Source organism: Fringilla coelebs, assembly GCF_963513975.1.
Source record: "Fringilla coelebs genome assembly, chromosome: 4".
NCBI lineage: Eukaryota > Metazoa > Chordata > Aves > Passeriformes > Fringillidae > Fringilla > Fringilla coelebs.
Genome location: NC_140032.1, coordinates 1,737,504 through 1,857,440, shown reverse-complemented (window position 1 = coordinate 1,857,440; position 119,937 = coordinate 1,737,504). Strand labels below are relative to the sequence as shown.

General features: G+C 60.4%; 5 protein-coding genes across 6 annotated transcripts in view; 1 reads left to right on the top strand and 4 right to left on the bottom strand.

Moving 5' to 3' along the window:
- Positions 1-7,192: 7,192 nt before the first annotated feature.
- Positions 7,193-31,443, bottom strand: VAX2 (ventral anterior homeobox 2; the record flags this gene model as incomplete). 2 transcript variants are annotated; one of them, XM_084204357.1, is made up of 4 exons in its annotated part: positions 7,193-7,727; positions 23,953-24,140; positions 30,622-30,900; positions 31,324-31,443. In XM_084204357.1, the coding sequence occupies 3 exons, from the start codon at positions 30,896-30,898 to the stop codon at positions 7,227-7,229; spliced, it is 966 nt and encodes a 321-aa protein (XP_084060483.1). In that variant the 3' UTR covers positions 7,193-7,226. The 2 variants fall into 2 exon arrangements, with proteins under 2 accessions (XP_084060483.1, XP_084060482.1); XM_084204356.1 differs by lacking the exon at positions 31,324-31,443 and having other exon boundaries at positions 30,622-30,928.
- A 10,978-nt stretch (positions 31,444-42,421) lies between these two features.
- SIGLEC1 (sialic acid binding Ig like lectin 1) lies at positions 42,422-64,803 on the bottom strand (the record flags this gene model as incomplete). Its single annotated transcript, XM_084205096.1, has 23 exons — positions 42,422-42,567; positions 43,624-43,696; positions 44,606-44,705; positions 45,009-45,305; positions 46,012-46,266; positions 46,375-46,674; positions 46,859-47,098; positions 47,260-47,565; positions 48,385-48,639; positions 50,633-50,935; positions 51,768-52,022; positions 53,039-53,332; positions 53,913-54,167; positions 55,332-55,634; positions 56,236-56,490; positions 57,219-57,518; positions 58,135-58,395; positions 59,139-59,402; positions 59,619-59,915; positions 59,999-60,358; positions 60,805-60,907; positions 63,534-63,625; positions 64,509-64,803. 23 exons carry the CDS (start codon positions 64,801-64,803, stop codon positions 42,550-42,552), a joined length of 5,481 nt encoding a protein of 1,826 aa, XP_084061222.1. The 3' UTR covers positions 42,422-42,549.
- A 14,450-nt stretch (positions 64,804-79,253) lies between these two features.
- HSPA12B (heat shock protein family A (Hsp70) member 12B) lies at positions 79,254-101,236 on the top strand. Its single transcript, XM_084204388.1, has 13 exons — positions 79,254-79,463; positions 81,854-81,911; positions 86,129-86,220; positions 89,425-89,549; positions 90,162-90,348; positions 90,630-90,734; positions 91,002-91,118; positions 93,183-93,354; positions 94,822-94,908; positions 95,242-95,346; positions 97,360-97,618; positions 97,795-97,898; positions 98,820-101,236. Exons 2-13 carry the CDS (start codon positions 81,869-81,871, stop codon positions 99,458-99,460), a joined length of 2,037 nt encoding a protein of 678 aa, XP_084060514.1. The 5' UTR covers positions 79,254-79,463; positions 81,854-81,868; the 3' UTR covers positions 99,461-101,236.
- Positions 101,237-101,375: 139 nt separating this feature from the next.
- ADISSP (adipose secreted signaling protein) lies at positions 101,376-110,272 on the bottom strand. Its single transcript, XM_084204389.1, has 6 exons — positions 110,230-110,272; positions 109,020-109,108; positions 106,270-106,424; positions 104,710-104,848; positions 102,397-102,513; positions 101,376-101,743 (listed from the first exon to the last, which is right to left on the bottom strand). Exons 2-6 carry the CDS (start codon positions 109,036-109,038, stop codon positions 101,643-101,645), a joined length of 531 nt encoding a protein of 176 aa, XP_084060515.1. The 5' UTR covers positions 109,039-109,108; positions 110,230-110,272; the 3' UTR covers positions 101,376-101,642.
- A 3,526-nt stretch (positions 110,273-113,798) lies between these two features.
- Positions 113,799-119,937, bottom strand: part of SPEF1 (sperm flagellar 1) — a gene marked incomplete at both ends in the record, with an annotated part of 10,034 nt that continues 3,895 nt past the window's right edge. Inside the window, 4 exons of the mRNA XM_084205094.1 lie at positions 113,799-113,906; positions 116,600-116,702; positions 118,552-118,609; positions 119,603-119,651. Coding sequence (XP_084061220.1) covers positions 113,799-113,906; positions 116,600-116,702; positions 118,552-118,609; positions 119,603-119,651 — 318 coding nt within the window. The remainder of the gene's footprint in view (positions 113,907-116,599; positions 116,703-118,551; positions 118,610-119,602; positions 119,652-119,937) is intronic.

Sequence of the window (119,937 nt, the reverse complement as noted above, 5' to 3'; positions counted from 1 at the left end):
CACCCCCGAGCCCACCCTGGGACTTTTCCGACCATCCCTAAGTGACCGCTTCCCCCCGGCCGGCCCTGGTCGCCTCCTCAACCTGCCCATTGTGCCATGTGTCACTTTGTGCCGCGCTGTCAACCCCGCGGGGCTGGCCCGGGGCTGGCAGGGGCCGTGAAAAGCCCGGCGGGGGGTCACACTCTATGCCACTAATTAGGGCCCGGCGGCCGCGGGTTCCCAGACACACCTGCACGGTCATGTGGGGGCAGCCGGGGAAAAGGCGGCCCCAGCCAAGCGTGAAGCCAGCGAGAAAAAAAAATAAAAAGGGGAAAAAAACAAAAAAACCAAAAAAAAACAAAAAAAAAAAAGAGGAAAATTCAATCGTCGGGCTCGGTTTTTGCTGGTGGAAAAAAAGAACGGAGGGAGGAGAGAGGAGGGGAGGGATCCTAAAGGATGTGGGAGCAAGGGTGGGGGTTTTTGTGGGGCAGAGGGGTCACAGCCCCCCGGGCAGGGTGGGCAAGGGTGGGGAGGGTCCCTGGATCCTCCTCTGCTGCTGCTCGTGTCCCAAAGGGCGCCAGGGACTGATCCCAGAGGCACCAGGGACTGATCCCAAAGGGCACCAGGAGCTGATCCCAAAGGGCATCAGGAGCTGATCCCAGAGGCACCAGGGACTGATCCCAAAGGGCACCAGGAACTGATCCCAAAGGCACCAGGGACTGATCCCAAAGGGCACCAGGGACTGATCCCAGAGGCACCAGGAACTGATCCCAAAGGCACCAGGGACTGATCCCAAAGGGCACCAGGGACTGATCCCAGAGGCACCAGGGACTGATCCCAAAGGGCACCAGGGACTGATCCCAAAGGGCACCAGGGACTGATCCCAAAGGCACCAGGGACTGATCCCAAAGGGCACCAGGGACTGATCCCAAAGGCACCAGGGACTGATCCCAGAGGCACCAGGGACTGATCCCAGAGGCACCAGGGACTGATCCCAAAGGCACCAGGGACTGATCCCAAAGGCACCAGGGACTGATCCCAAAGGCACCAGGAGCTGATCCCAGAGGCACCAGGAACTGATCCCAAAGGCACCAGGGACTGATCCCAAAGGGCACCAGGGACTGATCCCAAAGGCACCAGGGACTGATCCCAGAGGCACCAGGGACTGATCCCAAAGGCAGCAGGAACTGATCCCAAAGGGCACCAGGGACTGATCCCAAAGGCAGCAGGAACTGATCCCAAAGGGCACCAGGGACTGATCCCAAAGGCAGCAGGAACTGATCCCAGCCCTGCCTGGAGCGGGAGAGGGGTCAGGGATGGTGGGGACAGCTGGGACGTGGCAGTGTCACACCAAAATCACTGCGGGGCTGGGGATGGGCAGACAAATTGGGTGTGCTGCCTCCTGCTCTGTCCATCTGTCCATCCATCCATCCATCCATGGATTCCATCCATCCATCCATCCATCCATCCATCCATCCATCCATCCATCCATCCATCCATCCATCCATCCCTCCATCCATGGATTCCATCCATCCATCCATCCATCCATCCATCCATCCATCCATCCATCCATCCATCCATCCATCCATCCATCCATCCCTCCGTCCATCCGTCCATCCGTCCATCCATCCATCCATCATCCATCCATCCATCCATCCATCCATCCATCCATCCATCCATCCATCCATCCATCCCTGCCCATCCCAGTTCTCCCAGTTCTGGGCACTGGCTGTAGCTGGGGACAATGACATCACTCTTGTGCCCAGTGCCACACTGGGACCCCAAGTTGGGATCCCAAACTGGGAACCTGAACTGGAACCCTTAACTGGGACGCTAAACTGGGACCTCAAATTAGGACCCCAAACTGGGACGGCAAGCTAGGACTCCAAACTGGGACCCTAAACTGAGAACATAAACTGGGATCCTGAACTGGGACCCCAAACTGGGACCCGAAACTGGGACCTCTAACTGGGACCCCAAACTGGGATCCTGAACTGGGACCCCAAACTGGGACCCCAAGCTGGGACCCTTAACTGGGACCCCAAACTGGGACAGCAAGTTAGGACTCCAAACTGGGACCCTAAACTGGGACCTTAAACCAGGAACATAAACTGGGACCCCGAACTGGGATCCCAAACTGGGACCCAGAACTGGTACCCCAAACTGGGACCCCAAACTGGGGGAGCCCCGCACCCCCTCGAGCTCAGGCGCCCACAGCCCCACACTGCCCCTCCCCCATATTCAGGGCTGTCCCCAGCACTCCGAATGTCACCGCCGGGTCCCCCCCTCCCCAGCTGTGTCACCCCCCTCTGTCCTTCCTGCCACCTCTGCTGTCCCCTCCCAGAACATTTTGGGGCGTGGGGACCCGCCTCCAGCTGCCCACCCGGGTGACAAGGACACATCGGGGACAGGACTTTGTCCCCGCCTGGGTGGCGGTGCCGGGCTGGGCACGGGGGGGGACAAACGCGTCCCTCGAGGGGACAAACGCGACCAGCGGGACGAAATTGGGGCGGTTTTTTCCTGGCAAAGGGACACGCGGGTGACACCCGAGCCAAGGGCTGGCGCTCGGCCAGGTGACACGGGCAGGAGTCACCCGCGGGTGGCCGCTGTTGACAGCAAACACGGCGGGTGGCCGGGCAGGGCCAGCTCGGCTCGGGAGGGACCGGAGCCACCCGGTTGGGGACATCCCAAGGAGGTGGCTTCCGAACTGCCCGGCCCCGGCAGCGAAGGCGCAAAGGTCACAACGGACGCGCTTGGTGACAGCGGGGGTTTGGGGACAAGGTGACAGGGGGATCGTCCAGCCCCGTGTGGCGCTGGCACGGTGCCAGGTGTCCCGATGTCGCTGTCGGATGGGGACAGCGCGGGAAGGGCGCCCCGGCACCTCTGGGGTGTCACCAGGGCGCTCCACAGGTGTCCCCACCCTGGGGACACATTCCCCGGTCTTTGTGGGTGCGGTCCCCAGGAGGGGACATCCCGGCAGCCCCACACTGTCCCCCTGTCCCCCCGAGAGACACAAGTGGCCCCTGTGCCACCCTGCCTGTTACAGTGCCATCCAGCTGTCCCCTCCTGAGCCAGTGTCACCCGCCCATCCATCCCTGCCATCCCTGCCTGTCCCAGTGCCACCCACCCGTCCCTGTCACCCCTCCCTGTGCCGGTGCCACCCCTCTGTCCCTTCCTGACCCATCCCTGTCACCTCTGCCTGCCCCAGTGCCACCCACCTGTCCCTGTACCTGCTCCAGTGCCACCCACGCACTCCTGCCCGATGTCACCCCCTCGCCCCTGCCACCACTGCTCGGGGACAGAGCCATGTCCCTCCCCTCCCGGGCCTCTCCCCTCGGTGTCCCCCCGGTGTCCCCGCGGTGTCCCCGCGTCCCCCACTCACTCAGCCGGGGGTTGCTGTGGAAGTCGCGGGTCACGGCCAGCCCGTGCTCGCGGGCGGCCGCCAGCTCTGTCGCCGCTGCTGTCACCTTGGTGGCGGCCATGGCCCTGTCCCTGTCCCTGTCCTTGTCGCCGTCACGGTCCCGGTCCCGCCGGGCAGGACACGGCAGCGCCCCGGGTTTTGTAGCCCCGGCCCGGCCCCCGCCAGTCCCGCCCGTGACACCGGCGGCAAAGGTGACACCGACAGCAAAGGTGACACCGCAGACACAGGTGGCACCGGCGACACAGGTGACACCGGAGACACAGGTGGCACCGTGTTGGCTGTAAACAGCGGGAGGGAGCGGCCGGAGGCGGGATCGCGGGAGCCGGGATGGGGGCAGGGAATGGGGATGGGAACGGGAACGGGAACGGGAACGGGAACGGGAACGGGAACGGGAACGGGAACGGGAGTGGGAGTGGGAATGGGAGTGGGAATGGGAATGGGAATGGGAATGGGAGTGGGAATGGGAATGGGAATGGGAATGGGAATGGGAATGGGAATGGGAATGGGAGTGGGAGTGGGAATGGGAATGGGAATGGGAATGGGAATGGGAGTGGGAGTGGGAATGGGAATGGGAACGGGAACGGGAATGGGAATGGGAATGGGAACGGGAGTGGGAATGGGAATAGGACAGGGATGGGGAATGGGAATGGGAATGGGAATGGGAATGGGAATGGGAATGGGAATGGGAACGGGAACGGGAACAGGAACAGGAATGGGAATGGGAATGGGAATAGGGGTGGGAGTGGGAATAGGACAGGGATGGGGAATGGGATCGAGAATGGGAACGGGAACGGGAATGGGAGTGGGAACAGGAACAGGAGTGGGAACGGGAACGGGAATGGGAATGGGAATGGGAATGGGAATGGGATCAGGGTAGAGATAGGGATAAGGGGTATGAGATAGGGAATGGAACAGGGATAAGGGATAGGGATGGGAATAGGGATAGAGAGAGGGAGAGGTATAAAGAACAGGGGGAGGAATAGGGATAAGGGGTAGGGATAAGAAAGGAGTATAGGGATAAGGGATGGGGTAGGGAATAGAGATAAGGGATAAGAATAGAGATAAGGATAGGAATAAGGACAGGGATAGGGATAGGGACAGGGACAGGGATAGGGACAGGGATGGGGACAAGGATAGTGATAGGGATAGGGATAGGGATAGGGACAAGGGGGAGGGACAAGGAATAAAAATAGGGATAAGGGATAGGGATAGAGATAGGGATGTAGATAAGGGATAGGGATAAGGGATAGGGATAGGGATAAGGGATAGGGATGTAGATAAGGGACAGGGATGTAGATAAGGGATAGAGATAAGGGATTGGGACAGGGGCTAGGGACAGGGATAGGGATGTAGATAAGGGATAGGGATCGGGATAGGGATAAGGGCTTGGGATAGGGATAAGGAACAAGAAAAGGGTTAAGGGATAGCGATGGGGGATGGGGATCGGGGTAGGGATAAAGGAAAATGAACAGGGATAAGGGATTGGGATAAGGAATAAGGACAGAGAAAAAGGGGTGCACGGATCCTCGGGGGCTCTGAGGACGCAGCAGAGCGGGCAATGGTGGCCTCAGAAATGTCACCCACGGGGCCAGTGACACCCGGAGCGGGGGCGGGGCGGCCCCACAGGCGATGGAGGATGAGGAGGGGGCGGAAGGAGGCAGGACGTGACTTTTGTTAACATCAGAAGCCATAAACCCCCCAGATTTTTCCTTAAAACTTGACATCTATGGTTTCCCAGTCATCCCAGTCTGGAGGAGCCCCTGGCACCGAGTGGGACAAACTGGGACCGTCCCCGAGCTGTCCCCGATCCCCACGACAGCTTCACTTCGGAGAAAGGAGCTTTGGAAAAGCTTTGGATGGGATTTGGGGTTTTGGGGGTCAAACGGGAAGAAGGAGCAGCACCGGGATTCCCGCAGATCTTTCAGGATCACCGGAGCAGGCAGGAAAACCCCGAGGATATTCCCAAACCCACATTCCCAAATCCGACCCGGGCTTTGTTTTGCCCGAAATGTCCCCAAATCCCCTCCGGCCGCGGAGGGTGAGGGGTCCGGGGGTTCCTTCTCCACCCGATTCCTCCCGGTGAGCCCGGGAATTTTCCGGGTTGGAAAATCCCTAAATTCCCGCTGGAGTGGGGCTGGGGAGAGCGAAAAGCAAAACCCAAGCGAGGCCCGGGTGGGGTTGGGGACAGAATTCCAGAGGTGGGGACACGGCCACCTCCCTGTCCCGGCTCCACCTGGGTCGGGAAGAGGCGGGATCGGCATAAATTAAAGGATCAGGGGATGAGCGGGGGGAAAATCCCAAATATCGTTGGAGCAGTTCCAGGCGAATTGTGCCAGAATTAGAGGAGGGAGGGACAGGCAGGATTGTCACTTGTCACCCGTCCCTGCCTCAGTTTCCCCGCCCGAGCCGTCCCCTCAAAACGCTCCAAAAGGAGCGGAGCAAGAAACAACAATTCCCTAAAAACGGGGGAAAATTAAAAAATGACCCAAAGTTTCTCATAAAATCTTTTATTTTAAATATTTCCCTGCAAAATCCTGGGAATTCGGGGCCCCGGGGGATGCGGCCCCGGGGGTGGGTGGGGATGCTCAGTGTTAATGATCATTATTAATTAATGAATTGATTAATTAATCAACAGCAGCGGGTTTGGGGGTGTGGGGGGAGCCCCCAGGGCAGGGCCTGGGTGTGGGGAGGGGGCTCGGGGTGTCCCCCTGGTCCTGTCACAGCCGTGTCTCTGCGGGAGGGGGGGGGTGGCACTGCGGGGTGGTGACACCGCAGGGCGTCCTGGCAAGGTGGTGACACTGGGGGGTACCTGGTGATGCCACCCCAGGGTGTCCTGGCACGGTGGTGACACTGGGGATACCTGGTGATGACACCCCAGGGTGTCCTGGCACGGTGGTGACACTGGGGGGGACCTGGTGATGCCACCCCAGGGTGTCCCGCCAAGGTGACACTCACACCCCCCAGCAGCTGCCCCTGTCCCCAAGTGCCACCTCATGCAGTCGCCCTGGTCCCCAACCCCACCCTCAGCCCGAGTGGCCCCGCAGGAAGCCACTGTCACCCCCTGGGACCTGGGAGGGGACCCTGGCTGTGACAGGGGACAAGGGGGGTGTGGCGGGTGCCAGTGCCAGCACGGGGTCACTGCGGTGCCACCCCAGGGTGGGTCTGGGGGTGCTGCGGGACCTGCCCCGCCCCAGAGCGGCAGATGCCACCGTCACCGCTGTCACCCAGCGGGGTGGGACCGTGACCCACAGCCCCGCGGGGGGATCCCTGTGGGGCCGGCCCCAAAAAGGGACAGGGCGGTGTCCCGGCTCTGCAGGGGGGGCGGCAGCCGCTCGTTCCCAGCACGGCGACAACTGGGGACATCACCCAGGCCACCGGAGCCGCCCTCGGAGGACAAACACCCCCCGAGAGCAGCGCCGGCACCCCGCGGTCACCGCGGGGACCTCAGCCCGGCGCGGGCGGGGAAACTGAGGCACGGCGCGGACAGAGCCCGGTGTCACCTCGCGCTGTCCCTTTCGTTCCCCCGGAAGAGACACCCGGGCCAGCGCCATCCCCGCTGCTCCCGTCCCCTCCCGCCCATACCTGGAGCGGCGCTTTGGTGACAGCGACACCTCGGAGTGCCACCAGCCCAACCCTGGTGACATCCAGCGGCCCGGGGGGAGCCGCCATTCCCGGGGCGCACATTCCCGGCGGGAATTCCCAGGTCGGAGAGGGGTGAGGGGACGATCTGGGCTTGGGGTGGCGGGGGGGGGGGAGGTGACACTTTTTGACACTGTTTTTTTGGGGGGGCTTGGGGGGTTTTTTTGGGTTTTGTTTTGTTTTTTTCTTAAGGGCTCGGCTTCTTGCTGGGTATAGAATTGTCCTTCCTCTCCAGCCGCGTGTAAGGCTCGAACGCGGACGCTCCGGGCGGGTACGAACCGGGCAGGTCGTGCAGGCTGCCCAGCAGCGGCCCCCCGAAACACAGCGGCCTCCCCGGCAGCCGCGGCGACGACGACGAGGATGAGGAGGATGAGGAGGACGCGGCGAGGGACGGGACGTGCAGGCCGAAAGGCGGCGGCGCCGGGGGGCTGCTGCCGCCGCCCAGCCCCGGCGGGGACGCGGGGCCCGGCGGGGCCAGGCTGGCGGCGGGGCTGGGCACCGGCACCGGGTTGGAAGGGGGGGACAGGAGGCTCGGGGGGGCCGGCACGGACAGGAGGCGGCCTTGCTCCAGCAGCCGCAGGATGTTGCAGGTGGCGAAGGACTCGGAGGTGCTGGAGGAGCGTTTCTCAGAGTCCCTGCTCTGGTCCTTCTTCTGCTTCGTGCGGCGGTTCTGGAACCACACCTTGACCTGGGGAGGGGGGTTTGGGGTGGGGAGGGGGGGGGGACAGGAGGGCACGGACGGAAAGAGAGCGCGGGGGGGGGCCGGGGAGAGAGAGGCGAGAGCCAGGAGAGAGCGAGAGATGCGAGAGAGAGAGAGAAAGAGAGAGATGGATTAGAATAAACGGCCAAGCGAGGTCCGCCCGCCCGGGATCCGGCCGCTCCCAGGGAAAGGGAGAATTCCTGCGGGGCCCGAGAGGGGAGAGGGGCCCGAGCCTGCGGGGGGCACCCCGGGGAGGAGAGCACCGCGATGGGACCCCAGGAATGGCAGCCCAGGAATGGGACTCGGGACAGGAACCCAGGGTTGGGATCTGCGGGATGGAACCCCAAGGATGGAACCCCAAGGATGGAACCCCAAGGATGGGATCCCAAGGATGGAACCCCAAGGATGGGATCCCAAGGATGGAACTCCAAGATGGAACCCCAAGGATGGAACCCCAAGGATGGGATCCCAGGGTTGGGAGCCCCGGGATGGGTCCCCATGGATGGGACCTCTGGAAGGGAACCCCAGGAATGGGACCTCAGGAATGGGACCCCAGGAATGGGACCCCAGGAATGGGACCCCAGGAATGGGATTTCAGGGATGGGAATCAGAACAGGAGCCCGGGACTGGGACCCCAGGAATGAGATCCCAGGGATGGGAATCCAAACAGGAGCACAGGATTGGGAGCCTGGGGATGGGTCCCCATGGATGGCACCCCAGGGATGGCACCCCAGGGATGGCACCCCGGGGATGGGACTCGGGACAGGACCCCAGGAATGGATTTCAGGGATGGGATTCCAGGGTTAGGAGCCTGGGGTGGGTCCCCATGGATGGGACCCCAGGGACGGGACCCCAAGGACCCCAGGGACAGCAGCCAGGGATGGGACCCAGGGATGGGACCCAGGGATGGGATCCCAGGGATGGGACCTTGGGGACGGGAGCCCCGGGAAGGAGCCCAGAGCTCGTGTCTGACCCCCCCCCACCCCACCCCCGCGCCGTGCTCGGCTCTCCCTGCGCTGCTTTTCCCGGGAATGCTGACAGGGACGGGCTGGATTCTCCTCAACCCCAAATTCCCGTCCCCGACTGCCAACCCTGCCCTGGCCGGGGCGCAGGGTGACACCTGAGGGGACAGGGTGGCTTCTGGTGGCCTTGGATTGCTGGGTACAGACCCAGCTGGGGACACCCGCACCCCGACCGAGGTCAGGAGGGAATCCGGGCTGAGCCCCGCGGGATCCCCGCACCCCAAAACCGCCCCTGCCCACCGCAGACCCCCTGAACGCCCCCTCGGGAGTTCCCTCCCTCCCTGGCAGAGCAGAGGGGCAGGAGAGGCAGAGAGAGAGACAGAGAGAGGCGGGAGGGACGGACAGACGGACACGGGGGAGGGAAGGACACGGGTGGGGAGACACTCGGGTTAGAGCGCGGCGGGGACGAGCGGGAGGGACCCCGAGCCGCGGGGCCAGCGGCGCCGGGCTCCTCCCGGTGTCACCGGCGGCTCCTCGGGGACACGGCAGGCCCGCGGTGACACGGCACAAAGGAGCGGAGCGTGGGAGCCGCGGGAACCGGGGGACACCGGGGACACCGCGGGGACACCGCGGGGACACCGCGGGGACATCGCCTCCCGCCACCGCCGGGCACTGCCGGCCCGCGCCTCCCCTCGGGGACATCCGCGACACCCGCACGGGGACACGGAGGCACTCACTGCCACCGGGCACAGCCGCGTCCCCAGGGATGGTGTCCCCATGGCACTGACCCCAGAGTGGTGTCCCCATGCCACTCGTCCCAGGGCTGTGTCACCGTGCCACTGACCCAGAGCTGCATCCCCATCCCAGTGACCCCACAGTGGTGTCCCCATGCCACTGACCCCTTGGTCACTCCGTGCTGACCACTGGGGCTGGTGTCCCCATCCCACTGACCCAGGGGTGGTGTCCCCATCCCAGTGACCCCAGAGTGGTGTCCCCATGCCACTGACCCCCCTGGTCACTCTGTGCTGACCACTGGGGTGGTTTTGGGAACAATGCCTGTCCCCAGAGGTGGTGTCCCCATCCCACTGACCCCAGAGCTGTGTCCCCATCCCAGTGACCCCACTGGTCACTCTGTGCTGACCACTGGGGCTGGTGTCCCCATCCCAGTGACCCCAGAGCATTGTCCCCATGTCACTGACCCCAGAGTGGTGTCCCTGTCCCACTGACACCAGAGCTGTGTCCCCATGTCACTGACCCCAGAGTGGTGACCCTGTCCCCCTGATCCCAGACCTGTGTCCCCATCCCACTGATCCCACTGGTCACCCCGTGCTGACCACTGGGGTGGTTTTGGGAACAATGCCTGTCCCCAGGAGTGGTGTCCCCATCCCAGTGACCCCAGGGTGGTGTCCCCAGGTCACTGACCCCAGAGTGGTGACCCTGTCCCACTGATCCCAGGGCTGGTGTCCCCATCCCAGTGACCCCAGAGTGGTGTCCCCATGCCACTGACCCCGCTGGTCACCCCATGCTGACCACTGGGATGGTTTTGGGAACAACGCCTGTCCCCAAAGGTGGTGTCCCTGTCCCACTGACCCCAGAGCTGTGTCCCCATCCCAGTGACCCCACTGGTCACTCTGTGCTGACTGCTGGGGTGGTTTTGGGTACAGTCCCACGTCCCCAGACACGGTGACCTGACACAGAATTGTCCCATCCCCCGGAGCAGCCGAATCCTGGGAATTGCAGATCCCAAACCCACAGTGTTGGGGTACAAGAAGACCCAGGCGGCCCCAAACCCATCTAATTAGCACCACCCTAACGAAGATCCGGCGTGAACCCGTACAGGATGGGCACTCCCAGAACTCTCACACCAAATATTCCCCATCCAGCAATTCAGGAGGAGCAGGAATTCAGGAAAATCCCTCAGTGAGATCTGACCCTGGAGGGCGGGCACGACGAGCCCATGGATCAGGTTTGGAACTCCAACCCCACCCCTGAACCCCAAACCAGGGCTGCTCCTAAATCCCACTGTCCCAGGGGGATCCAAATCCAGCCATGCCAGGGATCCAGGGGCAGCCACAGCAAATCTGGGAATTCCAGCCCAGCCAGCAATTCCTTGCCAAGATCCCAGCCCAATCTCCCCTTTCCCAGTGGCAGCCATTCCCTGGCTCCTGTCCCTCTGTCCCTTGTCCCCAGTCCCTCTCCAGCTCTCCTGGAGCCCCTCCAGGGACTCTCAGAATTCCCTGGATTTTTCCTTTTTCCAGGGGAACATTCCCAGTTCTCCCAATCCACAAAGGAAATGGGAATATGGGAAAAAGGAATTGCGGCTCGGAGACCCCAAAAGGCTGGGAAAGTGTCTGTGGAGAGCTACAAAATAGTGCAAAATATTAAATAATAATAATGATGTATTATTTATATTAAATAATAAATCAATAAAAATAATTTAATATTTATACTTGGGAAAGAGAATAAAAATGGGAAATTATACACACACATTTTTATATACACATTATTTTATTGCATATAAATATATAATTATTGTTTAATTTAATTTAATTAAATATATTTAATTACGTCTTTATGTATTCTATATTATATTGAATTACATCTTTATATTTTTATTAATTTTATTTTCTGCTGTATATTAAAGATTCTATTGTTGAGATATTTTATATTAATTTATAGTTATAGTAATAGCTATTATTGATAGCTATAAAATAAAGCTTATACCTATACAATACAGCTTACTAATATATAATTCATGTGTACATATATAGTATATCATGTATTTAATGTAATTATAATGTATTATGCATTTTATATGATGTATTATATTTTATTTTCGATTATATGTTTATATATTGTGATATTGATGTTTTTCCTTCATTTTAAAATTATTTTATCATTATTTTTATTTGTAAAATTTAATTTTAATTGATTTTTAAAATTGATTTAAAAAAATATAATTTAATTTAATTTTATGTTATTATTTCACTCCCTTGTCTCCTATCAAATTTTTAGAATTCTCTTCTATTTATTTTGTTTTCTGCTACTGTATTTTCTTTTGCTTTATTCTATTCCATTTTATTTTCCCATTTTTTATTCCATTCTATTCTTTCTCCCTTAGCCAATTTACTTTCATTATATTTTATATTTTATATTTTATATTTTATATTTTATATTTTATATTTTATATTTTATATTTTATATTTTATAATTTATATTTTAGATTTCATATTTTATATTTCATATTTCATATTTCATATTTCATATTTTATAATCAATATTTTATTTGTTATATGTTATACTTTATTATATTTCATATTTTGCTTTAAATTTTTTGTTATCATTTTATTGGTTTTTATTTTTATTTTATAATGTTAGTCTAATTTTATTATTTTATATTTTATTTTATTTTATTTTATTTTATTTTATTTTATTTTATTTTATTTTATTTTATTTTATTTTATTTTATTTATTTTCAATTCCCACTTCCTATTCCATGACCGGATGAGTCCCCGAGATCCCCCTGGATTTCTCCTCCTTTCTCCAGGGATTCATCTCTCTGACTCCAGGAAGGCAGGGCTGTGTCCCCTCCCCTGCTCCTGGCACCTGGAATGCCATCCCAAATGTCACCACGCTCGGAATGCCGCAGCCCGGCGCTCCGGGGAGTTCTGATCCCGGAATCCCAATTCCCAGATTCCCGGCAGGGTGTGGGGAGCAGCACGTGAAGACGGGAATAAAAACGGGAACACGGCGTTATCCAGAGCCTGCGGAATCATCCAGAACCCACAATGTTGGCTCCACCCTGGTTTTCCACGGCTGTCGGCACTGGCATGAAGCCCCAAGGGGTTGGATCCCTGGAATCCCCGGGATGGAGCTCACGAGGGGTTGGATCCCTGGAATCCCTGGGATGGAGCCCATGAGGGGTTGGATCCCTGGGATCCCCGGGATGGAGCCCACGAGGGGTTGGATCCCTGGGATCCAAGAGATGGAGCCCATGAGGGGTTGGATCCCTGGAATCCCTGGGATGGAGCTCACGAGGGGTTGGATCCCTGGGATCCAAGAGATGGAGCCCACGAGGGGTTGGATCCCTGGAATCCCTGGGATGGAGCTCACGAGGGGTTGGATCCCTGGAATCCCTGGGATGGAGCCCAGGAGGGGTTGGATCCCTGGGATCCCCGGGATGGAGCCCATGAGGGGTTGGATCCCTGGAATCCCTGGGATGGAGCCCATGAGGGGTTGGATCCCTGGGATCCCCGGGATGGAGCCCACGAGGGGTTGGATCCCTGGGATCCCCGGGATGGAGCTCACGAGGGGTTGGATCCCTGGGATCCCCGGGATGGAGCCCAGGAGGGGTTGGATCCCTGGGATCCCCGGGATGGAGCCCAGGAGGGGTTGGATCCCTGGAATCCCGGGGATGGAGCACATGAGGGGTTGGATCCCTGGGATCCTGTGCCGTGATGGCGGAGAGCGCCGTATCCCGGGATTCCTTCTCCAGAGGTGCGGGGCCGCTGTTCCCATCCCTGCCCTTCCCCGAACACCTCAGAGCCACAAACAGAATTATTCCCAAGAAGGGAATCCTGATGGAAACCCCTTATCTGGGAAGGCAAAAGGGGGGAGCTCGTCATTCCACGGATCTCAGCGATCCGGGGATTTGTGCACACTTTCAGTCCAGTAACTGCCATCCATCCATCCCTCCACCCATCCATCCATCCATCCCTCCATCCATCCCTCCATCCATCCCTATCCATCCATCATCCATCCATCATCCATCCATCCATCCCTATCCATCCATCCATCCATCCATCCCTATCCATCCATCATCCATCCATCCATCCATCCATCCATCCATCCATCCATCCATCCATCCATCCATCATCCATCCATCCATCCATCCATCCATCCATCCATCCATCCATCCATCCATCCATCCATCCCAGCATCCCAAAGCACCACACACACGGCACCGGAATTTTCCTCCTCCCATTACAGTTCCCGTTACCCATCCTCATCCGCTGCTTCCCGCCGCACTGGGGCTGAGCCGTGGTGGGAATCGCTCCTGACTGAGATCCCAAACCCCCAACCCAGGCAGATCCTGGGAATACCAACACCGCACACTCGGCATTCCTGCATTCCCAAAACGGAGTGTGTTCTCCCAGCGTTTATCCACCCAAGTCAACCCCGACCCCGCTGCGCGGCTCCGGGGCCGAGGCCGTGTTTGGGGTTTTTAGCGGTGTTTGTTTTGGGCTGCCCTGCCCTGGCATACACCCCATCCATTGTCCATCCGTCCATCCATCCATCCATCCATCCATCCATCCATCCATCCCAGCATCCCAAAGCACCACACAGACAGCACCGGAATTTTCCTCCTCCCATTACAGTTCCCGTTACCCATCCTCATCCGCTGCTTCCTGCTGCACTGGGGCCGAGCCGTGGTGGGAATCGCTCCTGACTGAGATCCCAAACCCCCAACCCAGGCAGATCCTGGGAATACCAACACCGCACACTCTGGCATTCCCACATTCCCAAAAAACACCACAGCGCGTTCTCCCAGTGTTTATCCACCCAAGTCAATCCCGACCCCGCTGGGCGGCTCAAGGGCCGGGGCCGTGTTTGGGGTTTTTAGTGGTGTTTGTTTTGGGCGGCCCTGCCCCGGCGCTGACCCCATCCATTGTCCATCCGTCCATCCATCCATCCATCCATCCGTCATCCATCCATCCATCCCTCCATCCATCTATCCCAGCATCCCAAAGCACCACACAGACAGCACCGGAATTTTCCTCCTCCCATTACAGTTCCCGTTACCCATCCTCATCCGCTGCTTCCCGCCGCACTGGGGCTGAGCCGTGGTGGGAATCGCTCCTGACTGAGATCCCAAACCCCCAACCCAGGCAGATCCCGGGAATACCAACACCACACACTTGGCATTCCTGCATTCCCAAAATGGGAATGTGTTCTCCCAGTGTTTATCCACCCAAGTCAACCCCGACCCCGCTGGGCGGCTCCGGGGCCGGGGCCGTGTTTGGGGTTTTTCGCGGTGTTTGTTTTGGGCGGCCCTGCCCCGGCGCTGACCCCGGCTCCGTCACGCGCTCCTGGCACACGTGTGGCCCCCGGCTCCTCCATCCCGCGCTATTCCTGGCTGCCGAGCGGGAATTGGCCGGGATTAGCTCCCGACCGCCGGCAGCTGACGCTCGTTGGGAGCCTGCGCTCCGCCATCATCCTGCGCCACCTTCCTCCTCCTCCCTTTCCTCCCTTTCCTCCTTTTCCTCCTTTTCCCTCCTCGTTCTCCTCTCTCCAGCCCCGCTGGGGCTCGGATCCTGGATCCCGGCGCTGTGCAATCCGTCGGGATCGCCGCCCGAACCCGCGGGTTCGTAACGGCGGCTCCGTGAGCCTCTCGCCTCTCCCTGTTCCGAGTGGATGGATTCATCCCTCGGCTGCCATTCCAGCTCATCCCGCTGTGCCAACCATTCCGCACCCTCCGCCACGGCCTTTGGGAACGCGCTTCCAGCCGCTGGCGCGGTGGGAATTGTCCCTGTCCCTCATCCGGGAGCCCATTCCCAGCACGGCCTCTCTCCCACTACTGATCCAAAATTCCAGCCAGCAGCCAGGCCCGTGTCCGGCTCCTGCTCCAAAATTCTGGGAATTTCGGCTTGGGAATATTTGGATATTGGGAATTCTGGATATTGCAGCCAGGGAACCTCGCGGGTGCTCTGGTGCCTTTTGGAAATGGAAAATTTGGAGATGCCTGCGAAGCTGGAGGGGAATTCCCCCATTTTTGGGGTTTTGGGAAGAGCTGGGATGGGTGGGGACACCACCCTGGCAGGCACACCCTCCATGAAATCCCGAGGGTCTGGATGGGACCCGTGGGTGGGAATTCCAGCCCCAGCATCGGGATCAGCCCCAAAGCTCATGAAAACCATCACCAAACCCAAATCCCACCATTTTTTCAGGAAAACATTTAAATTACATCCACTTGGAGGATGCTGGGGTTGCTCTGGGAACACCCAGTTCGGCTTTATCGGGAATCAACTTTCCATCAGGAATTCTGAAATCCTGGGACTTTATTTTCTGGGGGGGGAGGGCATTGTAAATCCTTAATGACACAAATCTCAGCGAATTACTCCCAATTTTTTCCCCCATCAATCATTTCACTCCATGCTCGGAGGATTCTGGAAGCACCCGGATATTTTGGGATCCCAAATATCCAACTCCTCCATCCCACAGCAGACCCCAGTTTCCCGCTCCCCTTTTTAGGAACACTCCCCAAAATCCAGAATCCATCCCTGCAGCCAGGTTTTTGGGGTCCCGATGCCGGAATTCGGGAATCTCTGGGGGCTGAGCCGGCCCGGCCCTGCCACCGTGGTGTCCCCACTTAGGCCCGGCTTTATCGTCCCAGGAGGGGCCGGGATTAGCGGGGCCACGTGAGCTGGGTGTGCTCCAGGAACGCGCTCTGACGCAGGCTGGGATGTGGGAATGGGATCCAGCAGCCGCTGGAGGTGCCCAAATCCCGGGAATCTCCGGTGGGTAGCAGGATTTGGGATCTCCCTCCTTTCCGGGTGCTTTCAGCATCCCGGCGTGACCCGATCCCGTTAAATGTGGGATCGTTCAGGCTGATGTTCCCTGTGGTCGCCTATTCCCAAGGATTTGGCAGCTGCCAGGATGCAGTTCCCAGATCCTCTGGAATAGCCCAGATCCCTCCTGGAAAGTCCTCCAGGAAAACAGGGTGGGAGAGTTCACCCCATCCCAAAAAAGCTCCGGCAGAAGGGATGGAGGGAGGGATGGAAGGAAGGATGGAAGGAAGGATGGAAGGAAGGATGGAAGGAAGGATGGAAGGACGGATGGAGGCCCCTCAGGAAAGTACCACTGAATCCCAGAATTCCCAACAAGTTTGGGTTGGGAAGGACCTTAAAGCTTTTCTTCCAAGGGCAGGGACACCTCCCACTATCCCAGGTGGATCCAACCGGGCCTTGGGCACTGCCAGGGATCCAGGGGCAGCCCCAGCAAATCTGGGAATTCCAGCCCAGCCAGGAATTCCTTCCTAATATCCCAACCCTGCCCTTTGGAAGTTCCAAAATCCCCTGGTGGGGATCCTGTCCCTTCCACCGTGTCCCAGACCAGAGGGAAATGGGGATCACCGGGGTTTTGGGGCTCCCAGATCTTCCCAACCTCATCTTTCCTGCTTTTTTTGTTTTCCCAGGAGAGCAAAACCTGTGGCAGCCCCAGCCCCTGTCCCCTTGTCCTGTCCCTGCGGGGACCGGGAGCCGTTAACGAGCCGAGGTGATTAATTTTTAACGGCCTCCTCTTAATTGCCAGGCTATAAATAGACCTTCCCGGCCCTCCTCAGCCTTTCCCAGATGTTTTGCTCCGTGCTGGGAATCCCGGGATGCTCTGGGGGAATGCGGGCCTATGGGTAAGGATGGAGTTGTAGGGTGGCCCAGGAGTTGTCCCCAGGAAGGTCTGGATGGAGCCCATGGGGACACCTGGAGAATCCCATGGATTTGGCAGGAGCCAGGCAGGCAGAAATCATGGAATGATGGGATCATTTAGGTTGGAAAAACCCTTGGAGACTCCTGAATCCATCCACTCCTCCCAGCACTGCCAAGGCCACCACCATGTTCCCAAGTGCCACATCCACAGGGCTGGTAAATCCCCCAGGAATTGGGATCCACCCCTGCCCAGTTGGAAATCCTTTTCCATGTAGGAATTTTCCCAAAAATCCAAGCTAAACCTTCCCTGGCACGATTTGGGACTGTCCCTCATCCCGGGTGTCACCTCCCTGTCCTGGCCTTCAGGAGGGCTGGAAAACACCAGGGCCACTTGAACCTGAGCCTGGCACTGAACTCCTGACCCCGAGAGCAAATCCCTTCATCCATCCCATCCCATCCCATCCCATCCCATCCCATCCCATCCCATCCCATCCCATCCCATCCCATCCCATCCCATCCCATCCCATCCCATCCCATTGCATTTCCTCCCCATCTCATTTTATCCCACCCCATTTCATCCCAATTCATCCCAATCCCATCCCATCCCAATTCTGTTCCATCCCTCCATCCATCCATCCATCCATCCATCCATCCATCCATCCATCCATCCATCCATCCATCCCTATCCATCCATCATCCATCCATCCATCCATCATTCATCCATCCATCCTTCCATCCATCCATCCATCCATCCATCCATCCATCCATCCATCCATCCATCCATCATCCATCCATCCATCCATCCATCCATCCATCCATCCATCCATCCATCCCATCCCAAATCATCCCAGTTCCTTCCCATCCCAATTCTGTTCCATCAATCCCATCCCACGAGGGATTTATGGGAATTCCACCCCCTCCACTCTCCCCTTTTTGCCTCCTCCTCCTGGGATTTTCCATCCCATAATAACACTGGCAAGAGGCACTTTTCCCTTCAGGTTTTCCTGGAAAAAGCCGGATCCATGGATACAAGCTGCCCTGGGGGTTTGGGATGGGTTTGGGATGCTCCTGCCGCTTCCCAGCTCATCCCGAGGAGCTCAGAGCTCGCCTCAGCCTCTCCAGGGAAATATCCTCCAATGGGAACATTCCCCAGGTTAATTAAACTCATTGAATGTTAATCACATCCGTGGGTTAATTAGGAAAAGCACCGGGAGGCGGAGTGGGGACGTGGATCCTGGGCGGGAAGAGGAATTCCCTGGATGGGTGGAAGGAGCTTTGGCTCCAAAATTCCCTCCTGCGCTCCTGGCAGATCCCTCCTCTCCCCTGGGGGATCCCACCCTCACTTGCAGGTGATTCCCATCATTCCTGGGTGATTCCCATAATTTTTGGGTGATCCCATCATTCCTGGGTGATTCCCATCCTCACTTCCAGGTGATTCCCATCATTCCTGGGTGATCCCATCATTCCTGGGTGATTCCCATCATTCCTGGGTGATTCCCATAATTTTTGGGTGATCCCATCATTCCTGGGTGATTCCCATCCTCACTTCCAGGTGATTCCCATCATTTCTGGGTGATTCCCATAATTTCTGGTTGATTCCCATCTTTTCTGGGTGATTCCCATCCTCACTTCCAGGTCATTCCCATCATTCCTGGGTGATTCTCATCATTCCTGGGTGATTCCCATCTTGTCTGGGTGATTCCCCTCTTCCCTGGCTGATCCTTCCTCTCCCTTGGGTGATTCCCATCTTTCCTGGGTGATCCCTGCTTTCCTTAGATGATCCCACCCTCTCTTCCAGGTGATCCCATAATTTCTGGGTCATCCCATCCTCATTCCTCAGTGATTCCCATAATTTCTGGGTGCTTCCCATCTTTTCTGGGTGATCCCACCCTCACTTCCAGGTGATTCCCATAATTTCTAGGTGATCCCCTATTTTCTAGGTGATCCCATTCTACCTCCTAGGTGATTCCCGTCTTTTCTGGGTGATTCCCATAATTTCTGGGTGATTCCACCCTCTCTTCCAGTTGATTCCCATAATTTCTGGGTGATCCCATAATTTCTAGGTGATCCCATCTACCTCCTGGGTGATTCCCGTTTTTTCTGGGTGATTCCCATCTTTTCTAGGTGATTCCCATAATTTCTGGGTGATCCCATCCTCACTCCCAGGGGATTCCCATAATTTCTGGGTGATCCCATCCTCACTCCCAGGGGATTCCCATAATTTCTGGGTGATCCCATAATTTCTGGGTGATCCCATCCTCACTTCCAGGGGATTCCCATCTTTTCTGTGTGATCCCCCTTTTTCCTGAGCGATTTTCCCTCTCCCTTGAGCAATCCCAGCTCTCTCTGAATGATTCACCCTCACTTCCAGGAGATTCCCGTTTCTCCTGGATGATCCCACCCTCACTCCTGGCTCATTCCCATCTTTTTTGGGTGATTCCCCTCTCACTGCCTGATCCTTCCTCTCCTCCCGGTGATTCCCTCTCTCCCAGCCCGATCCCCCACTCCTGGAGCACGACTCAGAGCCAAAAAATCCCAAATCCCGCTCTCCCCAACCCATCCTGCCTCCAACTCTGCCAAACCGCTGCCAGCAAAGTAAAACCAGACCCCAAATCCCTTTTTTTTTTTTTGTTTTTCCTATTTCCAGCAGGATTTCTGCAGGATCCCAGCCCCGCTCCCGGGAGCGCTGCAGCATTCCAGCTGCGATCACACCGTGTCTCTTCCCATCTCGTCACATTCCCTCCTCACCAGGATGAATCATCCTTCCTTCCCCCTCCCTTCCCAAACACAAAAAAACATCCCAGCCCTGGTGGCCCCCTTCCCTTCGGGGCTCCCGTCACATCCACAGGGAAAAGTCAGGAGCAGCTGCCTTGGAATTCAAGATTTAATTCCAAGAATTTGTCTTGGAATTAAAATCCAGCCCAGGGAGGGGCGGGAAAAGATCTGTCCCGTGTCCCAAAAAAAAATTAAAGAGCCAGGAGATGCTGTTGATTGGGATCCACCGCTAAAATTCCATAAATTCTGGGAGCTGTTCTGGGAATGGATCACCAGAGGCAGCCAAAATCCTGGGATTGCTGCAAGAGCCGGATTCGTCTCGGTTTGGAGGAGCTGGGTGGGGACGGGAGGGGCTGGTGGTGACTTTTCCCTCTCCAGGTCACATCCAGGTGGGATCAGCACCTTCCAGACCCACAGGGGGCTTGGAAAAGTCGGTTTAAAGCTCTTGGAATTCCCGAGGGAAACATCCTGGCCGTGAAAAACCAGGAATGAGGGAAAAGGGGACGCCCAAGTGTGAAACCATTGCCAGAGAGAGGGAGGGGAGGAATTCGGGAATTCTGGGTGGCTGGGAAAAATCGGGGAGCCAGGAAGGTTCTGGAAACTGGGAATTGGCTGCAGGGGAGGAAAAAGGGTGTGAAAAGCAGGGAAGGGAATTTAAGGAGACAGGGATGAAGGAGGGAAGGGGGAGAGCGGAGGAGAAGCGACAGCGCCCGGCCCACGGGGAGGGAATTTTCTCACCCAGGGATGGAGGCTCCGGAGCAGCGGGAAAAGATGGGAATTTCATCCCCAGGGAAAGGCCGTGACCTGCCAGCCCTGGCACCCTGCTGGGCACGTCCTCCGGGCCCGGGGGACAAACGCCGAGACCACGGAGAGAGCCTGGATGGGGGATTGGGGAAGGGGATGTGGGGTTTGGGAAGGGGGATTGGGGAAGGGGGATGTGGGATTGGGGAAGGGGATGTAGGGTTTGGGAGGAGGGATTTGGGAAGGGGATGTGGGAAGGGGGATTTGGGATTTGGGAAGGGGGATTGGGGAAGGGGGATTTGGGATTGGGGAAGGGGGATTGGGGAAGGGGATGTGGGATTTGGGAAGGGGGATTGGGGAAGGGGGATTGGGGAAGGGGATGTGGGAAGGGGGATTTGGGATTTGGGATTTGGGAAGGGGGATGTGGGAAGAGGGACTGGGAAAGGGGGATTTGGGATTTGGGAAGGGGGATTGGGGAAAGGGGGATTTGGGATTTGGGAAGGGGGATGTGGGAAGGGGGATTGGGGAAGGGAGATTTGGGATTTGGGAAGAGGGATTTGGGAAGGGGGATGTGGGAAGAGGGACCGGGAAAGGGAGATTTGGGATTTGGGAAGGGGGATGTGGGAAGGGAGATTTGGGATTTGGGATTTGGGATTTGGGAAGGGGGATTTGGGAAGGGGGATGTGGGAAGAGGGACTGGGAAAGGGGGATTTGGGATTTGGGAAGGGGGATGTGGAAGGGAGATTTGGGATTTGGGAAGGGGGATATGGGAAGGGGGATCCTGGGAAGAAGAATTTGGGAAGGGAGATTTGGGATTTGGGATTTGGGAAGGGGATGTGGGAAGTGGGATTGGGGAAGGGAGATTTGATTTGGGAAGGGGGATTGGGGAAGCAGGATAGGGGAAGGGGGATTGGGGTAGAGGGACGTGGGAAGGGGGAACCTGGGAAAAAGAATTTGGGATGGGAGATTTGGGATCTGGGAAGAGGAATTTGGGAAGGGGGATTTGGGAAGAGGGAGCCTGGAAAGTGGGGTTTGGGAAGAGGAATTTGAGAAAAGAGATTTGGGAAGGAGGATTTGGGAAGAGGGATTTGGGATTTGGGATTTGGGAAAAGGAATTTGGGAGGGAGGATTTGGGAAGTGGGATCCTGGGAAGAGCTATTTTAAAAGGGGGATGTGGGAAGGGGAATTTGTGAAGAGGCATTTAGGAAGGGGAATTTAGGAAGGGGGATGTGGGAAAAGGGATCCTGGGAAGGGGGATTTGGGAAGGGGGATGTGGGAAGAGGGATCCTGGGAAGGGGGATCTTGAGAAGAGGGATTTGGGAAAAGGGATTTGGGAAGCGGCATTTGGGAAGGGGGATTTGGGAAGAGGGATATGGGAAGGGGGATAGGGGAAGGGAGATTTGGGATTTGGGAAAAGGGATTTGGGAAGGGGGATGTGGGAAGGGGAATTTGGGAAGGGGGATTTGGGAAGGGGGATTTGGGAAGGAGGATGTGGGAAGAGGGATCCTGGGAAGGGGGATCCTGAGAGGAGGGATTTGGGAAGAAGGATCCCATGCCAGGGACACACAGCTTGTCCCTTGTCACCTGTCCCTCCTGGCTCTGTGGAGGTGACACCAGGACCCCAGGAGGAGGAATCCCGGGAAAAGGGAATTGCTGTGCAGTTCCCGCTCCCTGGAATCCTCTGCTCCCGCTTTGCACAGCTCCCCGTGGATCTGGGGAGGGGACACTGGGACAGCGGCAAGAGGGACCTTGAGGAAGGGACCCTGGCAGGGGACAAAGCTGTCCCTGCAGTGTGACACGGCCAGGCCACCTGTGACAGTGCCAGCTCCATGGGGGTGACACTGGGACCTTGGGAAGGGAAATCCCGGGAAGAGGAACACTAGGAAGAGGGATCCCAGGAAAAGGGACCTCAGGAAGAGGGACACTGGGGAAAGGGACCCTCTCCAGGGGACAAAGCTGTTCCCACAGGGTGACATGGTCACCTGTGACCCTCCTGGCTCCATGGAGGTGACACTGGAACCTTGGGAGGAGAAATCCCGGGAAGAGGGACCCCAAGAAGAGGGATCCCAGGAAAAGGGACCTCAGGAAGAGGGACACTGAGGAAAGGGACCCCTCACCAGGGGACAAAGCTGTTCCCACAGAGTGACACGGCCAAGGCCACCCGTGACCCTCCCAGCTCCGTGGAGGTGACACTGGGCACTTGGGAGGAAAGATCCCGGGAAGAGGGACCCCAAGAAGAGGAATTCCAGGAAAAGGGAAGCCCTCAGAAGGGGACAAAGCTGTTCCCACAGAGTGACACAGCCAAGGCCACCTGTGACCCTCCTGGCACCGTGGAGGTGACACTGGGACCTCGGGAACAGGGAACACGAGGCCGCTTTTCTCCCGACCCCAGCACAGCTGAATCCCACCCCAAATCCTCCTCCTCACCCAAATCCCCCTATCCTACCACCAAAAAATTCCTGGAATGCCGATTTCCCCCTCAGCCAGCAGCAGGATCCCCCCAGATCCTCCCCCCCAGGAGCCAGGGCCTGGCTGCCCACAGCTGGGATGGGTTTGTTCCATAAAAAAGGGTTGGAAAAACTGGAATTATTTCCTGTACAAATGCCATTGCCAGACCCAGCAGGGGAGGGGTGGACGGGGCAGAATATTTATAATTATTCTAATATTATTAGTAGTACATAAATACCATTATTAACATTATTTAATTAAATATGATTGCTATTTAATAATAAATTTCTAAGCCAAAGCCATCACGACCCCATCAGAGGCACCAACCTCAGAGCTCACCCCATCCATGCTCCCCGTTCTCCCCAGCCCAGGAAAACCAGGAAAATCCCTATTCCACCATCCAAGGAAGGCGACGGAAAAGAGATCCAGGCCTAATTCCCGGACTGCTGGATTTGGGGCGCAGGAAAAGCGGGAGCAGCCCCCCCACACCCCAACCCCCACCTCGGGTCACCGCTGTCACCCCCTGCTCCATCCTCTCCCCGCTTTTCCCGGGATCATGGAACAGGTTGGGCGGGAAACGACCTCAAAGCTCATCCAGAACCGCCTCCCCTTTTCCAGGCTGCTCCAATCCCTCTCCAACCTCTCCTTGACCCTTCCCTGGACATTTGAGGCGACACCCCCAGCTCGGGGGGTCCCCAAAGACCCCTCAGGGTTGTCCCCAACCGCGTCCCAACCGCTCCGAGGACGCGACGGAGGAAAACCGCCGGGAACGCCGCGCGCATCCCGCCGCCGCCTCCCTCCCGACGGCGCGGGGACACGGCCACCGCGGTGTCCCCGAGCCCGGGGACGCCCCGCGGGTCTCACCTGGGTCTCGGAGAGGTTGAGCTGCCGCGCTAGCTCGGTCCGCTCGCGGCCCACCACGTACTGGCAGCGCTGGAACTCCAGCTCCAGGCGGTAGAGCTGCTCCGCCGTGAAGGACGTCCGCGTGCGCTTGGGCCGGTCCAGGTCCAGCCCCTTGGGCAGCACGATCTCACGGATCGTCCCTTTGGCATCTGTGGGGAGAACAGGGAAAGCTGTCAGGGAAAAAAAACCCCAAAAAAGTGAAGGAATCGGTCAAAAAATTCCAAAATGCGGTGAACGAGCGTTGGGAAAATGGAGCGTTTCATCCTGGGAATGGTTTGGAAAGCGTGGAGCAAACAGGAGGTTAAGGCCAAGGAAGAATTTGAATTAAAGATTTTTTTAAATGTAATTTTTGCAAAATTTTTGATGGGGAGATCTGTCAGGGAAAACAAAACTGAAGGAATCGGTCCAAAAATCCAAAAATGTGGTGAACGAGTGTTGGGAAAATGGAATGTTTCATCCGGGGAATAGTTTGGAAAGTGTGGAGCAAACAGGATATTGATGGCCAGGAAGAATTAGAATTAAAGATTATTTTAATGTAATTTTAATCTAATTTTTGATGGGGAGGTCTGTTAGGGAAAAAAAAAAGTGAAGGAATCAGTCCAAAAATCCAAAATTGTGGTAAATGAGTGTTGGGAAAATGGAGCGTTTAATCCTGGGAATAGTTTGGAAACCGTGGAGCAAACAGGAAATTTGTGTCAGGGAAGAATTTGAATTAAAGATTATTTTTTCTGTAATTTTGATATAATTTTTGATGGGGAGATCTGTTAGGGAAAACAAAACTGAAGGAATCGGTGGAAAAATTAAAAAATGCCATTAATGAGCATTGGGAAAATGGAGCGTTTCATCCTGGGAATACTTTGGAAAGCGTGGAGCAAACAGGAGATTTGTGTCAAGGAAGAATTCAAATTAAAGATTTTTTTAATGTAATTTTTATATAATTTTTGACGGGGAGAACCATAAGGGACAAAAACAAAACTGAAGGAATTGGTCCAAAAAGCCAAAAATGCGGTTAACGAGCATTTGGAAAACAGAGAATTTCATCCTGGGAAAAGTTTGGAAAGCCAGGAGCAAACAGGAGATTGATGGCAAGGAAGAATTCAAATTAAAGATTATTTTTTCTGTAATTTTAATATAATTTTTGATGGGGAGATCCATCAGATTTAAAAAAAGGGAAGGAATCAGCCCAAAAATCAAAAAATGTGGTAAACGAGTGTTGGGAAAATGGAGCGTTTCATCCTGGGAATAATACTTTGAAAAGCATGGAACAAACAGGAGATTTATGTCCAGGAATAATTTGAATTAGAGATTTTTAAATGTAATTTTAATATAATTTTTATATAATTTTGGACAAGGAGATCCATCAGGGAAAAAAACAAATTGGAAGGAATTGGTCCAGGGAAAAAAAAGCAAAACTAAAGGAATCAGTCCAAAAACCCCAAAATTGGGGGTGGAATGGAAAATAAATGGAATCAAAGAGTGGCTGGATGTGGATTATCCATGGAATTCCCACAATCTGGAGCTAAACTCTGGCTTGGTTTTTCCCTCCAGCCCCAAATGTGGAGAGTTTATAAATACCCAGGGAAAGGCAACAAATCTCCATGAATTAGGGTTTTTTGGGGGGAAAATGGAGTGTTTAATCCTGGCAATAATAGTTTGGAAAGCCAGGAGCAGACAGGATATCGATGCCAAGGAAAAATTTGAATTAAAGATTTTTTTAAAACGTAATTTTCATAGAATTTTTGATTTCTGTCCTTCCTTGGGAATACCGGAAAAAATTCCTCTCTGTGACAATTCCCATCTCTCCAGAATTATCCACGCTGGAGGAATATCTCCTTGGAATATCTCCTTGGGATATCTCCTTGGAATATCTCCTTGGAATATCTCCTTGGAATATTTCCTTGGAATATCTCCTTGGGATATCTCCTTGGAATATCTCCTTGGAATATCTCCTTGGAATATCTCCTTGGGATATCTCCTTGGAATATCTCCTTGGAATATCTCCTTGGGATATCTCCTTGGAATATCTCCTTGGGATATCTCCTTGGAATAACTCCTTGGAAAGCTCAGCTCCTGTTTTGGGGCGGTTTCCTATTAAAGGACGAGTTTGGGAAGCGCCGTGGGTGCCGAGCTGTTCCTGCCTGTGGATTTTATGGGGCTGGGAATATCCAGGGAAAAAGAAGTTTGAGGGTTTGGGTGTGGGAAGGGGCTCGTGGCCATTCCAGAGGAGCCTCCGTGGCTTCACTTCCCACCAGGAAAAGACAAACTCCATAAAAAAAAAAATCCACGGGAATGCTGTCCCAGCTCCCAGAAATCCAAACAACCCTCGGGAATCGCCCGCTGAGATCTTCCCAGATCCCAAATTCCGACTGGGTTTGGGTGAGCCCTCCCTGCAGGGCTCCAGGGGATTTTCCAGAGGGTTAAAATCCAGGCAGGAAGTGGCTCCAAGCCCTGATTTTGGGATGCTGGACCCAGCTCCAGACGGATCCCGGTCGGAGGTCAATCAGTGGGGCTCCCTCCCTCCGGCTGGGTTGGGCAGGAAGGGATTACAAAACTCCTGGGGTAGGAAGGAGGAAAACAGCGAGGAAAAGCTGGGAATGGGGGGATGGAGATGGGATGGGGGTGGTGGAGATGGGAATGGTGGCACTGGGATGGGAATGGTGGTGCTAGGATGGGAGTGGTGGCACTGGGACGGGAAGAGTGGCACTGGGATGGGAGTGGTGGCACTGGGATCAGAACGGTGGCACTGGGATGGGAATGGTGGCACTGGGATGGGAACGGTGGCACTAGGATGGGAGTGGTGGTGCTGGGACTGGAATGGTGTCACTGGGATTGGAATGGCGGCACTGGGATGGGAATGGTGGCACTGGGATGGGAACGGTGGCACTGGGATGGGAGCGGTGGCCCCAGGACTGGAATGGTGGCACTGGGATGGGAATGGTGGCACTGGGATGGGAGCGGCGGCACTGGGATGGGAGCGGTAGCACTGGGATGGGAACGGTGGCACTGGGACTGGAATGGTGGCACTGGGATGTGAAAGGCGGCACTGGGATGGGAATGGTGTCACTGGGATTGGAATGGCGGCACTGGGATGGGAGCGGTGGCACTGGGATCGAAATGGCAGCACTGGGATGGGAATGACGGCACTGGGATGGGAGCGGTGGCAGTGGGATCAGAACAGTGGCACTGGGATGGGAATGGCGGCACTGGGATCAGAACGGTGGCACTGGGATTGGAATGGCGGCACTGGGATGGGAGCGGCGGCACTGGGATTGGAATGGCGGCACTGGGATGGGAATGGCGGCACTGGGATGGAAATGGCGGCGCTGCCATCGGGTTGGCAGAGCCAGGCTGAGGACAGAGGAGCTGGGATGAGGGCGGCGGATCCGGCACTGGGAATGGGGACCAAACACCAATTTGTGAAAGGGACCCCAACCCCGGAGCCGCTTTCCCACCGCGGAGCCGCGGGACACGGCCGAGGCACATCCCGGAACGCGGCACCGAAGGAGTCCCGAGGGCTTGGGGACACCCAGGGTGGCACAGGGGGTGACAACACCTGACCCACACCCCAAACCCCACAGGCTGGCGCAGAGCCACCGGGAAGGAAAGGGGCTGCAGGCGGATCAGCGGCTTTTCCGGCGGGATCAGCGCCGGGAACCATTTTGTGTGGGAAGCGCCGTGGCGGTGACGACGCCCGGGCCACGTCCGCACTCCCGTGCCCACGGCCGTGCCCACGCCACGGCCACGGCACAACAACAGCCGGGAATGCCGGGGATGCCGGATCCGAGCTCGCAGCTGCGGCCTCGGCTCCAGCTCGGCATTATTTATTGTCATTCCCCGGCAGCTGGAGCAGCTCCGGAGGGACGGCAGGGAAAGGGGCACGGCCGCGGTGCCAGCTCGGCACAGGGGACACCAAACCCCTCATCCCACCCTGCTGATCTTCCCCAGTGGAGGTTTTGGGAGGCCATCCCCCCATCCAGGCCTTTGGAATGGCCTCCTGAGAGCCTTTTCCCTTTCTGGAGGCCCAAAAATTCCCAGGTCCGGCCTGGAGGGTTCCGGAGCCTTGGGCCTCACTGGTGACACGTCCTGCTCTTGGGGACTGGGGTACTCCTGGTGGCTCTGGAGCCAGGACAGGGCTGGGATTGAAATCTCCCAAAGGAGCAGAGGGCACCCAGATCCACGGGGACACCTCAGCCTGGCACAGGGACACCTCAGCCTGGCACAGGGACACCCCACCCTGGCACACGGACACCCCACCCTGGCACAGGGACACCTCACCCAGGTACAGGGACACCCCACCCTGGCACAGGGACACCCCACCCTGGCACAGGGACACCTCACCCAGGTACAGGGACACCTCAGCCTGGCACAGGGACACCTCACCCAGGTACAGGGACACCTCACCCTGGCACAGGGACACCTCAGCCTGGCACAGGGACACCCCATGCTGGCACAGGGACACCTCACCCAGGGACAGGGACACCCCACGCTGGCACAGGGACACCTCAGTCTGGCACAGGGACACCCCATGCCCACCTGGGTCCCTGCACCAACACAGCTCCCGGGACCTTTGGGGGTGCACACCCCTCTGCCAGTCCCCAGGATGTCCCCTTAGTGCCATGGGGTGGCCATGGTGGCACCAAACGCCACCAGGGTCCCGCCACGTGCTCTGTGGCCACCGGGCCCAGCACAGGGAGGTGACCGGGGGGAGCATCCCGGGACGTGTCCCCAGCCCCGTGGAGCTGCAGTGGCCGCGGTGACACCGGGACCGCCACCGGGACTGCCCAGGTCCCTCTTTGTCCCGTTTATCCCGGGAGCCACCCCGACGAGACGGGGACGGCCGGGAGGCGACCGGGAGGTGACCGGGAGGCTCCGTCCCGCACGGACCATCCCCGGTACCGCGGGACCGGCGAGCGGACCGAGATCCCGAGAGGACCCCACCAATGTGAGGGGTTGACCAGGACCGTCCGCCTTCACCGAAAGCACCGCGGGCGAGCACCGGGGCTGCACCGGGGCTGGCGGCAGCTCCTCGGCCGCCGCTCCTCGCCGAGGCCGGGACGAGCGGGGGCCCATTCCCGGGGCAAGCAGCCAGAGCGAAACTCAAAATATTAAAAAATAATTGTTTTGAAACATAAAAATGAACATCTTAACCTCCCGCTAAGCACAAAACCGACCGGGAGGCTCTGCCCGGGCCCAGCCGCTGCTCGGCCCCGGCCCTGCCCGGCTGCGGGACCGCGGCCGGGGCGGGTGGGGACCGGCGGCTCCGTGTCCCCGCAGCCCGGGTGGCCCCGCCACGTTCCCCCCGCTGCATTTCGGCTCAAGCCCGGTGATTTGCGGCGTTTTCTCCCCGCCACCATTTTGTCCGCACCGTGGCGGCTGCAGCAAGATGGTGAAACCGGGCGCTCCCGGTGAGGGTCCCCGGGGTCGGCGGGAGCGGAGACCCTGCCCCGGCCTTGGGCACCGACCCCCGCCCCTCTCCTGATGCCGGCACCGTCGGGGCGGCCTCGGTGGGGCTGAGACCGGAGGACGAGAGGCCTGACCCCAGCCTGACCCCGGCGGGACCGGCGGCAGGCCCGCTCGGCGACCCCCGGGGACGCGGGGACAGCACGAGCGGGACCCCGGGGCTCGTCGCCGAGCGCTGTCCGCTGCTCGGCCGCTGTCCCCGGTTCGGACTGGGACAGCCGGGCTGGCGGCGAAGGGCGCCTATCGCGACAACCGGGAGAGAGGCTTGGGTGAGCGGCGGGGCGCTTTCGCGGGATGACCCAGCCCGGGATAACGACGGGACAGGGACCCGGCTCCGGTCCGGGCTGCCCCCGCGGCGGTGAGGACGGAGGTCGCGGCCGCCGCTCCGCTCCCTGCCGCGCTGCCCGAGCGCTGGGCACCGGGAGGCCTCGGCCCTGATCGCCGAGCGGCCGCCGAGCCGCTCCGGGCTCCGGCGGCGGCGGAGGAGCGGCGGGGACGCGAAGCATCCCCGGGATCCCGGAGCCGCGGAGCGCTCGGGACCCGCCCGCCTGCGACAGTCGCGCCAGGGCGCCCCAAACTTCTCGGGGTTCGCCACAAGCCAGAAGCGGTCCCGGCGAGTCCCAGGCTGGCGGGGACCGAGCGCGGGCGGCGGGGCGGGATGCGGGGTGAGGGATGCGGGACGCGGCGGCTCCGGAGAGCGCCGAACCCCAGCCGGGGCCGAGCCGGTGACATTATAAAGGGGAAAGAAAAAAAAAATAAACCCCCCCTCGCCCGCCGCCGCTCCGTGACGCTTTTCTCCTGCGACATCGCTCCCAACGCCGAGCCGATGCTGTCCCCCCTCTCCCGCCGCCCGCGCGTCCCCCGCGGGGCTCCGCCGGCCCGGCGGGTCCGTGACCCCGGGGCCGTTCCCCTGGAGCCCTCCCGGCCGCCCGCTGGGCACGGCCCCGCTCCGAGCCCGCTGCCGGCGGAGCCGGGTTGGGGCAGCGGGCCCGGTCTGTGCCGCGCGGAGCGGAGCCGGGGCAGGAGCGGCGGGGCCGGGAGGCCGGAGGTCGCGGCCGGGAAGCGCCCGGGATGCGCTGGAAGCGGTGCCGGGGATGCCCGGTGCCCGGAGCGGGAACCCCCGGCGGAGGAAGCGGGGAGCGGGGACGGGAGCGGGGAGCGTGCCCGTACCTCGCACCAGGATGCGGCGGCAGTAATCCGCCTCGCCGGTCCCCGACGGGCTCTCGGTGTCCGGGGCGCACTGCTTGGAGGAGCCGGGGCTGACCGCCGACGTTCCCGGGATGTCCTTGAAGCCGCCGGCGGCTCCGCCGCTGCCGCCGCCGCCGCCGGCGCGCAGGGCGCTCTCCAGCTGCGCCCGGGTCGGCAGCTTCTCCCGGGCCCGCCCGGTGGCCGCGGGCTCGGCCAGCAGCACGGGGCTCCCGCCGGGCTCGGCCCCTCCATCGCTCATCCCTGCGGGCGCCGCGGCGGGATCAAACATCAGGAGGCAGAGAGAGACACGGGGAGAGGGAGAGAGGAGGCAAGGCTGGGCGGGGGGGATGGGAGGGAGCCCCCCCGCCCCCCCACCCTCCGCAGACCCCTTCCCCTCCCCGCCCCTCCCCGGCCCCCCCGGGGCTCGGCGCCCCGGCTCACCCCCATGGCCGGGGAGCGCCGGGGGCCGTCGCCTGTCGCCTGTCGCCCTCTCCCAACCGGGGGCCCGGCATTTAAAGCGCGCCCCCCTCCCCGCCCCGCCGGCCGGGGGTGGTACCGGCGGCGGGGGGGACCCGTCGGGGCGTCCCGAGAGGGTGCGAGGCTGGGGGGGAGAAGGAGTTTCAAACTTTGACAGGCGGCCGAGCCCCCCCCGCGCCCCCTCCCCAGCTCCACCTCCCGCGGCACCTCGCTCCGGGCAAACTTCAGGCGCTCCGGCCGCGGCCGCTGCCCTTCCATGGAGCGCCGGTACCGGTGCGGGTCCCGCTGTCGGTGCCGGTACCGGCGGGAGCGAGCGACGGGAGAGCCGCCGGCGGTGGCCGGGCTCGCCGCGCCGCGCTTGGGATTCGCGTGCGGGGGAAATCAATACCGGGAGATTGGGGGCGAAGATTTTAGGGGGGTGGTGGGGAGAGGAGGGGGGGGCGGGAGGGGAAAGGGAGGCCGAGGGGAGGGAGCTGCGGAGGAAGCGGCCGGGGGTGGGACCGGCGAAGAAGCCGGGTCCTTATTCCTCCGGCCCGGCCCTCCCCCGCCGCCGCGCTCCGCTGCGCATCCCCCGGCGGCCGCCGCCGGAGCCGGCAGCGGGGAGCGGGCGGCCGAGCCCCCGCCGCGCCGGGAGCGGCTGGGGGCGAGCGGGGGGCGAGGAAAGAGCGGATTTTAAATTAACGGCCCGGTACAGACGCAATTTCCTGCCCTCCCGTTCTGTGACACCGATTGGTAAACAAAGAGCCCCTCGGCGGCCGCTGCCCGGCTCCGACAGCGGCGGCTCCGGTTCCCGGTTCCTTCTCGGGGGGCTCGCCCTGGGGACCCCCGCCCTGCCGGGACAGAGGTGGCAACGAATAAAGAAACCCCCGGCCCCGGAGGGCGCTGCCCCTCCCCGGGCCGGGCGGGGGTCGGGGGGCTCCGGTCGCGCTTCCCCGCGCTGCCCCGCTGCTACCGGGAGAGTTCCCGCTGCTACCGGGGTTACCCCACTGCCGCCCCGGGATGGAGCAGCGGGGGAGCCCCGAAATTCCCCGATCCGGCGCAGCCGCTCCCTGGCACCGGCACCGAGCGGGGCGGCTCCCGGTTTCCAGCTGGGAGTGCCGGACCCGGTGTGTGCGGCGGTGTCCCAGGGGTCTCCCCCGCCTCGGGGGGCTCCGTTCCGCCGCTGTCGGGGCAAAACCGGGCGGAAAAAGCGGCGGCGGTTCCCCGGGGGAGGCCGCCCCCCTCCTCGGTACTGCCTCGAATCGGAACGGTTCTAACGGCGGCGGATTAAAAAGAAATAAATTAAGTTTAAGCAAAAGCAACCCCGAGATTTCGCAGCACCCACGGCCCGGTACCGGGCACGGCCCCGGGCTGGGGGATCCGCAGGCGTCTGAGTACGGCCCGGGCACCGGGTAGAGCCCGGTAGAGGCGGGAGGTGCCCGGTTCGGGCTCTGGCGGGCACCGGGAGTTCAAGGCCTTGGGCTGGAGTGGCCGCTGGATGTCCGAGCCTGCCGCGGCCTGGGCCCGTCCCTGAAATAACCGGAACAGCGCGGGGAAAACAGCGGGAAAAAAGCAAATCCGAAGGGAAAAAATAGAATTAAAAGGCGAACTAAAACTGTAGGGATAAGGAGAGTAAAAGGGAAGAAATCAAAAGGGCGGAAAGGGGAAGGAAATAAAGGGAACGAAAAGGGCCGAGCGGGGAGAGCGCAGGGGACGGGCCCTGCTCAAGGCCGGCGGTCCCGGGCCGCACCCCCGGTTCTGCGGGGCCCGGAGGGGCGAGCGGGGACGGAGCCGCCGCTCCGGGGAAGGTGCTGGCGGTCGGAAACGGTTCCCGGCTCCCCGCTCCCCGTTCCCGGTTCCCCGGGGCCGCTTCTCCGCTCCCGGGGCTGCGGCAGGGCCGGGGCCGCACAGCCGGACAGACGGACAGCCGGACAGCCGGGCTCCGCCGTGCCCCGCCACCGGGCCCGGTGGTGGATGCGCCACCAACCAACGATTTTTAACGAAAACGAGGAAAATTACCCCAAACCCAGCCCGCCCTGCGGCCTCAGCCCCCCGGGGCCGCGGGGAAAGGCTGCGGGCCGGTCCCACCGGGAAGACGGAGGGCGGCGATCGCCCGGGAGCCGCTGGAACGAAAATTCCTCCTTTCGCCGAGCCCCGGCCCCGAGCGGCGGCTGAGGCCGCGGAACGAGCGGCGGAGAAGCCGCCCCGGTGCCCGCTAAGCCGCCGGTGCCCGCTCGGCCCCCGCCGCCTCCTCACGGCTCCCGCTCCTTTCCTGCTGTTGGTTTATTTTTGGTTTGTTTAGTTTGTTGTTTTTTTTTCCCGTTATCCCCACGATTAACGTGAAAAATAACTGGAAGGAATTTGCTCCGGGAGAAGGGGAAACGGGGAAAACGGGGAAATACCGGGTGCGAGCTGCAGGGAAGGGGAAGCGACGAGATCCGCGGGCTCCCAGATCCTCAAAAAAACAACAACATTATAAAAATAACCCTAATTTAAAAATGCCATTTTTTGCCGCATGGTTGTTGTTGTTTTCGGGTGGGGTTTAGCGCTGTTGTTGTTGTTTTAATTAGCGTTAATATTAGCGGTATTAGTGCCACTATTAGCCTGGCTATTATTAGCGCCGTTCCTATTCCTGTTATTAGTCCTATTAACACCATAATTAGTCCTCATCGGCACCATTTATCGGGGTTTTTATTATCGATATTCCCGTTTTTCCTCTCTCCCGCCGCCGTGCCGAGCACACCCAGCCCAGCCAAGCCCGGCCCGGGGTGGGAGCGGCCGCGCTCTCCCGGAGCATCCCCGTTCCCGGCGCTCCCCGGCCTCGCCGAGCCCCCGGGCCCGCCCCGCCGCATCCGGGAGCGGAAAAAACCCCACGGAATTCCTCGATTTTCCCGGTTTGGAGGCGGATCCGCACCGCCCCGGTTCTCCCGGTGCCCCGGAGATGGAGGTAAGGCCGGGCTCGGTGGGCTCGGCTCGGCCCCGGGCCTGGCTGCGGGGAGGGTGCGGGAGCGGAGCCGGGGCTTCCCCCGGTACCGAACCGGCCGCTCCCGGTGGGTCCCGGTCTCGGAGGGCACCGGGAGTGAGGGGGACACTCCTGCTTGTCCCCGCCGAGGAACGGCTGGCCCGGGGACAGCCCCGGGTGGGGACACCACCGAGGGACCCCCGGGGCCGGGCCCGGGCCGGGAGAGAGCGGCGGAGCCCGGGAACGGTGCGGGGCCTCGGCGGGAGCGGGGACAGCGGGGGGACAGCGGGGGACAGCGGGGGACACGGGGGGAGTGCGAAAACACGGGGGGACACTGAGGGGACACGGGACTGTGAGGGGACGCGGGGGGAGCGTGAGGGGACACAGGGGGACGCTGAGGGGACACCGGGAACTGTGAAAACATGGGGGACCGTGAGGGGACACCGGAGACGGTGAGGGGACACCGGGGACGGGGAAGGGACACGGGGGGGCTGTGAAAATACGGGAGGACACTGAGGGGACACGGGGACTGTGGGGAGACACCGGGGGCTGTGAGGGGACACGAGGGGGACCGTGAGGGAACACGGGGGGACTGTGAAAATGCGGGGGAGCGTGAGGGGACACCGGGGACTGTGAGGGGACACGGGGGGACTGTGAAAATGCGGGGGACCGTGAGGGGACACCGGGGACTGCGAGGGGACACGGGAGGACACTGAGGTGACACGGGGGGACTGCGTGGGGACACGGGGGAGGGGACAAGGGGGGATACTGAGGGGACACGGGAACTGTGAGGAGACACCGGGGACTGCGAGCGGACACTGGGGACGATGAAAGGACACGGGGGGACTGTGAAAAGGCGGGGGACACTGAGGGGACACTGAGGGGACACTGAGGGGACACTGAGGACTGAGAGGGGACACGGGACTGTGGGGAGAGACCGGGGACTGTGAGAGGACACGGAAGGACACTGAGGGGACACGGGGGGACTGCACGGGGACACGGGACTCTGAAGGGACACGGGGGGACCGTGAAGGGACTCGTGGGGACACGCGACTGTGAGGGGACACCAGGGACCGTGAAGGGACACAGCGGGATTGTGAGAAAACATTGGGGGAATTTTGTGGGGACACGGGGGGACCGTGAAGGGACACCGGGGACTGTGCGAAGACACCGGGAGCTGTGTGGGGACACGGGGGACAGTGCGGGGACACGGAGGGACTGGGTACAACACGGGGGAGCCGTGAAAAACACAGGGGGACTGTACGGGGACACCGGGACTGCTTGGGGACACAGGGGGACAGGGTGGGGACACGGAAAGACTGGGCACGGATAAGAGGGGACAGCGTGGGGACACGCGGGGCACGGAAACACGAGGGGACATGGCAGAAACACGGGGGGACCGTGAGGGGACACGGGGACAAGGTCGAGGACATGGGGGAGCCGTGTAGAAACACGGGGGGACGGTGCGGGGACACGGGGATTGTGTGGGGACACCAGGAGCAGTGTGGGGACAACGGGGACACTGTGAGGGGACAGCGAGGGGACTGTGAGGGGACATCGGGCAAAAACCCAGGGGACTGTGAGGAGGCGCGAGGGGACGGGGACACCGCGCGACAAACACAGACGGTGAGGGGACACAGGTGAAGGTGAGGGGACAATGGGGACTGTGCGGGGACACCAGGGGACAGTGAGGGGACACGAAGGGCAATGCCCACAGGTGCCGTGGCACCGCGTCCGGCTGGTGTGAGTGGACACGGCCACACGGCCGCGGGGCAGCCACGTGGGCAGAGCGTGACCGGCCACCCCTCCTGTCCCCGGGGTGGCGGGTTTGGGGACACCGGGGTGGCCGCACCGGCGAGCAGACACGGCTGGGTGCGAGTGGCACCGAGCGACCGTGCAGGGACACCCGAGCAGTGTGCCCACCCCGCCGTGTCCCCGCGGGGCCCTAGGTGCCTTTTGTCACGGGGTGGCTGCCCCGAGGCCACCCTCGGGGACATCCCCGTGTGTCCCCAGCCCCGTCGGGCCCGCGCTGAGCCCGGGCAGCGCCGGGTTCGTTACCGGAGCGGCCGCGCCCGCGCAGTCCGGTGTGTCCTCGGTGCGGGAGGGTTGGGGGCACCCCCCCAGGCCTTGGGGACACCCCAGCCCCGGCCCTGGCTGTCCCCAACCCCGTCAAGGTCGCCCGAGAGCGGGCGCGCTCCTCCCGGCCCGGCCCCGCCGCGCCCGCTCTGATAAAAAGGAATTAAACGAAATTAAAAAGAATTAAACGAAATCAGAGGGGCCCGGTCCCGCAGCCCCCCTGGGCACCCCTGCCCCGACGCCGGGCCCGTGGCCGAGCCCGCCCGCACCGGGGGGACCCGGCCAGCGCTGCCACCCGGGGTGTCCCCACCCCAAACGAGTGCGGGGCCGCCGGGACGCCTCCGGGTGCGGGGCGGCGGGGCCGGGCAGCCCCGATCCCTGCGCGATCCCGGGATCCTAAACACGGGATCCTAAACCCGGGGTCCTAAACCTGGAGTCCTAAACCTGGGGTCCCGTTCCTGGGATCCTAAACACGGGATCCTAAACCTGGAGTCCTAAACCTGGAATCCTAAACCCGGGATCCTAAACACGGGATCCTAAACACGGGATCCTAAACCCGGGGTCCTAAACCTGGAGTCCCGTTCCTGGGATCCCGCTCCTGGGATCCTAAACCTGGGATCCTAAACCCGGGGTCCTAAACCCGGAGTCCTAAACCTGGAGTCCCGTTCCTGGGATCCTAAACCTGGGATCCCGCTCCTGGGATTCTAAACCTGCGATCCTAAACCTGGGATCCTAAACCTGGACTCCCGCTCCTGGGATCCCAAACCTGGGATCCCACTCTGGATCGCCTCCTCTGGTCCTCCCGCTCGTGGGGTCCCGCTCCTGGGATCCTAAACCTGGGATCCCGCTCTGGATCGCCTCCTCTGGTGTCCCCGCTCGTGGGGTCCCGATCCTGGGATCCTAAACCTGGGATCTCCCTCCTCTGCCATCCCTGTTCCTGGGATCGTGCTCCTGGGATCTCCTGGGATCTCCTCTGGCATCTCAGTCCTGGGATTCTGCTCTTGGAATCTCCTCTGCTATCCCTGTTTATGAGATCCCACTCCTGGGATCCTGCCCATGGGATTTCCTCCTCTGGCATCCCAATCCTGGGATCCCAAACCTTGGATTCTGCCCTTGGGGTCTTCTCCTCTGGCATCACACTGGGATCCCGCTCCTGGAATTTCCTACCCTGGCATCCCTGCTCGTAGGATCCAGCTCCGGGGATCCAGCTCCCGGGATCCTAAACCTGGGATATCCCACTCCTATCCCACTCCTGGGATATCCTGCTCCCGGGATCCCAATCCTGGTATCCTGCTCCTGGGATCCTAAACCTGGGATCCAGCTCCCGGGATCCCAATCCTGGGATCCTAAACCTGGGATATCCCACTCCTGGGATATCCTGCTCCCGGGATTCCACTCCTGGAATATCCTGCTCCTGGGATCCTAAACCTGGGATCTCCCTCCTCTGCCATCCCTGTTCCTGGGATCGTGTTCCTGGGATCTCCTGGGATCTCCTCTGGCATCTCAGTCCTGGGATTCTGCTCCTGGAATTTCCTACCCTGGCATCCCTGCTCACAGGATCCAGCTCCTGGGATCCAGCTCCCGGGATCCTAAACCTGGGATATCCCACTCCTGAGATATCCTGCTCTCGGGATCCTGCTCCTGTGATCCCAATCCTGGTATCCTGCTCCTGGGATCCCAATCCCGGGATCCCGCTCCTGGGACCCCCCCCGGCCCCAGCACCCCGATTCCCGGGATCCCCTCTCCCTCCCGATCTCCACGATCCCCCAGGGATCCCAGCTCCAGGAATCCCTCTCCGGTCCCTCGGCCCTCCCCTTGTCCTCCCTGTGTCCCCTCCCACGGCGGGGGTGACATCAAGGTGACACCAAAGTCCCCAAGAGCGGGGGACGGGGGGGGCGAACCCCCTCATTCCCCCCGGAGCAGATCTGGGGGGTCTTTGGGGGGACACAACCATGGGACCCCCCCCCCCCCCATTTGGGTTTTGAGGTGACCCCGGACAGAGAAGGGGGGGAGGGGACAGAGCCCCGAATTCCTCTCGGTTCCCACGGCGCGGGAGGGTCCCGAGTGGGTGACAGGGACACCCCGACCCCATTGGGGACACCTCCCCGCAGGAAGGGACCACGAGGGGCAGCCACGTGTGACAAGGGGACAGGAGGTGGTGGCCTGTCCCGTCACCACTGTCACTGCCATCCAAAGAGGGGTGGCGGAGGGGGGGGATGTCCCCACGCGTGGTGTCCCCACAGGGCCACCAAGCTGTGCTGTCGCCAGGTCACAGGTGACCAGGTGGCATGGATTTAGCGGGTGGGGCGTGGGGACACGCAGGGGACACTGCTGGGGACACCGGGGAGGGCTGCAGGGGCAAGGACAGTCCTGGGAATCCTGTGGGGATCCTGAAGGGGACAATGGGGTTGTCCCAGGATGTCCCCAGAGAGTTCCCGCACCCCGCCCTGCTGGCATCGGGGGGGCCCAGGGAGGGACACGGGTGTCACATCGGGGTGGGGACATGGCACTGTTCAGAGAGGGGGTCACACCTGCGTGGGGACAGTGTGACACTGCTCATAGGGGGTGACACCTGCATGGGGACAGTGTGACACCGCTCACAAGAGGTCAAACCTACACGGGACAGTGTGACTCTGCTCACAGGGGGTGACACCTGCACGGGGACAGTGTGACACTGCTCACAGGGGGTCACACCTGCATGGGGACAGTGTGACACTGCTCACAGGGGGTCACACCTGCACGGGGACAGTGTGACACTGCTCACAGGGGGTGACACCTGCACGGGGACAGTGTGACACTGCTCACAGGGGGTGACACCTGCACGGGGACAGTGTGACACTGCCCACAGGGGGTCATACCTACACGGGGACAGTGTGACACTGCTCACAGGGGGTGACACCTGCATGAGGACACTGGCACTGCTCACAGGGGGTGACACCTGCACGGGGACAGTGTGACACTGCTCACAGGGGGTCACATCTGCATGGGGACACCAAAACAACACTCTCAGGGGTGTCACACTCTCACGGGGACACCGTGACATCATTCACAGAGGATGTCACACCTGCATGGGGACACTGTGACACCACTCACAGAGGGGTCACACTCGCATGAGGACACTGTGACACTGCTCACAGGGGGTCACACCTGCATGGGGACAGTGTGACACCACTCATAGGGGGTCACACTTGCATGGGGACACTGTGACACTGCTCTCAAGGGTGTCACACCTGCACGGGGACACTGTGACACCACTCCTAGAGGGGTCACACCTGCGTGGGGACCCTGTGACATCGTTCACAGAGGGGTCACACCTGCATGGGGACACCAAAACAAGGCTCTCAGCGGTGTCACACCTGCACGGGGACACTGTGACACCACTCACAGGAGGTCACACCAGCATGGGGACAATGTGACACTGCTCAGAGTGGGTCACCCGCGCACGGGGACACGGTGACCCCGCTCGCACGGGTGTCCCCCTCCATGGGACCGCCACCTACAGCCACCCCAACCAACCCCTCCCGCCCCTCCAGCGCGGTGACAGCCCCACCACGAGCCCCCAGCCCCGCTGTCCCCTCCTGTCCCCTCCGGGCGCGCCGCCGCCGCCCGCCCGCCCGGGATTAGGGGCGGGCAGCAAATCCCGGCCCCGCTGCACCGGGAAACGCCGAGCACGTTCCTGGGCCCGGTGGCAAATCCGTGGCCTCCCGTTCACCCCCTGACCTGGCCCCGTTCCGCCCGGGCCGGGCACCATGTGACGGGAGGATTTGGCTCAACGTGCGCGGCCCCGGAGCCGGGCGGGGAGGGAGGGAGGGAGGGCGGAGCGCCCGGAGGTAATCGCTGGCACCGAGCCCGCCGCACGGGCGCTCCTGCAGCGCTGGCACGGGTTAGAGCGGCCTGGCACCGCGGTTCCTGCAGGGCTGGCACGGGTTAAGGGAGACAGGCACCGCGATTCCTGCAGGGCCGGCACGGGTTAAACGATCCAGGCACCCCAATTCCTGCCGGGCTGGCACGGGTTAAACCATCCAGGCACCCCAATTCCTGCAGCGCTGGCACGGGTTAGAGAGGCCTGGCACCGCGGTTCCTGCCGCGCTGGCACGGGTTAAACCATCCAGGCACCCCAATTCCTGCCGCGCTGGCACGGGTTAAACCATCCAGGCATTCCGATTCCTGCAGGGCTGGCACGGGTTAAACCATCCTGGCACCCCAATTCCTGCAGCGCTGGCACGGGTTAAAGCAGCCTGGCACCCCAATTCCTGCAGGGCTGGCACGGGTTAAACCATCCAGGCACCGCGATTCCTTCAGGGCTGGCACGGGTTAAACCATCCAGGCACCGCGATTCCTTCAGGGCTGGCACGGGTTAAACCATCCAGGCACCGCGATTCCTGCAGGGCTGGCACGGGTTAAGGGAGACAGGCACCCCAATTCCTGACCCACCTCTGTCCCGGGTGTTCCTGCAGCCCTGGCACGGGTTTATGGCAGCCTGGCACCCCAATTCCTGCAGGGCTGGCACGGGTTAAAGCAGCCTGGCACCCCAGCCCCGTTCCCGGCTGCTCCCCGCCTTTCCCAGCTCGCCTGTCCCCGTGGCTCCAGGCGGGATGGAGACCCCAGAACCGCTGGGATCACCCCCAAACCCCCTCCCTGCTCCCCCCAAACGCCGGGATCCCCCCCTGCCCTGCTGGGAACAGCCGGGATCTCTTCCAGCTCCCGGTGCGGGCTCGGCAGCCCCCAACACCCGCCCCGATCCCGATTCCGATCCCAATCCTGCTCCCAATCCCGATCCCACTGCTGCTCCCGATCCCAATCCCGACCCTAATCCTGATCCCAATTCTGATCCTGCTCCCCTTCCCCGATCCCAATCCCGATCCCAATCCTAATCGCGCTCCCCTTCCCTTTCCTGATCCCGATCCCAACTCTGATCCCACTCTCGATCCCAATCCCGACCCCGCTCCTGATCCTGACCCCGATCCCGACCCTGATCCCAATCCCGATCCCGATCCCGACCCTGATCCCGATCCCGATCCCGATCCCGATCCCGCTCCACGGGGAATCCAGGCTGGAATTCGCGAGCTCCAGGCCGGGAAAGCGGGAGGAGGAGGAGGAGGAGGAGGAGGAGGAGGAAGAGCAGCAGGAGGAGGAGGAGGAGGGGAGGGAGCGGCGCCGCGGGCTCGGCGGGCGCAGGTGGCCGAGGAGGACGCGGGGTGGTGGCACTGGGGGTGGTGGCGCTGGGGGCGGTGGCTCTGGAGCGGGGGGTCCTTGGAAAGGTGAGCGCCAGCCCGAGGGAGGGAGCGGCCGGGTCACCTTTGTCGCCAGCCGGACGCAGGTGACAAAGTTTGACCCCGCTGCCCCTCGGTGCTCGCGGGGATGGCGGGGACGAGGCGGCGCTGGCCTGGGGGGGAGGGGTGGTGACACCGCCCTGTCGCCTCCGCGCTGTCACCACCCTGCCAGAGAGCTGTCACCGCCCTGCCACCCTGCTCGTGACCCTGCCACCACCCTGCTGGCCGCGCTGGCCGTGGGCAGGGGACGGGGTGGGGACGGGGATGGGGACACAGGTGGGGACAGGGGGGAGGGCACGGGGTGGGGACAGGGATGGGACTGGAGATGGGGACAGGGATGGGGACACAGGTGGGGACAGGGATGGGACTGGAGATGGGGACAGGGATGGGGACAGGGATGGGAATGGAGACGGGGACAGGGACATGGATGGGGACACGGATGGGGAGAGGAATGGAGACAGGGATGAGGGCACGGTGTGGGGACAGCAATGGGGACAGAGATGGGGACAGGGGGTGGGGACATAGGTGGGGACACAGATGGGGATGGGGAGAGGAATGGAGACGGGGATGGGGACAGGGATGGGACTGGAGGTGGGGACAGGGGCTGGAAATGGAAATGAGGATGGGGACAGGGACCAGGGCTGGCACGGAGGCAGGACGGGGGCCAGGGATGGGGACACGGACAGGGACAAGAACAGTGACAGGTCTGGTGGCCGCAGAGTGACCTCTAACGGCGGCGGGGACACGGCCAGAGGGGACACGGCCAGAGGGGACACCGCCCAGCTGCCACCAGCAAGCAGAGTCCCCAGCCCCAGGTCCCCTCATCCCGAGGTGACATGGGTGGCTCGGGGACCCCAGTGTCCCCCTCTCCAAGGGGACACCGGGATGGATGGCAGGGAAAAGGGACAGGCAGTGACAAACAGGGCGTTCCCAGCACCGGGAGGTTGGATTTTATTCTTGTCCCGGGGTTTCCCAGCCCGGCAGTGCCACCGGTGCCTGGCACGTGAGGAGGTGACAAGGATCCATCGGGAAGGGACGAGGGGCTGGAATGGGGCCGGGGGATCCCCGGGGGAGTCCCTGGGTCCAGCCAGGATGGGGAAATTCCAGCGGCCACAGCTGGCCTGGGGACCGAGAGCCACCGGGTCAAGAGGATCCATCCATCTGGAAAAGGTTGGGAGTGGCTGGGGACACCCTGTCCATGTCTGGGGACACCCTGTCCATGTCTGGGGACACCCTGTCCATGTCTGGGGATATTCTATCTATGTCTGGGGACACCCTGTCTATGGCTGGGGACACCCTGTCCATGGCTGGGGACACTCTATCTATGTCTGGGGACACCCTGTGTATGTTTGGGGACATTCTGCCAATGTCTGGGGACACCCTGCCCATGTTTGGGGACACCCTACCTGTGGCTGGGGACACCCTGCCCATGTCTGGGGACACCCTGTCTGTGTATGGGGACACCCTGCCCATGTCTGGGGACACTCTGCCATTGGCTGGGGACACCCTGCCCATGTCTGGGGACACCTATCTGTGTATGGGGACACCCTTCCCATGTCTGGGGACACCCTGTGCATGTCTGGGGACACCCTGCCCATGTCTGGGGACACCCTACCTGTGGCTGGGGACATTCTATCCATGGCTGGGGACACCCTTTGTATGTTTGGGGACATTGTGCCCATGTCTGGGGACACCCTGTCCATGTCTGGGGACACCCTGCCCATGTCTGGGGACACTGCTCATGATTGGGGACACCCTGTCTATGGATGGGGACACCCTGCCCATGTCTGGGGACACCCTGTCCGTGGTTGGGGACACCCTGCCCATGTTTGGGGACATCCTGTCCATGGTTGGGGACACTCCATGGGGACAGAGGACATCCTGGGAGGGGTTGCCATCCCTTGGCCGGGGACACCCTGTCCATGTCTGGGGACAGAGGACATCCTGGGAGGGTCGCCATCCCTCTGTGCCGTGGAGCCCCTCTGGAATGAGGCTGGCACGGGGATCCTGGGTCCCCACATGGCTCTGTCCCTCCTGTCCCCGTGACAGTGACAGCCACGGCTGTGGTGGCACCACGAGGTCACCAGGTGGGGCCGGATCCCGGATCCATGTCCCATTCCCACGCCGGGGATTCCCAGCAGGGACCCCCGAGAGCTCAGGGGACCCCAGGGCTGTCCCCAGTGATGTCCCCAGGGCTGTCCCCACTGATGTCCCCACCTGTGGCAGGTCCTGTTTGCTCCTCAGCTCCAGGGTGTCCTCGGCACGGGACCAGCTCCGGAACTTCCTGATCCTGCCAGGGAGCACAGGGAGCTGCCACCACCCTGGGGTCCTTGTCACCACTCCAGGGTCACTGTCCCACCACCCCCAGAGCCTTGTCACCACTCCAGGGTCACTGTCCCACCACCCTAGGGTCCTTGTCACCGTACCAGGGTCACTGTCCCACCACCCCGGGGTCCTTGTCACCCCTCCAGGGTCACTGTCCCACCACCCCCAGAGCCTTGTCACCACTCCAGGGTCACTGTCCCACCACCCTGGGGTCCTTGTCACCACTCCAGGGTCACTGTCCCACCACCCCCAGAGCCTTGTCACCACTCCAGGGTCACCGTCTCACCACCCTGGGGTCCTTGTCACCACTCCAGGGTCACCGTCTCACCACCCTGGGGTCCTTGTCACCACTCCAGGGTCACTGTCCCACCACCCCCAGAGCCTTGTCACCACTCCAGGGTCACTGTCCCACCACCCTGGGGTCCTTGTCACCACTCCAGGGTCACCGTCTCACCACCCTGGGGTCCTTGTCACCACTCCAGGGTCACTGTCCCACCACCCCCAGAGCCTTGTCACCACTCCAGGGTCACTGTCCCACCACCCCCAGAGCCTTGTCACCACTCCAGGGTCACTGTCCCACCACCCCGGGGGCCTTGTCACCATGCCAGGGTCACCGTTCCACCCTGGTGTCCCTGTCCCCCTGATCCCGTGGTCCCTGTGCCACCCCGGGGTCCCTGTCCCCTGATCCCGTGGTCCCTGTGCCACCCTGGTGTCCCTGTCCCCCTGATCCCGTGGTCCCTGTCCTCCTGATCCCGTGGTCCCTGTGCCATCCCATGGTCCCTGTGCCACCCCGGGGTCCCTGTCCCCTGATCCCGTGGTCCCTGTGCCACCCCGGGGTCCCTGTGCCACCACCCTGCCCCACCCAGGACGTCACCTGGGCCACACCTTCATGGCCAGCAGGGCCATGGTGCCGATGGCCACGATGGCCACGAACAGCCCGGACACGACACGGAAGGTCCTCAGGTGGCTCAGAGCTGGGGACAGAGATGGGGACAGTGCCAGCAGGACCCCCAGACCTCGGGGTGCCCCAAGAGGGGTGAAGGGGACACTGGGGGGGGGGTGACAAAATGGGGGACAGGCAGCATTTGGGGTAAGGACACACACGGGGGGAAGTGACAGGTAGGGACAGCTGCTCCTGACTGCCACCATCCCCTGTCCTAAAGGCCACCCTGCCAGGGACAGATGTCCCCAACACAGCCACAAGTGCCACCCTCCTATTTTGCCCTTTGACCCCGTTCCATTCCCCACTTCCAGGGATTTTTTAGGATCTCACTCACTGTGGACGTCGAAGTCGGCGCTGGCCGTGGCGTTGCCCAGGGCGTTGGTGGCCACGCAGACGTAGCGTCCCCCGGCCCCTGTCCCCACGGCCACCAGCTCCACGCGCAGGGCGTTGTGCGAGGGGGTGGCCCGCACCCCCGGGGTGACAGCGGGGGACAGGCTGGTGGCCAGCAGGTGGCCCTGGTGGAGCAGGGCCAGCCAGCAGGGCGGGTGGCTCTGGGCCGTGCACAGCACGATGGCCCCGTGCCCGTTCTGGTTCTCCAGGAAGGTGCTCACCGAGACGGCCCGGGGGGGGTCTGTGAGGGGACAGCCAGGGTGGCAGAGGGACACGGCGGGGGACAGCCCCCAGCTGGCCTGGCTGGCCGCCAGAAGTGGTTTAAAACGGCCCTGGGTTTGTGCCATCCCGCTCATCCCGGTGCTGGGGGATTCAAACCCGCTCCTGTCCTTGTCTTGCCGCCCCAAGGTTGGAGAATCTCCCTGACTTGGAGATTGTGGGCTCTGAATCTGATTTTTTGGGGCGCAATCCTAAAAAAAGCCCCAAATGCCTTTCCCCAAAGCTTCCTAACGCATCCCTCCTCCAGCCTGGATCATCACCACACCCTCTCCAGCCCTCTGCTCCCACCTCCAGCTGGAGAACGCCTCAGGTTGGAGCTTTTGGCCTCCAAATCCAACTTCTGAAGGACTAATCCTACAAAAACCCCCAAAATCCCTTCCCCACCTCACCAGGAGCTTCCTAACTCATCCCTCCTCCATCCTGGCTCATCCCCACCCCATCCATCCCTGCCCTGGTGGCTTCCCACATTCTCCAGCCCCTCATTCCAGAAAATTCCTCAGTTCTGGAGCATTTTGCCCCCAAATCTGCCTTAAAAAAAACCCCAAAATCCCCGAAGGGAGAGGAGCAGGGCAGGAAGAGGAAGAGGAGGAAACTCCCCTCGCCCTTGCGGAGGTGACACGCGTGACAGGGGCTGGGGACACGCGGCTTGGGGCACTGGGGACACTCACAGAGGACGCTGAGGCTGAGGGGGACAGAGGTGGCCGTGCCCCACGTCCCGCTGGCCTGGCACTGGTAGGAGCCGGCGTCGGCGCTGGACACGGGGCTGAGCACGAAGGAGCCGGACGGTCCCTCCCAAAGCCACCGCCCGTCGCGGTACCACGTGTAGTTGACACCTTTGTCCCCCCAGGCGGTGGCCGAGCAGCTCAGGGTGGCCCTGGTGCCCTCGGGGACTTCCTGCGAGGGCTCCACCGTCAGCGTGACCCCTGAGGAGGGAGGGAGGGACATTGGGAATGTCCGGGGAGCTCCCGGAGCGCCGTTCCCACGGGGACAACCCCGCACCTTGGCCACCTGGGGACTTGGGGACAGCTCACCTGGCACTTGCAGCCGCAGGGACGCGGTGGCCGAGCCGCGGCTGTTGGTGGCCGAGCACAGGTAGAGCCCCGCGTCCCCCGGCTCCAGCCCCGCCATCCCCACCCGCAGCGACGTGGGGGTGGCCTGGACGTCGAAGCGGGGGTCGGAGGGGCCGAGGCTGGTGGCCAGGGGCGGGTGGCCCTGTCCCCTGCTGACGGCGATGTCCGGCGGGGGGACACCGTCGGCCGAGCAGAGCAGCACCGCCTGTCGCCCCCCGCGGGGCTCCACCAGCGCCACAAAGCTGGGCTCCTGCGGGGCATCTGCGGCGACAAGGACAGTGCGTGTCCCCCCACACCCCGGGTCACCCCCGCCCGGGGGCTGCGCTGTCGCCGCGTGTCGCGGGGTGGCGACACGAGACCGGGCAGCGACATCCCCGTGGCGGTGGCGCGTCCTGGTGTCCCCTCCCGTCCCCTTCCCCCCCCGGAGGTGTCGCCCCCCACTCACAGAGCACGGCGAGGGCCACGGGGGGGGCGCGGGGCCCCCGGCCCGCCCGGCAGCCGTAGAGCCCCGCGTCGGAGCGGTGGCCGCGGAGCCCCAGCGAGGGCTCGGGTCCCTCTGTCACCCACCGCCCGTTCTTGAACCACGTGTAGAGGGTCCCCGGCTGCGCGTGAGGGGCCTGGCAGGTCAGGGTCACCTCTGTCCCCTCCGCCACCTCGGCCGAGGGTCGCACCAGCACCCTGGTGGCTGCGGGGAGTGGAGAGGATTTTGGTCACTTTTTCCCTTTGAAGCCCCCAGCCCCAAATTGGTGTCCCCAACCTCCAGCTCCTCCAAAATCGGATACCCCAAATCCTGCACCCTTCCACGCCCCCCTGGCAGTGTCCCCAAGCCCTTGTCCCCCTCCTCACCTTGCAGCCGGAGCGTGAGGGACGCGTGGGTGTCCCCGAGGGCGCTCCGTGCCTGGCACTCGTATTCGCCCTCATCCTCCTCCGAGGCTTCCCGGAATTCCAAGCGCAGCGCGTTGGGAGAAGGGGACACTCGGATGCTCTGCCGGGGGCTGTCACCTCCTCTGGCGGGGCTGGAGGCCACCAGGTGTCCCGCCCTGAGCAGGGTGAGCTGGGCCGGGGGGTGGCTGTCCACGGCGCACAGCAGGATGGTGGCCGTCCCCTGGCTGCTCTCCACGAAGGATTGCAGCCGCAGGTTCCTGGGGGGGTCTGCGGGGCGGGAAGAACGGGGGGAACGGGATCATCATGGAGTTGGTTGGGCTGGGAAAGCCCTCTGAGCTCATCGAGTCCAGGTGTCCCCCCCAGGCGCCACATCCCAGGGATGGAACTCCAGCGCTGTGCTTTCCAGGAGGGGAAATTCCAAAATTCCCAATATCCGACCGAAATTCCCAGTATCCAACCAAAACCTCCCCTGGCACAGCTTCAGGCCGTGTCCCTTTGTCCTGTCCCTGTTCCTGACCCCCCTGGCTGTCCCCTCCTGGCAGGGAGTTGTGCAAGGTCCCCCCGATCCCCCTTTTCTCCAGGCTAAGCCCCTTTCCCAGCTGCCTCAGCTTTTCCTGCTGCTCCAACCCTTCATGCCAGGGATTCCCCATGCTCCAGAACCTCTGTCCCACATCCATCAGGAAGATTTATAGATTAACACCATCTTTTTCTCATTAAAAAGGGGAAAAAAAATTCTCACGTTCTGACTCGCAACAACATTTTTTTTGTCCTTTTTAAGCAAAGTCTGGTTTTCATTTTCCCAGTCAGGGATAAAAAAAAAAAGTCCTAAATCCAGCATTAAAGCCAAGGATTTTCCTGCTGGGTTTGGTGTGGAGCACAAGGAAACTTGGAGAAGGTTCTGGGGTCTCTGGGCAGGTCTGGGGTGCAACGCTTGGCTTAATTGTCCTCTGAAATACATTTTTTTAACCCCCCCTAATTAATTAATGAATCCCCCCAGATTAAACCAGGCCTTAGTGCCCCACCTCAGCCACACGAACCGACCGAGGGGTGACACCAAGTGACACGGAGGTGCCCTTGGGGACTCACAGAGGACGTTGAGGGTGGCAGGGGTGGCACTGTGGTTCCAGGCCGGGGTCCGTACGGAGCACTGGTAGGAGCCGGCGTCGGAGGCGGTGACCCCGGGGAGGGTGAGATTTTGGGAAGAGCCGGTGCCCAGCCACACCTGGTTCCGGTACCAGGTGTAGCTCAGCACCTCCCGGTCCCCTCCTGCCACCGCGCAGGTGAGGGTGGCAGTGTCCCCTTCCCGCACGTCTGGGGACGGCCAGATCCAGACCCGGGCGGCTGCGTGGGAGGGGAGGAAAAAGTGGGGATTGCTCAGTTTCCAGGAAAAAGCAGTGATTGCTCAATTTCCAGGAAAAATGGTGATCCCTCAATTTCCAGGAAAAATGGTGATCCCTGACTTTCAGAAAACAGTGGTGATCGCTCAATTTCCAGGAAAAATGGTGATTGCTCAATTTCCAGGAAAAAGTGGTGATCCCTCAATTTCCAGGAAAAAGTGGTGATCCCTGACTTTCCAGGAAGAAGTGGGGATCCCTCAATTTCCAGGAAAAAGTGGTGATCTCTCAATTTCCAGGAAAAATGGTGATCCCTCACTTTCCAGGAAAAAGTGGTGATCTCTCAATTTCCAGGAAAAATGGTGATCCCTCAATTTCCAGGAAGAAGTGGGGATCCCTCAGTTTCCAGGAAAAACTGGTGATCACTCAATTTCCAGGGAAAAATGGTGATCCCTGACTTTCCAGGAAAAAGTGGTGATCCCTGACTTTCCAGGAAGAAGTGGGGATCCCTCAATTTCCAGGAAAAAGTGGTGATCCCTGACTTTCCAGGAAAAAGTGGTGATCTCTCAATTTCCAGGAAAAATGGTGATCCCTCAATTTCCAGGAAGAAGTGGGGATCCCTCAGTTTCCAGGAAAAACTGGTGATCACTCAATTTCCAGGGAAAAATGGTGATCCCTGACTTTCCAGGAAAAAGTGGTGATCCCTGACTTTCCAGGAAAAATGGTGATCCCTCAATTTCCAGGAAAAAGTGGTGACCCCTCAGTTTCGAGGAAAAAGTGGTGATCGCTCAATTTCCAGGAAAAATGGTGATCCCTCAATTTCCAGGAAGAAGTGGGCATCCCTCACTTTCCAGGAAAAAGTGGGGATCCCTCAATTTCCAGGAAGAAGTGGGCATCCCTCAATTTCCAGGAAAAAGTGGGGATCCCTCACTTCCAGGAAGAAGTGGGGATCCCTCAATTTCCAGGGTAGGAAAGGCAGGGAGTTGCAGGGCAGTAGAAAGAGGGAAGGGCCACCACAACCCACAGGTGACACCATTCCCATGGTGTTCCCATGGATTTCTTTGGGATGCTCCATCCCTGGAAGTGGGCAAGGTCAGGTTGGACAGGGCTTGGAGCAGCCTGGGATAGGGGAAGGCGTCCCTGTCCATGGCAGGGGTGGGATTGATGGGATTTAAGGTTTCTCCCAACCCAAACCATTCCATGATTCCGTGGCTCCATGATTCCTGGGGTGACGGCAGCAGGGCAGTGCCGTGGATGGACACGGCAAAGCCAGCCCTTGGAATCCCGTCCAAGCAGAGCCCTGTCCCTTTGCCACATGCCCAGGACACCTGCAGCTCTCTGGGAATACCTTCAGCCCCATAAACACGGATTTTCCCCATTTTTCCCCCCATTTTTATCCTGTCCATCCTATTCCAGCTGCTCTCCACACTCCCTCCCCCATTCTCATCCCTTCATCTCATCACCATAACCCCAATCCCATCATTCCATCTGCTGCCCGCAGCTCTCCATCGCCTTCCCATTCCCATTCCCATTCCCATTCCCATTCCCATTCCCATCCTAGGGATCCCATTCCCATCCCATGGATCCCATCTGATGGATCCCATCCCATCCCGTCCTGTGGATCCCATCCCATGGATCCCATCCCATCCCATGGATCCCATCGCATCCCATCCCATGGATCCCACCCCATGGATCCCATCCCATGGATCACACCCCATGGATCCCATCCCATCCCATCCCATCCCATCCCATCCCATCCCATCCCATCCCATCCCATCCCATGGATCCCATCCCATGGATCCCATCCCATGGATCCCATCCCATCCCACCCCATGGATCCCATCCCATCCCACCCCATGGATCCCATCCCATCCCATCCCATCCCATCTCATCCCATCCCATCCCATCCCATCCCATCCCATCCCATCCCATCCCATCCCATCCCATCCCATCCCATCCCATGGATCCCATCCCATCCCATCCCATTCCCGGTGACTCACCGCCTCCGGAGAAGTTCCCGCTGGCGCTGGCGTTGCCGTGGGCGTTGGTGGCCACACACCGGTACTCGCCCTCGTCCTGCAGCTGCACGGGGTGGACGCGGACACGCAGCGCGTTGGTGGCCGAGGTGACGCTGAGCCGCGGCCGGGGGACAGGCGGTGACAGCGCCGTGGAGGCCACCAGGGCCCCGTCCTTGAAGAGGGCCAGCTGTGCCGGCGGGGAGCTGTCCACGGAGCACTCCAGGATCCCGCGCTGGCCCCACGGGGGCTCCAGGAAGGTGCTGAGCACCGGCGCCCGGGGGGGGTCTGCTGGGAGGGTGGGGGACACCTGAGGGTGCACCCAGAGACCCCCGGGAGCCAGCGAGGTGCCATCCCATTGGTGCCATTCCAGTGGCACCATTCCAGCGGTGCCATCCTGTTGGCACCATCCCAGTGGCTTTGTTCCAGTGGTATAATCCCATCCCAATGGCACCATCCCATTGGCACTACTTCATTGGGACCATCCCATCCCATGGATCCCATGGATCCCATCCCATCCCATCCCACCCCATCCCATGTTGGCACTATCCCACTGGCAACATTCCATCCCATCCCATCCCATCCCATCCCATCCCATCCCATCCCATCCCATCCCATCCCATCCCATCCCATCCCATCCCATCCCACTGGTATCATGCCATCTACAACATCCCACCAGTGCCATCCTGCTGGTACCATCCCACCCTGGCACTATCGCATTGGAACCATCCCACTCCGGTGTCACTGTGGCACCATCCCAGCATCCCCATCCCATCCCATCCCATCCCATCCCATCCCATCCCATCCCATCCCATCCCATCCCATCCCATCCCATCCCATCCCAATTCCTTCCCACCCCATCCCATTCCATCCCATGGCATTCCCTCCCCATCTCATTTTATCCCACCCCATTTCATCTCAATTCCATCTCATTCCAAATCATCCCACTTCCCTCCCATCCCAGTTCTGTTCCATCATCCATCCATCCATCCATCCATCATCCACCCATCCATCATCCATCCATCATCCATCATCCATCCATCCATCCATCCATCCATCCATCCATCCATCCATCCATCCATCCACCTGTCCCCTCGGTCCCCTGGCGGGTCCCACTCACAGCAGACGCTCAGGGTGACACCGGGGGACACGCTGGTCCCTGTGGCGCCCTGGGCCCGGCAGTGGTAGAGCCCGGTGGCAGCGCTGGTGACACGGGACAGCACGAGGACACTGTCAGGACCCTCCTGCAGCCACTTGCTGTCCTTGTACCAGGAGTAGACGGTGTCACCCGGTGGCTCCCCGGCCACCTGGCACATCAGGGACACGTTGTCACCTTCCAGCACCTCCGAGGACGGTGAGATCAGGACTCGGGTGGCTGGAGCAGGGACAGTGCCAGCTCAGAGGGGACAGGGCAGAGCTCGGCGCTGCCGGTGTCCCCTCGTCACTTCCATAACCTGTGGGGTGCGAGATTCCCACTCTGTCCAAGGATTTGGGACAGCTCCAATGCCATATTGGTGCTCCCTGTCCCCTTAGGGTGTCCCCAACTCCTCCTGGAGACGGCCAGGGCTGAGGTGTTGGAACACAGGGGGTGGCACTGGGAGGGATCTGGTGGCACTGGGAGGGATCTGGTGGCACTGGGATCACAGACACCAGGTCATTCCCATGGGATGAACTGCTCCAAACCCTGGGAGGGATCTGGTGGCACTGGGAGGATCTGGTGGCACTGGAAGCACAGACACGAGGTCATTCCCATGGGATGAGCCGCTCTGGTCCCTAGGAGGGATCTGGTGGCACTGGGAGGGATCTGGTGACATTAGGGGTTCAGACATGAGGTCATTCCCATGGTATGGACCACTCTGATGCCTGGGAGGGACCTGGTGGCACTGGGAGGATCTGGTGGCGCTGGGAGCACAGACACATGGTCATTCCCATGGGAGGGGCTGCTCTGATCCCTGGGAGGGATCTGGTGTCACTGGGTGGGATCTGGTGGCGCTGGGAGCACAGACATGAGGTCATTCCCATGGGATGGGCCACTCTGATCGCTGGGAGGGGTCCGGTGGCACTGGGTGGGATCTGGTGGCACTGGGAGCACAGACATGAGGTCATTCCCATGGGATGGGCTGCTCTGGTCCCTTGGAGGGATCTGGTGGCACTGGGAGGATCTGGTGGCACTCGGGGGGATCTGGAGGCACTGGGAGGGATCTGGTGACACTGGGAGGGATCTGGTGGCACTGGGAGCACAGATACGAGGTCATTCCCATGGGATGGGCCGCTCTGGTCCCTAGGAGGGATCTGGTGGCACTGGGAGGGATCTGGTGGCATTAGGAGTTCAGACACGAGGTCATTCCCATGGGACGGGCCACTCCAACCCCCGAATCCCGGGCTGCCCACCTTGCACGCGCAGATAGAGCCGTCGCTCCGCAGAGCCGTGCGCGTTGGTGGCCGTGCACCGGTAGCTGCCGTCGTCGGCCGGTGTCACCTCCCGGATCTCCACCCGCAGCGAGTTGGGGACAGCGGAGACGGTGACCCGTGGGCTGCTCCCGCCGGCGCTGGTGGCCACCAGCTCCTGGTCACGGAGCAGGGCCAGCTGGGCCGGGGGGTTGCTGGCCACGGAGCACTGGAAGATGGCCAGGGAGCCCTGCTCGGCCTCCAGGAAAGCCGTCAGGAGAGGGTCCCGAGGGGGGTCTGCGAGGGGGAATGGGATGAGAGGCTGGAAATCCCATCGGGAGAGCGGTCCTGGGGAGGGGTCACTGCTCTGGGGTTCTGGGAAAGGGTGGGAGGAGGGGGAAAGGGAAAAGGAGGAGTGAAAAGGGGAAAGGGGAAAGGGGAAAGGGGAAAGGGGAAAGGGAAAAGGGAAAAGGGGAAAGGGGAAAGGGAAAAGGGAAAAGGGAAAAGGGGAAAGGGGAAAGGGAGAAGGGGAAAGGGAAAATGGGAAAGGAAGGAGAAGGGGAAAGGAAGGAGAAGGGGAAAGGAGAAAAGGGAAAGGGAAAAGGGAAAAGGGGAAAGGAAAAGGGGAAAGGGAAAAGTGAAAAGGGGAAAGGGAAATGGGGAAAAGGGGAAACCAGAAGAGGATGGTGAAGGGAAAGGGAATGGGAAAGGAAACAGAAAAGGGAAAAGAAAAAGGGGAAATTGAAAGGAAAAGGGGAAAAGGGGAAGAGAATGGGAAGTGAAAAGGGAAACAGAAGGGAAGGGGTAAGGGAAAAGGGGAAATTGAAAGAGAAAGGGAAACGAAAAAGGGGAGAAGGGGGAAGGGAAAGGGACGCACACAGCACTTCCAGGAGGACGTCGGGGGAGCTCCGGCTGCCGCCGGCGGTGCTGGCCCGGCACCGGTAGAGCCCGGTGTCCCGGCTGGCCACCGGCTGCAGCACCAGCGAGGCGGCCGAGCCCGTGGAGATCTGCTGCCCGTTGTGGTACCAGGTGATGTTGGGGACAGCCGTGGAGCCGCTGCTCAGGTGACAGGTGAGGGTGGCATTGTCACCCTCCAGCACGTGGGAGGACGGGGACACGGTGACATTGGCAGCTGTGAGCAGGAGGAAAGGGAGTCTGGTGTCAATGGTGGGGTGACAAACGCACAAAGCCACCAAAGGACAGCTTGGCTACCCCAGAGGGTGAATTCCAGCTGGTCCCACCGTGCAGTGGTGGGGACAGCTCTGAGCCTGGCAGTGCCACCAGCCCAGGGACATCCCTTGGCCACTTTTTGCTCAGTGTTCCTGTCACACAGAGCCAGGGAATCCCCACCAGGGGCTGGAATGTCATGGGGAAGCCACCATGTCTGGATTTCATGGACATGTGGCATTTCCATGTCTGGGTTTCATGGACATGTTACATTTCCATGTGGCATTACCATGTCTGGATTTCATGGACATGTGACATTTCCATGTCTGGGTTTTGTGGACATGTGGCATTTCCATGTCTGGGTTTCGTGGATGTGTGACATTTCCATGTGGCATTTCCATGTGGCATTTCCATGTCTGAATTTCATGGATGTGTGACATTTTCATGTGGCATTTCCACGTGGCATTTCCATGTGGCATTACCACGTCTGGATTTCATGGACATGTGGCATTTCCATGTGGCGTTTCCATGTCTGAATTTCATGGATGTGTGACATTTCCATGTGGCATTTCCACGTGGCATTTCCATGTGGCATTACCATGTCTGGATTTCATGGACATGTGACATTTCCATGTGGCATTTCCATGTCTGGATTTCATGGACATGTGGTGTTTCCATGTGTGGATTTCATGGACATGTGACATTTGCATGTGGCATTTCCATGTGACATTTCCATGTGGCATTTCCACATCTGGATTTCATGGACATGTGATATTTCTATGTAGCATTTCCATGTGTGGATTTCATGGACATGTGACATTTCCATGTGACATTTCCATGTGACATTTCCATGTCTGGATTTCATGGACATGCAGCATTTCCATGTGGCATGTCCATGTCTTGATTTTATGGATATGTGACATTTCCATGTGTCATTTCCATGTGTCATTTCCATGTGGCATTTCCACGTCTGGGTTTCGTGGACACGTGGCATTTCCACGTGACATTTCTGCTCCTCCTGCCACCATCTCCTGAGCTTGCCTCCTTCCCCAGCATTCCCTTCCCACGCTCCCCTCCCTCAGGACATTCCCAGATGCCACAATGTCCCCTGTCCCCCGTCCCCACTCACTGTCAGCCTTGAAATCCACAGTGGCGCTGGCGCTTCCTTGGGAATTCCCAGCCTGGCACAGGTAAACCCCCTCATCCTCCACCACCACATCCCGGATTTCCACCTTCAGGCTGTTGTAGGACCTGGTGACGTGGACCCTGGGGCTGGTGGCCTGGGGACAGCCCTGGGTGCAGGCGATGGCATCGTCCCCTCTCCAGAGGGTGAGGTTGGACTCGGGATCGCTCTCTACGGAGCACTGGATGATGCCCAGGCGCCCGCCCTGGCTCTGCAGGAACGAGCTCAGCACCGGCTGCCTCGGGGGGTCTGTGGGGGAAAACTGGATCTGTGAGGTCGGGAAAACCCCTGGAATCCAAGGGGTGGATGCTTCCAGCACCGCCTGATCATCCAGGTTGGAGGGGGCTTGGAATAATCTGGGGCAGAGGGAGGCGTCCCTGCCAAGGGGAGAGGGGTTGGAATGAGGAGAACTTTGAGGTCCCTCCCAACCCAATCCAGGGACAAAACACCACTGGATCCATCGGGAAAACCCTCAGAATCCAAGGGATTGATGCTCCCAGTGCTGCCTGAGAAACTCCTGGATATCCAGGTTGGACCTGCTCTAGCGGGAGGTGCCCGTGCCCATGGCAGAGGGGTCAGAACAAGATGGGTTTTGGGGTCCCCCCAAGCCCAAAACCATTCGTGGTTCTACGATCATTTACTGTTCTTAAAATTCTTGGGAAGGTTGGAATTCTCCACATTCCTCCACCCCAGAACTCCCAGATTTACCCGCCAAAGGGAATTTTTCCCCCTCCCCACATTCCCGCCCAAGAGCTCCTTGGCCATGCCTGGTGGGAATGGGGGAAACCCCAGGGTGGGAGCACCCCCAGCCCAGCCCCGGGACCCTTTGGAATTCCCTCGGGACACTCACAGAGCACTCGGAGCGGGACAGCCTCCGACGTGTCGCTGCCGTTCCCGCTCCGCACCTGGCACTGGAAGGCGCCGGCGTCGTCCCCGCGGACGGACGGGAATTCCAAGGTGGGGAAGGAGCTCTCCCGGAGCCTCCGGCCGTTCCTGTACCAGGTGTAGAGCGGCTCCTCCTCCGTGTCCCCTGTCCCCACGCAGGTCAGGGTGACCGCAGTCCCCTCTGTCACCTCCGCCGAGGGCTGGATCAGGAGCCCTGCGGCTGGAGGAGCGGGGGGAGAGGGATTTCAGGTAAAGAGGGGAATCCTTCCCTGGATCCATCCAGCTGCAATTCCCTGTGGGGCTTCCCTGAGTCCCCTCCCTCACCATGGGTCTTTGGGGGGTGACATTCCCTGGGGACATTGCACAGGCCAGTGGGGCCTTTCCTGGCCCTTTCCTGCTTTTTCCAAGTGCATCCAGGTGAATTTTCCTCAGGACAGACCCTGTCCCCTCTTCCCACTGGTTGGGCCTTGTCCAACTTCCAGCTCCCCACCGGGACACCCAAATCCAGGTTTGGTTTCTCTGGAATTCGACTTTGAGGTCTCTTTTGGGGTTTTATTGGGATCCTAAAGGATGTTCCTCTTGGACACGGATTTGGGGATTTTAAAAAATTTTTTTAAAATTTTCTCTCCTTCTGCTGTCTCTGTCACCCCAAATGATCCAGACTTGGGGGTCAGGGGATGGTGACTGGTGGGGACGGATGGGGCAGAAAAATTTGGATAAATTTACCCATTTTTGGCATTTTGGGAAACAAAACCCTTCAAGCCTCTCCAGCTCCAAGAGCAGCTCTGACCCCGCTGAGGAGGGGGCACCACACAGCTCCCAGGACACCGATGTCCCCCAGTGCCACCACAGAGATCCCCCAAACTCTGTGGGGCTGCGTGTCCCCACAGTTTTGGAGGTTCACCATCACCCCAAACCCAGGAGCGACCGCGTCACCCCGGGACTCACCGCGGGTCACCAGGACCTTGGTGGCGCTGGCCTTGCCGTGGACGTTGCTGGCGGTGCAGCCGTACTTCCCGCTGTCCCGGGGCCCCGCATCCCGGATTTCCAGCCGCAGGGAATTGCGGGAGGCGGTGACACCGAGCCGCTGGCCCAGGGCCACCTGCGCCCCGCTGGTGGCCAGCAGGGCGCCGTCGCGGTCGATGGCCAGCGTGGCCGGAGGGTGGCTGTCCACAGTGCAGCGGACGATGACCAGCCGGCCACCCTGGGTCTCCTGGAAGAGCGTGAGGGTGGGAATTCGGGGTGGATCTGCGGGATGGGAGAGGATGCTGAGGTTGGGATGTCCTCGTGGTGTGGTCGCAGGGAAAATCCCAGAGTGGTTTGAGTTGGAGGGGACATCAAATCCCAGCTGGTCCCATGGGCAGGGGACATCAAATCCCAGCTGGTCCCATGGGCACGGACACCTTCCACTAGCCCAGGTGGCTCCAAGCCCCGTCCAACCTGGCCTGGGCACTTCCAGGGATAGGAAGTGTCCCCCTACCCAACTTGGATGTCCCAATCTGCTTGTCCCGTGTGTCACCAGGTCAGATTTACCCCAAAATTGTCACAACCAACCCGTGGCTGGGTTATTTCCCCCCTGAAGACCTCCTGAGCTGTTCTTATCCCGCTGGATTCTCCATGAAAAACCTCCCCAAATCCTACGGAATGGAGGGGATTAGTGGGAGGCGCCGCGATGGACATGTCCCAAATGTCACCTAATGTCACCTTCACACCTGCCTCATGGCCAAAATTGGTTGTATCCCCATAAAATTCAGCCAGCAGGGCTGACCTCCCTCATCTACTCCTGGGGTGCTCAGGAAGAGGCTTTGCCATGAAGTTTTGGGGGGATTTCCTGGGTTTTGCGGGGTTTGCTGGTGGCACTCACACGTCACGCTGAGGCTGATGGCCTGGGCCGTGTCACTGCCCTGGCTGTTGGTCACTTGGCAGGAGTAGTAGCCGGCGTCACCGGCGGCCACCGCGGGGAAGAGGAGGGTGTGGGCCGGGCCCTCCTTGAGCCAGGCGCTGTTCTTGTACCAGGTGTAGGTCAGCTCCTCGGGATGTCCCTCCCGCCCGGGGACATCGCACGACAAGGTGGTGGCCGTCCCCTCCAGCACCTCGGCCGCGGGGCTGGCCGAGATCTCTGCGGCTGAGGGAGGAGGGACGGGTTCAGGATGGCCCTGGGGGCAGGAATACAGACCCCCCCATCCCAAATTCCCCATTCCAGAGCCTGGGAGAAGATGGAAACCCCAACAACAGAGCTGGGGGACATTTGGGTTTGTCCCCTGCCACCAGCTGGGGACACCTGGCTTTAGAGCAAAGCCCTGGGGACCAAACTCATGGTGGGTGGGGAAGGGTCTTTCACCTGCAGGGTGGGCTCGGAGGGGTTTTGGGGGAGCACAGGGACCCATCTGGGGGGAGATGATCCCTGTGGGATTCCAGCTCAGGCAGGGAAGGCTGGGATCTGTCTTTGATGAGGGATCCGGTGGGAAGAGGAGACTTCCCTTCCCTGTGGGGGTGCACTTTCCAGAGAAGCTGCGGCTGCTCCTGGATCCCTGGAAGTGCCCCAGGCCAGGCTGGATGCCGCCTGGATCCACCTGGGATAGCGGGAAATGCCCGTGCCCACAGGGATGGCAATGATCCCTACGGTTCCTTCCCACCGCAGCTCTGGATATCCACAAGCTCCCAGCTCTGCTCCCTGTCCTGGCCTGGAAATCCCTCCCTGTTTTCTGGGATCACCAAGAGATGGGACACAGGTGAGTCCTCCTGCATGGACACCCCAATTCATTCCCAGACCTCCAGCAGCACCGGCCACCTCCATCCCCGTCCCTGCCACCCCAGTGTGGGACACTCCGCGATGTCCCGCCCCTGCAGAGCTCCCGTGGCACTCACAGAACACGCGGAGGGTGACAGCAGGTGACACCCCGGTGCCGAGGGCGTTCTGGGCCTCGCAGTGGTACCGCCCGTGGTCCTCACGGCGCACGCCCCGCAGGGCCAGCACCCGCTCGGTGCCCACGGCCACCCCGTCCTTGTACCAGCGGTACCCCGAGACCGGGGGGTGGCTGCTGCCAACCTCACAGCTCAGGGTCACCGTGTCCCCCACGCCGATGTTCCCCGAGGAAGGGCTCAGCGACACCTGCGTGTCCTTGGGGGCGTCTGCGGGGGACACAGAGGGACGCGGTGGGCACGGGGGGCTGCCACCACCCTGGGGCAGGGAAAAGGGGACGAGCGTGACAGGAGGTGGCATCTAAGGGACAGATGCGGCCAGGGAGCAGGAAAGGGAGGGAGAAGCAGGGGGAAAATGCTGCAGGGATGAAGGGGGTGGCAGGAGGGGGACGTGACAGAGGTGTCCCCTGTCCCCACCCCACGTACGCCTGACCCGCAGCGCCACCTCCGTGCTCGCCCTCTTGGATCCGTCGGAAACCACGCAGAGCAGCTGCTTGGAATGGTCCTTCCAGGTGAAGGAGCTGGTCAGGGTCACCTGGTGGCTGACCCCGCTGGTGTCCAGCTGGACGTGGCTGGACACCTCGGACACCTGGGGGTCGTAGCCCTCCCAGCGCAGGACGACGTCACCCCTGGGACAAAAGTAGGGCGTGGAGCACTCCAAGGTGGATCTTTGTCCCTCGGTCTGCTCCTCGCTGCTGGTGACACTGGGGCGCTCCAGATCCTCTGGGATGGAGAGCAGAGGGCAGGATGACCTCACGGAATGGGGCAAGAAGGGAATTTTTGGGGAATTCCGGTGTTTTACCCACCCGAAACGCTCAGGCTCACATCCCGCGACGCCGACCAGCGGTCGCCGTTGATGATCTCGAAGCGGAACCTGTAGAGGCCACTGTCCCCCGGCGTCACCCCCCGCAGCAGCAGGGTGCAATTCCGGGCCGTGGGGTCCCCCAGGAGCTGGGCACGACCCCCGAAATGGGGATCCACATCCTGGGGGGCGGCGGAGTGGAACACAACCGTCCGCTGGCCCTCGTAGTCCTTGTACCAGATGGCCACCACGCCGTCGGCGATCGTCACGTCCGCGGGGTAGCTGAAGGTGCAGGGGACCACCAGGCAGGACCCCCCGCTGGCCCGCAGGGACTCGGGATAGGAGACCCCCCAGGAGCCGAGGGCTGTGCCAGGGAAAATGGGGATCAGGGAGGCAGAAGTGTCCCCACGTCCCCCAGGACACGTTGGGGACACGTCGCCTGTGCGTGATGGGGAAGGTGGGATTTGGGATTAACTCCCCCCGAGAGGAGGTTTTGCGGGGGAGTGGGGGAGATAACCGGGAAAAGCTGGATCTTTTGGGCGTAAATAATGAGGAAAAAGGGGAAAGAGACGTCCTGGGGTCCCAAATTCACCTCTCCTCACTTTGGCGCCTTGTTTTTGCTCCCACAGCCTGGCTGTCCCCTTGTCACCCCATCCCTGCCCGTCAGGAGTGTGGGATCATGGCAAATCCCCCCAGGAGCAGCCTTGGGACCCCACAGATTCCCGCCTGGTTCCTGCTCCCACCCACCGGAGCCAATCCTGGCCTCCAGCCCCGCAGGGGACAATCCCAAGGGTGTCACTGTCCCCGTACCTGGTGGGACGAGGCTGGCCAGGAGCACGAGGCAGCGGGGCAGGCGCATGGTGACACCGCCGGGGGACAAGGGGGACACGGGGTCACGCTGGCACAGGGGATCCTGGGGACAAGAGGAGGTGGCTGAGGAGCTTGGAATGGGTGGGATGGATCCCTGTGGGATAAATCCCACTGGAAGCAGGACAGTCCTCAACAGGGGGGAAAAGAAAAGGGGAAGGAAGGAAAGGAAGGAAAGGAAGGAAGGGAGGAAAGGGAGGAAAGGGAGGAAAGGGAGGAAAGGGAGGAAAGGGAGGAAAGGGAGGAAAGGGAGGAAAGGGAGGAAAGGGAGGAAAGGGAGGAAGGGAGGAAGGGAGGAAGGGAGGAAGGGAGGAAGGGAGGAAGGGAGGAAGGGAGGAAGGGAGGAAGGGAGGAAGGGAGGAAGGGAGGAAGGGAGGAAGGGAGGGAGGGAGGGAGGAAGGGAGGAAGGGAGGAAGGAAGGAAGGAAGGAAGGAAGGAAGGAAGGAAGGAAGGAAGGAAGGAAGGAAGGAAGGAAGGAAGGAAGGAAGGAAGGAAGGAAGGAAGGAAGGAAGGAAGGAAGGAAGGAAGGAAGGAAGGAAGGAAGGAAGGAAGGAAGGAAGGAAGGAAGGAAGGAAGGAAGGAAGGAAGGAAGGAAGGAAGGAAGGAAGGAAGGAAGGAAGGAAGGAAGGAAGGAAGGAAGGAAGGAAGGAAGGAAGGAAGGAAGGAAGGAAGGAAGGAAGGAAGGAAGGAAGGAAGGAAGGAAGGAAGGAAGGAAGGAAGGAAGGAAGGAAGGAAGGAAGGAAGGAAGGAAGGAAGGAAGGAAGGAAGGAAGGAAGGAAGGAAGGAAGGAAGGAAGGAAGGAAGGAAGGAAGGAAGGAAGGAAGGAAGGAAGGAAGGAAGGAAGGAAGGAAGGAAGGAAGGAAGGAAGGAAGGAAGGAAGGAAGGAAGGAAGGAAGGAAGGAAGGAAGGAAGGAAGGAAGGAAGGAAGGAAGGAAGGAAGGAAGGAAGGAAGGAAGGAAGGAAGGAAGGAAGGAAGGAAGGAAGGAAGGAAGGAAGGAAGGAAGGAAGGAAGGAAGGAAGGAAGGAAGGAAGGAAGGAAGGAAGGAAGGAAGGAAGGAAGGAAGGAAGGAAGGAAGGAAGGAAGGAAGGAAGGAAGGAAGGAAGGAAGGAAGGAAGGAAGGAAGGAAGGAAGGAAGGAAGGAAGGAAGGAAGGAAGGAAGGAAGGAAGGAAGGAAGGAAGGAAGGAAGGAAGGAAGGAAGGAAGGAAGGAAGGAAGGAAGGAAGGAAGGAAGGAAGGAAGGAAGGAAGGAAGGAAGGAAGGAAGGAAGGAAGGAAGGAAGGAAGGAAGGAAGGAAGGAAGGAAGGAAGGAAGGAAGGAAGGAGAACTAAAGAAAAAGAAAAAAGGGAGACAAAAAGAAATACAAAGAAAAATAAAAAAGGAATAAAAGAGGAAAAGAGGAAGAAACAGAAGCAGAAACAGAAACCAAGAAAAAGAAACCAAGAAAAAGAAAAGAAGAGGAATACAAAAAATAAACAGAGAATTATTTAAAACATCTTTGCAGCTCCAGAGAGTCTCCTGACATTCCTTTCGGTTTCGCCCCTCATCGTTCCGTGACAAACCAGAATAATTTCCCCCTGAACTTTTCCCGATATCCCGGAAATCAGCGCTCGGATTGCCGCCAGCTCCGATCCTCCTCTGCGCGCTCCTGGGGCTCTCCCTGAGGAACGAGGCCTCTCCCAGCCCCCCGCTCCGGCCTTTCCCTCTCCACCGTTCCCTCCTTCTCCGATACCTCCTTTTCCCACATCTGTATCCAATTTCCTCGCCGCTCCTTGGATTTCGGGCTGGATTTCCCGCTCCGGAGAGCTTTGCTTGGGATTTTTTTCCAGACTATGAGCACAGAGAATGGCCGGGGTGGCCCCTGGGTGTGGGTGCTTGGAGGGGGGGATGATGCGAGGCCACAAATTGTCACGGGATTTGTGCCGGAAGAGGAAGGAAGAGCCGGGATCCAGCCCCCAACTCGTGCTGGTGCCAAGTTTCGTTTCTTCTCCCGGGTTTCTCCCGGTTTCGATTCCTGAGGGGCCCTGGGGGGATCCCTCGGGATGGGCACCCAGCGGGGTCAGTGGCCCGTGGTGGGGCCCTGCTGCTCGGAATTCCAAGGGCTGGAGAGATTTCTAGGAAAACGCTTTTGGGGCTTGGGGCGAGCTGGGGTGGGGAAGGCATCCCTGGTGTCCCTGAATGGGATTTAAGGAACGGGTTGGGATGGCAGGGGTGGAAATCTCGTCTCATGCCCATGGGCAGGGACATCTCCCACTGTCCCAGGTGGCTCCAAACCCTGGACATTGGACATTTCCAGGAATGGGGCAGCCACAGCAAATCTGGGAATTCCATTCCAGAACCTTCCCACCTTCAGAGGGAGGAATTTTTTCCCGATCTCCCACCTATCCCTGCAGTTCAAAAGTCACTTTTTTGGCACAGGAACATCCCCAGTGTGGGACCCTCCAGCTCCATCACATCCCAAAAACCAGAGAAACAGCGCCACGGGGTGGGGGGACACCATTCCTCGGGATAAGGGATGGATAGGACACCCCCCGAGCCTGGACCTCGTTCCTGGAATTCCAGGCAGGAGATGGATGAGGCTCATCCCAAAGGGATCCTCCACGAGCCACCCCCCCCCTTCATCCTGCCCCCAGAATTCCCATCCTCTCCCATCCCTGCAGAACCCCGGCGTTACCTGGCGGTGGCGGTGGCGGTGGCAGTGCCACCTCCGGAGTGGTGGCATCGGGAAGCCGCCTGTCCCCGCGCTCAGGGACGTCCCTTTATCAGCTGGGGGAGGAGGGTGAGGAGCTCCAAACCGCAGCACTTCCCTCTTCGGAGTCCCTGCCCTGATTTTGGGAAGTGGTGACAGCGGCAGCTTTCCCCTAATTCCGTGTTTTTGGGGCCGGGGCGGGTTTGGAGCGCTCCAAGGCCCCTGGGTTTAGGGTCCTGCTGGTGGGGCTGGGGCAGGGCGGGTGCTGCTCCCTGTGGGAACGGTTTGGGATTTGTGCTGATGGTTCGGGAATGTTTTTGTTGTGTCTTGGATGGAATCAAGGGCGGCTCTGCCTTCACCCTGCCGGGAAGGGTTGGGATTGCGTCGGGAATTGGGGGGACACGGCTGGGAAAACCGATCCCAACCCACCCCTGGGATATCCTGGATCATGTGGCTCCAGGATAAACCAGGAAAGAAGGAAAAGGGAATGTTGGGAATGATGTTGTTTGTCCTCCAGAGTCACCAAAATGGATCCTGGGAATGCTGAGTGCTCTGAGGGCTGGAGCACCTCAGCTCTGGGAGAGCTGGGAATGCTCCCCTGGAGAAGGGAAAAATCCAGGGAATCCTGAGTCCCTGAAGGGGCTCCAGGAGAGCTGGAGAGGGACTGGGGACAAGGGACAGAGGGACAGGAGCCAGGGAATGGCTGCCACTGGGAAAGGGGAGATTGGGCTGGGATCTTGGCAAGGAATTGCTGGCTGGGAGGGTGGGCAGGGGCTGGGCTGGAATTCCCAGATTTGCTGCCCCTGGATCCCTGGCAGTGCCCAAGGCCAGGCTGGATCCACCTGGAACGGTGGGAGGTGCCCCCAAAGGCAGGAGAGGACTCTGCCACTGGACATTCCCAAAGGAATTCTCAGCTGGACACCGTGGCTGTGGGGGTGTAGAGGCTGATCCAGAACCAACCTCTGCCACCTGCAGTAAAGACACCCGGGCTGGTGGCACTGGTGGCACTGGTGGCGCTGGTGGCGCTGGGCGAGGCTGGCCCGTGGTGCCACCCGGGGTCACCGCCCGCCCTCGTGCCCCGGCAGTGTGGGAAAGTGCCCTGTGGGGCCCCGGCCCCTCCGGCCGTGCCAGCGCGGTGCTGACTCAGCAGGGACCTGCCCGCGGCCCCGGCGCCCCCCCGGCCGCGCCGCCCGCCGGGAAACCCGGCCAGACCCCACGGGGGGACCGGAGCGGGGCTGGGCCAGGCCTGGGCCATCCCGGGTTTGGGAGCTGGGCCAGGCCTGGGCCATCCCGGGTTTGGGAGCTGGGCCAGGCCTGGGCCATCCCGGGTTTGGGAGCTGTGGGATGTTGGATTAGGGAGCTGTGCCCATCCCAGTGGATTATTGGATTTGGGAGCTGCGCCAGTTTTGGTGGGCTTCTGGATTTGGGAACTCTGCCAAAGCTGGTGCTCTCTTGGATTTGGGAGCTGTGTGAGTCTGGGTGGAGTTTTGGATTTGGGAACTGTGCCAGTCCCAGTGGACTCATGGATTAGAGAGCTGTGCCAATCCTGGTGGGCTCTTGGATTTGGGAGCTGTGCCAGTCCCAGTGGGCTCCTGGATTTGGGAACTGTGCCAGTGCTGGTGGGCTCTTGGATTTGGGAGCTGTGCCAGGCCTGTGGGATATTGGGATTTGGGAGCTGTGCCAATCCCGGTGGGCTCCTGGATTTGGGAGCTGTGCCAGTCCCGGTGGGCTCCTGGATTTGGGATCCGTGCCCGTCCTGGCAGGCTCTCAGAACTGGGATCTGTGCCAGCCCTGTGCCAGCAGCACCACGCACTTCCCTGGCACCAGGAGAGCTCCATGATCCGTGCCAGGGCCGTGCCCACCCGGAGCAGCCGCCCAGCCCCGGGCAGGGAAGGCTGGGGCAGCCTGACCCCGCTCCAGCCGCGCTCCGCCCCGGCTCCCGCAGCCTCCGCCTCCCCTCCTCCTCCCCGGGCAGCGCCGTGCCCGCCGTGCCCTGGGGGCTGGGGGTGCCCTCCCTCGAGCTCTGGGGGCTGCCAGCTCCGGAGGGGACCCCTGGAGCTCCTGGCATTCCCGTGGGGGGCAGCAGTGGGATCCAGAAGGAGAAAGGCCCATCCCAGTCCCTTTCCTGCACCCTTTTCCAGGACATCCAGGGGCCTCTGGAGCCTCACCCCGTGCCAGGGTTGCCCGCCCACGTTGTGCCAGCTCCACAGAAGTTTGGGAGCTTCCAGAGCTCTCTAGCCCCAGGCTGTGCACGGCCCCATCCAGTTCCTCTTTCCAGGCCCAGGTGGGACCAGCAGGAAAAGGGAAGCTAAAATTAATGGAATATCAGGGAAATCGGGGAAAATTTCCAAAGGGATGGAAAACTCACTGGGTGTGTCCTGGGAAGGGAGGGGTGGCTGTGCCACAGCCTGGGGATTGGCTTCCTCCTGGGAGTGGGAATCCTCCTGGGAATGAGAACCTTCCTGGGAATGAGAACTTTCCAGGGGACCAGGATCCTTCTGGGAATGAGAGCCTTCTAGGAGACCAGGATCCTCCTGGGAATGAGAACCTTCTAGGAGACCAGGATCCTCCTGGGAATGAGAGCCTTCCTGGCGATGAAGGTTTTCCTGGGAATGAGAACCTTCCTGGGGGCCAGGATACTCCTGGGTCCACCATCCACCTGGGAATGAGAACTTGCCTGAGGACCAACATCCTCCTGGTTCCAGCTTTTCCTGGAATGAGAACCTTCCTGGGAATGAGAATTTTCCTAAGGACCACCGTTGTCTTGGGACCAGCATTTTCCTGGGAATGAGAACCTTCCTGGGGATGAGAATTTTCCTAAGGACCCCCATTCTCTTGGGACCAGCATTTTTCTGGGAATGAGAACTTTCCCTGAGGACCAACATCCTCCTGGGACCAGCATCCACCTGGGAATGAGAATTTTCCTAAGGATCACCATTCTTCTGGGACCAGCATTTTCCTAGGAATGGGAACCTTAATGGGAAGAAGAACCTTCCTGAGAACCAGCATCTTCCTGGGATCAGCATTTTCCTGGGAATGGGAACTTTAATGGGAAGGAGAAACTTCCTGAGGACCAACATTTTCTTGGGAGCAGCACTTTTATGGGATCAGCATTTTCCTGGGAATGGGAACTTTAATGGGAAGGAGAACCTTCCTGAGGACCAACATCTTCCTGGGAGCAGCATTTTCATGGGATCAGCATTTTCCTGGGAATGGGAACTTTCCCTGAGGACCATCATCCTCCTGGGACCAGCATCCACCTGGGAATGGGAACCTTAGTGGGAAGGAGAAACTTCCTGAGGACCAGCATCTTCCTGGGAGCAGCATTTTCCTGGGAATGAGAAGTTTCCCTGGGGACCAGCATTCCTCTGGGACCATCATTTTCCTAGGAATGAGAACCTTCCTGAGGATCAGCATCTTCCAGGGATCAGCATTTTCCTGGGAATGAGAACTTTCCTGGAGACCTGCATCCTGCTGGGAGCAGCACCTTCCTGGGACAGACCCCGCCTGGCCCCGCGGGGTCCCCGCCGCGGCTCGGGGCTCCCACCCCGCGTGTCCCGCTCTCATTCCCGGGGCGGGCGGAGCGAGGCCCGCGGGGGCTGCGCTCGTTCCCTGCCCGGGAGGAATGCGGGATGGGCGGCGCGCCGGAGAGATAACCGGGAATTCGGGTGTGGGAGACCAAAACAGTGATGGGAAGAGTGGGAATAAATCACTCGTCCCGTGGCGGGTGCGGGCGGTGCCAGGGACCCCGAATCCAGGGCGAAATTCCCCATTCCCAGGGAAATCGTTCCTTTCCATTTCCCAACACGGAGCAGCGCCGCGGAGGGGGTGGAGGAAGAGGAGGCAGCGCTGTGGGATGGGGCCGATTTCCCTCCAGCCCCTCCCGCATTCCTCCCTTCCCTTTCCTGGCGTGAAAAGTTGAAGGAAAACGACAAACCAAATAAATCTGGGCTCGGCGGGGACACCGCGGTGACACCCGCGTCACCGTCCCGGCGCTGGCACCTGAGTCAACATAGACGGGTTTTCTTTGGCCGGGGGGACCGGGAAGCGCCGTGGGGTTCCAAACCAAGGGGAAAACTCGGGAATCCCGGCTGCTGGGACGCTCCGGGAGCAGCGGGACATTCCCGAGGTCCCCAATGCCTCTTCCAGATGCCGGGGACGCCCCACCCCGAGCACATCTGGATTCCCTCCGGCTGGAATGCGCGGGGGTTCCGAAGGGGGGGTGGCAGGTATGGAACTGCGCCGTCCCCGCCCTGCCGGTCCCCGCGGCCAAGGGTCACCCAGGCCTGGGAACGCGGCTCCAGGCAGCGCCGGGGAAGTGTTTGCTTTGGCACGGGGGTGGCGATGAGGCCCCCGGCGAGGCCGGGAGGCTCCCGGCTCCCCTCGGCTCCTCCCGCATCCCGCTGGGCTCCCACAAATCCCCTCAATCCCTTCCCAGTCCTCCCAGTTCACCCGTCTCCCCCCGGCTCTCCCAGCCCCGCCCAGTGCTCCCAGTTCAGCCTGGTCGTGCTGGTTTCTGCTCTCCCTCCCCCAGCTCGCCCTGACCCCAATCCCTCCCAGTCCTCCCAGTTCCCCCGTCCTCTCCTGCTCTCTCTGGTTCTCTCCTGCTCCCCTCAAACCCACTCCAGCACCCCCAGTTAACCCCGGCTCTCCCAGTTCGTCCCCCAGTCCCCACCAGTCATCCCAGTTTGCCCTGGCCCTGCTCCCCCCGGCTCTTCCCAGCTCCCCCTGGTTATTCCCAGACCGCCCCAATTCCCTCCGGCTCCCCCCAGTCCCTCCCAGTACTCCCAGTTCCCTGTGGTCGCTGCTCTCCCTGTCTCTCCCCAGTCCGGCTCAGCTCCCCCCGGCTCCCCCCAAATTTCCCCCAGTTTCCCAAACCCCCCCCACCCGCAGCTCCCCTCAATCCTCCCAGTCTCCCCAGTTCCCCCTGGCCCTGCTGCCTCCTCCTGCTCCCCCCGGCTCTTCCCAGCTCCCCCTGGTTATTCCCAGATCGCCCCAATTCCCTCTGGCTCCCCCAGCCCCTCCCAGTCCCTCCCAGTCCCTCCCAGTCCCTCCCAGTCTGGGCTCTGCAGATCCAGGGGGGGATCCCATGGAACGGGGTGGGATCCCGCGGTGTGACCCCTCCCCATGCCAGGGCTGTCCCAGCCCCTCCGGTGTCACCCCCTGTCCCCAAATCTGGCCTGGGGGTGACTCTCAGCCCCACAATGAGGGAAGAGAGGAGGGAACGGGGAGAGGGGGGGAGCCCCCACCCGGGGGGGGTTTGGGGGAAGGAGCTCCCTCAAATCTGGGGGAGCACAAGTCCAACCCAGTGTCCTGGGGCTGTTTGGGACCCCCAAAACGTGGGGGTTCACAACCTCCAGCTCCAATTTCCACCCTGGGAGTGTTTGGGATCTTTCAGGTTCAGGGATTCCCAATGTCCCAGCTCAAATTTCCACCCTGGGGACGTTTGGGATCTTTCAAATCCAGGGATTTACAACCCCCAGCCCCAATTTCCTCCCTGGGGATGTTTGGGACCCCCAAAATCTGGGGGTTCACAACCTCCAGCTCCAATTTCCACCCTGGGAGTGCTTGGGATCTTTCAGATCCAGGGATTTACAACCCCCAGCTCCAATTTCCACGCTGGAGACATTTGGGACCCCCAAAATTTGGGGGTTCACAACCCCCAGCTCCAATTTCCACCCTGGGAGTGTTTGGGACCCCCTAAATTTGGGGGTTCACAACCTCCAGCTCCATATTTCACCCTGGGAGTGTTTGGGATCTTTCAGATCCAGGGATTCCCAATGTCCTGGCTCCAATTTCTACCCTGGGGATGTTTGGGACCCCCCAAATCCAGGGATTTACCACCCCCAGCTCCAATTTCCACCCTGGGGATGTTCGGAATCTTTCCAATTTGGGGTTCACAACCCCCAGCTCCAATTTCCACCCTGGGAATGTTTGGGACCCCCCAAATCCAGGGATTCACAACCCCCCGCCCCAATTTCCACCCCAATTCCTGGCCTTATTCCAGCAGGAATTTCAGGCTGAGCTGGTGCCTGGCTCCAAGGAAACATTTTGGGTCGGATTCCTCTCATCCCGGAGCCCTGTCCGTTCCCACGTGTGCGAGCTTCCAGGCGGAAAATCAATCCCTAATGCACCAACCTGACTTTTACATTTCGGGAGCGCCGGGATGGAGCGGCCCCGAGCCACCGATCCCAAACGCCTCATTAGCTCCGGAGCGAGCCGGGCTCCCCGAGGAGGAGCGGGATGTGAATTATTCCTGCGACACCGGGAGCGGGGGCGCTCCGAGGTAATGGGATCTGACACGGCCCCGCTCCCGCCGCGCTAATTCCCGCGCTAATTCCCGATTCCCTAAATCTGCCGCAGTGCCCAGGCCAGGCAGGGACGCTCTGGGGGCTGCAGGGGAATCACTGATGGCATCGCTCCGAATCCAGAATCCCAGGGTTTGCTTTTCCCCATCAGTGTGCACCTGGACAGAGGTCCCTGTCCATGAAGGGGTCCCAAATCCAGCTGTCACAGCCCCATCCTGGCTTGGGATGGCATTCCAGCTTCCCAGACCCAGAACCATGATGGCACCATCCTGGCTTGGGATGGCATTCCAGCTTCCCAGAACCATGATGGTTCCATCCTGGCTTGGGATGGCATTCCATCTTCCCAGAACCATGATGGCTCCATCCCAGCTTGGGATGGCATTCCAACTTCCCAGAACCAGGATGGCTCCATCCCAGCTTGGGATGGCATTCCAGCTTCCCAGAACCATGATGGCTCCATCCCACCTTGGGATGGCATTCCAGCTTCCCAGAACCAGGATGGCTCCATCCCAGCTTGGGATGGCATTCCAGCTTCCCAGACCCATGACAGCTCCATCCCAGCTTGGGATGACATTCCAGCTTCCCAGACCCAGAACCATGATGGCTCCATCCTGGCTTGGGATGACATTCCAGCTTCCTAGACCCAGAACCATGACAGCTCCATCCTGGCTTGGGATGACATTCCAGCTTCCTAGACCCAGAACCATGATGGCACCATCTTGGCTTGGGATGGCATTCCAGCTTCCCAGAACCATGACAGCTCCATCCTGGCTTGGGATGACATTCCAGCTTCCTAGACCCAGAACCATGATGGCACCATCTTGGCTTGGGATGGCATTCCAGCTTCCAAGACCCATGACGGCTCCATCCCAGTTTGGGATGGCATTCCAGCTTCCCAGACCTGGATCCAGGACAGTGCCATCCTCCTTCAGGGTGAATCTCCATCCTCCCAGAACTGGAATTATGGCAGCCCTTTCCTGGCTTGGAATGATGCTCCATCCTTCAGGAATCACGACATTCCCATCCTTCCTCAGGAGGACTCTCCATTCTCCCACGCCCAGAGCCACAGTGTCCCCATCCTGACTTGGAATGACATTCCAATGTCCCAGACCCAGAACCATGACAGCTCCATCCTGGTTTGGGATGATATCCCAACTTCCCAGACCTGGAACCATGACAGCCCCATCCTCCTTCAGGGTGATGCTCCATCCTCCCAGAACTGGAATTATGGCAGCCCTGTCCTGGCTTGGAATGATGCTCCATCCTCCTGGAGCCATGGCATTCCCATCCTCCCACGCCCAGGGACACAATGTCCCCATCCTGGCTTGGGATGGCGTTCCACCGTCCCAGACCTGGAACCATGACAGCTCCATCCTGGTTTGGGATGATATTCCAGCTTCCCAGATCTGGAACCGTGACAGCCCCATGCTCCCTCAGTGGGATGCTCCATCCTCCTGCCCCTGGAGCTATGACATTCCCATTTCCCATGATGTTCCAGCTTCCCAAACCTGGAGCCAGGATGTCCCTGTACTTCCTTGGGGTGATTCTCCATCTTCTCATACCCAGAGCCACAATTCCCACCTCCCTCGGGATGATGCTCCATCCTCCCACCCCTGCAGTTACGACATTCCCATCTCCCTTGGAATGATGTTCCAGCCACCCAGACCTGGAGCCTTGGAATGTTCCAGCCTTGGGATGATGTTCCAGCCACCCAAACCTGGAGCTCTGGAATATTCCAGCCTCGGAATGATGTTCCAGCCTCCCAAACCTGGAGCCAGGATGTTCCTGTACTTCCTTGGGGTGATTCTCCATCTTCCCATACCCAGAGCCACAATGTCCCCCTCCTGACTTGGGATGATGTCCCATCATCCCAGACCTCGATCCAGGACAGCTCCATCCTTCCTCAGGATGACATTCCATCTTCCCGCCCCTGCAGCCACAGAATTCCCATCTCCCTTGGGATGATGTTCCAGCCTCCTAAACCTGGAGCTCTGGAATGTTCCAGCCTTGGAATGATGTTCCAGCCTCCCAAACCTGGAGCCTTGGAATGTTCCAGCCTCGGAATGACGTTCCAGCCTCCCCAACCTGGAGCCCTGGAATGTTCCAGCCTCGGAATGACGTTCCAGCCTCCCCAACCCGGAGCCAGGATGTCCCTGTACTTCCTTGGGGTGATTCTCCATCTTCCCATACCCGGAGCCACAATGTCCCCATCCTGACTTGGGATGAAATTCTCAGCATCCCGAGCTCCGGCACCTCAGCCCCTGGAATGCTGGAGCTCAGGGATGCAGAGCTGCCCTAGTTCCATCCCAATCCTGAGGGATCAAACCCTCCACTCCCAGCTCAGCTCCGGGGGGCCATTCCCAGCCTCTGGAGCTGCCTGGCACCACCAAAATCCCCCCTCACTCCCACCCCTGGTGCTGCTGGGAGGGGATTTTCCTGGTGGAAAATCACCCCACAGACCCAAGGACTCATTTCCCCCCAGGGTTGTGGCTGTGTCCCTTTTTCCCACCCCTGGATCCCCGGGAGCCGCTCGGGATCCGTGGGATGAACCCCTCGGTGCCGGGAGATCCCGGTGCGGCGATTCCAGAGGCTGAGGGATGGAGTGTGGGACGAGAAACGGCTTTTCCCACCCGTGGGAGGTTTGGTGAGGAACAACAACAGCAGCTTTGGGTTGGAAATGTCCCAGTTTGGCAGGAAAAGGCCATTCCTGCCAAAACTCCTGGCAGGAAAACCGCGGCCTGGAGCTGCCGGGGGAGTGCAGGGAAAGCCGCGGCTTGGCTGGGAATGTTTGAGGAATCCTCCCCCATCCCGGCGTTCCCTGAGGGGTGCCCAGCTCCAGGGGGACACCCCAGGGCTGTCACCGAGTGGGACACGGGGACATTTTCCCCTCCCAAACCCCGCTCCGGTGCTCGGAGCCAAAACTTTGGGAATTTTTGGTTCCTGGGGGGAGTCCAGGATGCTCCTGACCGCTCTCACCCCCTCCTGAACGTTCCCGGGGTAGGGATGAGGATCCCAAAGTGCAGGATGTGTTTAACACCGCTCAGGGATGGCCGCTGTCACATCGATGTCCCCAACACCGCTCTCACTTCCAGCCCTGCCGGGAACTCGGGAATTGCGGCGGCTGATCCGCGCCGGATCCGTGTTCCCAATCCGTGTTCCCGATTTGTGACATCGTTTTGCATTTTGCTCCTCGTTTTTGCACTTTTCACGCTTTTCAGGACCTGAACCGTCAGTCCTGGCAGCTGGAGGGGGTGGGAACCCCCCCCCTTTTCCTGCCGCAGGGATGCGGGAGAATGGGAAGAGCTCTTTTCTTCCCAAATCCTCGATTTTCCACCCGAAGGAGTGCCCGGGGCTGCGGGCAGTGGCTGAGGGGGGCTGAGAGATCCTGGGGAATTCCCGGCTCCCCAAATCCCCAAATCATCCAGCCAGGGGGGATCGCTGAGTTTGGGGTGCTCCAGAGTGTGGGAGAAGTTCGGGATCGTGGGCAGTGGGATGTGTGGGAGATGGGAATGCTGCCCTGGGGTGGCAATGCCGCAGCGGGACAGTGGGGACAGACCCCAGACAGGGTGGGGTCGCTTTTCCCTCCCTCATCTCCAGGAATTTCTGGATTTAACCCCTCACAAGAGGCGACAAAGATCCCTGTGGAAAATCATTTCCAGGCTGCAGCCCCCATCCCGAGCTGTCCTGGCTCCTCCATTCCCAAATCCCGGCTCCCGCTGGAGGGAAGGGTCCCGGGGGTGGCTTTGGCCGCTGTCACCGCGGACACACATCTGGGCACAGCTGGGCAGGGCGCGGGGGTCGGGGCACCCCAGTTCCCCCCTTTGGGGACCCCACGGCGGCAGCGCGGCCGCAGCCCCCCCGTCCCGTGCCCCTCACGGTTTGTTTTCCTTTCCCGGAGAACTCCGGCTGACCCGGGGCCGGGAAGAGCCTCGGGAGCGGGGGGAGCCCGGCGGGACCCCCGGAGCCGCCCCCGGAGCAGCCCCCGCCCCTCGGTAATGGCTCGCAGCTGCCTCCTCCTCACCTTCCTCTTCCTCGGGAGGGGCTGGGGGGACACCATGGCACGGACAGGGACACCCGGGAGGGGACACGGGGCTGGGGGACACTATGACATGGCCAGGGACACCGGGGTGGGGGGACACAGGGACAGGGGGCTGGGGGACACCATGACACGGCCAGGGACACCCAAGGAGACACGGGGACAGGGGGGCACCATGGCACAGCCAGGGACACCCGGGTGGGGACACGGGGCTGGGGGACACTATGACATGGCCAGGGACACCTGGGGGGGTTAGGGGGACAGGGGAGGCTTGGGGACACCATGGCACGGCCAGGGGACACCCCGGGAGGGGACAGAGGGGCACCATGACAAGGCCAGGGGTACCCGTGGGGGGGGACACGAGGACAAGGGGGTTTGGGGGACACCGTGGCCGGGGGCACCCAGGAGGAGACACGGGGACAGAGGGACACCATGGCAAGGCCAGGGACACCCGGGAGGGCACAGGGGGACAGGGGAGGGTTGAGGGACACCATGACACGGCCAGAGGTACCCTGAGAGGGGACACGGGGACAGGGGGGTCTGGGGGACACTATTACATGGCCAGGGACACCGGGGGGGGACACGGGGACAGGGGGGGCTTGGGGACACCATGACACGGCCAGGGGTACCCTGAGAGGGGACACGGGGACATGGGGACAGGGGGACACCGTGGCACAGCCAGGGACAGCCGGGGGGGGACAGGGGGCACCATGAGGGGAAGGGGGGAGGTGTGTGCACACGTGGGTGTGTTCGGGCGTGTTTGCATGTGCACACGTGTGTGTGTGCGTGCTGGTGGCCGTGCACATGGGTGTGGGTGTGTGTGCTCGTGGGTGTGTTTGCACGTGCACACGTCGGTGTGTGTGGGTGTGTTTGCGTGTGCACACGTGTGTGTCTGCGTGCTGGTGGCCGTGCATATGGTCGTGGGTGTGTGTGCCCGTGGGTGTGCACACGGGGTGCGTGTGAACATGGTGTGTGCACGTGGGAGAGCGCTTCTGGGTGTGCTCGGGTGTGGGTGTGCAAATTGGGGCTGTGTGTGCACGTGTGTGTACACACGTGGCTGTAGGTGTGTGTGCACGGACATGGGTGTGAATGTGTGTGTGCAAGTGTGTGTGTGCACATGGGTGTGAACATGGGTGTGTGCACATGAGTATGAATGTGGGTGTGTGCACATGTGTGTGCGTGCACATGGGTGTGAACATGGGTGTGTGCACATGGGTGAGCTCACGTGTGTGTGCACATGTGTGTGTGCACGTGTGTGTGTGCACATTGGTATGTTTGTGTGTGCACATGGGTGGGTGCACAGAGGTGTGTGCACATCATGTGTGTGTGTGCACATGGGTGTGAATGTGGGTGTGTGCACATTGTGTGTGTGCACACAGGTGAGCTCACGTGTGTGTGCACATGGGTGTGAACGTGGGTGTGTGTGTACATGGGTGAGCTCACGTGTGTGTGCACGTGTGTGTGTGCCCATTGTGTGTGTGTGCACATGGGTGTGAATGTGGGTGTGTGCACGTGTGTGTGTGCATGCACATGGGTGAGCTCACATCGTGTGTGTGTGTGTGTGCGCACATGGGTGTGAACATGGGTGTGTACACCCAATGTGTGTGTGGTGTTTGTGTGCACATGCTGTGTGCGTGCACGTTGCGTGTGCACACGGGGTGTAGGTACACATGTGTGCACATGTGTGTGCGTGTGTGTGCGCACATGGCTGTGGTGTCTGTGTGTATGTGCACATGGAGTATATGTAGCCGTGTGTGCACACCTGTGTGTGCACGTGCGTGTGCTCATGGTGTCCATGTGAACACGTGTGTGTGCACAACGTGTGTGTGTGCACAAACGGGGGGTGTGTGAATGGGTGTGTGTGCACGTGTGTGTGTGTGTGAATGGGTATGTGTGCACGTGTGTGTGTGTGTGAATGGGTGTGTGTGCACGTGTGTGTGTGTGCATGCGTGTGTGTGTGTGTGTGAATGGGTGTGTGTGCACATGGGTGTGCATGGAGTGTGTGCATGTGTGTGTGTGTGTGCGTGTGTGTGTGTGTGTGTGTGAATGGGTGTGTATGCCCATGGGTGTGAACATGGGTGTGTGCACATGGTGTATGTGTGTGTGCATGTGTGACCACGCATGTGTGTATATGGGGTGTATGTACGCACGCACGTGTGCACGTGCGTGTGCTCATGGTGTCCATGTGAACACGTGTGTGTGCCTAATGTGTGTGTGCAAACGGGGTGTGTGTGAATAGGTGCATGTGCATGTGTGTGTGTGTGTGTGCATGGAGTATGTGACTGTGTGTGTGTGTGCATGTGTGTGTCACTGGGTGTGTGTGGGCATGTGTGCACACATGCTGGGTGTGCCCACGTGTGTGAATGGGTGTGTGTGTGCACATGGAGTGTGTGAACGGGTGTGTGTGTGTCCATGTGTGTGTGACTGGGTGTGTGCGTGCACATGTGTGTGCGCATGCTGGGTGTGCATGTGCGCATGGAGCGTGTGAAAGGCCGTGTGCACACACACTGGGTGTGCACAGGGCTGTCACGCCCGTGTGGGCACGCGTGGCTGCTTGCAGGTGTGAGCGTGCAAATGCTCTGTGTGCACATGATGTGTGCACATTTGGGTGTGCACGTGTGAGGGTGAGTGTGTGAGTGTGTGAGTGTGTGCTCACATGGGGTGTGTGCACATGTGTGTGTCTGTGTGTGTGTGTGCGAGGTCATGGGCTGTTTGTGCAAGGCCACGTGTGTGTGCAAAACCCTGCGTGTGCATGTGCAAGGCTGCGAGCACCACGTGTGTGTGTGTGCATGTGCAGAGGGGACCCGAGTCCTTGTGTGTGTGCAAGAGCGCCCGCGTGTTCCCCTGGGTGTGCAAGGGGCTGTTCCGAGCCCGCACGTCCTCACACGTGTGCAAGAACACGCGTGTGCGAGCGCTCGTCAGCCCCGAGGGGGAACTGCGGCGGCCGCGCGGTGCCCGCGGGTGCCCCGAGCTCGGGGCTTTCCGGGGGCTCCGGGGCTTTCCAACCCCAAAATCCCCCAAATCCCCCGCGGGGACAGCGCCGGGCAGGGGAGGGGACAGCGGAGGGACCCCGGGCGTGCGGCAATGGCAGCTTTGGGAGGGGATGGGATGGGATGGCCGCCGGGAATTCGGGAATTCGGGAATTCGGGTGGCACCGCGTCCCCTCCCCGCTGGCACCGCGTCCCCGCGGGCGCCGTGCCCTTGGCGGGGCGGGGGAAGGAAGCGATCCAGCCCTTCCCAGGCGGGGTGGGATCCAGCCCCGCTCCCGGAGCTCCGGCACCGGGCGGGCGGGGGCGTGGGGGGCTGCACCCCCTCCCCGCCGGGTCCCCTCGGCCTTGGGGTCACCTCGGGGTGGTGGGGACAATGTCCCGCATCCCGGTTTATCCGTCCCGATCCGTGCGGGACACCCGGGATGGGAGTGAAGCTGATGGTGAGGAAGATGATGATGGTGAGGATCCTGATTATGATGATGATGATGAAGATTCCCCTCAACCCTCTGCAGGTCCCGGCCCAGGAAGGCCCAGTTTGCCCCCAGAAAAGCTGGGAAGGAGCAAACTGGGAGCGCTGGGCAGGAGGGGAGGGGCTGCCCGCATCCTGTCCCCAGCTCCCCAGTTGGTGACACGATGCCACACCCATGCCCTGGTGGGCGACACGGCTGTCCCCACCGCTGTGGGTCCGGGCTGGGCTCCGGCCTCGCTTCCAGCCCCGGTTCTCCGTCCTCATCCCGGGTTTCCTGTCCCCGCGGCATTTCCATGGGCCGGGCCTCAATTCCCGGAAAGCGCTACCTCATCCCTGTCGGGGCGCCAGGGACGCAAACACGGGCGGAGCCCCCGCCCTTGTCCCTGTCCCCCCCTCCAGAACCTTCCCCGGCTCCGGGGCAGCGGTGCCAGGCAGGGCTGGGGGAGGCTGGACCCCCAAAAATCCCGGTGCAGCCCCGGGATAACCCCAAATGCTGCTCTGACATCCCCCTTCGGGGAGGTGCCCTGGCTCAGGAGGTGGCCCTTTGTCCCCTCCCCAGTGTCCCCCACCGGTGTCACCCCCGTGGTGGCAGCTGGCACATCCCGCTCCAGGCCACTGCATTCCCGGCCAGGGCCCTCCTGACCTGGATCCCAATGATCCCAGGGGCTTGATCCCAATGATCCCAGGGGCTTGATCCCAATGATCCCAGCAAACAAAATGATCCCAAACCCCCGATAATCCCAAAGATCCCAATGATCCCAACAAACAAAATGATCCCAAAGATCCCAATGATCCCAACAAACAAAATGATCCCAATAATCCAAATGATCCCAACAAACAAAATGATCCCAACCCTCTATGATCCCAAATCCTCAATGATCCCAATGATCCCAACAAACAAAATGATCCCAGCCCTCTATGATCCCAAACTCCCAATGATCTCAGTGACCCCAAACGATCCCAGCAATCTCAGTGATCCAAATTATCCCAATTTCCCCAATGTCCCACACGGTCTCACCGATCCCAATGTTGCCCGCGATGCCAACGACCCCAATTATCTCAGCAATCCCAATAATTTAAGCAATCCAAGTTATCTCAGGGATCCCAGCTATCTCAGTGACCCCAAGGATCCCAATGATCCCAAATATCTCAACCATCCCGATTATCTCAGCGCTCCCAACTACCTCAACTCGGCCATCCCAAATATCTCAGTTATGGGAACAATCCCAACGTTCTGCCCACGCTTTCGGGGCTCCCACGGGTGAATTCCTCCCACTGTGGAGATTTTTGGGAATGACAGGACGGACCCTGTGTGTGCCTCCTTCCCTTGGGGTCTCACAGATCTGATCCCAAATACGGATCCCAAATCTGGAATCCCCCAGCTCTGATCCCAAATCTGGATCCAAATCTGGGATCCCCCAGCTCTGCTCCCACCCTCGGCATCTCCCAGCTCTGATCCCAAATCTGGGATCCCCGGATCAGATCCCACTCCCGGGACCCCCCGGCTCTGCTTGCCGGATCCAGGATCCCCCTTTGGGAACGGGAACGACCGCGGGGAGGAGAATCCCGGGATAACCCCGAGCTCTGGAGCGGGGATGGGGCTGGAAGTGGGGACAGAGCCGGTGTCACCCGGGGCACGCTCAGGGACAAACCCGGCAGAGCGATTTACACAAATCCAGGGGGACACTGTGGGGGGGTGTGGGGGTGGCGTGTCCCCCATCCAGGCCGGTTTGGGACCCTTGTCCCCCCTCGGTGGCCGCGGCCGGGCGGGGAGCGGAGGTTCCGCTGCCGGCGGGACTGGAGCTGGCCCTGCCTCCTCCTCCTCCTCCTCCTCCTCCTCCTCCTCCCGCCGCTCCCGCTCCCACATCTGCAGCTGGAATTGCAATTTGAGGCGCTGCCTGGGCCGGGACAGGGAGTGGGAGGAAGCCGGAGCGCGGGGGGCTGCGCGGGGCCCCGGCGGGGACAGAGCCGCGGGGACAGAGCCGCGGGCAGGACGGGGACAGAGCCGCGGGGACCGCGGGGGCGGCCGGAGCCACCAGCCCGGGGACACGGCCCGGGTGACAAAGCGGGGGCTGCGCCCAGGGGTCCCCAACCTGTGTCCCCCCCACAGCGGTGAGTGGCCGGCGGGGGTGGCGGGAGACAGCAGGGCGTGGGGACGTGGGGACAGCCCTGTCCCCTGGCCGAGGTGAGGGTGGCAGCGCCCCGGGGGGCTCTGCCCCGTTTGGGGACACCCGGGGGGTGCCAGGACTCCGCGGCCTCTTCCCAGTGGGAACAGGGGGGGTGGGCACGGGGGGAGGGGTGATGGACGCTCGGACACTGTCCCTGTGTGCCCTGTCCTGGGGACACCGCTGGGACTACTGGGGACACCGCTGGGACCATCGGGGACACCTCAGGGACAGTGCCACGAAGTGCCAGCGCCGTGCAGGGGACACCCCTGGGTGGCTGCTGTGTCCCAACCATGGCCGAGGGGACAGGGGAGGGCTGCAGGGGACCCCAACAGCTCCTCGGGAGGATTTGGGGTGTCCCCAACCCCACAGCCCCGGCACAGTGGGGATGTGGGGACAAACAGCTCCTTCTGTCCCGCGGGGACACGCCGAGTTTTGGGGACACCCCGAGCTGTGGGGACACGCCGAGTTTGTGGGGTCACCCCGAGCTGTGGCGACACCCAGAGTTTGTGCGGACATCCCGAGTTTGTGGGGTCGCCCCGACCTGTGGGGACGCCCCGACTTTGTGGGGTCACCCCGAGTTTGTGGGGTCACGCCGAGCTGTGGGGACACCCCGAGTTCGTGCGGTCACCCCGAGTTTGTGGGGTCACCCCGAGTTTTGGGGTCCCCATGCCCGGCCCAGCCGGTGTCCCCGCGCCGCTCTTGGCCGTGCCACAGCCCCAGTGTCGCTCCTGGCTGCTCCACCCTGATCCCGTCCCAAACTTTGTTTCCTTTCCCCGTTTCCGTGAGCCCCCGCAGAGGCGGAAATGGTGGAAAATCCTCAAAATCGCTGCTCCGGCCGGAGGGAGCCCGGGAATCACCGGGATCTGCCCCGGGAGGGACCCCCAGAGTGGGGGGGGCTTCGTCCCGTGTCCCCTGGGTGACACTCGGGGGCTTGAGGCCACCCGCCCTCCTCGCCTGGGAGGGGAATGGCACCCTGGGGACAAAGGTGGCTGACGGCCACCCCCGCCAGCCTGGACAAGGAGGATTTTGGCCACCCGGAGCCTGAGGGTCAGCACAGACCCCGCAGTGACCCCCTGGACCCCCCCAAGGAGGGACAGGGAGCGAAGCCACGGAGCCACCGAGGGCTGGCGCGTGCCCCCGGCTCCCGTGGGATGCTCAGACCGCAGGGTTGGGGACACTGGGGACATCCCTGCACATCCAAACCCACACCCTGAGCCCCAGGCAGCCGGAAAAGGACACAAATCCCAGAACAAATCCCAGAGATGGGGGCTGATTTCCTGGTGGAAAAGCCCCATTTTGGTGGAAAAGCCCCATTTTGGTGGAAAAGCCCCCGGACCACCCCCAGGACCCCCCCGTGTGCCACCCCAGGGCCACCAGCACGGCCCTCCCTGCCCACAGCTCCGGGGTGGCCAGAGCTGGACCCCCCATCCCAGGGAAATCCCCCCCTCCCGCCGCCGGTGTCCCGAGGGGGTTTATTTGGGAAGAGGGGAGGCGGCGGGGCCGGCAGCTCGTGGGTGGGTCTGGCTGGCGGGGAGGGTCTCCCGTGAGCTCAGCCCGATCCCAAAACTCTGGATTTGTGGGATGAGAGTGGGGGAGGCCTCTCCCGTGAGCTCAGCCCTATCCCAAAACTCTGGATTTGTGGGATGAGAGTGGGGGAGGCCTCTCCCGTGAGCTCAGCCCGATCCCAAAACTCTGGATTTGTGGGATGAGAGTGGGGGAGGCCTCTCCCGTGAGCTCAGCCCGATCCCAAAACTCTGGATTTGTGGGATGAGAGCGGCCAGCACGGGCTGGGGGCGCCCGGGGGTGGTGGGAGGCTGTGGCCTCGGGAAGGCAGCCAGGAGCTGGGGTGTTATCCCTGGAAGGAGATTTGGAGCTGGTCCAGGCTGGGTTTTAATCCCTGGGAAGAGCCAGGATCCCCTCGGCCGCCGCGCTTCCATCAGGAAATAAACGGGGATTTTTCCTAAACCAGCCCTCCCAAAAAAAGGGGTTTGGTTGAGGGTGAAAATGTGCAGGAACAGCGATTTCCACCCTGCACATCTGCATCCTGAACATCTGTCTGACCTGCTCAGCGACAGGAACTCGGGTCCCTGTCCCCACAGTGGCTGTGACAGCCGGGGACGCCCTGGACGGTGACAAACTGGGACAGCCACACCCCATGGTGAGCTGGGATTTGGGGTCCCCTCCTGCCAGCCCTACAAATCCCAGCCTCGTCCCTGGTGTGGTTTTTGGGGGGGTCAAGGCTGGGGTGACACCGAGGGGACACTGAGGGGACACCATGGCCACCCCACGCCACCGAGGGGACGCAGGGATGGATTTTGTCCCTTCCTTTTCCAGGTGGGCAGCGAGGCCATGGCGATGCTCCTGGAGCCTGGGATGCAGAGCCTGCGGATGGGTGAGGATGTCCCCAGGGGGTGGCACTGGCTGAGATGTCCCCTGACCCCCCCAGACGATCACTCTGTGTCCGGGTCCCTCGCTGTCCCCACTCTGTGTCCCCTCCACAGCTCCTGTGCCGGGGGAACCAGAACCAGCTGCGGGAGGAAACCTGATCCCGCCATCCCAAACCTGATCCCGCCATCCCAAACCTGATCCCGCCATCCCCAACCTGATCCCGCCATCCCCAACCTCATCCCGCCATCCCAAACCTCATCCCGCCATCCCAAACCTCATCCCGCCATCCCAAACCTCATCCTGACATCCCAAACCTGATCCCGCCATCCCAGACCTGATCCCGCCATCCCAGACCTGATCCTGCCATCCCAGACCTGATCCTGCCATCCCAAACCTGATCCTGCCATCCCAGACCTGATCCTGCCATCCCAAACCTGATCCTGCCATCCCAAATCTGATTCTACAATCCCAAACCTGATCCTGCCATCCCAAACCCGATCCCGCCATCCCAAACCTCATCCCTCCATCCCAAACCTAAGCCTGCCATCCCACATTTCATCCTGCCATCCCACACCTCATTCCACAATCCCAAACCTGATCCCACCATCCCAAACCTCATCCCACCATTCCAAACCTGATCCCGCCATCCCAAACTTGAGCCTTCTGCCCTAAACTTCATCCTGCCATTCCACACCTCATCCCGCCACCCCAAACCTGGTCCCACCATCCCAGACCTGATCCCGCCATCCCACACCCCAGCCTGCCATCCCACACCTCATCCTGCCATCCCAAACCTGACCCTTCCATCCCAAACCTGATCCCGCCATCCCAGACCTGATCCCGTCATCGCAAACCTGATCCTTCCATCCCAAACCTGATCCCGCCATCCCAAACCTCATCCCGCCACCCCAAACCTCATCCCGCCATCCCAAACCTGAGCCCATCATCCAAAACCTGATCCTGCCATCCCAAATCTGATTCTACAATCCCAAACCTGATCCTGCCATCCCAAACCCGATCCCGCCATCCCAAACCTCATCCCTCCATCCCAAACCTGAGCCTTCCATCCCACACCTCATCCTTCCATCCCAAACCTGAGCCTTCCATCCCAAACCTGCTCCTTCCATCCCAAACCTGATCCTTCCATCCCACACCTCATCCTTCCATCCCACACCCTAGCCTTCCATCCCAAACCTGATCCCGCCATCCCAAACCGAGCAATGCGGAGGCTGCGGCAGGATTTCCCCCCCCGACCCCGATCCCGATCCATCTCCTCAGGAATGAGGTTTCATGTCCAAGGCTCTCCAGAGCCCCCGGGGTGTCACCGTCCCCCCCGGCTCTGTCGCACGCGGAGGCGGCGCAGGGACCGTTCCCATTTGTCTGGGATCAAATATTTATGGGACAGACACGGATACAGGGAAAGGCACTTAGGGAGCGGGCGGAGGGGACAGCCGACGTGCCACCAGCACGGCTCCAGGGTGGGGGGACACGGCAATCGCTGTCCCCAACTCTGTGATGGGGCTCTGATCGGATCAAACCAATCCCAATCCCAATCCCAATCCCAATCCCAATCCTGTGGCAGTTGCTCTTGGGGGATCCCAGAGCATTCCTTGGGGCTCCTGAGCTTCCCAAGGCTGTCCCAGTGGCTGTCCCAGGGCAAACTGGTGGCACTGGGAGCCAGGGTGGGTTTGTCCAGACACCGGTAAGGGTGAGAAGGAGTTTTGTTCTTCCTGGAGGATCCTCTGCCATTCCCAAATCCCTCCAGCCACGGAGCCTCCTCTGTTCCCAAATCCCTCCAACCACGGAGCCTCCCCTGTTCCCAAATCCCTCCAGCCACGGAGCCTCCTCTGTTCCCAAATCCCTCCAACCACGGAGCCTCCCCTGTTCCCAAATCTCTCCAACCACGGAGCCTCCTCTGTTCCCAAATCTTTCCAGAGCCCGGCTGGGAGTGGGCGCTGCTCATCCCGGCTCCCACGGCCCCGATCCCGGCAGGATCCCGCCAGGATCCCGGCAGGATCCCGGCAATCCCACAGCGCAGGTTTTAGGGCCGACAGTCCCTTCACCTCGCCGGTGTCACCGCCCGGACCCCACACCCCATTCCCAGTTCTTTATCCCATCCCGATCCCTTGGGAAAGCCGCTCCGTCAGCTCCCCCAGCTCCTTCCAGCTGGGGCCGCTCCAGCGGCTCTCTCGTGGGCGGTGATTAATTAATGCCGGCTGCTAATTGGAGCCAGGTGCCCGGGGCAGCGCGGGCGGGACAGCCCCGTGTCCCCGCTGTGGGGCGGGGACTCTGGGGCTCACCCCATCCCGATTCTGGGATCATCGGGGGTCCCCGGGGCTGGAATTCTGCTGCTGAAGGGGACAGGGACGGGTGGTGGATTCAGGAGGAGGAAGAGGAGGAGGGGAAATCTGATACGCCCGTGAGCCCCACCCCCAGATTTTGGGATTACCACAGGCTCGTGAGGGAGCTTCCAGGGTCTCCAGAAAATCGGGATGTTCTGGAGCGTGGCCCAGGGTCTGAGCTGGGCCCACCCTCCCTCGCTGGTTCTCCGTGGATTTGAAACACAGACATTTCCTTTCCTTCTTTCCAAGTTTTCCTCCACTCCCACTGAATCCAAACCTTCCAGCTGCTGGCCCAGAGCGGCTTCCCCTGGACGTGTCCCCTTGGACACATCCCTGGAAGCGTCCAAGGCTGAGTTGGATCCACCTGGGATAATGGAAGGTGTCCCTGCCCATGGATGGGGTGGCACTGGATGGGATTTAGGGACCTTCCCAACTCCAACCATTCCACAATTCCATGATTTTATGAACTCCACATCTGGAGACCCCACAGTGACTCTGTCCCCTCCACCACCACATCCACCCCGGATCCGTCTCCATCGGGATGTCCTGGGTGGTCTCTTATTGAGGGAAGGATTTGGGGAGGGCTGGGATCCCTTCCCACCTGGATCCATCTCCATGGGGACGTGCTGGGTGGTCTCTCCTTGGAGAAGGATTTGGGGAGGGTTGGGATCCCTTCCCACCCGGATCTGTCTCCATCGGGATGTCCTGGGTGGTCTGTCCTTGGGAAGGGCTGGGATCCCTTCCCACCCAGATCCATCTTCCTCGGGATGTCCTGGGTGGTGTCTCCTTGGGGAAGGATTTGGGGAGGGGCTGGGATCCCTTCCCACCTGGATCTGTCTCTATTGGGATGTCCTGGGTGGTCTCTCCCTGAGGGAAGGATTTGGGGAAGGTTGGGGTCCCTTCCCACCCGGATCAGTCTCCATTGGGATGTCCTGTGTGGTCTCTCCTTGGGGAAGGATTTGGGAAGGGCTGGGATCCCTTCCTACCCAGATCCATCTTCCTTGGGATGTCCTGGGTGGTCTTTCCCTGGAGAAGGATTTGAGGAGGGCTGGGATCCCTTCCCACCTGGATCAGTCTCCATTGGGATGTCCTGGGTGGTCTCTCCTTGGGGAAGGATTTGGGGAAGGTTGGGATCCCTTCCCACCTGGATCTGTCTCCATTGCGATGTCCCAGGTGGTGTCTCCTTGGGGAAGGGTCTTTGGGAAGGGCTGGGATCCCTTCCCACCCGGATCCATCTTCCTCGGGATGTCCTGGGTGGTCTCTCCTCGGAGAAGGATTTGGGAAGGGCTGGGATCCCTTCCCACCTGGATCTGTCTTCATTGGGATGTCCTGTGTAGTCTGTCCTTGGAGAAGGATTTGGGGAGGGCTGGGATCCCTTCCCACCTGGATCAGTCTCCATTGGGATGTCCCAGGTGGTGTCTCCTTGGGGAAGGATCTTTGGGAAGGGCTGGGATCCCTTCCCACCCGGATCCATCTTCCTCGGGATGTCCTGGGTGGTCTCTCCCTGAGGGAAGGATTTGGGGAAGGTTGGGATCCCTTCCCACCCGGATCAGTCTCCATTGGGATGTCCTGGGTGGTCTCTCCTTGGGGAAGGATTTGGGGAAGGTTGGGATCCCTTCCCACCCAGATCAGTCTCCATCAGGATGTCCAGGGTGATGTCTCCTTAGGGAAGGGTCTTTGGGAAGGGCTGGGATCCCTTCCCACCTGGATCAGTCTCCGTCGGGATGTCCCGGATGGTATCTCCCTGGGGAAGAGTCTTTGGGAAGGAAGGGCTGGGATCCCTTCTCACCTGTATCCATCTCCGTTGGGATGTCCCGGGTCGTCTCTCCTTGGGGAAGGCACTTTGGTGTCCCCCAGACCGTCCCGTCCGTGTCCCCAGGTGCCAACGGCGAGCGGTGCCCGACGCCGTCCCCGCCGGGGACGCCCCACGACAGCTGCAGCATCGCCCCGCTGACGCCGTCCCAGTCACCGGTGAGTGCCGCACCAGTGGGACCAGCGAGGCCGTTTTGGGGTCCCAGTAAGGCCATTATGGGGTTCCCAGTAAGGCCATTATGGGGTCCCCAGTAAGGCAAATATGGGGTTCCCAGTACGGCCAGTTTGTGGTCCCAGTAAGGCCGTTAGGGGGTTCCCAGTAAAGTGGTTACGAAGTCGCTGTATGGCCATTGTGGGGTCCCAGTAAGGCCATTGGGGGTTCCCAGTTAGGCTATTGTGGGGTCCCCAGTAAGGCCAGTGTGCAGTCCCAGTAAGGCCATTATGGGGTCCCAGTAAGGTCATTATGGGATCCCCAGTAAGGCCATTATGGGGTCCCTGTAAAGCCATTGTGGGGTCCCCAGTGAGGCAAATATGGGGTTCCCAGTACAGCCAGTTTGTGGTCCCAGTAAAGCCATTATGGGGGTCCCCAATAGGGCCATTATGGGGTTCCCAGAAAGGTGCTTGTGAAGTCGCTGTATGGCCATTGTGGGGTCCGCAGTATGGTCAGTTTGTGGTCCCAGTAAGGCCATTAGGGGGTTCCCAGTAGGGCCATTGTGGGGTCCCCAGTAAGGTGGTTATGAAGTTGCTGTGGGGTCCCAGTAAGCCATTATGGGGTTCCCAGTAAGGCAGTTTTGGGGTCCCAGTACGGCTAGTGTGGGGTTTCCAGTAAGGCAGTTTTGGGGTCCCCAGTAAGGCAAATATGGGGTTCCCAGTACGGCCAGTTTGTGGTCCCAGTAAGGCCGTTAGGGGGTTCCCAGTAAAGTGGTTACGAAGTCGCTGTATGGCCATTGTGGGGTCCCAGTAAGGCCATTGTGGGGTTCCCAGTATGGCCAGTTTGTGGTCCCAGTAAGGCCATTATGGGGTTCCCAGTAAGGCAGTTTTGGGGTCCCAGTAAAGCCATTATGGGGTCCCAGTAAAACCCTTATGGGGTTCCCAGTAAGGTGGTTATGAAGCTGCTGTACGGCCATTGTGGGGTTCCCAGTAAGGCCATTGTGGGGTACCAGTAAGGCCATTGTGGGGTTCCCAGTAAGGTGGTTATGAGGTTGCTGTATGGCCATTGTGGGGTCCCCAGTAAGGCCATTGTGGGGTTCCCAGTAAGGCCACAGTGGGATCCCCAGTAATGCCATTGTGGAGTCCCCAATAAGACCATTATGTGGTTCCCAGTAAGGCAGTTTTGGGGTCCCAGTATGGCCATTGTGGGGTCCCCAGTAAGGCAGTTTTGGGGTCCCAGTAAGACCACAGTGGGATCCCCAGTAATGCCATTGTGGGGTCCCCAATAAGACCATTATATGGTTCCCAGTAAGGCAGTTTTGGGGTCCCAGTAAGACCATTATAGGGTTCCCAGTAAGGCAGTTTTGGGGTCCCAGTATGGCCACTGTGGGGTCCCCAGTGAGGTCATTGAGGGGTCCCAGTAAGGTCACAGTGGGATCCCCAATAAGACCATTATAGGGTTCCCAGTTTGGCAGTTGTGGGGTCCCAGTAAGCCCATTGGGGTCTGTCCCCCTGTCCTTTCCCCCTCTGGTCCTTCCCCAGTTCCTGCTCCCCCTCCCCTCCCAGTCCAGCCTCCATCCCCCCCAGTCCCACACGAGGGGTCAGTCTATCCCCATGACCTCTATCCATGGGATTTTCGGGATGGAGGGGTTTTCCAGCTCTGGAATGACCCACCAGGAAAAGTTCCACCCCACAAAACTCCTGCCCTCCTCGGGGGGGCCGGGTGTGGGAGGCGGCGTTCCAGAGCTGGATCCTCCCTGGAGTTCCTTGTCCCTGCACATTCCTGCGCCGGCCGCCTCTCCCCTGCTGATCCCGGCATTTTTCCCGGCCAGCTCCCCGCTTATCAAATCTGGGGACATGACAAGTTAACGAGGCTTTCAGCTTCCCCTGGTGACGTGGGGACAGGGCCTCGTCACATCCTCACGGCTTCTTCGGCACGGGGACGGCCCCGGAGGGAAGGGACACGGAGTGGGGATGGGAAAAGGGTGGGAGCAGAATGGGAACATCCCAAAACGCCTGGGCCAGGGGGATTTTCATCTGTGTGACACCTGGGGACACCTGGGGACACTTGGGACAAGGTGAGATTGGACACAGGGAAGATTTTTTTCCCTGGGGACACCTGGGATGATGTCACCTCATCCAAGATGGGAATGATTTGGGTTCAGTGACCCTTGGGGACACCTGGGACAATGCCCCTTGGACTGAGGCCGGACACAGGGAAGGTTTTTGGGAATCTTGGCTCCAATTTCAGGGTCCAAGTGAGGGGGGCTCAGCACAATAAAAACAGGAGCCCCCAACCACCCTGGCTGCTCCCATGGGCATCCATCCCTCTCCAGGGCTGCCCAAATCCCTGTGTCCCATGGGAACTGCCTTTGGGAACGACCGCAGCTACCCCATGGAATACGGGAGATGCTTTTCCCAATGAGTTGAAGATGTGTAAGAAGCAGAACCATCCACCAGGAAATCAATCTGGGTGAAAATCCAGGGAAAAATCCTGAAAATCCTGGGAAAATGAACCCGTTCCCGGGGTCTTTACCACTTTTCTGGAATTCCCCAGTCCCAGCTGAGTGCTTGATCCCATTCCTTACCTTCCTTGCCTCCCGTGGAATACGGGAGATGCTTTTCCCAATGAGTTGAAGATGTGTAAGAAGCAGAACTGCCCATCAGGAAATCACCAATCTGGCTGAAAATCCAGGGAAAAATCCTGAAAATCCAGGGAAAAATCCTGAAAATCCAGGGAAAAAAATCCTGAAAATCCAGGAAAAAATCCTGAAAATCCAGGGAAAAATCCTAAAAATCCAGGAAAAAATCCTGAAAATCCCGAGAAAGCGAAGCTGTTCCTGGTGTTTTTATGACTTTCCTGGAATTCCCCCCGTCCCAGCTGAGTGCTAGATCCCATTCCTTACCTTCCTTGCCTCCCGTAGAATATGGGAGACGCTTTTCCCAATACAATTGAAGATGTGTAAGAAGCAGAATCGCCCACCAGGAAATCACCAATCTGGCTGAAAATCCAGGGAAAAAATCTTGAAAATCCAGGGAAAAAATCCTGAAAATCCAGGGAAAAAATCCTGAAAATCCAGGGAAAAATCCTAAAAATCCAGGGAAAAAATCCCAAAAATCCCGAGAAAATGAAGCTGTTCCTGGTGTTTTTATGGCTTTCCTGGAATTCCCCCAGTCCCAGTTGAGTGCTTGATCCCATTCCTTGCCTTCCAGCGGAGCGAGGCGCGTTCCCAGCCGGCGCCGTCCTTCTCGGTGGTGGTGGCCATCGACTTCGGCACCACCTCCAGCGGTTACGCCTTCAGCTTCACCAGCGACCCCGAGGCCATCCACATGATGAGGTGAGGACCTGCCAGGGCCCCCCGCAGCTGGGAAAGGACATTCAGGGCCCCAAAATGGTCAGGGGTGGGGTTGGTGGGAGGTGGCTCCTGGCAGCAGCGGGTGGGAGGTGTGGGGTGAGGATACTCACTGGGAATGTTCACCTGGAGAAGGGAGAATTCCAGGGAATCCTCAGAGTCCCTGAAGGGGCTCCAGGAGAGCTCGAGAGGGACTGGGGACAAGGGACAGAGGGACAGGAGCCAGGGAATGGCTCCCACTGGGAAATGGGAGATTGGGCTGGGATCTTGGCAAGGAATTGCTGGCTGGGCTGGAAATCCCAGATTTGCTGCGGCTGCTCCTGGATCCCTGGCAGTGCCCATGCTGGGGTGGACTTGGATCCAGCTGGGATGGTGGGAGATATCCCTACCATGGCAGGGGGTGGCACTCAGTGGTCTTCAAGGTCCCTCCCAACCCAAGCCAGTCTGGAATTCCATTAAATTCCTGGGAGGACGCAGAGGGACCACCCCTCCTCCTTTGTCCCCCTTTGAGGCCCTTCAGACCACGCCCACAGAAACAAATTAAACCTGGCAGGGCCCATTCCCTGGAAGTTCACCCGCTCCGGCTCCTCTTTGCAGGAAATGGGAGGGGGGAGACCCGGGCGTGGCCAACCAGAAGACCCCCACCAGCCTCCTGCTGACCCCGGAGGGGACGTTCCACAGCTTCGGCTACACCGCCCGCGATTGCTACCACGACCTGGACCCCGAGGAGGCCCGCGAGTGGTTCTACTTCGAGAAGTTTAAGATGAAGATCCACAGCACCAGCGTGAGTCCCCGCTCCCATCCTGACGTTCCCGGTGCTCCCAGGGGGATCCTGGCCAAGCTGGGAATTGAAATGTTGGGAAAAATCCCATTTTAGCCCGTTTTAAGGGGTGAATTTGAGGTTCTCCCATCCGAGCTGCTCCAGGGTGGGTGGACGTGGATGCACAAAGCCTCAGGTGCCTGAGCTCCGGCTGGGGCGCAGAAGGATGAGCAAATTCCCGAGGTTTGCTGATGGATCCGTCCAGCTCCCGGGTCCCGGTGTGATCCGTTTGCTGTTCCCGGCAGGATCTGACGATGAAAACCGAGCTGGAAGCTGTCAACGGGAAGAAGATGCCGGCGCTGGAGGTGTTCGCCCACGCTCTGCGCTTCTTCAAGCAGCACGCCGTGCAGGTGGGGCCACCTCCGCCCCTCCTCCTCCTTCCCAGATGGAACCCTCTGCGTCCCCTCCATGCATTCCATGGGAGGGTGGGGAGGCCCTGGAATGGAATTCCCACAGAAGCTGTGGCTGCTCTATCCCTGGAAGTGTCCTAGGTTGGACGTTGGGGCAGGATGTGTCCTTGGGTGGGACTGGATGGCATTTAAGGTCCCTCCCCGCCCAAACCGTTCCGTGGTTCACCGGGAGCCGCCAGGTGTCACCTCCTGCTTGTCCCCTGGCAGGAGCTGAAGGACCAGTGCCCGTCCCTGCCCGAGAGCGGCGCCATCCGCTGGGTCCTCACCGTGCCGGCCATCTGGAAGCAGCCGGCCAAGCAGTTCATGCGGGAAGCGGCCTACAAGGTGGGGGGACTGCGGAGGGTGACCACGGGGGGGTGACCCTGACAGGGGTTGTGGGGTCCTGGGTGTCCCCTTCCTCCCTCAAACTGAATTCCCACTGCCAGAGGGTGGCGTTAGGTGGGATATTTGGAGGGAATTCCTGGCTGGGAGGGTGGGCAGGGGCTGGGCTGGAATTCCCAGATTTGCTGCGGCTGTCCCTGGATCCCTGGAAGCATCCAAGGCCAGGCTGGATGGATTTGGATCCACCTGGGATAGTGGGAGGTGCCCCTGCCCGTGGATGGGGTGGGAGTGGGATGGGATTTAAGGTCCTTCCAACCAAAACCAACCAAAAGCAACTGGGTGAGTGGATGGATAATTTGCCAGGTAGGTGGTTAAGTGGGTGGCTGGGTGGTTGGTGGAATTGTTCAGCAGTTGGGTGGTTGGTTTGGTGCTCAGGTCATTGGTTGAGCAGTTGGTTGGTTGGTTGAATGGGTGGGCCATTGGTTGTGAGGTTGGTTGGGTGGCTGCTTGAGCGGTTTGGCCATTGGTTGGGTCATTGGTTGGGTGGTTGGGTCATCGGTTGAGCTGTTTGGTTGGTGAGTGCTTGGTTTGGTGTTCAGGACATTGGTTGGTTCATTGGTTGACTGGGTCATTGGTCGAGCGGTTGGATGATTGAGCAGGTGGTTGGTTGGGTGGGCAGGTCAGTGGTTGGGTGGTTGGTTGGGTGGTGAAGTCATTGGTTGGTTGGTTGGGTGGTTGGTTGGTTGGGTGGTTGGTTTGGTTGGGTGGTTGGATGGGTGGTGAGGTCATCAGTTGGTTGGGTGGTTGGTTGGACAGTTGGTTTGGTGGTCAAGTCATTGGCTGGGTGGTTGGTTTGGTGGTCAGGTTGTCGGTTTGATGGTTGGTTGTGTGGTGAGGTCATTAGTTGTGTGGTTGGTTTGGTGGTGAGGCCATTGGTTGTGTGATTGGTTGGATGGTTAGTTGGGTGGTGAGGTTGTTGGTTGGTTGGATGGTTGTTGGTTGGGTGGTTGGCTGTGTTGCTGTTTTGGTGGTGAGGTCATTGGTTGGTTGGGGGGTTGGTTGGATGGTTGGTTTGGTGGTCGGGTTGTTGGTTGTGTGGTTGGTTCGGCAGTTGGGTTATTTGTTGTGTGGTTGGTTGTGTGGTTGTTTTGGTGGTGAGGTCATTGGTTGGTTGGGGGGCTGGTTGGATGGTTGGTTAGGTGGTCAGGTTGTTGGTTGGGGGGTTGGGGGTTGGTTGGATGGTTGGTTAGGTGGTCAGGTTGTTGGGGGTTGGTTGGTTAGGTGGTCAGGTCGTTGGTTGGGTGGTTGGTAGGGGGGTTGGTTGTGTTATTGGTTTGGTGGTCAGGTCGTTGGTTGGTTGGATGGTTGTGTGGTTGGTTGGATGGTTGGTTTGGCGGTCAGGTCATTGGTTGGTTGGATGGTTGGGGGGTTGGTTTGCCGGTCAGGTCGTTGGTTGGGTGGTTGGTTGGATGATTGGTTTGGTGGTCAGGTCGTTGGTTGGGGGATTGGTTGGTTGGTTGGTTGGGTGGTTGGTTGGTTGGTTGGTTGGTTGGTTTGGCGGTCAGGTCATTGGTTGGTTGGATGGTTGGGGGGTTGGTTGGGGGGTTGGTTTGGTGGTCAGGTCGTTGGTTGGGGGGTTGGTTGGGGGGTTGGTTGTGTTGTTGGTTTGGTGGTCAGATTGTTGGTTTGCTGGATGGTTGGTTGGGGGGTTGGTTTGGTGGTCAGGTCGTTGGTTGGTTGGATGGTTGGGTGGTTGGTTTGGCAGTCAGGTCGTTGGCTGGGTGGTTGGTTGGGGGGTTGGTTTGGTGGTCAGGTTGTTGGTTGGGTGGATTTATGGCAGGTTGCGTGGTCAGTGGTCAGCTGCATGCTTGGGCTGCTGGCTCAGCTATTGGTTGTCAGTTGGGCGGTGATTGGTCAGTTGAGTTTTTGGTTGAATACTCAGATATTGGCGAGCATTGGGTCCTCCCGCATTCCACAATTCCAGATCCGTGTGAGCACCACAGGGATGGGGACACACCCGGGACCCCGCAGTCCCTGTCCCCTCCCCGTCACCGCGTGTCCCCGCAGGCCGGGCTGGTGTCCCCGGAGACGCCGGAGCAGCTGCTGATCGCGCTGGAGCCCGAGGCCGCCTCCATTTACTGCCGGAAGCTGCGGCTGCACCAACTGATCGAGCTCAGCTGCCGCCCCCCGGCCGGCGGGGCCGAGCCCCCCCGCCCCATCGACTCCAGCTTCCGGCAGGGTGAGGGGCACCAGGAGTGGGGTCGGGATAGGGCTGGGGGCTGGAGGGGCAGGGGATGGGATCCGGCCCTGTGTGCCGGGTCTGGAGGGTCTATCAGCTGCCATGGCTGGGGAAGTCCCTGGAGACCCCATTCCCAGAGAGCCCCCATCCCCAGAGACCCCCCCATTGCCAGAGACACCCCAGTCCCCAGAGACCCCCTGTTACCAGAGATCCCCCCATTCCCAGAGACCCCCGTTCCCAGAGACCCTCCCATTCTCAGAGATTTCCCATCCTCACAACCCCATTCCCAGAGATCCCCATCCCCAGAGACCCCTCATTCCCAGACCCCCTCATTCCCAGAGACCCCTCATTCCCAGACCCCCTCATTCCCAGAGACCCCTCATTCCCAGCCCCGCTTATTCCCAGAGATCCCCATCCCCAGAGACCCCTCATTCCCAGAGATCCCCGTCTCCAGAGACCTCCTGTCCCCAGAAACCCCATTCCCAGAACCCCCCATTTCCAGAGACCCCATTCCCAAAAACCCCATTCCCAGAAACCCCTCATCCCCAGAAATCCCATTCCCAAAAACCCCATCCCCAGAGACCTCCCATTCCCAGACCCCAGTCCCCAGAGACCCCATTCCCAGATATCCCCATTCCCAGAGACCCCCAGTCCCCAGAGACCCCATTCCCAAAAACCCCATTCCCAGAGACCTCCCATCCCCAGAAACCCCATTCCCAAAAACCCCATTCCCAGAGACCCCCAGTCCCCAGAGACCCCATTCCCAGACCCTTTCCCTCCCCCATTCCCAGAGACCCCATTCCCCCCTCCCCAAATCCAGGGCATTTTTCCTTCTTTCCCAGAAGCCTCCAAGCCGTGTCCCCCTCCTGCCACCTTGGCCACCACCCCGTGTCCCTGGGCCACCTCCAGGGACTGTCCCCCCATGGATGGGATCCTGGGCTTTACTGGGACAGCCCCAGTTTGCCCAGCCGGGACCAAGCCCCAGAACTGGGATGCGCTGGTGGCAATCCCAAATGGAGATTTGGGGTCCCGTGGGGGATTTATGGGGTCGCTCGAGCTGATCCCAAGGATGAGGAATTATCCACGTGCCAAAAATATCCCAGGACAACCCCACCTTTCCCAACTCATCCCGGCCCTTCCGGGCGGCTTTGATGTCCCTGGGACGGGGGGAGCGGAGGAAACCCCACCCGGGCTGTGGGGTCAGGGCCGGAGGTGGCATCGCCCAGGGTGGGCACGGGGTGATGCCCTGGGATCCGCTGGGATCCTTTGGGATCGCAGCAGGGAAAGCTGGACCAGCCCGTCCGTGGTGGAGCTGGGTCATTTTGGGGTCACCAGTGCTCCCAGTACAGACCCCGCAGCGGGAATGGGGTGGATCCTGGGGAATGGGGTGGATCCCGGGGAATGGGGGGATCCCATGGATAGGGGGGGATCCTGACCCTGCTGCCGACCCCCGGCTCTGTCCCCCAGCCCGGGAGCAGCTCCGGCGATCCCGGCACAGCCGCACCTTCCTGGTGGAGTCGGGAGTGGGCGAGCTCTGGTCGGAGATGCAGGCAGGTAAGAGGGGGAACACGGGTGGGGGTCCCCACTGGGGATTCCCGGGGTCCCCCCTGGATGTCCCCTTCGTGGCAGAGCCACCCTCAAGCACCCAAAGGTGCTCCCGCCGTGGGGGTGACACGGTTGGGGTCTGTCCCTTGACCCCAAGAAGGGGCGGGGTCTCCATCCCCATCCCTTCGTCTCTCCGCCCGCCCCAGTTCCCAATATTTTGGTTAAAGTTTCTTTTTTTCCGGGTAAACGCAGCCCTGTGTCCCCGCGGCTGCTCCCACCCCGCGGGTGGGTGTGGCGGGGGGTCACTCAGGACCGCCGCTGTGTCGCTGTCCCCTCCCGCAGGTGACAGGTACATCGTGGCCGATTGTGGCGGGGGGACGGTGGATTTGACCGTGCACCAGATCGAGAAGCCGCAGGGGACGCTGAAGGAGCTCTACAAAGCCTCGGGTGGGATGAGGATCCTTGTTCATCCTTTTTTCCCCCGCTCCGGGATCCTCCCGGGATCCCAAATCCCGGCTGGGACCCCAAATCTGGGCTGGGACCTCAAATCTGGGCTGGGACCCCAAACCCGGCCTGGGACCCCAAATCCAGGCTGGGACCCCAAATCCGGCCTGGACCCCAAGTATGGGCTGCGACTCCAAACCCTGGCTGGGACTCCAAACCCCGGCTGGGAACCCAAACCCTGGCTGGAAACCTAAACCCTGGCAGGGACCCCAAATCCGGGCAGAGACCCCAAACCCTGGCTGGGAACCCAAATCTGGGCTGGGAACCCAAACCCTGGCTGAGACCCCAAATCCGGGCTGGGACCCCAAACCCGGCCTGGGACCCCAAATCCAGGCTGGGACCCAAACCCGGCCTGGGACCCCAGATTCGGGCTGGGACCCCAAACCCGGCCTGGGACCCCAAATCCAGGCTGGGAACCCAAACCCTGGGGGGGACCCCAAATCTGGCCTCGGACCCCAAACCCAGCCTGGGACCCCAAATCCAGCCTGGGACCCCAAAACCTGGTTGGGACCCCAAATCCAGGCTGGGAACCCAAACCCGGACTGGGACCCCAAATGTGGGCTGGGACCCCAAACCCTGGCTGTGACCTCAAATCCGGGCTGGACCCCAAATCCAGGCTGCGACCCCAAATCCAGGCTAGGACCCCAAACCCTGGCAGAGACCCCAAATCCAGGCTGGGACCCCAAACCCGGGCTGGGACCCCAAACCCTGACTGCGACCCCAAATCTAGGCTGGGACCCCAAACCCTGGCTAGGACCCCAAACCCTGGCTGGGACCCCAAACCCGGCCTGGGACCCCAAACCCTGACTGCGACCCCAAATCTAGGCTGGGACCCCAAACCCTGGCTAGGACCCCAAACCCTGGCTGGGACCCCAAACCCGGCCTGGGACCCCAAGTCTGGGCTGGGACCCGAAACCCTGGCTGGGACCCCAAACCCTGGCTGGGAGCCCAAACCCGGCCTGGGACCCCAAGTCTGGGCTGGGACCCCAAACCCTGGTGGGGACCCCAAATCTAGCCTCGGACCCCAAATCCGGGCTGGGAACCCAAATCCAGGCTGGGACCCCAAACCCGGCCTGGGACCCCAAATCCAGGCTGGGAACCCAAACCCTGGGGGGGACCCCAAATCTGGCCTCGGACCCCAAACCCAGCCTGGGACCCCACACCACGGCTGGGACCCCAAATTCGGGCTGTGACCCCAAATCCAGGATGGGACCCCAAACCCGGGCTGGGACCCCAAACCGCCGCTAAAGTGTCGTGGGTGGGGCTGTGGCGCCACCTGGTGGCGTCCGGGGGAAGTGCAGGGAGAGCGGAGGGACAGAGGGAAAGTGGGGGGGACTGGGGGACAAGGAGGGACAGGGGTGGATTAGGGGGACAAGGTGGGGCGGGGAGGATGAGGAGGGTGGGTGAGAGGGGGCAGAAGGACAAGGGGCTGGGGTGAAGGGGACAAGGGTGTGGGGGGGGATCTGGGGGACATAGGGAGGGGGCACGTGGGGACACAGTGGTAGGGGTGCCACAGGGATGTGTGGGGACCTCAGGATATGGGGAAGCGGGACATGGAGATGTGGGTGACACAGGGACGTGGGGATGGGGGACATGGGGGACATTGGGGGACATGGGGGAGACAAGGATGTGGGGATGAAGGACATGGGGACATGGGAATGTGGGGGATGTGGGGATATGGTGTTGGGGGGACATGGGGGATGTGGAGAACATGGGGACGTGGAGGATGTGGGGGATGCGGGGTTGGGGGACATGAGGACATCAGGATGACACAGGGACAGGGGGATGGCAGGGGACATGGGGACCACAGGGACATGGTGATGGGGACACGGGAACATGGAAATGTAGGGGACATAGGGACATAGAGATGTGAGAGAACATGGAGATGGGGGACGTGGCTGCTGTGGGGACACGGCAACCACGGGGCCACCTCCTGACCCCACCCTTGTCCCTCAGGAGGTCCCTACGGGGCCGTGGGCGTGGACCTGGCCTTCGAGAAGCTTCTGTGCCACATCTTCGGGGACGATTTCATCGCCACCTTCAAGGCCAAGCGCCCAGCGGCCTGGGTGGACCTGACCATCGCCTTCGAGGCGCGGAAGCGCGCGGCCGCCCCGAGCCGCTCCAGCCCCCTCAACATCTCCCTGCCCTTCTCCTTCATCGACTTCTACCGCAAACACCGCGGCCACAACGTGGAGACCGCGCTCCGCAAGAGCAAGTGAGGGGTGACGCGGCTCGGGGACATCTCGGGGGGCGTGGGGACACGGTGGGAGTGACGCTGGGGTGGGAGAGGGCGAGAGAGGGGGGAAAGGTGGGACAGGGTGGGACTGGAGGGGACAGGGAAGGACCAGGTGGGAGTTCCTGGTCACCCCCGCGTCCCCTGTGTGTCCCCAGTGTCAACCTGGTGAAGTGGTCGTCCCAAGGGATGCTGCGGATGTCCCCCGAGGCCATGAACGAGCTGTTCCAGCCAACCATCACCCACATCATCCAGCACATCGGTGGGGCCCGAGGAACCCTGTCCCTGTCCCACCCCCATTCCTGGGATCATTCCCATCCCTGGGACCTTCCCTGTTAGTGGGAGCCCACCATTCCTGGGATCATTCCCGCCCCTGGGGGATGCCCCCCATTCCTGGGAGCCCCTTCATCCCTGGGATCATTCCTGTCCCTGGGACCATCCCTGGCCCTGTGAGTCCCCCATCCTTGTGACCCTCCCATGCCTGACAGATCCCCCCCATCCCTGGGACAATCCTTCCCCTTGGGATCCCCTTTGTCCCTGGGATCCCAACCCTGTCCTTGGGACCCTCCTGTACCTGGGAACCCCCGCCTCATTCCCTGGGACCTTCCCTGTCGCTGGAACCCCTTTTGTCCCTAGGGCCACCCCTATCTCTGGAACCCACTCCATCCCTGGAACCCACCTTGTCCCTGAGACTCCCTCATTCCTGGATACCCCATTCCTTGTCCCTGGAACCCCCACTGTCCCTGGGAACCTTTTATCCCTGGAACCCCATCATCCCTAAGACTAGCCCTTGTCCCTGGGATCCCCATCATCCCTGGAAACCTTTTATCCCTGGGATCCCCATCATCCCTGGAAACCTTTTATCCCTGGAACCCCATCGTCCCTAGGACTAGCCCTTGTCCCTGGAACCCCCATTGTCCCTGGAAACCTTTTATCCCTGGGATCCCCATCATCCCTGGAAACCTTTTATCCCTGGGATCCCCATTGTCCCTGGAAACCTTTTATCCCTGGAAACCTTTCCCTGTCCCTGGAACCCTCCCTGTCCCTCGGCCCCATTCCACCCCTGGAACTTCCCCCATTCCTGGACTCCCCTCACCCTTGGCCCCCCATCACCCCCACCCCTTCCCCACACCTCTTCTCCCCCATCCCAACCCCAAACCTCCCCTTTTCCTCCCCGCTCCAGACGCCCTCCTGAAGAAACCCGAGGTCCACGGCATCAAGTTCCTCTTCCTGGTGGGCGGCTTCGCCGAGTCGGCCATGCTGCAGCGGGCGGTGCAGGCCGCCTTCGGCCACTGCTGCCGGGTCATCGTCCCGCAGGACGTGGGGCTGACCATCCTCAAGGGCGCCGTGCTCTTCGGCCTGGACCCCGGCGTGGTGCGGGTGCGCCGCTCCCCGCTCACCTACGGCGTGGGGGTCCTCAACAAGTTCGTGGAGGGCAAGCACCCGCGCGAGAAGCTGCTGGTCAAGGAGGGCAAGAACTGGTGCACCGACATCTTCGAGAAGTTCGTCACCGTGGACCAGTCGGTGGCCTTGGGAGAGGTGGTCCAGCGGAGCTACTGCCCGGCCCGGCCCGGCCAGCGCCGGACCATCATCAACATCTACTGCTGTGACAGCGATGACGTGGTGTACATCACCGACCCCGGCGTCAGGAAGTGCGGCACCATCAGCCTGGAGCTGGGGGACGCGGGGGACGCGGGCCTGGCGCGGGGCCGGCGCGAGATCCGCACCAGCATGCAGTTCGGGGACACCGAGATCAAGGTGACGGCGCTGGACACGCGCACGGCGCGCAGCGTCAGGGCCACCATCGACTTCCTGTCCAACTGAGGGGACCCTGGGACACGCCACTATCGACTTCCTGTCCAACTGAGGGGACCCTGGGATGTGCCACCATCGACTTCCTGTCCAACTGGGACTACCCAGGATGTGCCACCATCGACTTCCTGTCCAATTGGGACTACCCAGGATGTGCCACCATCGACTTCCTGTCCAACTGGGACTACCCAGGATGTGCCACCATCGACTTCCTGTCCAACTGGGACTACCTAGGATGTGCCACCATCGACTTCCTGTCTAATTGAGGGGACCCTGGCACGTGCCACCATCGACTTTGTGTCCAGTTGAGGGGACCTTGGGACATGCCACCATTGACTTTGTGTCCAACTGGGACTACCTAGGATGTGCCACCATCGACTTTGTGTCCAGTTGAGGGGCCCCTGTGATGTGCCACCATCGACTTCCTGTCCAACTGAGGGGACTCTGGGACGTGCCACCATTGACTTCCTGTCCAACTGGGACTACCCAGGATGTGCCACCATTGACTTCCTGTCCAACTGAGGGGCCCTGGGAGATGCCACCATCAACTTCCTGTCCAACTGAGAGGCCCTGGCATTGTGGGGACACCCCTGGAATCTGCCACCGCTGACTTCCCATCCATCTGAGACCCTCCTGGAAATGCCACCATGGACTTCATCCCCACCTGAGGGACCCTGTGATGGTGGGGACACCCCTGGGAGCTGCCACCATCGACTTCCTGTCCAAATGAGACCTCCCTGGAGATGCCACCATGGACTTCCTGTCCAAATGACATTGGGACCGCCATTGTGGGGACCACAGGGAGATGCCACCACTGACTTCATCTTCAACTGAGGCCATCCTGGGATCTGCCACCACTGAATCGTGTCCAACTGAGAGTCCCTGTCGTTGTGGGGACACCCCCGGGAGCTGCCACCATCAACTTCATCACCAGCTGAGACCCTGCCAACATCATGGGGACCTCTGTGAGCTGCCACCATGGACTTCCTGTCCAACTGAGACCTCCCTGGAGATGCCACCATGGACTTGTCCAAGACCTCCCTGGAGATGCCACCATGGACTTGTCCAAGACCTTCCTGGAGATGCCACCATGGACTTCTTGTCCAACTGAGACGTTCCTAAAGATGCCACCATGGACTTTTTGTCCAACTGAGACCTTCCTGGAGATGCCACCATGGACTTTTTGTCCAACTGAGACCTCCCTGGAGATGTCACCATGGACATCTTGTCCAAGTGAGACCTCCCTGGAGATGTCACCATGGACATCTTGTCCAAGTGAGACCTCCCTGGAGATGTCACCATGGACATCTTGTCCAAGTGAGACATCCCTGGAGATTGCCACCATGGACATCTTGTCCAACTGAGACCTTCCTGGAGATGCCACCACCTTTTTCCACCCCAGCTGACACCTCCTGTCACCGTGGGGACCATGCCAGGACCTGGCACCATCGATTCCCTCCCAGACTGAGGCCTCCCCCTTATCCTGGGGACCCCTGTCCCTGCCCCCCGCCCTCTCCCAGCCCCCCTTTAACTGGAATCGGCCTCATGACCCCTCCCCATCCCCCACCCAGGACTATTTGGGATTATCCACCTGGGGGTGTCCCCTGTCCCTCTGGGCAGGTTCATGGAGGGGATCTGGGCTCCCAGCCCATTCCCAGTGGGATTTTCCTCCTTCCCGAGGTGGGATTTTGTACTTTAGCCACCCCCCAGGCATGTAAGATATCTTTATATTTATATATATATATATATATATATATATTTGTAGGCACATAAAACTTCCTGAAACTGCTCCTGGTCCTTGTACCACGAGGAAAAAAAATGGGAAAAGAGCGAAAAAAAAAAAAAAACGGGAAAAAAAATTTGAGAAAAACAGAAAAAACAGAAAAACCCCAAAAAAAGAGGCGCTGGCAGCAACACAAGGACACGGCAGGGGGACATGGCCACAACCCCGAAGCCACGGCGGATCCCCCGCTCCCGCCCCACATTCCACAGGCAAAACTCCTCCCCCACCCCAGAACAGAGGAAGAATCCCCACCCCAAGAGGCACAACTCCCCCAAACCCCCTCCCCGCCCCGGGGCCGCGGGGGGAGGGCGAAGCAGCGGCAGCAGCAGCGAGCGGGGTCCCCTCCCCGCCCGCCTTGGGGACCGTGCTGTGCTCTGGGGACTTTGGGGTCCCCCGGGGGGGGCTCAGGGCTCAGTCGAAGCCGTGCCACTCGCTCTGCTCCGAGTCGTACTCCAGCTCGGCTCCCATGCAGCGCACCCCGTCCAGGAGCATCGGCGTGCCGTGGTGACGGTCTGGGGACACCGGGGGACACGGCTCGGGGACAGCTCGCTGTCCCTTTGGGGGGGGGATGGGGGGGGTGGGAACGCCCCTTCTTAAGGGGTTTGGAGGGTGGGTTTAGGCTGGGTGGGTGGGGGATGTGTTGTCCCTTGTGTCACCGCTGTGGTCACTGCGCAGGGGTGGTGACAACCACAGGGGGTGGGGGACACGGGGAGCAAGGGGGTGTTGGGGTTTATGGGGAGGGTCCCAGGGGTAGGGGGGTCCCAGTGACAGGGGACATCCCAGGGATAAGGGGAGGGGTCCCAGTGACAAAGGGGTCCCAGTGACAGGGGACATCCCAGGGACAAGGGGAGGGGTCCCAGTGACAAAGGGGTCCCAGGGACAGGGCATACCCCAGGGACAAGGGGAGGGGTCCCAGGGACAAAGGGGGGACCTAGCCAGGCACAGGGGCCCCGGGGACATTGGGGTCACCCCCCCCCACCCCCTCCCTTCACTCCTTCCCAGGGCTCTCCTCAACCTCCGGGCTGGGGACTTTTTGGGATGAAATCCCCAATTTTGGGCAATTCCTTGACAGGGAATTGACTGGGACAGCTGGGAAGAGTGGCTGGGCCTGGTGGGGGGGGAAGGGGACAGGGAGGAACCCCAGAACCCCCCCAGAGCCCCTTACCCATGACCCGGGCCTGGACGGTGACCTTGATGTGGCCGGGGCTGTGTCCGGCCAGGAGCAGCTCCTCCTTCAGCACCCCCTCCTTGTGCGCCATGTACTCGCAGCGCACGCTGTGCCCTGCCAGGGGACATGGAGGGGCTGCTGGAGCCCTGCTTGAGCCCTCCTCATCCTGTCTGTGCCCTCCTCACCCTGCCTGAGCCCTCCTCACCCTGCCTGTGCCCTCCTCACCGTGCCTGTGCCCTCCTGAAGCTTCCCTGAACCCTTCCTGTCCTGCCTGTACCCTCCTCATCCTGCCTGCACCTTCCTCACCCTGCCTGAGCCCTTCTCACCCTGCCTGTGATTGCCTGTGCTCCCCTCACCCTGCCTGCACCTTCCTGAACCTTCCCTGAAACTTCCCTGGCCCTTCCTGAACCCTTCCTGTCCTACCTGTGCCTGCCTGCACCTTCCTGAACCTTCCTTGAAATTCCCCTGCCCTCCTCAACCTCCCTGCACCTTCCTGAACTTTCCCTGCCCTCCCTGAACCCCTCCTGCCCTACATGCACCTGCCTGTGCCTTCCCTGCCCTGCCTGATCCCCAGCTCCAATCCCAATCCCAGCTCCAATCCCGATCCCGGCTCCAATCCCGATCCCGGCTCCAATCCCGATCCTGGCTCCAATCCCGATCCCAGCTCCAATCCCGATCCCGGCTCCAATCCCGATCCCGGCTCCAATCCTGATCCTGGCTCCAATCCCGATCCTGGCTCCAATCCCGATCCCGGCTCCAATCCCGATCCCGGCTCCAATCCCGATCCCAGCTCCAATCCCAATCCTGGCTCCAATCCCAGTCCCAATCTTGGCCTCAATCCTGGTCCCACTCCTGATTCCCACCTCAATCCTGGTCCCAATCCTGGCTCCTGCCTCCAATCCCAGTCCTGATTCCAGCCTTGATCCCAGCCCCAATCCTGGCTCTGATCCCAATCCTGATCCCAGTCCCAATCCCAGTCCTGATCCTGGTTTCTGGTTCCAATCCTGGCTCAAATCGTGGTCCTGATTCCAGTCTTGATCCCAGCCCCAATTCCAGCTCTGATCCCAGTCCCAGTCCTGTTCCTGATCCTGGTTTTAGGCTCAAATCCCGGTCCTGATTCCAGTCTCGATCCCAGTCCCAATCCCAGCTCTGATCCCAGTCCCAATCCCGGTCCTGATTCCAGTCTCGATCCCAGTCCCAATCCCAGCTCTGATCCCAGTCCCAATCCCAGTCCTGATTCCAGCCTTGATCCCAGCCCCAATCCTGGCTCTGATCCCAATCCTGATCCCAGTCCCAATCCCAGTCCTGATCCTGGTTTCTGGTTCCAATCCTGGCTCAAATCGTGGTCCTGATTCCAGCCTTGATCCCAGCCCCAATCCCAGCTCTGATCCCAGTCCCAGTCCCGTTCCTGATCCTGGTTTTAGGCTCAAATCCTGGTCCTGATTCCAGCTCTGATCCCAGTCCCAATCCCGGTCCTGATTCCAGCCTTGATCCCAGCCCCAATCCTGGCTCTGATCCCAGTCCCAATCCCGGTCCTGATCCCAGCTTCAGGCTCCATTCCTGGTCCTGATCCTGGCTCCTGCCTCCAATCCCAGTCCTGATTCCAGCCTTGATCCCAGCTTTGATCCCAGCTCTGATCCCAGTCCTGATCCCAGTCCCAACCCCAGTTCCAATCCCAGCTTCAGGCTCCAATCCTGGTCCTGATCCCAGCCCCATCCCCAGTCCCGATCCCGGTCCCGACTCCAGTCCCAGCCCCGATCCCGGATCCCCATCCCGGTCCGTGCCCTGTCCCCGATCCCCATCCCGGTCCCAATCCCCCGGGAATCTCCAAACAAACCCAGAGCGCTGTTTTGGGGCGGAGCCAGCGGTGGGTGGGACAAGCCCCGTCCCCGCCCTGTCCCCAAGGCCGGGAGGTGACACCGCCAGCCCCGAGGGGACATCTGGGATGTGGGAACATCATTGGCTGTGGGACATGTGGGATGGGACCGAGGTGGCCTCGGGGACCTGCAGTGTCCTCGGAGCAGAGCCCGTGTCCCCAGGGAACTGCCACCAGCCCAGGGTGACACTCAGCTGTCCCCAGGCTCCGGGATCCCACGGATGTGGCAGCGCCCAATTGTCCCCAAAGCAGAGGGTGGCACCCCGGGAAAGGGAAACCCCAACAACAACAAAATAACGGAATTTGGGGACATCGGGGACGTCCCCGAGGACGAGGAATTGTCACCTCCCCCAGACACTGAGGGGACACCGGGGTGTGGCCTCAAGGGCCGGGTACAGGGTGGGGACGCCGGGGACGGGGAGGGGACACGGTACCTTCCGGCAGGGAGGTGACGCTGACGATGCGCAGGTTGGGGTTGGGGACAGGGAGGGGACAAATGTCCTTGCCCAGGCTGGGCACGGGGGGCAGCACGAAGGTGATCTCGTACTTGTGCAGGATCTTCAGGAATCCCACCTGGAAAAGCGGGATGTGGGGTGACACCACGGCCGGGGTGCCACTGTCACCCCCCCGCCCCCATCCTTGGGGACAAGTGACACTGGAGAGTCCCCAGGAAGGTGAGGACAGCACCTGGAGAGGGGGAATTGCATCCTAAACATTCCCACTGCTAAATCCCTCTGGGGAGAAGGGATTTGTGCCCTAAAAACAAAAAAAAATCAGGAAACAATAAATAGGAGATGATTTAGGAAATAATAGGAATGATTTCGGAAATAAATCAGGAAAAGGTAACAAACAGGATGGTTTTGCTCCAAAAAAAAAAACAACACAGGAAAAATATGGAATTTTGGGACAGAATTTTGGGAATTGGGACCCGTGGGTGTCACGGGAGCAGGGAGAGGTTTTCCAGCTGTCCCTGGAAAAGGCAGGAGCGCCTCTTCCCATGGAACTTTTCCGCTGTCATGACAAAAAGCAGAGCCCTGCCGAGCCTTGGAAAAATCCATTTTGGGAAGGGAGAGAGCTGGGAATGATCCCTGAGGGAAAAACATCCGGGGCCGGGATCCGGAGGGTGGAATCCCCAAAATCCCCCAGGGGCTGGGATCACCCCAAAGAGCCGGAAAAGGATCTGGGGAGAACCTTCTGGAGCTTAAAGGAGAGCTGGAGAGGGACTGGGGGGACAAGGACACAGGGAATGGGGACATTTGGAGCGGGATTTTGGGCAGCAATTCCCGGCTGGGCTGAAATTCCCGATTTTTCTGTGGATTCCTGGGAGTGTCCAAGGAATCAGGACCAGCCCCACCCCAAACCATCCTGGGATTTATCCCTTTAAAACCCCGGGAAAAAACCAAAATAAACCAGGATCTGCTTTTCCCAGGCACATCCCAAGCCCAGCAGGGACCCCTCCCTCCCCGTGTCCCCGTGTCCCCGTGGGTGGCACTGCCACCCCCTCATCATGTGGCGGGAAAAACAACAAGGGCCGCCCCCGGAGGCAGCGCCGCATTTGGGATGGAATTCCGGCCACGAGGCTCTGACTCAGCGCCGGTGGCAGCTGCAGGTGCCACCCGCACGTTGGTGGCACCGCGGGTGGCTCCCTGTCCCTGTCCCTGTCCCCTCCGCTCCCTGTCCCCTCCGCCGGCGCCGCCCCCGCAGCCGCGCCACCCGCGGGAGGGGGGAAAAGCTGGGGATGGCCCCGGAGGGATCCAGAACGTCCCCAAACGTCCCCAAAACGGGGCAGAGGGGACAGTGCCACGCGTCCCCCGTGTCCCCAGAGCCACCCAAACGTGGCGCTGGATTTGGGGGACAACGCAGAGTTGGTGCCCTCGGGAATGACACGGAATTCCGGGGTGGCCACGCCTCAAAATCCGGGAATTTTCGGGAGTTGGGAGCCCCGGAGTCCCCGGGGGAGGGTGACATCCCCCCGTTGTCCCCCTGTCCCCCACCTTGACCAGGAAGTGGCCGTCCTTGTCCTGTGTCACCATCACGGCCGAGTCGTGCAGCTGCTCCTGGAAGTGGACGTGGCCCTGTGTCCCCTCCTGGTGGTGGCCCTGGGTCCCCTCGGGGGTGAAGCGCACTGCTGTCCCCTTGCCCTTGCTGCCTGCAGGTGACAAAGGCCCCGGTCACGGCCGTGTCCCCAGGGGAGGTGGCCTCACCTTGGGGACGCGGGTTGGAGCGTGGTGGCACCAGGAGGGACTTCCCTGTCACCCTGTCCCCGTGTCACCTGGGACAGAGGGGACCTGTGGGGACAGCCAGCTCCTCCCCCAGCAGGGACCTGCCACCAGCCCATGCCCAGAGGGTCCCCAAGTGTCCCCAAATGTCCCCAAGTGTCCCAGGCTGGGCAGACTCCACTCCCTCATATGATGTCCTTGGGACAAGTGACACAGCCTGGGGACATGGGGACACAGGTGACTGGTGGCAGGGGACAGGTGAGAAGGGGGGAGAGCTTGGGAGTGCCACCAGCCCATGTCCAGAGGGTCCCTAAATGTCCCCAAATGCCCCCAAGTGTCCCCAAGCGTCCCCAGGCTTGGCAGACTCCGCTCCCTCCTTGGGACAAGTGACACTGGCTGGGGACATGGGGACACGGGGCAGGGGACAGGTGAGAAGGGGGAAGAGCTTGGAATTGCCACCAGCTGATGCCCAGAGGGTCCCCAAGTGTCCCCACGTGTCCCCAAGCATCCACAAGTGTCCCCAGGCTGGGCAGACTCCGCTCCCTCCTGTGATGTCCTTGGGACAAGTGACACAGGCTGGGGACATGGGGACACGGGGCAGGGGACAGGTGAGAAGTGGAAAGAGCATGGAAGTGCCACCAGCCCATGCCCAGAGGGTCCCCAAGTGTGCCCAAGTGTCCCCAAGCGTCCCCAAGCGTCCCCAGGCTTGGCAGACTCTGCTCCCTCCTGTGATGTCCTTGGGACAAGTGACACAGGGACAGAGGGACACAGGTGACAAATGACCACAGCCAGCTCCCATCCGAACAAGGACCGGCCACCAGCTGATGTCCCAAGTGTCCCCAAGCATCCCCCGAGCGTCCCCAGGCTCGGCTCCCTCCTCGGGCTGCGCGGTGCCACCGGGAAGGTGACACGGCCGAGGTGACACGGCCGTGACAAGGCCAGCAGGACAGGCCCTGCCACCGGCCTGGGGACAGCGCTGTCCCCACGGAGGCCCAAATCCCGTGGGATTTTCCACGTGCGCCGCTTCCATGGAAAATCCGCCCCTTCCTCCTCCTCCTCCTCCTCCTCCTCCTCCTCCCGCCGAGCCCCGCTCCCAGCTGGCAGCAGATTGTCACCGCCGCCAGCAGCAGATTGTCGCCTCCCTTGTCGCCCGAAGAAAAGGCTCTTTGTGCTGGCAGCGCCGGGAATCCCGGGATTTAACGAGCCGGGCTTTAATGAGCCCGGCTTTAATGAGCCGGGCTTTAAGGCCCCGCCATTGTTCGGCCCCAAAGTCCCTCCCGCGCTCCTGTGGGGGACAGCGAGGGACACGGTGACAGCGTGGGGACACACGTGGGGACGCGCGGGGGACCCTCCCGGGTGGCGATCCCGAGGGATCCGCGCGGATCCCAAATCCCGGATCCCGATCCCTGCCCGGGCATCCCGATCCCAACCCTCGATGATCCCGAGCCCCTTTGTCACCCTGGTGGCACTTGGGGACATCTGGGGAGGGTGGGGTTGGAGCGGGAGGAAGGCGGGGATTGGGGTGTCCCGGGATTTGGGGTGTCCTGGGATTTGGGGTGTCCTGGGATTTGGGGTGTCCCGGGAATTGGGGTGGCAGCCAGGGATCCGCTGGATTGGGGATTTGTGGGATCAGGGATTTGTGGGATCAAGGATTCCCTTGGATTTGGGTTTATGGGATTTAGGGGATTTAGGGGATTAGGGAATCTGCTGGTTTGGGGATTTATGGGATCTGGCATTTCTGGGATCAGGGATTTCTGAGAGCAGGGAATCTGCTGGACTGGGGATTTATGGGATCTGGGATTTGTGGGATCACAGAATCCCTTGGATCTGGGATTTGTGGGATTAGTTAATCTCCTAGATCTGGGATTTCTGGGATCAGGGAACCCCCTGGGTCTGGGATTTGTGAGATCTGGGATTCATGGGAGCAGCAAATCCCCTTGATCTGGGATTTGTGGGATCTAGGAGTCCCTTGGATCTGGGATTTGTGGGATCTGGGATTTATGGGATCTGGGATTTATGGGATCTGGGATTTGTGGGATCGAGGAACCCCTTGGATCTGGGATTTTTGGGATCTGGGATTTGTGGGATCTAGGAATCCCTTGGATCTGGGATTTGTAGGATCTGGAATTTGTGGGATCAAGGAACCCCTTGGATCTGGGATTTCTGGGAGCAGGGAATCTGCTGGACTGGGGATTTATGGGATCTGGGAATTGTGTGAGCAGGGAATCCCCTGGATCAGGGATTTATGGGATCAGAACCTGCTGGACCAGGGGGTCTCAGGGTCCCCTCCAGGATGTCCCCAACCCTTTTTATTTCCCCTGGGAATCTCCTGGGGCTCTCCCTCCTCATCCCAGGGGGAAGGAGCTGCCCCCGGCCCCATTCCCGGGGAAATTCCCGGATCCCTCGGGATGTGCCTCCCCCCAGAGCGCTTTGGGGTCCCTCCAATCCCCGCAGAGACCCCAAAAGCTCCGGGAAAAGCCCCGAACCCCGGGATCCGGGGGCAGGGCGGGCAGGTGGGGACTCACCCTTGCCGGCTGTCGCCATCTGTCCCCTGCGCCGTCCGCCGATGTCGCTGTCCCCAGAGTCAGCGGCCGGGGGGCATCGTCCGGGAATGCTGCGGGAATGGGGCGGGAATGGGAAGGAGCCAATTCCGTCCCATATTCCCACCCCACTGCGGGGACAGCGGTGGCCCCGTGGTGGCCCCGTGGTGGCCCCGAGGTGGCCCCGAGGTGGCCCCGAGGTGGCCCCGAGGTGGCCGCGATGCCGGCGGGGAGGAGCCAGCGGCCGCCCCAGGGCCTGGAATGGGCATTCCCTCATCCCAAATCTCCGGGAAAAGCGGGAATTAGGGAATTCCCTCCCCCGCGCCTGCCTCAGTTTCCCTCTTTCCCCTCCCCCCACACACAAAAAAACATCTCCGAGCTTTGGGATTTTTTTCCCGGATTCCCAGCGCAGATCCCAAACTCGGAGCCCTTTCCCGAATGTTTTTTCCCGGGATAAACGGGAGATGGGATCCCAAACTCGGAGCCCTTTCCCGAATGGTTTTTCCCGGGATAAACGGGAGATCGGATCCCAAACTCGGAGCCCTTTTCCGAATGGTTTTTCCCGGGATAAACGGGAGATCGGATCCCAAACTCGGAGCCCTTTCCCGAATGGTTTTTCCCGGGATAAACGCGCGGAGACGCCACCGCCAGCCGGGAATTCGGGATGTGACATCCCAAATAAAAAAAATAAAAAAAAAAAAATTCCCCGGGATGGAATCGGAGGGTGAAACCTCCTCCTCCTCCTCCTTGTTGGGATCCCCCCATGGGACCGGGAATGCCGGCAGGGATTGGGAAGTGGGAACCCCAAAAAGTCGGGAAATCCGACGGGGGGGTGGGAAAAACACCCCAAAATTTCGGGATAAAAGAAACCCGAGCTGGAATGGAAGGGGGGAGCCTCTCCGGGGGGGGGAAATCCAGGGATTTGGGGCGTCCCAAGCCATGGGGAGGGTGGGAAGGAGAGCTGTCCCCAAGCTCAGCACGGGGGTGACAGGTCCCCAGGAGGGGACACCGCGAGGGGACAGCGCGGCCGCGGTTGTCCCCACCCCCCTTTGCCGGCGCGGTTTGCCCTCCGCCATCGCCCGCGGCCCGCCCGCCCCTCCGCGGGGCTGCCCCGGTGCCTCTGTCACTCCCCGGGTGCCCCCGGTGCCCCGCGGTGTCCCCCGGTGTCCCCCCGGTGTCGCCGTGCCCCGCTCACCCCGCCGCTCCCGCTGCCCGCTTCCCGCTGCGGGGACACGCCCCCTCGCTCCTATTGGCTGCCGCGCCCCCACCTCGCTCTCCCATTGGTGGGCGCGCACGCCGGTCACGCCTCCAGGCCACGCCCCAGGCGGCGCTCAACGGGCGTTGCTAAGGGGCGGGATTGTTGCTAGGGGGCGTGGGTGGGGGCGGGGCTAAGGGGCGGGGCAGCCAATGAGGAAGGGCGCGCGCGCCGCGGGGCGCCCCCTTGTGGGCGGTGGGGGAGGAGCGGGGGCGTTGCCATGGGAACGGGGAGGGGTGGGGGAGGGGCCTTTTTCCTTTCCTTTCCTTTCCTTTCCTTTCCTTTCCTTTCCTTTCCTTTCCTTTCCTTTCCTTTCCTTTCCTTTCCTTTCCTTTCCTTTCCTTTCCTTTCCTTTCCTTTCCTTTCCTTTCCTTTCCTTTCCTTTCCTTTCCTTTCCTTTCCTTCCCTTCCCTTCCCTTCCCTTCCCTTCCCTTCCCTTCCCTTCCCTTCCCTTCCCTTCCCTTCCCTTCCCTTCCCTTCCCTTCCCTTCCCTTCCCTTCCCTTCCCTTCCCTTCCCTTCCCTTCCCTTCCCTTCCCTTCCCTTCCCTTCCCTTCCCTTCCCTTCCCTTCCCTTCCCTTCCCTTCCCTTCCCTTCCCTTCCCTTCCCTTCCCTTCCCTTCCCTTCCCTTCCCTTCCCTTCCCTTCCCTTCCCTTCCCTTCCCTTCCCTTCCCTTCCCTTCCCTTCCCTTCCCTTCCCTTCCCTTCCCTTCCCTTCCCTTCCCTTCCCTTCCCTCCCATTCCCTTCCCTCCCATTCCCATTCCCATTCCCATTCCCATTCCCATTCCCATTCCCATCTCATTTTATCCCACCCCATTTCATCCCAATTCCTTCCCATCCCAATTCTGTCCCGTCCGTCCATCCGTCCATCCATCCATCCCCACCCCAATCCCAATCCCACTCACAGTCACACTCACACTCCCAAGCCCATCTCACCCAGTTCCATCCCATCCCAAATCCCATCCCAAATCCCATCCCAAATCCCATCCCAATTCCATCCCATTTCATCCCAAATAATCCCAATCCCATCCCAACCCTAATCCCATCCCAATCCAAATCCCACCCCAAGCCAAATCCCATCCCAATCCCATCCCAATCCCATCCCAATCCCACCCCAATCCCAATCCGATCCCAATCCCACCCCAATCCCATCCCAATCCCATCCCAACCCCAATCCCAATCCCAATCCCAATCCCAATCCCAATCCCATTCCAAATCCCATCCCAATCCCATTCCCATTCCCAATCCCATCCCAATCCCAATCCCATCCCAATCCCGCCCCAATCCCAATCCCATCCCAATCCCAATCCCAACTCCAATCGCATCCCAACCCCAATCCCAATCCTACTCCAACCCCATCCCCAATCCCAATCTCAATCCCAATCCCAATCCCAATCCCAATCCCAATCCCAATCCCAATCCCAACCCCATCCCAATCCCAGTCCCAATCCCAATCCCAATCCCAATCCCATCCCATCCCATCCCACTCCCAGCCTGTTCCCCTCTCCCCGCCCACCCTGGGGACATCCAGCCCTGTCCCCGCTGTCCCCATCCCGAGCTCCGTGTCCCTTCTCACGGGGACAGGGGACCGGGAACGGCGCCAGTTCCCACCCGGAGAGCGCCGGGATTGTCCCCCGGGAATGGGGGGGACAGCGGGGTCAGGGGACACGTGAGGGACAGAGGGGACACGTGAGGGACAGAGGGGACAGCGCCACCCCCGGGGGGCTGCTCCAGCTGCTGGAACGCTTAAAATCCCGGGATCCGCATTCCCAGAAATCTGGGATCCACATTCCCCGCGGTCCCCAGAGCCCCGGCTGTGTCCTGGTCACCGGCGCGGTGACATCACACCCGGCCGTGTCCCCGAGGGAGGGGACACCAGGGCCCGGCCGTGTCCCCATTCCCACATCGGCCGGAAATTCCAGGTTTTTTCCCTAAAAAGCCGCTCTGGCACGGGGACGGTCCCCAGGGCCACCGCTGGGCGTGTCGCCGTGGCTGGGGATGTCACCTGGGCGGGGACACGGGGGGATGTCGCTGTCACCTGCCAGCGCCGGGCGCGGATTTGCTCCGGCTTGACAAAAACAACGGGATTTGGGAAGGGATTAAATCCCGGCGGCGGCGGGCGGGGGGAGCGGCCACGCGTCCCCGGGGTGTCCCCAGGGCTGTCCCCAGGGTGTCCCCAGGGTGTCCCCAGAATGTCCCCATGGTGTCCCCACAGTGTCCCCACGGCGTCCCCAGATTGTCCCCATAGTGTCCCCAAGGGATGCCCAAAGTGTCCCCATGGCATCCCAATGATGTCCCCATGGAGTCCCCAGAATGTCCCCATAGTGTCCCCAAGATGTCCCCATGGCATCCCAATGACGTCCCCATGGAGTCTCAAAATGTCCCCATGCCATCCCCATGCTGTCCCCACGGTGTCCCCACTCTGTCATCCCCATGCTGCTGTCCCCTCCCCTCGATGTCCCCCCTCCCACCCTGATGTCCCCACGGTGATGTCCCCACAATGCTGTCCCCTCCTTGCTGTCCCCACTCTGCTGTCCCCACAGCGTCCCCACCTTCATGTTCCTGCCCTGATGTCTTCCCACCAATGTCCCCCACAGTGTCCCCATCGTGTCCCCACACTGCCACCTCCACAGAGCTGTCCCCACCCTGCTGTCCCCACCCTGCTGTCCCCACAGTGCCACCTCCACAATAATGTCCCCGTATGCCACCTCCACCCTGCTGTCCCCACAATGATGTCCCCCCTGCTGTCCCCTCCCCGCTGTCCCCACAGTGTCCCCAGTGCCCCCCCCAATGTCCCCAGTGTCCCCACGGTGTCCCCATCCTCCCAGTGTCCCCCCCACTGTCCCCAATGTCCCCTCAGTGTCCCCAATGTCCCATGTCCCCAGTGTCCCCTCAGTGTTCCCACTGTCCCCGGTGTCCTCTCAGTGTCCCCCCAGCGTCCCCCCAGTGTCCCCTCAGTGTCCTCAGTGTCCCCACGGTGTCTGCAGTGTCCCCTCAGTGTCCCCCCACTGTACCCAGTGTCCCCTCAGTGTTCCCAGCATCCCCAGTGTCCCCAATGTCCCCACAGTGTCCCCAACGTTGTCCCCTCCCTGTTGTCCAGTGTCCCCACCACTGTTCCCACAGTGTCCCCTCAGTGTCCCAAGTGTCCCCCCAAGTCCCCAGTGTCCCCTCAGTGTCCCCACTGTTCCCTCACGGGCACTCTGGCCCTGCCAGGATCCAACTCTTTAATCCCCAGCGCCGCAGCCGCGCCGGGAAACACCGGGAGCCACCGGGAGCCACCGAAAGCCACCGGGAACCACCGGGAGCCACCGAGAGCCACCGGGAACCACCGAGAGCCACCGAGAGCCACCGGGGGCCACCGAGAGCCACCGCGCTGTCCCCGGCTGTCCCCGCGCTGTCCCCGCGCTGTCCCCGCGCTGTCCCCGGCTGTCCCCGCGCTGTCCCCGTGTCGCTGTCCCCGTGTCGCTGTCCCCGTGTCGCTGTCCCCGTGTCGCTGTCCCCGTGTCGCGGCTCAGCGGGGCGGGCCCTGCAGCTGCTGCAGCCGCTGGCTCAGGTCGTCGATGCGGAGATTCTTGAGGAGCAGCAGCTGCTCCAGCCGCCCCACCTTGGCCTGCAGCACCTGCGGGGCCGGGCGTCGGCAGCCGCACCCCAAATCCCCAAAATCCCAAATCCCAAATCCCCAAAATCCCAAATCCCAAATCCCCAAAACCCCAACCCCCAAATCCCCAAAACCCCAACCCCCAAATCCCCAAATCCCCAACCCCCAAAATCCCAAAATCCTGAAATCCCCGAATCCCCAAACCCCAAAATCCCCAAATCCCCAAACCCCCAAAATGCCCAAATTCCCCAAATCCCCAAATCCCCAAACCCAAAATCCCCAGATCCTGAAATCCCCAACCCCCAAAATCCCCAAATCCCCAAACACCAAATCCCCAAACCCCCAAAATCCCCAAATCCTGAAATCCCCAAACCCCAAAATCCCAAATCCCCAACCCCCAAAATCCCCAAATCCCCAAACCCCCAAAATCCCCAAAGTCCCCAAAATCCCCAAATCTCCAAACCCCCAAACCCCAAAATCCCAAATCCCCAACCCCCAAAATCCCCAAATCCCCAAACCCCAAAATCCCAAATCCCCAAATCCCGAAATTCCCAAATCCCCAAACTCCAAAACCCCAAATCCCAAAATCCCCAAAATCCCCAAATCCCCAAAATCCCAAATCCCAAAATCCCCAAACCCCAAAAATCCCAAATCCCCAAACCCCAAAATCCCCCAAATCCAAAATCCCCAAACCCCCAAATCCCCCAAATCCCAAAAATCCCAAATCCCCAAACCCCAAACCCCCAAATCCCCAAATCCCCAAAATCCCAAATCCCCAAATCCCCAAAATCCCAAATCCCCAAACCCCAAAATCCCAAATCCTCAAATCCCCAAAATGCCCCAAACCCCAAACCCCAAAATCCCCAAACCCCAAAATCCCGAATCCACAAACCCCAAAATCCCAAATCCTCAAATCCCCAAAATGCCCCAAACCCCAAACCCCAAAATCCCAAAATCCCCAAATCCCCAAATCCCAAATCCCCAAAATCCAAAATCCCAAATCCCCAACCCCCAAAATCCCCAAATCCTCAAACCCCAAAATCCCAAAATCCCAAAATCCCCAAACCCCAAAATCCCAAATCCCCAAACCCCAAAATCCCCAAATCCCCAAACCCAAAATCCCCAAATCCCCAATCCCAAAAATCCAAAATCCCCAAACCCCAAAATCCCAAATCCCCAAATCCCCAAATACCAAAATCCCAAATCCCCAAACCCCAAAATCCCCCAAATCCCCCAAATCCCCAAAATCCCCAAAATCCCCAAACCCCAAAATCCCAAATCCCCAAAACCCCAAACCCATTCCAAGGGGTCTTCCCGGAGCAGAGAATTTTGGGGAATTTTGGGTTTTTACCCCAGAAGAATTTTGGGGTTTTTTCCCCACTGAGGAGAAGAGATGGATTTGGGGTCCTGATCCCTTTCCCATTAAAAAAAAAAAAGGAATCCCAGAATATCCCGAAGTTCCCATTCCCAGATATCCCACAGGATTCCCGAAATTTCCCTTCCCGAAATTTATATCTGTGGTGGGAAAAAGCCGGATTTGAGGGGAAATGGGCGGGAAAACCGGGGAAAACCGGGAAAAACCGGGAAAAACCGGGAAGAGGGGGACAGGGAAAAGCCGGGAAAAGCCAGGAAGGAAGACAGGGAAAAATTTAGGGAAGAAGGGAGTGGGAAAAGCCAGGATAGGGGGACATGGAAAAACCGGGAAAGGGGGACGGGGAAAAGCTGAGGTGGGACAGGGAACAACCACGAGAAACCTGGAAAAAATGGGAAAAACCGGGAAAAACCGGGAAAAAACGGGAAAAACCGGGAAAAACTGGGAAGGAAGGGCAGGGAGAATTTTAGAGGGGGAAAAGCCGGGAAAGGGGACACAGAAAATTTTAGGGAAGAAGGGACAGGGGAAGCCGGGAAAGAGGGATCGGGAAAAACCGGGAAAGGGGGACAGGGAAAAGACGGGAAAAACCAGGAAAAGCTGGGAAGGAGGGACAGGGAAAATTTTAGGGAAGGAGGAAGTGGGGAAAGGCGGAAAAGGGGGACAGGGAAAATTTTAGGGAAGAAGGGACAGGGAAGAGCCGAAAGGAGGGATCGGGAAAAACCGGGAAAGGGGAACAGGGGAAAACCGGGAAAAGCTGGGAAGGAGGGACGTGGGAAAGCCGGGAAAGGATGTCAGGGAAAGAAAAGCCGGGAAAAGCCGGGAAAAGCCGGGAAAAGCCGGGAAAGGGGGACAGGGAAAATTTTAGGGAAGAAAGGACAGGGAAAAGCCGGGAAGGGAGGATCGGGAAAAGGCGGGAAGGGGGGACAGGGAAAAACCGGGAAAAGCTGGGAAAAGCCGGGAATAGGGGACGCGGAAAGGGCGGGAAAGGGGGACACGGAAAATGTTGGGAAGAAGGGACAGGGGAAAGCCAGAAAAGGGGGACAGGAAAAAACCGGGAAGGAGGGACGCGGAAAAGGCGGGAAGGGGAGATCGGGAAAAGCCGGCAAAGGGAACCAGGGAAAAACCGGGAAAAACTGGGAAAAGCCGGGAATAGGGGACACGGAAAGGGCGGGAAAGGGGACAGAAAATTCTTGGGAAGAAGGGGCAGGGAAAAACCGGGAATAGGGACGCGGAAAAGGCGGGAAGAAGGGCGGCGGGGACGGGCCGGTGTCGCGCGTGTCCCCCCGGGATGTCCCCGCGCGTCCGGGATCTCTCCGGACACCGGGATTCGGGACGGGCTCACCTGGATCGTGTCCCGCGCCAGCTCCAGCGCCTGCTCGCGCTCCGCCAGCTGCTGTCGCATGTCCCCAAGGCCAGCCCCGGCCTGCGCGGGCACGCGCACCACCCTGGCGCGGCGACACGGCCGGGGGACAGCGCTGAGCCCTCCCGCGCGGGACGTCCCCAAAAATTCCTGTCCCCCGATCCCATGGGAATGTCCTCATCTCCCGCGGGGACACGCAGGGGACACTCGGGGACAGCCAGAGCCCCCAAACCCCACAGTGAACCCCTGACCCACAAAAGGACCCCGAGAGCCACATGGGGACCGCCTGACCCCCATGGGGACACCCCAAACACTGCAGTGACCCCAAAACCCTCAGAGCGACCCCAAAGCCTCACAGTGACCCCAAAATCCACAGGGACCCCCCAAACCCTCACAGGGACCCCAAACACTCACAGTGACCCCCAGACCCCACAGGGGACACCCAAACCCCACAGGGACCCCCAGACCCCCACGGGGACACCCCAAACACTGCAGTGACCCCAAAACCCTCAGAGCGACCCCAAAGCCTCACAGTGACCCCAAACTCCACAGGGACCCCCCCAACCCCACAGTGACCCCAAACCCTCACAGTGACCCCAAACCCTCACAGTGACCCCCAGACCCCACAGGAACCCCAAACCCTCACAGTGACCCCCAGACCACACAGGAACCCCAAACCCTCACAGTGTCCCCAAACCCCACAGGGACCCCCAGACCCCCGTGGGGACACCCCAAACCCTACAGGGACCCCCCAAACCCTCACAGTGACCCCAAACCCCACAGAGACCTCCAGACCCCCACGGGGACACTCCAGACCCCACAAAGATCCCCCGACCCCCCTCAGTAATCCCCAAACCCCCACAGTTACCCCAAACCATTAAAGAGTCCCCCCCAAAGCCTCACAGTGACCCCAAACCCTAGCAGGGACCCACCCCCAACCCCACAGTGACCCCCAAATCCTCATAGTGACCCCAAACCATCAAAGGGTCTCCCCCCAGACCCACAGGGGACACCCAAACCCACGGTGACCCCCAAACCCACAGTGACCCCCCAAACCCTCAAAGTGACCCCCAAACCCACAGGGACCCCCCAAAGTCCCACAGTGACCCCAAACCATCACAGGGAACACCCAAATCCCACAGTGACCCCAAACACTAGCAGGGACACCCCAAACCCCACAGGGACTCTCAGACCCCCATGGGGACACCCCAAACCCCACAGGGACCCCCCAAAGTCCCACAGTGACCCCAAACCATCAAAGGGTCTCCCCCCAGACCCCACAGGGGACACCCAAACCCATGGTGACCCCCAAATCCTCACAGGGACCCCAAACCCTCATAGAGACCCCAAACCCTCAGAGTGACTCCAAACCCTCACAGGGACCCCCTCAAACCCCACAGTGACCCCCAAACCCTCACAGTGACCCCAAACCCTCACAGTGACCCCCAGACCGCACAGTGACCCCAAACCCTTACAGTGTCCCCAAACCCCACAGGGACCTCCAGACCCCCATGGTGACACTCCAGACCCCACAAAGATCCCCCGATCTCCCCCAGTAATCCCCAAACCCCCACAGTGACCCCAAACCCCACAGTGACCCCCCAAACCCTCACAGTGACCCCAAACCCTCACAGTGACCCCCAGACCCCACAGGGGACACCCAAACCCACGGTGACCCCCAAACCCCACAGTGACCCCAAATCATCACAGGGAACACCCAAACCCCACAGTGACCCCCAAAACCCTCACAGTGACCCACAGACCCCACAGGGGACACCCAAACCCACAGTGACCCCTAAATCCTCAGAGTGACCCCAAACCCTCACAGTGACCCCAAACCACCCCAGGGACCCTCTGAGCCCCCTCAGCGGCCCCCAAAACCCCACAAGGACCCCCTGACCCCAAAAGGGCCCCGGCCCCGCCCCAGCCCTCACCTGGGAGCGCCCTCCTGGCTGCAGCCCTGTCCCAAATCACTGCGGAGCCCGGGCTGGCCTGGAAAACCCAGAGGGACGGACAGACGGACGGACAGAGGGACGGAGGGAGGAGGGATGGAGGGATGGAGGGAGGGACGGATGGATGGATGGATGGATGGATGGATGGATGGATGGATGGATGGATGGATGGATGGATGATGGATGGATGGATGGATGGATGGATGGATGGATGGATGGATGGATGGATGATGGATGATGGATGGATGCATGGATGGATGGATGGATGGATGGATGGATGGAGGGGATGGATGATGGATGGATGATGGATGGATGGATGGATGGATGGATGGATGGATGATGGATGGATGGATGATGGATGATGGATGGATGGATGGATGATGGATGGATGGATGGATGGATGGATGGATGGATGGATGGATGGATGGATGGATGGATGGATGATGGATGGATGGATGGATGGATGGATGGATGGATGGATGGATGATGGATGATGGATGGATGGATGGATGGATGGATGGATGGATGGATGATGGATGATGGATGGATGCATGGATGGATGGATGGATGGATGGATGGATGGAGGGGATGGATGATGGATGGATGATGGATGGATGGATGGATGGATGGATGGATGGATGGAGGGGATGGATGATGGATGGATGGATGGATGGATGGATGGATGGATGGATGGATGGATGGAGGGATGGATGGATGGATGGATGATGGATGGATGATGGATGGATGATGGATGGATGATGGATGGATGGATGGATGGATGGATGGATGGATGGATGGATGGATGGATGATGGATGGATGATGGATGGATGGATGGATGGATGGATGGATGGATGGATGGATGGATGGATGATGGATGGATGCATGGATGGATGCATGGATGGATGGATGGATGGATGATGGATGGATGGATGGATGGATGGATGGATGGGGTCACCTCCCCGACACTGCCCCTCCAAGGACCCCAAAAGTCCCAGAGTTGGATTTTGGGATCCTTTATCCCCCATCCCTTACCTGTGTCCAGGTACCCGCTCTCATCCGCTGCTGCCGGCTCTGCTGGGGGCTGAGGAGAGGCAGGAAAACCCCTGGGACACCTGGGACACGCCCTGCTACCACCCAGGTGACCCCAACCTGGCCTGGGACACTTCCAGGGGCAGCCACAGCAAATCTGGGAATTCCATTCCAGCCAGGAATTCCCTCCCAAGATCCCAGCCCAATCTCCCCTTTCCCAGTGGGAGCCATTCCCTGGCTCCTGTCCCTCTGTCCTTTGTTCCCAATTCCAGCTCTCCTGGAGCCCCTTTAAGGACTGTGAGGATTCCCTGGAATTTTCCCTTCTCCTGGAGAATATT

Bases quoted from the DNA above. Each gene is read 5' to 3' on its own strand.
- ADISSP (XM_084204389.1), bottom strand. The intron at 104,849-106,269 runs GTGGGGGACAGG...CCGCTTTTCCAG, and splicing joins ACGGCCACTTCCTGGTCAAG to GTGGGATTCCTGAAGATCCT. The intron at 102,514-104,709 runs GTACCGTGTCCC...GTCCCCTGGCAG, and splicing joins CGTCACCTCCCTGCCGGAAG to GGCACAGCGTGCGCTGCGAG.
- HSPA12B (XM_084204388.1), top strand. From the start codon at position 81,869: ATGGCGATGCTCCTGGAGCCTGGGATGCAGAGCCTGCGGATGG. The intron at 81,912-86,128 runs GTGAGGATGTCC...CCGTGTCCCCAG, and splicing joins GATGCAGAGCCTGCGGATGG to GTGCCAACGGCGAGCGGTGC. The intron at 97,619-97,794 runs GTGAGGGGTGAC...GTGTGTCCCCAG, and splicing joins ACCGCGCTCCGCAAGAGCAA to TGTCAACCTGGTGAAGTGGT.